We start from the raw sequence: 143,142 nt of genomic DNA on the forward strand, positions 1-143,142 counted from the left end.
CGGCCCGAGGGGGGAGAGCTTTTCTGCTCTCCCATCTTCACCTTGACCTTCTGCGGACTGGGCTAGCAGTAGGTGACAACTCCTCCTTTGTTGGCAGGGGAGGTGGAGGTGGAGGGGGAGGAGGAGGGGACATGGAGGAGGACAGTAGGGAGGACAGGGAGCAGGGGGAGCAGAAGGAGTCTGCAGGACTGTGCACAGGCAGCCGAGGGAGGGAGGCTGTGAGGGCCGTGACGGGCTGGGTGGTGAGGTGGAGCTGGGGTCCGTCTGCACGCTGGTGCTGAGACACAGGGGTGGCCCTGCGCCTGCACACACACCGAGGGCACCCGCTCCTCCCTCTCACACACACTACTCATCTCCATGCTCCTGCCGTGCCCTTTTCTTCTGTGACGCGCAGTCGGGGATGAGCATCATCACCTGACCTGGGTTCCGCTGGGAGGAGACACAGCGAGACGGAAGACGAACAGTTAGATGGTTGAAAAGAAAAATGTTGACATATGTCGCGACTTCCTTCCTTTGTTTCCATCAAGCCAATTAGATGCCCTAAACAGACAGTTCTAACACGTTATCTTTCGTTTATTTGTTTTGCTGAGAGTTGTGATGACTTGTTTGGCTCCCAATCACGTGTTGATGTTGTGCGATCAAAATAAAATAAAAAACGTTCCAAACACATTCAAGCAAGAAAATAGTCAAACAAATCAAAACAAAACTCAAATAAAATAATAAACATCTTAGATCGTCTTTATTTCTTTACGTTGTGTAGGATAATATAACTTAATGGTTAAAACTGTGTCTCAACCACGTCTTTCGCACAGGTTGCCCATCTCTTAAGAGACTGGCGCCATGGGAAATGTAGTCTTTTATACTTCCTTGACTACAGAGGTCACGATTAGGTGACAATATTTGGCCTTTTAAAAAATAAAAAATAAAAGACTGGCTCTAACAACACATTTACTTTTATAGGAGGGCACATACCTGCTTGAAAGTGCGTAGTCTGTCCAGAGTTCTCTGCCTCTCCTGACTAACTCTGCTATTCTTCCTCTCCTCGTCTTCCTCGTCTTCATCTTTCAACTGAAAAAGTAGAAGTGTCGGGAGGAGAGAGTTGACAACAAACTGTGCAGTGATATAATATCAGCCATTATTATAATAGAGCATCTACCTGTAAGACCTGATGGGAGTCCTTGTGGAGGGCTAGATGTTTCTGCTGTCTGTGTTTCTGAGTGTGATTTGATACACAGATCTCCTGTAGAAAGATGGAGAAAAACAAACATAACACACTCATCCATACAGAATACATCATACTACAACCAATTACAATTCATTTTATTTTAATAAATAGGATTTGGGTAAAGAAAAAAAACACAACAGGACACTTTTTCAAGAATAACTATAAAGTCCAATCAAATGGAATACACACTCCATTCTAGACATTGAATAGTATGCAGCAGAAGTATGTATAATCAAGGATACACCTCAGTCATGAAAACAAGTGTGACTGTAGTGTTTACACACCTTTTTGTTCCTCAGATAGGAGCGCTTGGCAGTGATGCGCCCCCTTCTTGCCTCCAGCTGTCGAGCGCTGACCTGAAGTCTGCGCAGCTCTTCCCTCTCGGCAGGATCATCCTGCTTTATATCATCTGTACTTACTTTAAAGGTGTCATAGTACACCACCTCCTCCTGACCGCTCTGACACACACACACACACCACACACACACACACACACACCACACACACACACACAACACCACACACACACACACCACACACACACACCAACTTCATGTTTTTGAAAGACACTTCATAGAGTATTTATTCAGACTGTCATGTAGCAGGTTCATGCACAGCCAACAGTACAGAACAGTCTGTAAAAGTGCGTTGTAAGGAATATTTGACATACTAAAAATACTCATTTAAATATCTTCTGGACTCTAAGATGAGAAAAAGTATATTTTTTACTCACAGTAATTTTATATTTGAGGTAACTTAGTGGCCTCTGTGTCAGCCAACATAAACCTTGCCAAGAAAACAATGTATGAGAGTGTTTTAACTTTTTCACCTTTCAGTCTGGAACTGTAGGATTTTGTCGATGGCAAGCAATATATTTGGCAAGCCCCAAAAGCCCTTGACAGAACTTTTTATGGAAGAATGAGGAAGAAAGAGAGGAGTATCGTGGTAAGTAGTTTGTATCCTCTTCCTCTTCTGCGGGAGGTAGTAGACTAAACCAAACATTTCAAATAACTTTACTCCACTAGATCATCAACAAAACATGATATTTTTTTGTTTTGTAGTACAACCTGTCCGTGTGTTTAACTGTCTGTTTTCTATGCTGTTGTTTCTTGTGTTTGATGTGCCAAAATACCAGAAATCTGCCTGTGAATGCTGTCTAGTTGCGCGATGAGAAGCAGCTCTTCACACTGTAATATCTCCGCCTGGATGTCGTACAGTTGCAGCTGCCGCTCATAGTACTGTGTCTCCATGTGGTCTAAGAGGGCCATGGCGTTCTCACTGCTACACAGACTCTGCATCTGAGGGGACAAGATACAAAAACGTAGACAAAATAAATCTGCGTATCTCTATTCTCTGTGCATATGTGTTTTTTGTATGGTGTTGTTTGAGTGTCCTTCCACACCTCCTCTCGTAGTGTGTGCTTCCTCTGCTCCAGACAGATCTCCCGGGCTCTCTGGAGCTGCAGAGTTTCCTTTGCCACAGAGTAGCGGAGTCTCTCCATGCGCTCCACCGCAGCCGTCCAAGAGGATTTACCAAACTTGCGCTGGTCCACCTTCATACGCTCATACACCCCTGTCCACAAAAAACAAACAGGGCAATGACACCTCAACATGTCCAGAGGTGGAAGAAGTACTCAGATCCTGTACTTAAGTAAAAGTAGAAGTACCAGAGTGTAGGAATACTCTGTCACAAGTAAAAGTCATGCATTTAAAATGTTACTCAAGTAAAAGTACAAAAGTTTTAGCATCAAAATCTACTTTAAGTACCAAAAGTAAAATATTTACCTCTGAATTGTACTGGAGTAGAAGTACAAAGTAACATAACATGGAAATACTCAAGTAAAGTACAATGACCTCAAAATTGTACTTAAGTACAGTACTTAAGTGAATGTGATGACTAAGTTATTACAATAATGTAAAGGGAGACATCTATTGGCCACATGTGCACATTACAACCTCTTTGATTCCAGTTTGTACTTGAAGCCACTCACTTATGTCGAGTTTGATCTAATAAGTGTCAGATAATAAATGGACCAATCAGCAGTGGAGGAAAAACGTGGCTAAGTAGGGGCCCGTTGTGGAGTAACCCCGCACAGACACACTGCTGTCAGAGCGCTGTGATCGATAGCTTGTTCTTGTTTCTTCCTGTCCTGTCAAACCATGGCTGTCTGTGCTGCCTCATTAAAACCAAATCACATTAGCCCTGGTGTTCAGAGCCACACACAGGTCAATAGCAGACCCTGTGGTGTGGTGGTGTGTGTGTGTGTGTGTGTGTGTGTGTGTGTGTGTGGTGTGTGTGTGTGTGTGTGTGTGTGTGTGTGTGTGTGTGTGTGTGTGTGTGTGGTGTGTGTGTGTGTGTGTGTGTGTGTGTGTGTGTGTGTGTGTGTGTGTGTGTGTGTGTGTGTTTTGTCATTTGTCTGCTGCTTTTTGACTTGACAGTGACAGTGATGGTAGACTGTACCTTTCTGGGCTTTGGCAGTGATCTCAAAGTATTTTATAGTAAACTCCTGTATGTTGAGGACGGCCTCTTGAGCTTTTTTCTGCCAGTCAAAGTCCTCCTTTTTTAGAGCTTCAATCCGCCTCGGCCCCAGGTAGTCATTCTCCAAGGAAATCTGTCGAGGGAGAATTAACACATTTTTGTCAGCAAGGCTCAGAACTACGAGAGAGATGTTAACGGTGAATAATATATTCTGAAGAAACATATGATACAACGTTTTATACAAACAGAGGACAAGTGGCATTACTTGAGTTCCAGAGGTGGTGGGAACCCCAAATGTCATACATCAATGCCATAAAGGGGCAACAGTAAAGTTGGTCAACTAAAAGGAGGACATGTTTGTGATAATTAAGAGACAGTTGGTTGTGATTTACATGAAAGCACAGGGAACCTACCCTACACATATTGTAGTGCAAGAGTGTCTGTCTTAAATGGCGGCATGCTGTGAGGATTAAAGAGGCCCTGTTGTGCTTTTTTCTGGTTTTCCCTTTCCTGTAATGTGTTATAAAGGTTTGTGTGCATGTAAATGGTCTGCAATGGCTAAAATCCAAAAGTTCATGACAGAGGGAGTTTCTCTCCCAATCTCTAAGCGGTTGACCAATCACAACAGAGCCGGCCAGCTAACCAATCAGAGCAGACAGGACTCTGGTTTCAGACAGAGGGTGAACAGAGGTGCTGAAAATAAAGAGCCTTTTGAACATTAAAGCATGTAAACATGTCACAGTAGAGGCACACAATACACATATGAACCTGAAGAGGAGAATAATAGGGCCCCTTTAATATAGGTACAAAATGTGCAGTCCTTCTCGATGGCTTCACCAGAGAAAGCTAGCCTGGAGAGGGAGCCAAACTCCCACACATGCCAGCAATGACAATACGCAGTGTTTGTACCATGTGATTCACAAACACACATGCACCTGTGCAAACACAATTATTTAATAAAAGGCTATTTCAACTGCTCAAAACAGCATAATCACCATTTAGATGGAACCTTTTAATTAATAGTGCAGACAATTGAACACCGTGAAAATCAAAACCCATAATATTCCAGCAGTATACACACATACCCATTTGTAGAAATACAAAATAATTGTAGTATGATACTGCTAAGTCTCCCTACGCAGACAACTCCCTTGTTTCCTAGAGGAAACACAGAATTTTCTGTGTAGCATTGGGTGAGCAGCAAAGGTTACAGAGCTGCATCTCAGTCTGGCCGTACTGATCTACACTACTCAGCAGTGCACCAGTATCATCTAACACTGCAATATCCTGCTGTCTGGTTGCCAGTGCTCACTCTTTTGATTTGTTCCTGCATTGCCCTACATAGTGTAATTTAATACCTGTTGGCTTCACATTGTATGATTATATTACTGTGTATCTTAGTGAGATATAGTTGACCTGAAAACCTGCCATCTGAAACATACTAGTCACACATTTATCAACGATGTAGATTTACTGTATGGCCTTGTTTTGCCCTTCTGAATGCAGAATATTAGAGGACACATTGAGACTCGTGTATATGTGTAGGATTCATGACTAATCAATAGGATAACAAATATTTGTTCTTTGTATTTTAAAGTGTATTATCAATATTTAAAGCTATGTTATAACAATTGTGTCCTTTCTTTGTATTCAGTGACCACAATGACTGTTTTCCAACTCATACAATACTGTAATCTTGTTTCTCTTAGTATTTCCTCTTTCCCCATATCATCCTTTTTCACTTAAACTATTCATTAGATTTGTGTATTTTTGATGTGACATATCGCTGTAAAGTGAGAAAAAAAACTACATTACACCGCTCCCTCTTACAGTTCAATAGAACAATTTGTAGCTCAGAGTATTTCAAAAACAGAAACAGTGAAAAATGATGCCAAATGAATACAAACATTTAAAAAAGGACCAGCACAACCACAGGAATTCAGATGAAGAGCCACAGAGAGCCATGCTGTGCTGGACCTACAGACACTGCAGGCTATAAATAGACCCGGTTGTATCAGTTCATTCAAGAATCGCCCTCTCCCCCCAACAATATGTGTTTGTACAAGGTGCCATGGTGTAATGGTTAGCACTCTGGACTCTGAATCCAGCGATCCGAGTTCAAATCTCGGTGGGACCTGAGTTTTTCTGGTACTCTCTCAGGGGTCCACTGTAATGTAGCTATAACTAGAACTGCACTAACAATAACGACGGAAAGGAAAATAGCTCGACACAACAAACTGGGCTATGAAGACAGGATTTGGTCTGAACTTTGACCTAATAAGTATGTTGTGGTTCAGAGGTAAAGGTTATCCTGACTTCTCTATAACATACTATAAACTACATGTACAGGTGTGCAGGTTTATCTTTGCAGCTTTCTGAACTGTGAAGTGAGTCTAGAGATATGACAATATCACACCGATCCTTCACTTTCTCACACTGGCTACCTCAATCGGTAACACTTGGTAAGGGTACATGAATCAATCATGAAGTCATGCATGACTTAATGCAGGAACAATACCTTCATTAATGCATCGACTCAGGTATCTCATCATCATGACTTCTGAGTTATTAATGATTGTTCATGTCTTCTTCATACAGATCTGCAGTTAAAGTGACAGGCCAAACCATTGACCAGTCACAGCAATTCCAAGTGTTGTAATCATGATTAACGAAGCATTATTGTGTCATTACTTCATCATGTTTGTGCCCCTTCAAATAAAGTGGTGACCTGTTCCGTCGTTTACACTGATAATAACATATGATTAATGGCCCTATGTGAAATCACCGTTATTAACCATTTGGTGCTCATGCAATCAACCATCTTGTGATCCCTCAAATAAAGTCAGCCCTTATGTCCTATTTAGGCAATCATGTATTTTGTCAATATTACAAATGCAAATTAGATCTAATTTGGGACTTAATTTCAATATTATCAATTATTTAGTTAGGACTTTTTTGTATGTATCATAAAGTATTATCTTAAGGCTCACAAACCATTTAAGATAACTCGTTCATAATATTAACAAACTTTAATTTATAATCCAAAAGCCAACAAGATCACATTTTCACATATCATGTCACATAAGAAAGCAATAAAAAATGTCGGCAAAGACACAAGATACATGGCAATAGTAAATCATACCATGTTTATATTGTTGAATTATTTGTGATTTTAACTTAACTACAACAGATAAAATGCACTGAAATTACTTATAGATCATCAGGGATTTATCTTTCAGAAAAAACTTCCTGACTCATATGTGATGATAACAGATGTGAGGCACGAAACAGGGGCTATCTTGAAACGTCCCATCTTCTTCATATCTGAAGTCAGTGAGCTCTTGGTGGTTCAATCAGGGAAACATGACCCGAATGTCCTTCAGTCAAACGACCGAGAGGTCCTTTCTTATGCCTGTTTCCAAGCCCAGTAAGTCCATTCTATAACTGCAAGATGTTCTTTCAAAGTTTCTCAGTTCGGTTTCCCCTAAGACGCCAAATTATTGATTTGTAGTTAATCATGATTACAACACTTTCAACATTTCAAGAGAATAAATGCAAGCCCTGGAGAGCCCTTGTCGGAGCTATTTATCCAACCTTTTATTGCCTTATTCACCCTTCCTCACCCTGAGATCCTCAAAGCGTCTCTCATGGTCGTTCCAAGGTCCAGGTGCAAACACAAAGGAGACAGAGCCTTTGCTGTCAGGGCAGAGGAGTGCTTTTTAGAATTGCTTTTATGTGATTGTTTCACCATTTAATTACTTAAGATTTGTTTTACTTTCTATGTTTTTAAAAAGGGATTTATTTTTGTTAATGTCATTCTTTAAATGTGTAGAATGTGTTCTGTCTTTATGTAAGCCACCTTGCAACTTTGTTTGAAAGATGCTAGATGAAAAAAACGTTGATTAATATTCATTCATGTATTTATTTAGACTCTTAAATCTACTAACTCCACAGAACAGAGCAGATGTCTTAAGCAATGCAAAATGGGAAATAAAGGCACTATAAGGAATTGAATAGTCTATTTGGAATAAAATTGGCTTCCAAATTAAATAGTTTTGATTTATTTAACGATAGCAACTAGTAGTATTTGATTACCAACACATGTTTCACATAGTCCAACAGTTCAGAGTGTTATTCTTGTAGGCTCTTTCAAAAATTATCCCCTTCAAATAATTAAAAAGTTATCACAAATAATTCAAATATTAACTGGCGTAATTTGGACTTAATTAGCTTTAGTAATTGCACTTATCTTTATCAAATCTAGTTTTTTCAGCCCATCTCCACTCTATCTTTTCATCTCTGCTGCATGGCTGCGGATCCCAGTGTATCGGAGTCACCATGAACCCGCAGTAAACCTACAGGACCGCACACAACATGACTTATTCATGTCTCTGTGAGACTGCAGGCAATTTGAGATCCATGGCGCTCCAGCTCACAATATGTCACTCAACGCCCAACAGCCACATCAAGTGTTTCAGAAACTGTGGAGAAGGACATCACTGACAGGAAGGTGTCAATAGATGTATATTTTTGCTTTTGTATTGGTGAATGTTCTATAGTAATGTGATACTGCAGTAATTTACTGATGTGAGTCATTGAGCTAAATATAAATAGGCCACCAGCACTAAAATAATAATTTCCACCATGTATCCATTCACCAGCCTCCATCTTCTCTTTGGAATAAGATAAGTGTTCAACACACACACACACACACACACACACACACACACACACACACACACACACACACACACACACACACACACACACACACACACACACACACACACCTCTATTTTATGAGCCATGATCATTTCCTGTGACTTTCCATTGTGTTTTATGACCGTTCCACGTGCACATCTGCATTGATTAGTTTGATTAGTTAAGCATAGTAGCCAACATTTGTAGATCATTAATGTGTGTGTGTGTATGTGTATGTGTGTACGTGTGTACGTGTGTGTGTGTGTGTGTGTGTGTGTGTGTGTGTGTGTGTGTGTGGTGTGTGTGTGTGTGTGTGTGTGTGATGTGTGTGTGTGTGTGTGTGTGGTGTGTGTGTGTGTGTGTGTGTTGTGTGTGTGTGTGTGTGTGTGTGTGTGTGTGTGTGTGTGTGTGTGTGTGTATGTGTGTAAAAGCCAACAGAAGTTGTTGCAAATTGCTGGGTCAACATATTTGGGCCCAAGTTCTGTATTAACCTGGATTTAATAAGACAATTTCCACTAACAAGTATGAAAGACATCTTACAATCTTCTGCACACATGTATATACTGTACATTCAAACTGCAGACTTTAACTTTTTACCTTGATCTGCTGTCTGCGTAGCATTGCCAGTTCCCTCATGTCTCTGAAGGGCTGCAGCAGGTACTGGTACAGCTGGGTGGAGGCCTCCAGCAGTCCTCCATATGCCTCGTCTTCCTCCTCATAAACCTTCAACAGCTCCACCATACTGTCAATGGTCTTGTGCTTGTCCAGCAGCTGCATCACAAAGACACACAGGATGATATTGTCATCAACACACAAACAACTTTCAGAATATTAAAACAGTTAAACATATATAGCTCCTTTTAAAATCTCGGCAAGGCCTTGTTAATGAGGCATTTGCAGTATCCATATTAAAAGTTGTAAACTGGTTTCAAAAGAAGACAAAACCCACGAAAATTCCTAATATTAATACAGTGGAAAGCAAGTTTATTGAAAAATGGTCAAACACACATTTAACATACTATAGATGGCTGCAATGTTGATGTAACATGTGTGTATACCGTAATTGTTTGTTATCTGTTGTAATTATCTGTGTAGTGTAATGCATGTCAGAAAGTCTGTGAACCCATTACATGTATACAGAAGCCAGGAGAACATACTTAAAAACATCTTTAAGGGGCACTCAACAATGAATCTCTGAGGATACTTGGTGTAACTATAAATAATAGGAGCTTTGCCCAGACTATGGCAGAGCAGGCAGAGGCCTTCCCTGCTGCTGCTGCTGCTGCTGCTGGGAATAAGATCAATACACACACATTTTTGGCAGACTGAGCAATCCTACAGGCTACCAGCAAGCACTGAAATACCCATTAACTCAGCCCTCAAATGGAGTGAAAGGATCAATAAACCAGTCAGTCAGTGTGTGTGTGTGTGTGTGTGTGTGTGTGTGTGTGTGTGTGTGTGTGTGTGTGTGTGTGTGTGTGTGTGTGTGTGTGTGTGTGTGTGGCACCTAGCATTACTATACTTGTGGGGACCTACATCTGTTTACACAGTCACGTGTGGGGACTCGCCTCCCTTATGGGGACAAATTGGAGGTCGCCATGAGGGGAATCATTAATTTTAGGGTGAAGATTTGGTTAGGTTTAGGATTAGGGTTATGGTAAGGGTAAGGTTAAGGGTTAGGGATGTGTTGGTTATGGTTAAGGTTTAGGATAAGTCTCCAGGAAATGCATGCAAGTCAATGTAATGTCCCCTGAAGTGGTGTTGGTGTGTGTGTGTGTGTGTGTGTTGTGTGTGTGTGTGGTGTGTATAAGTGTGTGGTGTGGTGTGTGTGTCGTGTGTGTGTGGTGTGTGTGTGTGTTGTGTGTGTGTGTGTGTGGTGTGTGTGTGGTGTGTGTGTGTGTGGTGTGTGTGGTGGTGTGTGTGGTGTGATCATCCCACACAACATTCTGTGAACTTCTGTACAGGTCACCCTTGAAAAAGAGATCTTTTGATCTCAAGGGGATTCACCTGGTTAAATAAAGGCTACAACAAAACAAACAGAGCTCTTCCTCTATTTTCAGGTTGAATACACCTTTAGTCAACTATATATCACATACAGCGGAACAGGCATTTATTTAATTAGTCAGAGTGGTGCAGTTTGGGATGGTTTGTGTGAGCATTTTGTGAAACTGATTGGCTCTGCTGTATTTGACTTATACTTGCTCAGGAAGGGCAGTAAGCCAAACGTTTCCTGTGTCTGCTTTTCTGTATGCTTTACTTGGTGTGTGTGTGTGTGTGTGTGTGTGTGTGTGTGTGTGTGTGTGTGTGTGTGTGTGTGTGGTGTGTGGTGTGTGTGTGTGTGGTGTGTGTGTGTGTGTGTGTGTGTGTTGTGTGTGTGTGGTGTGTGTTGTTGTGTGTGTGTGTGATGTGTGTGTGTGTGTGTGTGTGTGTGTGTGTTGTGTGTGTGTTGGGACTGACTGGGTGGAATGACATGTGTGACTGCTGTTCTCATAGTCTCACTGCATAAAGAGGAAACGCCTTGGCCTTCTGGTCAAACACAGCATTATACATAGATCTTGACTAATATAGACTCTTCTTACTTTTGCAAAGATAGTAAATGTTGGGAAAATACTGAATGTACTCTTCTAATATCAGAGTAGCACACGATAACAAAGGCCCTACGTAGCTGTGTACGTAACAGGAATTATGGGTGATATTTTTCTAACAGTAAACATATTAACAGTATAAAATGTAAAATATACTTTACTTCAAATTTTTTTGGACAAATAGAGTAATATTTAGATTTTGTTCAATCACAATAATTTAAACCAAATAAGTGCTGATTTAGGTATAAATAATAATTATAAAATGTTATATATCTTACCATTGACACTGCAATCTGATTCATCTTTAAAGTTCACCATCTTAATAACAATTATAATCACAAGGAAATATGTGTGTATTAGGGAATTGGTTCAACTGTAATGGCATATCCATCTTGGTCAGTATTGAAATGTATTTAAAATATATATATTATGTAAATACAGGTAACAGTGGAATTTGACGCACTAATGGACCCGGAGTAACACTGTGATGTTATTAAAATGTCTCTTCCATTAACGCTCTTTCTCAACCGTCTCTCAGAGGGACTTGCACTCTCTCCAGCTCTATGAGTCAAGGCTGCAGTTAATATAACCCCATTGATTAGGCAAGCAACAAAGTGAGAGCCAGTGGACTATCAATAACATGTCTGTTTATATTAAGAGCAGTTAATCAATCACTAGCTGCTGCTGATGTGTAAAAGGAGCCGACCAGGAGTGTCTGGTTTATCTCCACTCTGCCAAGTCATAGACACAAAGCAGAACTGAGTCTATCGTGTAAAATATTGGCGCTGGTCTTTGGTTATGTGTTATACATACAGAATGGTTTCATGGAAATGTCTGTTAGTGTTTATATTATAACTTCTTTTAATATTCTAACATCTTTTTGGAAAATATTTTTTTTAAGACAGGTTGACTTTATATTCAATAACACAGATCATCAAAAATATCAATCATTGTCTTTTTTTCAAATCCATACACATGTCTGGCTGGTTTAAAAACCACGTTATCCAATACTATTGTGTGTATTTTTCTTTATTTCCTGCTACAAGGTGTGATATTAACAGTATAAGAATGACACAAAAAGGAATGGGATTCATGAATTCTGATATTAAAGCAAGAGCCTCTGCATCATTAAAAATGGCACCATAGGATGTTAGTACAGTCTTTAAATATATAAGTAACCAAGAAAGGCCCACTAAAAACAGCGATCCTCATGGTAAAGTCTGATCACCCAGACCTTTTGGGTGCAATGTGTTGGTCTTGGGTTGTACCATGGAGAAAATGAGATATATGCTTGATCAGAAGTGTTTTTCAAGCAGTATTCTTTGGTGGTTAAATAGATGGCAGACTAACTGGTTTGGTTTAGGAAAATGCATGTTTGGGTTAAAACGCCCCACCTCTGTCTGAGCATTCACAAACCATGACTTTTCTCATTACATCAACAGGGTCATTCTTAAGAAGTGCTTGAAATGTGTTTATGTGTGTGTTCACTTGACCGTCTCAGCTGTGTAAACAGAAGACAGCAGCTTTTCTGAGTGTATAATATTCCACACAGGACTTTTTTACAAGTCCTCTTTTAACTCAAGGTAATAAAATGATAATACCTCAGCTGTCTCGCCGCTGTGCTATTAGGGAAGGCCTGTTTATTTTTGTCACACCTCAATGCTTTTGAATGTTAGATCGTGGTAAGCCTTGTTTCAGACTGTGACCTCTTTTTCTTCCAGACATTAATTATTTTCTTTAAATGTTCTGACCATTTTCTGGTTATTGTACTTTACTTACTAGCAACACTAAAATAAGACTATAGATAGATAGATAGATAGATAGATAGATAGATAGATAGATAGATAGATAGATAGATAGATAGATAGATAGATAGATAGATAGATAGATAGATAGATAGATAGATCGAATAGATAGATAGATAGATAGATAGATAGATATAATATAGATGATAGAGATAGATAGATAGATAGATAGATAGATAGATAGATAGATAGATAGATAGATAGATAGATTCAACTTATTGTCATTACACAGTACAGGTACCATGTAACGAAACGGTTTCTCTGCATTTGACCCATCCTAGTGTTAGGAGCACCTGGGTCAAATTCAACCATGCAGCATAAAAAGTAATTCACCTTTAACAGCTTGACAAAACACTCTAATCAATGCATCAACAATTATGATCAAAACATGTTATTATTCTTAATGGGCCAATCTGCTTAATTAGTACTTTTGGTAATTTAAGTATATTTTGATGGTAATACTGTTGTAACTTTACTTGAGTATAATTTTTGATTGCAGGACTTTTACTTATAATAGTACTTGCTTTTTCTTAAGTATAAGATGTGATCTTCTTCCGAGTGGCAGACAAAAACCACCCTGAAATAAATTGAAACTTTGACTTTAATTAGATGCATTATGTCAACAGATTTCCCATAACTGTATGAGGTTAATTGAAAGCAATACTATTCGGTAATATTAGGTTCAACATATTGCTTTTTGAACTAACCTCATACAGTCATGTGAAATCTGTTGACATGATACATTTAATTAAAGTTAACGTTTCAGTTGGTTTCAGTGTTCAGTCTATGTTTTGAAAGCTAATTAAGTCATGGACATAAAACTCCTCACCTCTTGCAGATGTTTTGTTGCCCGGTTGAGTGCCTCTTCGTACCCAGACTGCCTCAGCTCGCTCAGGCTCTCGTAGTACTCATCTGGGTCGTCTTTTTCCGTGAACAGAACCTGCGACAGGATCTTCCATCCACAGATATCGAGTGAGTGGCTCAGGTACCTCTGCAAACTGTAGCAAAGCTTATCCGTTTCTGTCTCGGGTACTTCCGCCATGCCGAACAGCACTGTCCACATCCCGGCTGGTTCCTCCGGAAACACCGGGAGGCAAGGCTCCAGGTCCGAGTTCACCGAGCACAGCTGCTGGTGGACCGACCGCAGGTCCTGGAAGGAGAAAAGCCCGGCCCAGCTGCGGTCCTCCCGGCTCAGACTGTCCAGCTCCTCCAGATCCAAGAGGTCCAGAGAGGGGGACAGCTGGTCCTCTCTGAGAGGTTTTAACACCTCAGTGTCACGACTGACTGAAGGGATTTTGACAGGACTCATTGCTGGTGCCATGACGGATTTGGTTTTAGGGCTGCAGACTCCTTTGCTTGGACTCCTGTAGACTTTATCTCTGGTGGGACTTTCGGGCCATTTTGTTTTGTCTCCATCCTGGCCAGTGGCCTTCGGCCAGTGGGTCCCTACCAAAGCTTCTCCTCTGCACCGTCCTGTTGTGACACGTAATGGCAAATTTGTCCTCCACTTCATTCCATGCAACAATAAAAACAAATTTGTGCTTTTCCTTATCATCAAAGGCGTTCGGGGCGGACAGCTACCCAGCCCGACTCGAAATTATCCTCCATTGTGAAGGACATGTTTGCAAAGTGAGGGCACAAAAACAACAACAATGCTGGATCCAGCTAAACCTGCGTCGGTAGGCCTACTGTGGATGCAACTTAGTATAACGCCGTTTTTTACGTTGTTAAAATCACCAAAAAGTGTTTGTCTTCCGAGGATATTTTTTTGCCTGGAGGGCTATCCTCCTTTGCACAACAAGCAGATGAATTTGGAGCAGTGCGGTGTCACTTCCCATCTCTGGCCCACCTGGCTTCAAACTCAGATATCTGACTTCCTATTTCATCCTCCTGCAACCCGATAGTTGTATCCTATGCTTTGCGAGCATATTAGCCTCGAGTGTGACACATAACATGCGACAGTGTTTACAACGTCAGCTGTGCCCCATTATTCTCCACACCTCGGCTCCAGACCTCCTTTCTCATCACAAAGTATGCTACCAGCCGGATCCAAAAACAGCATCGATTCGTTTACATACAACAGACGGAGTCGATGAATAACTGTGACAAGGCACTGTCTCTTCAAAAAGCTTAGCATCGTCTCCAAACTCATAACATCACATCTCCATCGTTCGCCAAACAAGACCACATACGCAAAAATAATAACGTTGGCTTCAAGTGCCTGCAAAAAAATATCGGAATTTCCACGTAGCTTGCAAGAAACAGCAATCAAAGTTTAGTGCGACAGTTTTATACATTTCTAATAGCCTTCACCTTTTTTCTTGCTATACACCGGTTTAGAAAACGGTATCATCACTGGCTAAACAAAAAGTTAGCTACAATTAAGCTGCATGTAGTTTTGCGAAACACTGCAAAGAGCAGATAGAGGTTATTTAAGTCCGAGGAACATTTAAAGGCAACATTAGTGTCTCAGCTTGAGTAGGGCAGAACATGACATAGATAACAAATAAATAAATGCATAAATACAGAATAAATACAGAAATACAAAAATACAAGAATGGAAAGAATGGGAACAAAATGGAAATAAAAAAATGTATGTGGAAATAAATACAAGAATAAATAAACATAAAAAATAAATGAATACAGGAATACATCAATAAATACAGGAATAAATAAATACAAGAAAAACATTAAATAATAATATAGACATTAATAAATATTTGTATTAATGTATATAATAAATATATGTATTAATGTCTGTTTCACATAATGTTGTTTTGCTTGGTAGCCTTGTATTCTGTGGATACAGCAACATTTTATAACAAATGTACTTTCAATTGTTCTGAAAGTTTCAACAAATGCACGTGTCTTTAACAATATCTTTGGGTTGCTATAATATTTTATTTCACTTCCTCTGACCCGTCCCACTTTTATTTGGAAGCTTTGTCTCAAGTTGTACACAGTGCAAGGAGAAACACAGTGACTCTTCTCTCTTCTATACATATTTTAAAAGCTTACAGCACCGGAAATCTGTGTATTCATGTTCTGTATAAACTGTAAAGCCCCCTGAGTCAAAAGTGCAATTTGTGATATTGGGCTAATTACATAAACTTAGATTTACTTTTATTGATGTCTTTGGCGTAAGAAGTACACTTCAGGCCCCCCAGAGCCAGATATAAATATTTATTAGCCTCAAAAATTGTGTTGCTATTAAATATTTTTCTACTAGATAAAACTCAGTAACAGGAGTGTAAGGGATGGGATTTCTAACAGGTTTGAGGTCTTTGATTTTGAAGCTCTTCTCCAGCAGTGAGATAACGCACACATGCAACAAGCAGCACACTACACACTAGGATAAATCAACATGGCTGGGATTGAACCCACCACCTTCTGACTCAAAGACAGCAGCTCTTCCTCTCAGCCACTGCATTGGGCTATTGTTCAGAAATGATCATAGCCCGAATTTCCCAATCGAGATAACCGTTTTGTTTCGAAGTTTTTTCTTTTTAATTTTCCTGAAACTTTCAGAATCTCTGTACACAGACACATGTTAATGTATAAAAGACATGAAAAGTGGATTTTGCATAATAGGTGACCTTTAAATATAAAAATGACACAATGACATAATTTCTTACATCCTCATATCGTCTCTCGATTTAATAGACTTAGTAAAGTACTTGAGTAAATCTATTTAGTTACTTTACACCACTGTCTGTTTTGTAAATATACACATACGCGTTCACTGGGGAAAGATGTTTCTCTTGTCACTCAATTAAAACGATTTTTTTTAAAACGTTTTTTTTTAATCCACATCAATATACTTTAGAACAGTTTGACTTTCAGAAATCTAAATTAGCTATAGTTAAACCTCACTGTCATATTTTGAAGAAATAAATGGAGCTTTATATTTAAACAATAACTTAATTAAAAAGATTTCCCTTTCAAGTAAAGTTCTACCAAAATTCCTTCACTTCTTTTTGTCTACTGTAAGTAAAATGCTACCAAAAACACTTCATACATTAATGGTGTAATGGCAATTTCCTGTTCCTATGTCCAATATATTTTTGTCATTACGTCACAGAAGGGCTGAAGAGTGATCCAGACGCAGACACAAACAGATGAGTTTCCGGTCCTTTGTTGCCGTTTATAATGAGGTTTATTCAGCTTTTACATACCAGGGTTAATTGTACAGTTCTAGTTGTATTGATGGGCATCTGCCGGGCTGGTGGAATCGGTATGCTCTCTCCCTCTGTGTCCTCCCCTCTCCTGTCACCTATAGTGCCACTACAAGCTACAGCTACAAACTACAGCCACTACTATGACCTCTTTATATACACCCGGTGCAGCTAAACCCCGCCACTAAGTGTTCAAAAATAATATTGCACTATACATATAACTTAAATAAACTGACACACCAACAACACCCATAAAATGGCTCCTACAAATGGTCTCTACACATTGCTTGAAATTTGCATAACTTTAATGAACTCTCTCTCTCAATAAACCTTCCAGAGAGCTCCTACTCTTTTTCTGTGTCTGATTTGATTTTAAATGTTTTTTATTCCTTTATTGTATTCTATTAATTTTATTTGACATATTTATGTGGTTCCATGGTGTAATGGTTAGCACTCTGGACTTTGAATCCAGCGATCCGAGTTCAAGTCTCGGTGGAACCTCGTGATTTTGAGAAGAATCTGCATTTGTTGGTAAGTATAGAGTGATCCACAGTATGTCATTACAATTACAAAGACAAAGCTCTGAATGAGTACATAATCATCAAACTACAATATGTCTACAAAAACACTACTGTATGTATGGGTTGTCATGAACAGGTTGAAACTAGTATCAAACTCAGACTAGAGTAACCAGACCAAATCTAACTGGGGTCACGCAGGTTTTCAGAATTACAGAAGTTATGGCCAAAAATATTAGATCCGCAAAACAGAAAACTGAAGCCGATAAGAGAGTCTGGGTGTTATAAACACAGTTGGTTTTCCGCGATCAACCTGTAGGCTATTTCTTTGCTTTTACATAATTCGTAAATGTTTAAACAGGTTAGACAACCTTTCATCAAGCCTGGAGAGGAGGGGTTGTGAAATGGAGGAAGGAACAAATGACTGATTATTCTGCATTTTGTACATTTTGTAAGTAATTGCTGTTGTCTAATTTTCTTTTTCTTGTTTACTTTTAGTTAATTTAATTAAAGAACATTTGTTGTGCTTTTGGTTGTACATGTTGTGCATTAATCTCAATAAAAATGTGATCACAAAAAAAAAGGAAGGAACAAATGAGGGCTACAACATGCAGTGGCACCATTTCAAAATGTTAACGTAATCATAACTATTATATTAACTTTTATTACATTTCTATGGCAAAATCGGAATAAAAGTAATGTGACTATCTCCTCACCTGACCTGACTTTTAACTCAGATGCATGAGGCCGGTGTCTGTCTCTTGACATAACCTGACTTTAGGTGCCATAACGCTACTTAGCCCAAGTTCATTATTTGTATTATTATTATTTGTTTACGTCACTTTTATTTGTTTGTTGATTACTTCCGGTAATTGTCACATGGGTGTGGTTTGGTTATATAAGTCACCTGTTTGATGTCGAGTGCGGGTGACAGAGGGTCATTTTTTCTGTTGACCGTTTTGTCCATAGTTACTATGTTATGATTTTGTTTATTAAATATCCTAAAACTATCTTGCTTCACTATGGACTTTCTCTTCGAAAACGCGTCACAGTTTATAGCCAAGTTTAGCCTCTCGGCGACTCAAACGTAACTGGGATTGAGCCGCCACACTGACTTTCACCCTGATTCAGTGTTACAATGACAGCTGATAATGATTACCACGTGAAATGATCCATGTGTGAGGCACAGCAGGAGAGGAAGACTTTGCCCTTTGCTTTCCTAAATGTTCAAATGTGTCTGCATTGCCCTTAGTGAGGCCGGTAATCACAAACAGAAAAAAGCATATGTTATTACTTTGTTTCAAATTAAAATGATAAAAACATGAGTTTATTATTATTTTTTATTAAACATGAACAATTGTATAGCACATTTCAGCATTCTAACAACAAATAGGACAAACTTGTGAGGATATTTTACAACTTATGAAGGCAATATATATAAGGTGTTAATATTTTCCGTCATAGCAAACAGCAGACAGATTTTTAAACATCTGATCAGAAGACAGCAGAGACAAATTCTACCATTCATGATTTAGCACAATAAAGACAGGCGATTGTGTTGTTAAGTTTGAGCTATTGGTGATCTTCCCTCTTATTCATCAGCTGGTGTGGCCATGGAGGGGCATTTTGGACGTCCAGAAGCAGGCAAAAGGTTTTCCCAGTACTCCCGACGAGCCCTAGGATACATTTTGGTAGATTAGTTGGTTGTAAATCAGTGAGGTTTGACTTGAAAAGAGCAGCAACTGTTGTGTTTAGTCTTACCTGGCTCTGACCCAGGGCTTACTGTGCATCTCCAGAGCAGCTCCCCACAGTCCGTGCTTCTCCGAGGCTGGAGGCAGGAATCCTCTCTCTGCGGCCAACTCTTCCGCTATAGCTCTGATGTGGTAGGCCTCGAATCCACAGCAGCCACCAATATAACGAATTCCAGCATTGTAAGCCTCTCTAGCGTATTTCTGCATATCCCAGCGGGTCATTGCTCTGGTCTCCAGTGCTGAGAGGAGAGTCAAATATGTATATTAGCCCAGGCATTTGGTTATAGTGATGCTCTATCAGAACCAGAATTACTTTATCCCTCCCACAAAGGGGAAATAAAAAAAAATAGAACACTATTAAATAAAAGGCATGCACAGAGTATGTAAAATAAAAAATGATTGCACTTTACAGGAGTACACATTCAGGTAGATAAGTAAGTAGCAGCAGTATTTATAAAATAAAATAAGTTTAACATTGTAGAATGAAGTGTGGTATATTATAGCAGTCACATTATTATTGCACATAGTTACATAAAGATTCTTATTATAGTAATGGATGGACTAACTAACTAACTAACTAACTAACTAACTAACTAACTAACTAACTGACTAACTAACTAACTAACTAACTAACTAACTAACTAACTAACTGACTAACTAACTAACTGACTAACTAACTGACTAACTAACTAAGTAGCAGCCAGTAGTAATAGTAATATAAGAACATATTGCACATAAGTGCAAAGGCTTTATTTGTTTCGTTTTTTTATATAATTGCACATTGGTGTTATTTTACAACAGTGGTGTCATAGTCTGTGTTTTTGTGTGTGTGTGTGTGTGTGTTTTTGTGTGTGTGTGTGTGTGTGTGTGTGTGTGTGTGTGTGTGTGTATGTGTGTGGTGTGTGTGTGTGGTGTGGTGTGTGTGTGTGTGTGTGTGTGTGTGGTGTGTGTGTGTGTGTGTGGTGTGTGTGTGTGTGTGTGTGTGTGTGTGGTGTGTGTGTGTGTTTGTGGAGTGGTGTGTCGTGGTGTGTGCTGGTGGCTTGCGTGTGCGTGTGGGAGGGGGGGGGGTCTACAACGGGGGGGGGTCCATCAACCGCATATATTAAGAATTCCAAAGGGTGGCACAGCATGAGCTTTACACTCACATACCTTACATTTTATGCATTATACCTGTCTGAGTTGTTGCACCGCCATGCTCCAGCTACAGCATGGCGCTCATGCTCAGCAAAATATGTTGGTGGTTCCTCGGTGCAGGAAAAAAAAAACAGAGGTGACAGGGCTTTCAGTGTTGCAGCTCCAGACTGTGGAACAGCCTCCCAGCACATATCCGGACTGCTGAGTCTATTGAAAGCACTGGCTTTTAATACTATAGTTGAACATTACATTTTTATATTTATATGTTTTTTTATTTTTGTATATGTTTCTAGTTATTGTGCTTTTTATCACGTTTTTAATTATTGTTTTATTATTATACTCCCATTGTGTTAATTAATATTGTCGTTTATGCCTGTACAGCACTTTGGTCAACTGAAGGTTGTTTTAAATGTGCTATATAAATAAATAAAGATTGAGATTGAGATCAAAAACAATTATTTATATTTGATCAACAATAACTTTTCTAACTTATGTTATTTCTTATCCTACACAAAAGAAAATGCTGACCAAAGGGGAACTCAGGCAGCGAGACGTATCCCCCCAGGTTGCACTCAGGTGTGTGGAAGCCCAGCGGCTGGATCATGAGATGAGCTTTGAGTCCAGCTTTCTCTAATCCTGCTTTCATCAACTTCACCGTACGGACGCACGTCAGAGGATCCAAGTGGCAATTTATCCCGACAATGTCCGCTCCTGCACGGGAACACATCAAAAAAATAAGATGGGGGAGCTGTAACATGTCAGACTTGTCCTCTGTAAGTGCCGCATCCCAGAAAGTCAGTGTACCTGCTTTGACCAGCCTGACAGCACACTCTCCAGGTGGGACTCCGTCCATGTCTCCGTGAGGCGAGATGCACAGTGTTGCACCTATGGTTTTGCTGCTGGTTTTCAGCACCTCCACTGCCCACACCGCCTCTTCTACATGTTCAAAAAAACTGGAGAAAAATATGCATGCAATAAATAAATATTTGAATTCAGAAAGAAGCTTGTGAAGCAGATGTTTAACAAGGATGTACAACGAAAAAAAACTAGAATATTTACTTTGGTTTAGTTGATGTCTCTATAACGGCAGTCCATTTTAGTTCATTGTTGAGATAAGAATCAGACAAAAGATCTTCACAATGTACACATTTTCGATCTAACAGAGATCTTCTTGAGCAACAAGCTTAGCCTGTGATGGGGATATGACTTCCTGGATGAAGAAGGAAACTTTGAAAAATAAAATTCCTGGGAGCTATAATACGGATTTTTCGTCTGAATCCTGGGTTTAACTCAGCACCTGTAAACGTTAGTTTTTTTTAGATGTGGCACACCCACCTTTTCATTGTTGAGATTTAAGAAATATGATTAGTGTAATGCCAGGGGTGTCAAACTCCAGTTTCATCGCAGGCCACATTCCTCATAAAGGTTGCACTCAAAGGGCCGGTTGTAACTATATAAATATATAATATATACACTGAACAAAAAATATAAACGCAACACTTTTGTTTTTGCTCCATTTTTCATGAGATGAACTCAAATATCTAAAACATTTTCTACATACACAAAATAACCATTTCTCTCAAATTATTGTTCACAAATCTGAAAAAAATCTGTGATAGTGAGCACTTCTCCTTTGCCGAGATAATCCATCCCACCTCACAGGTGTGGCATATCAAGATGCTGATTAGACAGCATGATTATTGCACAGGTGTGCCTTAGAATGGCCACAATAAAGGCCACTCTGAAACATGCAGTTTTGCTTTATTGCTGGCTTTATTGCTTTTATTTGCTGGGGGGGTCCAAAACCAGTCAGTAATCTGGTGTGAGGGGTAGGGTTAGGGTTAGGGTAATGTTGTGGAATCGGTGGCCTGTGGTTTCGTCGTCCATACGCCTGCCCATACCATAACCCCACCACCACCATGGGCCACTCGAAATGGTTTATTTTGTGTATATAGAAAATGTTTTAGATCCTTTGAGTTCATCTCATGAAAAATGGGAGCAAAACAAAAGTGTTGCGTTTATATTTTTGTTCAGTGTATATAAAATGATGTATTATATTTAGGGCTGTCAATTTAACGCGTTAATAACGCGTTAACGCCACTAATTATTTTAACGCGAATGTGTATTTTTTTTTCCTCGGCCGCCCCGTAGTTTCAGAGCGCATCGAGTTTAAAATACCATCTACAAGCTGATGCTGACAGCCCCGCTCCTGCCGTCCGCTTGTGGCAGACCACACTTCCACGCTCACCGGCAGGCACCGACTGGCTGTTGGGAGGACCGGGAGGGTGTGTGTATGTGAGGCCCGAGCGAGCGAGAGAGAGACCTTACGTGCATTGTTGTTGTTAGCATCTGGTGCTAGCTATCTGCGCTAACGGATATAAGGAGCTGTTTAAATGAAAACAGAGGAGCGACATTTCGCCACAACTGCGCCGAGCACTTGACTTTATGCAGGAAGCCAGACAGTGGGACATTGTACGAAAAGTCAGCACACTCAGCTCGGATAGTGCGCGCAACATGATTGCAGCGTCCAGGCAGCTCCCGTTCGAGCATATGCCTTGAGTTGCACATAGCTCCAACGATCCATCACACACACACACACCACACACCACACACACACACACACACACACACACACACACACACACACACACCACACACACACCATTTGTATATTGTATTATTGTATGAGAGAGGTTCCAGGTTGAATTGAGGCGAATATTTGTAATGTTCAGAGGTTGTTGTGTTTAATATTCATGAGAATATTTGTCATTGTTCAAATGATAATAAACATTAGCATAAAGCATATTTGTCCACTCATATGTTGATAACAGTATTAAAAACTTGAAAAATATTCCTCTAAGGTACATTTAGAACAGATCAAAAATGTGCGATTAATTTGCGATTAATCGCAATTAACTATGGACAATCATGCGATTAATCGCGATTAAATATTTTAATCGACTGACAGCCCTAATTATATTACATTATTGCCTCTGAATTGGATTATTATCGGATAGGATAATAACTTAGTAATTAATTACGTCTGAAAGCAGAAGCAAATAATTGCATGTCTCTTCAGTAAGAATGTCACAAAACGAGATGCATTGTGGGACATGTAGTTTATGGGCAACCTGCTTCTGTAAAGTGGCATGTAACCGTATAATAAACGTATTATATTCTTTGCAAGCTCTTGCGGGGCCACATAAAATGAAGTCGTGGGCCGGATTTGGCCCCCGGGCCTTGAGTTTGAGACCCCTGTTGTAAGCAATACACACAGCTAATTCCCTTGTTAATAACTACAGTTATTCCTCATACCTCTGCAATAAAGAAATCAATGTCCTTCTTCATGAAATTATCCATCTGCTTCTTAAAGATGGCCTTGACCTCAGGCTCACTGTGACTCTTCACATAGCAGGGAGTTTGGGAAAACACCCCCAGCGACCAACGCAGCCCCCTCATTGGCTACCTCCCGGGCCATGTCACAGGCTGCCTCGTTGATCTGGGCCCCCTGGATCAGACGGAGAGCAAGACGGACCATCAGATTGATATCGGTTTTATTGTTGTCTGATATAAAAGGTTTTGTACTGACCGTGATGCCCTTGACATTGCCACTGATCTCCAGTTTATCCTCGCTGCAGTAGAAGGTAAAGGTCTGGATCACGTTGGCTCCTGCTCTCAGGAACTCCCTGTGGAGCTGCCGCACTGACAGAGAAACAAAACTAAATATTATCATGAGTATTTGTCCTTGCAACTTCACACTTAACATTGCACTTCCTTGGACACCAGCAATTCACTGCGTGCCAATAGGTTTTGATAGTTTGTTAATTGCCCATGTGGGGGAATAGGACCACTCGTTATTTACAAACATTATTTGCTTATTTTTTAGCTTTTGTTATGTAAAGAGCCATTCAATCAGAACGTTTTTTGGTAGTGGAGGCTCGGATTTGTGCCCCTTATTTAATGCAATGAGCACATTCCTACCTGCTTCAGGATGTCTACAGCAAGCTTCAGGTGTCCAGTGTCCAGCCTTCACATATCCACGGCGCTCCAGCTGCATCACATAACCTCCGTCTCCTACAACCACCTCGCCAGCATCCAGGCGCTCAAGATACCCTGAATGAGAACACACGCGAGCAAACAGACAGACAGACAGACAGACAGACAGACAGACAGACAGACAGACAGACAGACAGACAGACAGACAGACAGACAGACAGACAGACAGACAGACAGACAGACAGACAGACAGACAGGACAGACAGACAGACAGACAGACAGACAGCACCTGTCTCACCTCCTTCACACAGACACACACCACACACACACACACACACACACACTCAGACACACACACACACACACAGGCTACTTTTACAAAATCTACACAGACCTGCCTCAATCCTAAATACTAGGAATGCAGAGTAGCCTACTTGAATAACACATTTAGAGGTTGGTAAAAATACTTCAAACAAGGTGTGGTCTTTGTAAATATGATCTAAATGTTACTACAAAATGTGCTGCCCTGCTTTTTTCTCTCACTCGAATGTACACATTGATATGCTCCAGCGCACTGAAATTGAGCTTTTCCATAATAATCCAAATATCCATTATTAGAAACATTGATAAACATCCTCAATGCATTGTAGGTCTATTTTAGAAATATGCTAACCCTTTGAATTACAGTAAATCAGTAAACTAAGTACATTTACTCAAGTACTACTTGAGTTCAATGTTAAGACTACTACATACTTTTTAAATGTTTGCTAAATAGTAAATAGTGTACTTTTACTACAGTGCATTAATTGAACATCTTTAGTTACTTTGCAGACTTGGATTAATGCTGAGAAATATAATCAACCCTTAAATAGTTACACAGAGTAAATTCAAAAGCTACCCTGCAGTATACAAAGTATGTCAAACTATAGCTGCACCTTTGCCAGCGTTGATAAACACCTACTGCCATCAATAACTATAATTAAAATCCAAAACATATAATTACATATATTCTGAAATGGGCCAATCAGCATAAAGAGGTACTTTTAGTTTGATGCTAATAATGATATACTTTTACTTGAATAACATTTTAAATGAGCAGGACTTTTACTTGTAACAGAGTATTACATACACTCTGGTCAACTCTCTACTTGCTAACTAAGTACAATATCTGAGTAGGCTACTTCTTCCCACATCTGCAGGGAACTGCTCCCAGGAATAATACTTTTTTGATCAGTGTTTTGAGCGACCACCATGCACCCTCGAAACACGGGTTGGATATCAAGGTTATTACCAACTTCTTCTTAAATAAATCGGCAGCGACGAGAAATGTTCTATTTTACTTACCTTTCTCGTTGCTTCCCCCTAAGTAAACAACTGTCATGGCTTGCCAGCAATCTTGAAAACAATGATAAAGACCCCAGGTCCTTTGATCTGAGTCGGGACTTCACACACCCGGATAGAAAGTGTAAACCAGTGGATCAGTAAGTGGAGGACTGCTGTGGCTGACTGTCAGATGCTGGAGGCTATCACACACCTTAAAAATCCCTCAGCGGCCCGCCCCTTTTGCTTCTAGACAATCAGCACGCCCCCCACTGTCTGGTCAAATGTCATCAAAATGAAACTACATAAAAGTCGAATATCAATCTTAAAAAAGAAATACTGTACACTCTTAAAAATTCCATTATCTAAGTTGAATAAGAACAACAGCAATATACAAATTAAATGATTGACAGATGAAGCATAAACACCTTTTAAGGAACAATATAATGAATGTTTTGCTCCAAAAAAGGTCAGTTATTATAGATAATTGGATAATGCATTATACTTTGTAATGTAAGCTGGACCCATAAACTATAAACCTGATATATATTTGCTTATAGAATATCAAACAGCCTATGTATTTTTTTTCTGTTACAAAAACGGATTGAGAAAGAGATTTTTTTTATTGTTTTTATTAGATTTCTTTGCAGAAAATTACAACAATAATCGGTAAGAAAAACATGTTTATTGACCACTTTGGAAAGAGTGAACTGTATAAATGGTTAAACGATGTGGTTGATTCAAATTCTTAATATGAAACAAGTGGTTAATCTGAACAGAATTATGATGAATAAAGAAACCTTCTTGACATATACAAATGATTATGTTGGTATTTAAGATTCCAGCTGTTTTTCATAGTCATCGCCTGGCGGGCCCATGGAGGGGCAATAGGGGCGTCCAGAAGCAGGCAGCAGGTTCTCCCAGTACTCTCGACGAGCGCTAAGAAAAATGTTGTTAGATTAGATGTTTGTAATAATAATAATAATAATAATAATACATGGGACTTTTATAGCGCTTTTCATGAAACTCAAAGACGCTTTGACAGAGAGTTAAAAAAATAAAGACGAGAAAAAAAAAAAGAAAAAAAATCCAATCCAAACCTTTGCAGAGCAGAAACATGTGCTTGCTATTTCCTCTGGTATTTTGCCTACAGCTGTCATAAGCAATTATATGTAAAAAAAAAACACTGCTTTAAACCTTGTGTTTAACATACATGTAGCAGCTTGATTGTAAGGCAGTAGCTGTGTTTCTGCTCAGTCTTACCTAGCTCTGACCCAGGGTTTAGTGTGCATCTCCAGAGCAGCTCCCCACAGTCCGTGCTTCTCCGAGGCTGGAGGCAGGAATCCTCTCTCTGCGGCCAACTCTTCCGCTATAGCTCTGATGTGGTAGGCCTCGAATCCACAGCAGCCACCCATATCATACGATTTCCAGCATTGTAAGCCTCCCTCGCAATTTATGTATGTCCCAGCGGGTAATTGCTCTGGTCTCCATTGCTGAGAGGAGAGTAAAATGTCAGCATTTTGTTATAATGATCTTGACATTTCGTATACAGGGAGTTCAATAAGCTAACACGAATTGTACACTCTACACTCACCCTACATTAGTGCATGGGGATTAGGAATAATTGATTTAATTCCTTTTCAAGCACCACATAGGATTTCTAGTTTCCTCCCATTAAGTTATGAGACACAACAGAGTGGCCCACTGAGAACAGCTGTTAGATACGAGTTACAGTGGATCCAAAAGGGAGAACAGACATACACCTTAACAACACATGAGAGCATTCAGACCTTATTGGATGACATTAAGGTGCCCTTTGCTTTAATTCAGCAGCAGATGATACTGCTGGCTTGTCTGCCAGTAGGAACACTTTTACTTATGGTTCAATGTCCTCATGCCACCTGTGTAGACTGTCAGAAGATGGCTGTATCTGGTAGATGTAGTACATTTAGTGCAATATAAATACCCTGGAAAAGCCAGACTTTAGGGTAGATGGTGGTGGACACTACATCTCTGTTATCCAGCTGTTTTTCTCATGCTCTTTTCTCCTTGGCCAAGCTTCCCATATCTTCCAGGGTGAGACATGAAGTCGGTCTCCTGCAGCTTCTTTTGGTTTCCAATTACTCTGCTTACAGTTTGCTTCACTCATGGTTGAGTTATTTAATTCCAGAGGCAGTTTGGTCAAATTGATATATATTGTCTTTTTTAGGCAAAAAATTACATATTTAAAGGTATAACATTGAATCTTTCCCTAGAAAATGTCTAAATACGTGTAGATGTTATATGTTTTGTTAAGTTTTGAACAATTGTTCAATGTTTCCAAAAATGTTTAAACCTAAAGAAATCAGTAAATGTAATTAGGGCAACATTTTGTTTGGTCACCTGTGATGGCCCTGACTGCATTTGTGCAGCGTCAGCAAAATGAGTTTCTGAACGAAGCTGTCATCAACTGACTTTTAAAACAGTTTTAGGCCACAAAGTCTTTAAAATTAATACATTTTTAAGAGGATGAAGGATTTAAGTGATAGTCAACATACTCCTTTTTTTTTTACAATTGCATGCTGTTTTGATCTCCTTAAACCACATTGTAGTTTTGTTGTATAGTGCAAAACAACATATAGATTACATCATTACATCAATGTAAAATAATGAATGTTATTGAATGAGTGTTTCTTTTTGTTCTGCTCAAAAGGATATATAATAATGCTGACCAAAGGGGTACTCAGGAAGGCTGGTGTATCCCCCCAGGTTGCACTCAGGTGTGTGGAAGCCCAGCGGCTGAGATCATGAGATGAGCTTTCAGTCCAGCTTTGTCTAATCCTGCTTTCATCAACTTCACCGTACGGACGCACGTCAGAGGATCCAAGTGGCAATTTATTCCCGACAATGTCGCATCCTGCACGGGAACACATCAAAAAAATAAGATGGGGGAGCTGTAACATGTCAGACTTGTCCCTCTGTAAGTGGCCACATCCTAGAGGGTCAGTGTACCTGCTTTGACCAGCCTGACAGCACACTCTCAGGTGGGACTCCGTCCATGTCTCCGTGAGGTGAGATGCACAGTGTTGCACCCACTGGGTTACCGCTGGTCTTCAGCACCTCCACAGCCCACACCGCCTCTTCCACATGATCGACCAAACTACAGGAGGAATGTGCATACAATTATCAAACAATGAGCAGGAAAAGAAACACTGTATTCATACACGTTTCCATCTGTTGTACAGGGGCTGCTCAGACCTCCACTATGAAGAAATCAATGTTCTTCTTCACGAAGTCATCCATCTGTTTCTTAAAGATGGCCTTGACCTCAGGCTCGCTGTGACTCTTCACATAGCAGGGAGTCTTAGACACACATCCAGCGACCAACGCATCCCCCTCATTGGCTACCTCCCGGGCCATGTCACAGGCTGCCTCGTTGAATCTGGGCCCCTGGATTAGACAGAGCAAGTCGGACGATCAGATTGATATCGGTTTCATTGTTGTCTTGATATAAAAGGTTTTGTACTGACCGTGATGCCCTTGACATTGCCACTGATCTCCAGTTTATCCTCACTGCAGTAGAAGGTAAAGGTCTGGATCACGTTGGCTCCTGCTCTCAGGAAACTCCCTGTGGAGCTGCCGCACTGACAGAGAGACAAAGAAATATGCTTTAATTTAAAACACAAAGACATCATATGCAAATAAAAAAGTTCTTAGGACATAATGGGGAAATAAAGTCGTAGAAAAATTGAGTTTAAATACAATTTTGAGGTTCTTTGTTACATTTCCTGCTACATTATACATCTTCTCCACTTCAATTCAGAGGCAAATGTTGTACCTTTTACTACGGTACAAAAATGTGATAACACGTGACAGAGTATTTATTCACTGTGGTATTAGTACTTTTGGGACTGGAATACATTGTCCACCAGGGTAGGTAACACATGCTGTATGTACCTGCTTCAGGATGCTCTACAGCAGCTTCAGGTGTCCAGTGCCCAGCCTTCACGTAACCACGGCGCTCCAGCTGCATCACATACCTCCATCTCTCCTACAACACCTCGCCAGCATCCAGGCGCTCCAAGATACCCTGAATGTACACACACACACACACACACACGATGCCAAATACATTTAGCTGAATTTAAATGAACATTATCAGGCTTCTTTGTTTAATTATTTCACCAAAATGTATTCTAAGCATTTAGAACGTTCTTCTGAAAGGTAGGATAACGTTCTTTCAAAAACATTCTTTAAATGTTTTGATAACATTGGTTAGAACATTATGCCCTACTGTTCTTAAATGTTTTCACCCTGCAAGTTAGATTTGTTATGTTGCCAGAATGTTATTATTTTAGAGAAGGATAACATGCTTTATGTTTAAAACATTATGCAAATGTTCTGTGGTAACAATTTACTAATATATGTTTACATTATAGAATATAAAGACATAATATTCCTGTAATTATTCACTCAAAATTCCTGGGGTAAGTGGACTGACCACTGTGGTCATTAGGATGATTCTGATAGTTTACTTAACTATTGGAATTTGACTATTAACACATGTAAAAGGATGACTCGGAATCAGTTGGTGAGCGTAACATTTGTTTATGAGAAAAGGGGAGCTGGGAGTGGAGGTTGGTTATGGCAGCAGTGGTCGAGTAATCCCCGAAGCTTTTTGTGAAGCTTGTATCGAGGCTTGTATCGTTTTGGGCCAGTGACGTCATCGATGACAAACGAAGCCTCGCTGCCTGTCGATACCACGTGACTCCTTCAGGAAGCGATTCAGATCGGTTGAACCGTTGAACCACAACGCTCATACCCATGGATGTATAATAAGAAGAACCATATTACCCCTCCTGTACCCGGGCCCGGTGACACGATGGAATTAAGAGAGCTCAGACCCTCACTCATATAGAGGTCGGAACATGTCATAAGTATAAATAAATACAAGCATAGATAAATGTAGGATAAAAACATGAATAAATACAGGAATAATATCGTGCAGTGTTTTCAGGGAGATTCAGCGTGTGTGCTGTGGCTCAGCTGGAAGGAAAGCAGTTGACTCACGACCGCAGGGTCCCTGGTTCAACAACTGGTCCAATAGGCCTACGTATTTTTTTGTTGTTTATAAAAGCTACAGCTAAATGGAGATAATGTAGTTAATAAATGTATTCTTTGATATTTTATCCTTTAGCCTTCTCAGGCTACAACATGGTTAAGTTTATGAATATTATTAAGGAATACAAATCCCTCTTTTGCAATGTTTACCAGCCTCCTTAGGCTTTTCAATCACAATCATTCAACTGGAATAAAAACAATATTGTGACATGAAAATATGATTTAATGTTCGTTAGTTTAGAGTTATTCTAAGGCTTTACTCATTGGGGAACTCGGTATGAGATAGAGCACACTGTTGAGATGTCCAATCTGCCTGTTTTACACACTTTGAACAACAGTGGGGTTTGTGTTCAAATGAAGCCCATGATGAAGCCTCATGAGATGAACCCTTTTGCCGAACCAATTGGATGGAAAAGCTTCAAAGCTTCATAAGGCTTCATCTCGCCATCACTAGGAAACAGTTTTTCCAGGGTGGAGAGACCTGGCTGGTCTTGGGAGTATGGCAGGCCTTGGATTCCTCCTGGGAGAGACACACAAATGAGTGTGAGGCAAAAGCAGGCGAAATTGTCAAAGAATATGCTGGTAAAAAGCTAGAGCGGCACGCAACAAACCGTTCACGGCAACAATCCGGCAGGGAATGAGAGCAGGCTGCAGGCTTTCATAGTGTGGCTGATGAGCAGGTTGCAGGTGTGGTTGGATTGGAGATTGCTCCCAGCCGTGTAGAGCAGACCAGCAGGCAGGTGGGGGGAGAGAGGGAGAGACACACAGTAGAAACAAAACACATACAACACTAATAGGGGTTTCAGGGACAGGCAGTGATAGTCGGTCCGTTCTTCTGTATGTCTGTCTTTGGTTTTCTAAGTGTTATTCGATCCATATGACAATAGAGATATGTGCATAAACAACAAAAACACTTGGGGTATAATGTTTCGAACAATGTTGGAATAATGTTTTTAGAGAACGTTATCCTACCTTTCAGAAGTACATTCTAGGAACCAAAATAAAACTTCTCGATGAAACCATTCCTAGAACAATGAATGGTAACATTCTCAGAATGTTTTTAGAACCAACAATGTCTAGCTGGGAACTCAGACATGCGCAAACATCCAATATCATGAATTACGTGCTTGTTTTTTAAAGGAAAATGTGGTGACATCAGATTTTTTTTTAAACATCCTTTTCAAACAAATTCAACAAGTTTATTTTTTAAAGCGCACTACAAATAAATCTGATGTTGACCATAACCGTGTTAATATTTCGCATCACAGGAACATTTTATAAAAAAAGAATAACCTCCTCAAAACATTATCCAAATGTTGCTTTCAAAATGTTCTTCTTTGGTTATCATGTAACATTGAGGGAATGTTTTATAAAAGAACATCGTTAATGTGTTACCCAACAACGTCCAAAACACATCCTTAGAATGTTGCAGGCCAAACGTCCCGCCTTTGTTAACATATCACATTAAAGGAACATTTTATAAAAATAACTTTCTGTCATCTCAGGCCTCAATAACATCCTCAGAACATCCTCAAATGTTGCAGTTAAAACGGTATGTCTTAGTTAACCTTAAACCTTATAGGAACATTATTTGAAAAAATAAACGTCCTAAAAAGGTTCTTTGAACATCAGATTAAAACGTTTCTTTAAAACCTTATTATAACCTGTAGGTAATGTTAGCCAAAGTTGTGAGAACGTTCCCCGCTGGGCATGCACTGGACTGACTTGAAGTGAATAAAAAGTCTGAAATATCCAAGATAATAATTAGATTAGATAAGATTAAACTTTATTGTCATTGAGAGTACAAGTACAACGAAGTGCAGAGAAGTGTGCAACTCGATTTTGACAGGAAAGCAACTGGAGACTTCTAGAATTGTGTGAGTAACATTCTGTTTTTAGACTTCTCTGTTTCAGTGTGTGTACTCTGTAGTTGATCTGACTGAAATTGTGATTTTAATTCTCAAAACTGCTACAGTATCTGTCAGGCAGAAACTTGGGACAAGTAATTTGACTGAAACCTTAAAACTGAACTAACTGACTGCTAGGGTTAACTTTAATTTAAACATTTGTAGAATACTAAGAGCTTTATTGAGTAGGTGTAACTGTATTAAGGGTTAAACTCGTAACTTTATAACTTAGGGTTTAATGTAATTGACTTAAAAGACAATAACAAGTCAGGAGGAAGCCAGTCTAGATTTCCTTTTGGAGGGCCACCAGCTGCAGGAGAGTTAACTAATTAAAGGAACGTGGCCCCACAGCTGTGAGAACTCAGCAATCAGGTGTCCATTTTAGGTAGCACTTTCCTGGAGCGTCAGACAGGCTAAGACTGACAAAGACATTAGAGTCCTGCGGGAGTAAGACTGACAAAGACATTGGAGTCCTGCGGGAGTCCTGCGGGAGGCAAAGAGGAGTCAAATCCTACTTTGATTGAGCTAAGTATCGCTGGTGTTTTATTTTCTTTGGTTGTTAGCCCCCTCATGATATAATCATGTGTATTTTCTCCATTCCTGTTTATGTGTCTTCTCGCAATTATCACTGGCCCCGTGTATCTCGTAATCTATATAACCGGCCTGCTCTCGTCTATCCCACATGCTCCACTGAGATCCAATATCTAGTTTCAGGCGGCCTGTGGAACTGCCAGTCAGCTGTTCCTAAGGCTGACTTCATTTCTGGCTATGCTTCCCTGCAGTCTCTGGATTTCCTTGCTCTCACTGAGATGTGGATTACTCCATCCAACACATCCACCCCAGCAGCTCTCTCCACAGCATATTCCTTCTCCCATACACCTAGACCCACTGGTAGAGGAGGTGGCACTGGTCTCCTGCTCTCTCCCAAATGGAGCTTTTCCCTCTTCAAGCTACCTAACTTTACTCCTTCCACCTTTGAATTCCATGCCGTCACAGTAACCCATTCTATACAATTAACCATTGTTGTTCTCTACCGTCCACCAGGTGCCTTGGGGGACTTCTTGGAGGAATTAGATCATCTCCTCTCACACATCCCTGAAACTGGTCCTCCCGCTGTACTTCTCGGAGACTTCAACCTCCAGACAGGGAAGATAGACGAACTAACATCTCTGTTAACCGCCTTTGCTTTCTCACTGTCTCCGTCCCCCACCGACTCATAAAGCTGGCAATGTCCTTGATCTCATATTCTCAAGGAACTGCACTACTTCTAACCTCTCTTGTAACCCGCTTCACACATCCGATCACTTCTTCATTTCATTCTCTCTACCCCTTTCCAACATAGTCAAACTAATCTCTTCTCATCCTGCACCTGTCCGCCGTAACCTTCGTTCCCTCTCCCCCTCTACCTTTGCCTCATCGGTGCTCTCAGCCCTCCCTTCCTCTGACTCGTTCCAACTCCTACCTCCAAACTCTGCAGCAGAAACTCTCCTCTCTACTCTCTCATCCTCTCTGGACTCTCTCTGTCCTCTCACATCTCGGCAGGCTCGTCAGTCCCCTCCTGCTCCCTGGCTAAATGATGTACTGCGTGCTAATAGAACCGTCCTTCGGGCAGCAGAGCGGAAATGGTGGAAATCCAAACACCGTGACGACCTCCTAACTATCAGGCTCTCCTCTCCTCTTTCTCTGCTTCGATCGCTCAGGCAAAAAGCACTTTCTTTCAAGATAAGATCCAATCTTCCTATTCAAATCCCCAAAAACTATTTTCCATCTTCTCCTCCCTCCTGGACCCCCCCAAAGGCCCTTCCCCCTCCTCACTTCTGTCAAGCGACTTTGTTAACCCACTTTGAAAAAAGGTTGATGATATTCGCTCTTCTTTTTCTGACTGACCTCTACTCACCGCTGGGTCACCAGATCCTCCTTTCACCAACACACTGACCTCCTTTTCCCCTCTCTCTCCAAGTGAGGTTCTTACCCTCATTACCTCTGCCCGCCCTACCACCTGTCCTCTGGACCCTATCCCTTCAAACCTCCTTCAGACTATCGTTCCTGATATTCTACCGTTTCTCACCCATTTCATCAACACTTCTCTAACTTCTGGTCACTTTCCAAACAGTCTCAAGGAGGAAAGAGTAAACCCTCTCCTAAAGAAACCCACTCTCAACCCGTCTGATGTTATAAACTACAGGCCTGTCTCTCTCCTTCCGTTCCTGTCTAAAACACTTGAACGCGCTGTCTTTAGACAACTCTCCTGCTATCTCCATCAGAACAACCTTCTGGATCCGCACCAGTCTGGTTTCAAGGCAGGTCACTCCACAGAAACTGCCCTCCTTGCTGTCACTGAGGAACTGCAAACTGCTAAAGCAGCCTCCCTCTCCTCTGTCATCATCCTTTTGGACCTGTCTGCTGCATTCGACACGGTGAATCATCAGATCCTCCTTCGCACTCTCCAAGAACTTGGAGTTTCAGGCTCTGCACTTTCCCTCCTCACCTCATACCTCAAAGACCGCACCTACAGGGTTACTTGGAGAGGGTCCGAGTCCGACCCTTGTCAATTAACTACAGGGGTCCCCTCAGGGCTCTGTTCTTGGTCCCCTCCTCTTCTCCTTGTACACAAACTCGCTCGGATCAGTCATTAGCCCGCATGGTTTTTCATACCACTGCTACGCTGACGACACCCAATTAATTCTGTCCTTTCCCCGCTCAGAGACCCAGGTCGTCGCACGCATCTCTGCTTGTCTAGCTGACATCTCTCAGTGGATGTCTGATCATCACCTCAAGCTCAACCTTGACAAGACTGAACTGCTTTTCCTTCCGGGAAAAGATTGTCCCACTCTTGACCTAACAATCAACATTGGCACCTCTGTTGTTTCCCCGACTCAGACTGCAAGGAATCTGGGTGTGACCCTAGATAACAACCTGTCCTTCACTGCAAACATCGCTGCTACAACCCGCTGCTGCAGATACACGCTTTACAACATCAGGAGGATGTGTCCCCAGCTGACCCAGAAAGCGACGCAGGTTCTGGTCCAGGCTCTCGTCATCTCACGCCTAGACTACTGCAACTCCCTCCTGGCTGGTCTACCTGCATGTGCCATCCGACCTCTGCAGCTCATCCAGAATGCAGCGGCTCGTCTGGTCTTCAACCTTCCTAAATTCTCCCACACCACGCCGCTCCTCCGCTCACTTCACTGGCTTCCGATAACTGTTAGAATCCACTTCAAGACAATGGTACTTGCGTACCATGCTGCGAATGGATCTGGCCCTTCCTACATCCAGGACATGGTTAAACCGTACACCCCAGCACGTGCACTCCGCTCTGCATCAACCAAACGGCTCGCTGCACCCTCGCTGCGAAGGGGACCCAAGTTCCCATCAGCAAAAACACATGGGTTTGCTATCCTGGCTCCAAAATGGAGGAATGAGCTCCCCATTGACATCAGGACAGCAGATAGCTTACACACCTTCCGGCGCAGACTGAAAACTCATCTCTTTCGACTCCACTTCGAGCGATAGAACTATTAACAAAGCACTTATATACTAATAAAGGGCTGGCTTATCTAAAGCCAGTTGAGTAGCACTTGAAATGTTTTTGCTCTATGAAGCCTGATGTACTTATATGATTCTGTTTTCTTCAAGTTTGTATTTTGTTGGTCGAACGCACTTATTGTAAGTCGCTTTGGATAAAAGCGTCAGCTAAATGCAATGTAATGTAAGTGCAAAACAAGCTGGAAAGTGCAGAGAGATATTCATAGTATATGATATATAAAAATACATCTTAGTTCTTGTCTCGAATTAAATATGGCCTTGAGGACATCCTCATTTATGTAGTTCAGGTCCAAGGCTTTTATTGTAATTTGTCCATAGCTACAGTGTAGTTATGACAATGAAATTCATAGGTCACAGGCTCATCCAACAGTGCAACACACAATAGAGTGCAAGTAATAATATAACAGGTCTAGTACAGTTGAGAAGAGCCCACACTCTTTCAGTGTTAAGACAATATTTGAAATGCAAATGAGACAAATAGACCGATAAGGCTGTGCAAACTGACTCACCATTCTCTTCTTGCTCTCCATGTTCGAAGTCTCTGTGCACCGTTAAAGAAACAGCCCGGCGCGATCCTGCAGAGCAGCGTCACAGAGAACACTGTAATCTCTTCTCACGAGATTCAGGAAACCACATACTACAGTGAGCAGTGAGGTCTCATGCATTACAGACTGCTGGCCCTCCGCTTAAAAGGAGAGCATAATTCGATGTAATTCAAATGTATTTTAGTTTTGAATAAATTGGGTTTTCGTCAAAAGATCCAGCAGACTGATGAACAATTCTCAACATAGCCTCCTCCAGCCATATAAAAGAAGACTGTGTTGAATACATATTGGTGTCTGTTTTTCTTTTCATCAAAAAAAAAAATATATTTATAGCATTAATTCAACGTATTATTATTATGTATACGTTTAATGATAGCCTAAATAATAATACTGGACGGGTTATCCTGGTTGAACTTGACAAATGTGTACTTGTGTCAGGTGTGTTATTATGTTTAGACTATTCAGAATTGAAGATGCTGTAATTGCAGAAAAGTGACTAAGTCAATCTTCATAACATTTGTATTAACAGTTATTTATATTTTCTTTACATTAAGACTAACACTTAATATATATATATGTTTTTGTTGGTGCCATCTAGCCTACCAAACAAAAGGTTTGGACACTAGCACTAATATAACCAATCAATTCACCTTTGGACACTATTAACCTCGAAAACAGCATTATCTAACCTTGAGCTATACACCTGGTTAGTTAATCATTTTCAAAATAAGACCAAAAAAACTACATTGGCACCACTTGATTTTTCCACATAAAAGATCTGTACTCCTGAGTCCTGAATGTGCCCTGAATAAAGTCCAAGCTCAGAGGGGACCGTGCTTTCGGCTACTAAACTGGTGCTATCAAAATAATTGCTTTTAAATGGTCTATTGTTTTTACTATATGGCTGTTATTGTTTTTATTCTTGTTTGTGTTTGCCTTTTTATTCGTATTATTTTACTTATTTTACGGTTTGAGAGCTGAGCGGTGTGATTTTTGTATTTTATTCCTCTATACAGCACTTTTGGAGGTTTACAGTGCATTACAAAGAAAGCTGTATCTTATCTTGCACCTCCTGCCATCGGCCTGAAGAGGGCGCTGCTCAGAGTGTTGGTAGAATCAATCTGACGTCACTTCCTGGCGGGATTTTAAAAACGGATATAAACAAAACAAGTGACCGAAATATTGAACGACACGGTTTTTTTTTGTAAACAATGCTTCTGGTGTCAAATAACATATCATTAGAGTCGTACTACGGTAACGAAACGGTATCTTTATTACACTTTGTTTTACCGGCAACGATACGCTTCATAAATAAGGTAACATATGTTTATAAACTCCTGTTTTAATTGCTATACCAGTATTGTTATATAGAAATATGCTGAGGTTGGAGTTTGACTCCTGTATTTGAAGCACTTTATTTATTATGAGTGATGTTTGGATATAAAGAGTATATGAATGTTGTTGATCGTAGTTTATTTATATGCTTTAAAAACAAGAATGTCAACCAGTGTACCAAAAGACAAAATAAAACTAACGATACACTTTATTGTGTGCTGTTGTCTCATAGCCCATACACTGCTGCGTTGATACTAATCCTAAACTAAACAATTGTTCCTTGTCAGAGAAAAGCAAGAATAACTGTAAATCGGCTGGATTATAAACGTCTTATTAAACTGTTTATCCAGCTGTTTTATTACTTTTACCCGGTGAGTCACTATTGCGTTTTACAAAGACTAGTGCATTACTTGCTGACAATTATATTTACACTTGTTTGCATATTAATCTTGTTGTAAGAATCATATTTAGCCTATCATGTAACCCTCCTGTTGTCTTCGGGTCAAATCTGACCGATTTACTACTTTCATCAATCATAACCTTTTTGTTTTACATTCGATTGCATTCAGGCTTTATGATATCCTTCACAGTAGACATTTGAACATATACAATAGCTGATCACCACTTTCATTGCCTTTTGGATGATTTAGTCAACTTTGTAACACCCATGGTGTTCCTGGTCAAAAATGACCGCCATAAAGAAAAGGAATTAGTAACCATCCAGATCAGATAAAACACACACACACACACACACTCTAGATGTGTCCCCCCTTTATGTGCCCCATCCCCCCATGTGGATCACACTCAAAACACACACACACAGAACAATTTGACACATTTCCCGCTCTTATGTGCCCGTCCCCCCACATGGATCACACCTGGCACACGCAATACATGTTCAGTGTCTATTCTTTGTGTACTGCAGTTGTTCATGTATACCAGTAGTCTGATACAATATGTACAGTTTGAAAGGGTGTTAAATGACATTTGGTGATTGTTTTTTGTGTTAATGTAATAGCAGTTAAAACAGGACCGGTCAAATTTGACCTTGAACACGAAGACAATAGGAGGGTTAATATTCAGTAATGTGTCTGCATGATTCTTGCATTTAATTTGAATGTATTAGTAAATTCAATAGCTCTTAAATTCATTCTTTTCAATCACTGTCTGCTACTACATCGGTTAATCTCCTTGGATTAAACCCAGATGATCTGATATCTCTGAGGTGACTTGTCTCTCCAGGCACCTTCCCTCTTCTGCGATGGACCCGTCTGATGGCAAGGGGAGCCTGAACCTCATGGTGGAGGCTGTGGCCCTGAATCCTGCTGCGGACAGCTCCAACGCACAGAAAGACACCCCGCCTACAGACATGCTGAGGTTCTCCCTCTACCTCTGCTTTAACACGTCTATCATTCATTTAACAATGTATACACCCCACCTCTATTACCTCTTATCATAAAACAATGACGAGAATCTTTAAAGTTGCTACATGTACTGTTTTCAGAATGAATCAACAGATGTCCAACCAGTGTTTTGAGATGGCCGTACAGCTCCAAGCAGGTACCAAATACAACTGTGTGTTTGTTCCATCATGTTGAGTTTCAATGAAGTGTGCAATCTAAAAAAAAAAAAAGACTTAACATTGTTTTTGGAGCAAAGATGGACCGATTAAAAGTAATCACAGAGCTTCAGTCGGCAGACTACAAAGTAACTCACGAAGCAAGAAATCTGGGTGTAGTGATGGACTCAGACCTGAATTGTAACAGTCACATTACAACAGTTATTAGGTCTGCATACTACCACCTGAAGAACATATCAAGGTTTAAAAAACTAATGTTGCAACAGGATTTGGAAAAACTTGTCCATGCTTTTATCTTCAGTAGACTGGACTACTGCAATGGTGTCTTCACAGGTCTCACTAAAAAATCTATTAGGAAGCTGCAGCTGATTCAGAACGCCGCTGCTCGAGTCCTCACTAACACTAAGAAAGTGGATCACATCACTCCTGTTCTGAAGTCTTGACACTGGCTTCCTGTGTGTCAAAGAATTGATTTTAAAATACTACTGCTAGTTTTTAAATCACTAAATGGCTTAGGACCGAGGTACATAGACGACCTACTCCATCACTATGAAGCATCCAGGAGTCTCAGGTCTTCTGGGTCGGGTCTGCTCTCTGTTCCATGGAAAAGCAGCTTTTAGTTATTATGCCCCAACAATTTGGAACAAACTGCCTAAATCATGCACGTCCGCCGAAACACTTCCTATTTTTAAATCCCGACTAAAAACGCACCTATTTGCCGCTGCTTTTAATTGAGCTGCCCATACTCACACTACAGTATGCCTTTTAGTCATGTATTCTGTACCTGCTGTGTTTATTTATTTAATTTCATTATCTTTGCTTTTGATGCCTGTTTTTAAATGCCATTTAATAATGTATTTATGCTGTATTTGTTCTTAAATGTCTTTTTGTTTTTATTTTGTAAAGCACTTTGAATCGCCACGTGCTGAAAAGTGCTATATAAATAAAATTGCCTTGCCTAACATTGTTTATTGTCACAGGAAAAAGTAAGAGATCATGCAGCACATCTGAAGCTGAAAGAGATTTGTGAGTATTTGAAATATACATTTTTAAGTGGACCTAGAATGTTAGCCACATTTAAGATGAGTGTTCATTTCAACATGTTTACTGTTACCATGTCTTTTTCTAATGAAATGTTGCAGGCCAGTTTATGTCAAAGAGCTGGAAGGAGTCAAGACCCTTAACTTTAACAGCACGTTAACACTGCACAGGTAAACCAACGCCTTATCATTTACAATGTCCACGATATAATGCACAAACAAGTTGAATAAAGAAGCAGTAAACTTTGATCAATCAATGATTGAACTGGTTCTTTCAGAATGCAGATGTGGCACGCTATTGGAGAAACAGTGAAGGGGAATTATTCAGGGTCGGTGTAAGTACATTTACAACATGTTAAAACAACTCGTATACAACTATGTTTGATTATTTGAACGACTGTGTCTTTATGTTTCTCTCAGTGCCCTGAAAGCTGGGAATGATCGCTGCATGGCTCTTTGTTCACAAATAAAACAATGTCAGCAAGTAAGCACCCTAATCATTGTGTATACAATATTCAATTGGATAAAATGGTACTTTGTATTTCCTTGATGTTGTTGTAGATAACTTGTTTGAGCAGGAGAGTTATTGAATGTTGGTCAGACAGGTATATGGTGGTGAATTACCTCGTAAGACAATTTGGAAAGCAATATTTGGTTTTGGTAATATCATTTAAGTAAGTAATAACAACACCACTGCCAACCGCTCACTTCCAAAAAGTTTCCACAAAGAAATCCCCACTTTGGACTTGAAAAGGCACTGGAAATATACTTCCTGTTAATGTTACTTTACTTTAAGTACAGTGTGTCTGTATGATCTAATCAGTTTATATTATCCCTTCCTCTAATACAGTGATTCTCAAATGGGGGTACGCGGACCCCTGGGGGTACGTTGGGGTACTGCAGGGGGTACGTGAGATTCAAAAGAAAAAGGTTAATTAAAAAACACCATGCATAATTACAAAAATAATCTTAGTACAATAAGTTATATAGAAAACACAATTGTATATAAAATATTCCTAGAACCACTAAGGGGGTCCTCATATAAACATGTCAAATGTGTGTATTGTATTTTATAGTTTTTGCATAATCAATTTGTTCATTGGTTTGTTAAACATATATTACTTCAATTGAAAAACTCCGTGGACATTTAAAAAAAAAAAAAATGTTTTCGTTCTCATGCATAAAGATGAAAATATGCTTAGTTTGTTGTAATTCATGCATGAAGGAGTTAATAAATCACACACTGATGGAACATCACTATATTATAATTATTTATAGGCTTTTTATATCAAAAATGTTCGGGGTCGGTCAGGGGGTACTTGGCTGAGAAAATGTTTCAAAGGGGGTACATTACTGAAAAAAGTTTGAGAAGCACTGATCTAATACATGTAATATCACTATGTTCTTGGTGAGCTTTTAAGGAAGATGTCTTTCAAATGATTGTTCAGATTTGAGAGAACGGATCGACTCGTACATGTTTACTGCCACAAGTTGAGATGTATGAATTAATTATAGCAGGAAATTGTAAAAACGTATTTTAGGCACCAGAAAAATCAAGTATTTGCTATATATTTATTAATATTTTCACTGCTTTGCCTTCTTGTCGGACAGCCCATCCTTACAGGGTGGTGGAGTTGTCATATTAATCAATGCTCTCTTCAAAGCCACTTTGGTGTTTTAACGGGTCAGTTTAGACTCGCCAAACTCGCACAATAACGAACAGTTAAACAGTTAAATTAAACCCTAATAACTTGATAAGCAGGGGAGAGAAAACTGGAACTGGCTGGTTTTTTAAAGCTGACAGTAGTTATAACCGCCCCTCTTTATGACCTTGTTATCAAAGAGGTTGTTTTCTGGGACTAGAGCATGGGTCAAGGAGGTTGTTTTCTGGGACTAGAGCATGGGTCAAGGAGGTTGTTTTCTGGGACTAGAGCATGGGTCAAGGAGGTTGTTTTCTGGGACTAGAGCATGGGTCAAGGAGGTTGTTTTCTGGGACTAGAGCATGGGTCTAGGAGGTTGTTTTCTGGGACTAGAGCATGGGTCTAGGAGGTTGTTTTCTGGGACTAGAGCATGGGTCAAGGAGGTTGTTTTCTGGGACTAGAGCATGGGTCAAGGAGGTTGTTTTCTGGGACTAGAGCATGGGTCTAGGAGGTTGTTTTCTGGGACTAGAGCATGGGTCTAGGAGGTTGTTTTCTGGGACTAGAGCATGGGTCAAGGAGGTTGTTTTCTGGGACTAGAGCATGGGTCTAGGAGGTTGTTTTCTGGGACTAGAGCATGGGTCAAGGAGGTTGTTTTCTGGGACTAGAGCATGGGTCAAGGAGGTTGTTTTCTGGGACTAGAGCATGGGTCAAGGAGGTTGTTTTCTGGGACTAGAGCATGGGTCTAGGAGGTTGTTTTCTGGGACTAGAGCATGGGTCAAGGAGGTTGTTTTCTGGGACTAGAGCATGGGTCAAGGAGGTTGTTTTCTGGGACTAGAGCATGGGTCTAGGAGGTTGTTTTCTGGGACTAGAGCATGGGTCAAGGAGGTTGTTTTTCTGGGACTAGAGCATGGGTCAAGGAGGTTGTTTTCTGGGACTAGAGCATGGGTCAAGGAGGTTGTTTTCTGGGACTAGAGCATGGGTCAAGGAGGTTGTTTTCTGGGACTAGAGCATGGGTCAAGGAGGTTGTTTTCTGGGACTAGAGCATGGGTCTAGGAGGTTGTTTTCTGGGACTAGAGCATGGGTCTAGGAGGTTGTTTTCTGGGACTAGAGCATGGGTCAAGGAGGTTGTTTTCTGGGACTAGAGCATGGGTCAAGGAGGTTGTTTTCTGGGACTAGAGCATGGGTCAAGGAGGTTGTTTTCTGGGACTAGAGCATGGGTCTAGGAGGTTGTTTTCTGGGACTAGAGCATGGGTCTAGGAGGTTGTTTTCTGGGACTAGAGCATGGGTCTAGGAGGTTGTTTTCTGGGACTAGAGCATGGGTCTAGGAGGTTGTTTTCCTTTATACACAACACAATAAAGATTGACCTGAAAGTACAGCATCAACAGTGATTATTGAAATTGAGATGATTCATTCTGAACCAGATTCCCTCTGTTTTCTTAACAGGAGTCAAAAGATCTTCAAGATGAAGTTACCGAAGTACTGAAGAAAAGGCTTGGTACGTATGATGGTTTACGATGAAAAAAATTACAACTATATTTGGAATTTTTCCGCAGATTTTTAGCAATCGTTGTGTGTGTAGAAATGAAGCGGCTCATTGATGAGAAAATGAAAGAGATGGAAGACTTGAAGTCCAAGAAAGAGGACGGGTTTACAGAGAAGTACAAAGCTGCGATGGAGAAAGGACAGGAGAACCTGGAGAAATACAGAAAGTTGGGCGTCATGACACAAAACGTCCTCAGGGTAAACAAATCGCACCAGACTTATATTAACTCTTAAATGGGCATTCACTATTTACACTGTTATTACACCCTTATTGTACATGCATAAGCCCTTATACACCACTAGTACTCCGTTATACACCCATATTACACTGTTATTACACCCATATTACACTACATATAAAAGCAATATTACACTGTTATTACACTCCATATAAAAGCAATATTACACTGTTATTATAACAATGTCATTAGTCCCATATTACACTGTTATTATACCCATATTACACTCCATATAAAAGCAATATTACACTGTTATTACAATATTATTACTCCCATGTTATTATGCCCCATGTTACATTACATCCATGTCACACCATTATGAGACCCGTATTACACCCATGCTACACTGTTATTACAAACATATTGCACTGTTATAAGACCAATATTAAACCAATGTATATTATGCCGTATTTACAATGTAATGACCATGGTAATGACATACATTTTACACATGGACAAAGCCTATCCCCCAGGATACAGAAACCATTTAACAATTTGTATTCAATATAAAATAAGAAAATACATTATCTGTCCCTACATTAACAATGACTTCAATAGCATATGCAGCTTTTGTACTAAGTAAATGTTTCTCTTCAGGGCATCATCTTGGCCTGCAGAGTCAACTGGATGGAAGATCCCACACTTCGAGACATCGCCATGACGCTGGAGGACTTGCCCTTCTCTGACTAAAAAACAAATCAATGTATCTTATATTTATACGTGTCTGTATTGTATTGTCAAATAAAGAATCAATAAAAGTACTCAAACCACTCTTGTGATTTATGGTAAAGGTAATGTAGAGACGTCCAGCAGCCACTAGAGGGCAGAACCGGAAGCAAAGAGATGCTCCTCACTCTGCACATCCTGTCAGTGAAGAAGAAAGTGAGGCTGCACGTGTTTACAGACCCCAAGACGAATATACTTTGAATAACTGTTTAACATTTGGATTTGTGGATCTCTAACTGGAATACAACTAATTAAAAATGCCGAAAGTCAAGCCGGAGAGGAGGAGCAGGCAGCACCAAGAGGTGAAAAACCAAGGTATGTTTCTCCAGGAGGAGTTAGCGTTAGCACGATAGCCATTAGCAAACATTACTGTCAGCTGATGGAGGGAATGGGCTTTAAATGGCCTTTATATCATATCCCTGCAACACATACTGAGATGTTTACTACTCCAGTACCGGTTTAAAAATAACACATTGTTGGTATTTGGGGTTGTCAAATCTGCCGCATGTGTTTACAGTACACATCTGTTTACTAACGCTCAATACATTTTGTGACTCACCAAAGTGAATCGCTATTTAACGTGGCACCATTTGTCAATGTAAATTCACAGACAGTGTTGTAAAAATACTTTAAACATTTCGAGTGCCTTTTAGTTGTTTCGCATGTTTATTCGTTTCTTAACTTTAATTGTCATTGTCCCCCTCTATATTCTCATGTGTACTACCTGTGTTCTTCTCTTATTCTGCTATAACTCCTGATTTCCCTACACTGCAGGGATCAATAAAGGTCCATCTTATCATAGAGATGTACCCCAATTAACCAGTTCATTTTGGGGGAAATGCCAATTAAGTTATCAGTCGCAAAAGTAATGTTATGTACATTTCTGTCATAGTTACATATAAGCTCTTACATTATATTAACACCAAATCATATGTTCATGTCTTAATGTTATTTGGCTTCTTCAAGGTCCCATGTCATGGCCATTTCTACTGATCATAATTCCATTGTTGAGGTCTACTAAAATAGATTTATATTGTGCAATTTTCCAAACTCACATTGGTTTCTCATACAGCATCTCTGTATAGTACTATGTGTATTGTCCTAAATGGCTTGTTGGAGCTCCTGCCCCTCCCTATGAGCCCAGTGGCCAGCGAAACCCAGCCCAAACACACACACACACCCGCAGCCTGGCTGGGAGTTTGTGTGTGTGCTCACCGGATGCTCACACACCGACTCACAGCCTCGCCACGTTTTATGAGAGTCTGACTCTTCGGACAAAGCATTTTAATGTTATTAAATTATGCAAGAGCCCTTCAGTTAGAATTGGATGTAAATATATACCTTGTTTTACTAATCTACATCACACAAACTCAGTCCAACGTGTCTCATCTTGTCTGTTGCAGGGATTATGTTTAACACCGGCATCGGTCAGCACATCCTGAAGAATCCACTGGTTGTCAATGGGATAATTGAGAAGGTACTGGTGCAACGTACAGTTAATTTTGTACACACATACACGCCTATTTGTGACCAAAGACTCTAATGTTACAAAGATGATCACGATATACAGTGTTGTTAAACCCTACTCATGGTTCATGATTTTCAGGCTGCCCTGAGGCCGACGGATGTGGTTCTGGAGGTGGGACCTGGTACTGGTAACATGACCGTGAAGCTGCTGGAAAAAGCCAAGAAGGTGAGAGCATGAAGGAGCAGTGGCGGTTCTAGACCAATTTGACTTGGGGGGGGCCAGTTATTTTCTGAGGGGGGCACAATAAATGCAGGACGAAAAAGAGAACTAGACAGTATGAAGTATATAAGAAAACAATGCAATACAGTTATTGGTATTTGTTTCAGTACACCTATTTATTTCAGATATATCTTATAGTTATTACTGTTAGCTTCAGCTTAAGTTATAGTACCATTTTTGCACTAACACCATATCATATTTATATAAAAATAAAGGCAATGAACAGTTACATCTCTACTTTAGATCTACAATTACACAGATACAATAGTTTAAATCACCTTCAATTATCGTGGTCGTCTCTCGAAACGTAGGTTTCAATCAGTCTTTCTTGGATGCAACAGCCTCTGATGATCCCAGATGAAAAGTGTTTGTTTTTAGCACGCTTCAGCCGGACAGTGAAAGTGAGTGCACCGCTCTAATGGGTCCTGAGTGCACCGCTCCAATGGGTCCGACTAGAATGACGAATAACGTTAGTCCCGCCTATTCCGTCATTCAATAAATCGTGTAATAAATCATACATTTTTCATTTTTAGGGAGGTCAGTGTTAGGGGGGCACTGCCCCCCCCCCCCTAGAACCGCCCCTGTGAAGGAGTCAACTCAATATCATTAATTTAGCCATGTGCCTCTATGCCAGGGGTTCTCACACTTTTTGTTTATGCGGACCACTATTTATTATCAAGGATTTTCACGGACCACCTCATATGTAAACCGTAAAAATAAGTACATATATAAACGTAGTGTTAAAACGCCGATATTTTTGTTATAGTTAATTATAGACAATCAAAAGTAAATTGAAGCCTATCTGATACTTTTGTCGCACGTGTGACCGGTGTCTGTCTGCGTTGTGTATGTTTCTCAAAGAGGACGGCGGACGCTATTTTAATTAGGTCATCCCAAACAATGCCACAAGTGCGCACGCACTCTCTCTTTCTCTCACTCTCTCAGTCTCTCACACACACACGGTGCTTCCCGGGCCGTATCCAGGATTTCCTACATACCGAGGAATCTCCTCTTTCCAACAGTGTATACAACTCAAAATGTGTCTTCGGGTCAACGCGACTGATTTCGATAGAGCAAGTCACATGAGGTGGTCCCCGAAAATCCTTGATAATAAAAAGTGGATTTTATTTAGCTTTTTTCCACGGACCACCTGCAGTACCCCGCGGACCACAGTTTGAGAACCACTGCTCTATGCATTTGAACAGAATGTTACATCAGTGTTTCATGGATCGAATGTTGTCGGGGTTATTCCTTTTATTTGTATCCAAACCTCATAGAAACGTGGTTTTCCATCACCTTTTCTTTCTTTGGTTTGAGGTATTCAACAGCTTTTAACAATCTAATTGGACAGTGCATTAGAAAAGTTAACATGTAGCTAACTGACATTTTAACCACATTTTCCAGCTTACATTTGTCCTTCATCTTTTGCTTTTATCTGTTTTCTTTGTGTTTTTTGAAGTGTCCACAGCAGTGTTACAGTAATTGTGTTTCAGTGTGCAGTCATTACAGAAATGTCTATTTTTGCAGGTGGTGGCCTGTGAGTTGGACGGCAGATTAGTGGCTGAACTTCAGAAAAGAGTACAGTGCACGTGAGTGGAGAGGGCGGCATGATTCCACCACATATACATGTAAACCTAAGTATCTGCAATATATGAAAAGTAAATACATGATCTATTAATAAAAACATTGTGTTTTCCTACAGACCCATGCAGGCCAAACTTCAAATATTAATCGGAGATGTGCTAAAAACAGAATTGCCTTTCTTTGACGTCTGTGTGGCTAATTTACCTTACCAGGTAAATACATGTTTCCTCCACTCTGCATCACTTTATCGTCAGTCATTCAAAAACAATCCTGCATTTGATTTTAAACCCAACTCTTCTCAATTTGCAGATTTCGTCACCATTTGTCTTTAAGCTCCTTCTGCATCGACCTTTCTTCAGGTAAGAAATAACCCATGGCTACTGAGAGGACACTGTGTATGTCCATGTTGAGCGTTCAGCATTTCTCTTGTGTTTTACCTTTGCTCAGGTGTGCCGTGTTGATGTTCCAGAGAGAGTTTGCCATGCGACTTGTTGCCCAACCTGGAGACAAGCTGTTCTGCAGGTTGTCCATCAACACACAGCTACTGGCCCGTGTGGACCATCTCATGAAGGTCAGTGCGTAACCTCTGATGTCTAAAAGCAAATTACAGATTTTGTTGATTTGTTAAAAAAGGTTCCCATCATCTTTTGTAATGAGCCTTTAAGGAGTTGTTATCATAATGAATGACCTCATCTCCTTAAGACAATGGATAGGGGATATTTTTGTTAATGTGGTGATATGGTGCTAATCGGCAACAAATCCAAAACTCAGAAACGCTCTGTACTGTCTGGAAATCGTTGGATTACACAAGTCAGAAAAAATCCTACGCATCCAGCCCTCCATCCTATTCTCAAATAGTATAACACTTATCATAGTATCATACCCTCATCTTTATCTGCTACTTTGCTGGAAAAACGGTTTAAACAGAACGAATCCACAAAGAAAGGCTGTGCCGCATTGAATGAGGATTTAAAATGTGAATGTCAGTGTTATGAATGGAAATTCAAAGTATTTGATTCAGTCTTTTGATTAAGTCTTGCTTTCATTCAAGGTTATTCAATTAAACAACTGTATGATGTTTTTCCCTTTATCAGGTAGGGAAGAATAATTTCCGTCCCCCTCCAAAAGTGGAGTCAAGTGTTGTCAGGATAGAACCGAAGAATCCTCCTCCTCCAGTCAACTTCCAGGTGAGGTTTGGCTCTATTAACAATGAATTATGTGATAATGCTGTTTGTTTTAAAAGGAAGTACATTTCTAAATATTTAAAAGTCTGTTTTCTCTTCTTGAATAGGAGTGGGATGGCCTGGTCAGGATTGCCTTTGTGAGGAAGAACAAAACCCTCAATGCAGCTTTTAAGTAAGTACCTGCTTTCTGCACACACTGCCCCGCCGGCCAAATCTATTTTCTGTCAAAAACAACGTGTATAAAAAGAAACGGGTGATCATATTGATTCCTATTTCCAGGTCCAGTGCGGTTGAACAGCTGCTGGAAAAGAACTACAGGATTCACTGCTCTGTAAACAATGTGGTGAGTCATAGTGTCCTTTGTCCCGCATGTTGTACTCTCAAGAGTTTTCAAAATGTCCAAGATCCAGAGATGGGAAGTAGTGGAGTACAAATACTTTGTTACTGTACTTAAGTACATTTTTCTGGTATCAGTGCTTTACTCCACTACTTATTTTTCTGACGACTTTTTACTTTTACATTTTTCACACAAATACCTGTACTTTCTACTTCTCACATTTTCAAAACGGGTTCGTTACTTTAGTTTTAATCTGCGTTTGGTGGCCGAAACATTAATTATCTAACAATGACATTATTGTTCTATTAATATAATTAAACTAAAGGGAGGTCAGTTACTCTAACTAGGTATGGGTACTTTCTACTTAAGTACATTTTAAAGCCCATATTTCTTTACTTTTACTTGAGTAAGTAGTTTAGTCAGTACTTCTACTTTTACCAGAGTATTTTTAAACACGAGTATCTGTACTTCTACTTGAGTAAAGGATGTGTGTACTTTTGCCATCTTTGAATCTAAAGTCCTGTTCTTAATCCTGACAGGAAATCCCAGCTGACTTCAGCATCACCAAGAAGGTTGAGAGTGTTTTACAGGGGGTTGAGTTCAGTGAGAAGAGAGCCCGGACCATGGACATCGATGACTTCATGGTGTAAGTTGAACATCTTATTTATCTAATCTACTGAAATAAATATATGTCTTGACCTGTTTTTAATTATGACTTTCCTTCATCCTCAGGCTGCTTCATGCATTCAACTCAGTAGGGATCCACTTTACTTAAATGGCAGAGGGAACTAGTGCTACGACTCATATGTCCTGCCTTTATAACGAGAGGAGTGGAAAGTGCTTTGCTTGGAGGACCTGAACATCAAGTGCTGAAATAGTTTGAGGAAATGTTCAAAGATTATTGTAGGATACTTTTTAAGAGCTCATATTGAGTGTGTTATTCTGCCTTAATGAGTTGGGCATGTGTTTGTCAGGTGGAAGCTGTTTGAGCCCTCTTGGTTGTACTAGAGCCTGCCAGTGTGTTATTCATTAATCTGTTATTAATACTAATATTCTTAAATCTACATTTGTTTTGAAAATAATTACCTCCTTGTGGAAAAGGTAAATATTTAAGGTTTATGAGTGTCTGCAGTCTATTACAAATAATTTCAGATTGTCCACGTTTCTTTCTGTGTCAATGTTTTCTCACTCACTAAGACTAAATGTAGCTACAGATTGCAACGATTGATCACTTTCTCTTCAATCCGTTTTTTTAATAGGATATAGTTTCGTTTGAAAGTCAAATAATTGAACAAAAAAAATTACAATTTCCCGGAGCCCTATGTGATGTATCAGCGCAAAAAACCAAATAAATTACATTTACAATGAGAAGTAGCACATTTTAGAAACTAGGGCAAATCTTTGGCATGCTTTTTGGTAAAAACGATTTTTCGACCCGTATTAGCGCTTCCGGTGAGACCCTTTCAAAACAAAACTTGCATTTATCAAAAAATAACGCAGAAGGAAAGTTTAATTTGCTCCAAAAAACATCGATATTTTCAAATTTAAATTGCAATAAAGAGGAAAACGGTAGCCATTTATAATCCTGTGTTTCATAAATATAATGGTGACATCTATCGGCCACCCTGGGTATTACAACTTAAACCACTACCCGTTGATCAGATACCATTGTGTGATTTTCAGATAAATAGTTAATTTTAGACCCTTAACCAAACAGTTCACCATCAGCCCGTCTCTTTGAAAGGTGAGCCTCCTTTGTCCCTTTATGTAAAACCGGAAGCAGCTGTCATCTTGGATACAATACACATAGCTTCTCTAGCCGTTGTCACTGTGGTGTTTTATGTAAATGAAAAATCCAACAGTGTGTATAATGCTACAAGATATGTTTAAATATACATTTCTAAATGTAGAGCCCAATATCTGAGGAAATATGTGATGACTTGTGTTTTAGTGACGGGTACATGGGTTTCATAACACACCATTTCTACTCAAAGGTGTTAGAAGATGGCTCTTGCTGGATGGAAGTTATTCATTTCTAATTATCACAAAAGTCCTTTAAATTAAGCACATTCATCTTTATTACTTAGTAAGAGTTTGCAAACTACAGGTAGTCGTGCCGAACATCAAGTGGTTATGCTTCCGAAGGTGCCACTAAAAAAATCTTCAGTCTCTAGAGAGCACGTGGCCTCTTGGGAACGATCTGCTTACTGGCTTGCTCCTCCTCTCGGAGTGTAGAGCGGAATGACTTCACTTTATCTGAGAGGGAAATAAATGAAAAAGTGATTAGTGTTTACTGGAGCAGGGTGTTTAGTCATCATCAGGCCATCGCGTGTTTCTGCCATACCCCGGAGCTCAGTGAGGATTTCTATCTTCTGGTCAAGGATCTGCTCCAGTTGAGTAGCGTATGTTTCCACGTCATAATCCACCTCCTCCGTCATCTCCAGCAGCACCTTCTCATCTTCCAACCAGCGGATAGACTCCTGCTCACAGAGGACACACACATACAGAAAGGCATTTTTAGTTTGACAGCCAGCGATTAACTCAAGAGGTTACCAATGCAAGTTTGACTTTTACCTACAGAAAACTGATTTTATTTATTGTTTAGAACTTGTCAGTGTGAAGCTCACTGTATTTGCATACCGTCAATATGTATCGCATTCAAATGAACCTAAACATGACATATCTCTATATCGACATAAAAATGATGAGCAAGAGTTTTCAAAGAGTCTTGGTTTTTTTTCTTTGATGTTCTGACCTGGAAAACAGCTCGATGGTCCTCCAGGACCTGCTCCTCCATCTCCACTAACTGAGACACCGCCTCGTGGAAGGTAAATAACTGGGGGGACACCTCCTCCTCCTGGGAACATCGTTACAGGGTCAACAAGAGAAAGAAACAGAATATTCACATACACTTCTGAAATAGCTAAAACATAAATCCAATTACCGTCTGGATTATTTAAATGGGCATTTCTCACAAGCAACAAGGTCTATGTAAAGTATACCTTAACTATTAAGCTTCTCAACTATGAATTGTTGGACACAACGTGCCTTAACTTTACAGCCCTTTAATAGCAGGTTTGTAATCCGTTTCCAAAACTATTGGTAACAGGTGTTACATCACAACAGGTTGTATATTGATATGGTAATGAGTTAGAAAGACAACCCTGTTAGCTTACATTCTGCTCACAGAGCAATTTGAGGTCGTCTCTCTGCGGCGAGATACTCAGCCAGTCCCCGTCTAAAAGCTCCAGCTGGTTTACAGCGTGGATGTTGGGTCGGCCCCCGTCCATCATTTGGTTGGGGTCCACTGACAGCTCCTTCACCCTGCAGAGAAAAGGACTTTGAGCCGGGTTGGAGCGTATCTTTCAATCCAGTCTGCGTTATGACAGTAACTTGGGGTTTAAAGGATCACAGAACGCACAGGATGGCAGCAACATGACAGCGGTGACATCATGCATGTAGAAAGATGACTGTAGATGATTTGAAGCCTAATATAATTCATAAAAGTGGTATTCTCATAACAGACAATTAATCAGGACTATTTGATTACCTGCTGAGGGTTTGAACTCATCTTGTGCTTTCACACAGCTATGAACGTTTCAGTGTCCATATGGACAGCAGCTAATACCCTATTGGGTCACGTTTTGTAATGCCATGTATTCTTTGTGAGTCATCGCACACAGCTTACACAGTAACAGTTACACAGAGCAAATAAAAGACACACCCACATGGACAGGCGGACGGATGTATTGTTTCTACAGGATTTAAAAGAAAAAAATATTGACACAGCTTAGACAAAGATAAGAGTGGGAGTCAAAGCAAGGGAGGAGGATGAAAAGGCATGCAGATGAGAAATAGAGACGGACGAGACAGTGAACAGCAGATGAAGAGAATGAAAGCAGCTAAGATGAGCTCATGGATGTACAGAGGGGGATAAATACCTGGAGGGAGCGCATGCATTGTGTTGTGTTGTGTTGTGTGTGTGTGTTTATGTGTGCAGTGCTGTGGGGGGTTCTTGACCTGCTGGGAGAGGTAGCAGCAAAGTCATCGTATTCAAAGGTATTGGTAGGCGAGAGCTCAGAGCGACCGCCCTGAGAGAAGGGGATGTCCGACGGACTAATCCCAAACTCCTTCACTCTACACAGCGGCGATCCGCCACACCAGGGCACAGAGGGAAACAAAGCAGGAAGCAGAGAGGAGAGAGGGGATACAGAGAGTCAGACAGAACTAATAGAGTAGGCAGAGAAATACAAAAAACATTTTACAACTATCTATACAAAAACCTCTGGGAGCCAGAGGCATTCAAAGGAGCTATCATGTCGTAACATTGCATCATTTCTGTTTGTTCCCGTGACAATAAAGCTTTGTGTGAATCACTGGAGTCAGTAAACATATTCCCACCTGTTGGCGTAGCGTAGTGTGTTGAGGGTATTCTCACAGGATGTCATTCCAGGAGAGATTGTTGCAATCTGCGCAGAGAACGTAAACAAATTATTCAAATGAATCCCACCCAGAAGACACACGGACTTTGGATATGAATCAAGGGCAACAAACTGACCATGCATGTGCGTGAGTTCTCCCCGATGAATGAGTCTCTCAGGACCTGGGTGAGCTTACTGGCTCTGAATGGAGTGTGGGGCTTGTTGCGGCCCAGAGCCCTGATACACTCCTGAAGCAAAAGCAGACACACATTGTTTGGTAAAGAAAGTATCACTTTTTTGGAATCAGTGCAATTTTGCAGCAGCCGTCAAACCGACAAACCTTGAGGGCCAGCAGGCTCTTGTTGATCTCCGCCCCCTCCAGACGGGTTTGGCGGTCAGCACTCGATGTGTCGGCCCCCCTCTCGTTACCGGCGAGGTCGATGAGGGAGAACTTGCCGTGCATCTTGCCCTTCCTGCGGAGAATGATCTGGAAAACGGCGTGGCTGCGAGATGAGTGGGCGTTGGCTGATGTCTGCCCTGAGGTTCTGGAAGGGAGAGGAAGGATACAGACATATTAACATGGCACAAGGAAGAGTGAAGGGCGCACACTAAATAATAATTGTAGAGGAGGGAAAATGTGAAAAATGCGCTTGACTTTCTTTTTAGTTATCATGGACTATGATGTCATATTCTATTAAGAAACATCTGCAGCCTAGTGACCACCTCATTTCATGCATTACACCACTAACAACCAGATGGACAGTTCCTGCTGTGGTACCTGCAGCTGTTGCCCACTTCTATGAGTTTCAGGACCTCCTCTGTGCACTTCACATCCTTCTCCTGAAGTCCCACAACCTGCACCTGCTGCTTCCCATCCTCCAACACCCTCAGCTTAGTTTTACGATTCAGCAGGTCAAACACCTAAGAAAACATGTACATCGTCAGAATTGTTTTTATTTTGGGGGTAAAAAACACAAACAAACGATTACTCATCACTTGCCTTTCCGCTGTAGATTTCAAAGAAGGTCGCGTGCACTTGAAGATCTAACTTCTTGTAGTTGGGTTTCTTCAACATGAGAAATACATCCCGAGCTGCATGGAAGAGACAAGAGATCTTACATTTCACCTCAGCAAGCCAAACCCATCATAATAAAAGATATTGTAAATAAAGTATATTTACACTTTTACCAACTAACGGACCACTTTTGGACAAAATGTCCTCTCCATTAAAGGCAGCTCATTGTGGAATAGCCTCCCAACTGAGATACGGGATTGTCTCACTCTCAATAGTTTTAAAGGTCAACTCAAACAATGGTTGAGAAACAAATAGACGTGCGATCACCACTAAATGCACTTTAATACAGGGGTATCTCCTCTTGCACTTTACGTAGCTCTTGTATCTCCTCTTGCACTTTACGTAGCTCTTGTATCTCCTCTTGCACTTTACGTAGCTCTTGTATCTCCTCTTGCACTTTACGTAGCTCTTGTATCTCCTCTTGCACTTTACGTAGCTCTTGTATCTTCTCTTGCACTTTACATGTCGTTGCTGCTATATTGTACTGCCATGTGGTAAATACTCGTGTATGCTGGGGCGGTGGTGGCAAAGTCCATAGGGACTTGGCTTGGCAACTGGAAGGTCACCAGTTCAAGTCCCGGAAAGACCAAGTGCTACCGAGGTGTCCCTGAGCAAGGCACCGTTCCCTACACTGCTCCCCGGCGCCGTACATAATGGCAGCCCACTGCTAGGATGGGTCAATGCAGAGAAACTGTTTTGTTACATGGTACCTGTACTGTGTAATGACAATAAGTTGAATCTATCTATCTATTAGGGTTACCAGAAACTGACCATGATCAAAATCGATTATTCGGCAGCCCTGGCGAATAATAATCGATTATTCGACCGACCCCCTTTCTGGCTTAGTTGAAACTAAGCCAGAAAAAATAAAAAATATATATAAATAAAATCGATTTTTAAAAATAATATTCGATTATGGAGACTGTAACGAATATTCGAATATTCGAATAATCACTGGCATCCCTACTATCTATCTTTTGCACTTTTTGCATATCATGTATTTTGTTTTTGCTATGTTTGTAAAATGTAAACTTCTTAAATGTTTTATGTGAGGGACTGCGGATGGAAATTAGCTCAAAGCTAAATCTGTCACTGTTACGCTTGATACATTTGAATGTTTTAAGTGTTCATCACTGTGCATTGTCCCTGCCTAATAAACGATTAAATGAACTAGAAAACATTCAATCAGCAGGAAACACAACCGCTGACTTACCAGCTAATGCATAAATTCCTTTAGAGCAGTCCTGGTTCTTCCCAGAGAAATCCCCACCCATAGTCTGAAAGACAGAAAACAATATCAGTCAGAAACAGGTTTATTACCAGGTAGGAGGAATTGGACTTGGTGTTGTGGTGCATACATAAAAGTAAAACAACAATTAAAAACACAAGATTGAAAACTATTTTAAGAAAACTATAATAACATTAAAAAATATAGCATTTAGATTGAAATAAAATATCTGCAGCAATAAAAAAACAAGATATTGTGTACATTGATGTAATATTATAATGGTAATATTATAGAGGTCATTTCCAAGGGTACAACTCTTAACAGTAGCTGTCGTGTCTGATCCGTAGTAATCCCTTTATTATCGAAGGGGTCTAGGTGTGTAACTCACGTGTGTTTTTCCACTGCCCGTCTGCCCATAGGCAAAGCATGTGGCCATGCCCCTCTCAAAAATGGTCTCCACTAGCGGTCTGGCTGTGAACCTGCAGGATGAGACCGAACACACATTTATTCACTGATCCAATGCAAGATATTACATAATGCACACAATCTAATAAATAGGTCAGTTCCGCATCATCCATGTTTCAAAGCAAATGAAACAGCTCGGTTCGTTGTTACAAACCTGTAAACCATCTCATTGGTGGTGCTGTCGTCGAAGGCGTAGTCAAAGCGGAAGGTCTGGTTCTCCAGGTAGCGGGTCAGGTCCACTTTCTGTTTGGGTTCGTGAACCATCACCACGTCCTTACTGGGGACGGTGAGCACATCCAAATCCTTCATGGCCAACTCTGGAACAAAGCAGAGGCAAGACGTTTGATATCATTCAGACCTTAACAATAAACAAAACATGTGGTTTCCGAATCAAGAGCTGACCTTTCTTGTTGAGTGGACGTTTCCTCACACAAACGCATATTCTGTGCTCTTCAATCTGGACGGTGCAACAAAGACGGACATTTTATTAAATTGTTTCTGAGGGGAGATGTCTACAAATCCAGAGAGAATGAGAAGCTTCATCTACTCACCAGATCTGCCGTGGTCAGGGGCCGGTAGTCCAGGCTGGCTCGGAAATCTCTGATCATGTACATGATCTCGTAGTTAGGGATGGTGGTATCCACCTCCTGAAGGAAGTTAAACAGTGAGGTACCAGCTTAATAACCATAGCTAAGTCATTCCTAGATGTCCACTACATTAAGAGGTCATCAAAATGAAGGTAGATGTACCTGAGCTCTCTTCTCTCGTAGCTCTTGCTGCTGAATCCGGCGTCTCTCTCTCTTCTCCTGCAGCTTCTCCACCTCCTTCACGCAGTTTGACTTCCTCCTCGCTGCCATAAAGACAAGACAACGGAAGGAACAGTCACTCTACTGCCTTTCAAAGGGTGAGCCTTTCTCAGCAAAAGGGTCTCTTCCTCTTTCTTTCTTCTACTTCCTCAGTCCTTTTCCTCGGCTTAAGCTGTATCTCTCTGAGTCTTTCCTGTCTCATGGTAACCCTTCAAACTAAAAGGGAGACTTCAGGCTATTTCCTACAAAGCAGAATACAGAAGTGCTGAGGCACGGAGCAGGATGCAGCGGCTGGCACACAGTCCCTCCACTACAACACTAGCTTCCTTCTCTGGATATAAACAAAAGGCCTCCACAGTATGTTTACAAATATTCATATATGCCTTCAATCTGCATCTCAACACAACTGGACCAAGAAACTGATATGCACATCACTCACAATCTGAGATATGATCTTTATTGCAATTACGCCAATTACAATTAGAGGTGGTTTCAAATCAGGTGTGATTAACCAATAATCAACCAGAAGCTTATTCCGAATCTCCCAGGAAAGCACACCCACACATTAGTTTTGTTCCAGGTCAATCACAAAGGCTTAGTTACAATATTAAGAAGAACAGAAATCAGCAAACGTCTGTGTAAAAGTTCTGATTGCTTGCAGAGATGATCAGAAACAGAGCCATCTGATTGGCCCTGGCACGGTGCACAGCTAAGCCAAAGCTCTCTAAAACAGTCCTGTTGGCTGCATTCCCCGAGAACCCAGAATATCAGAGCAAAGGGATTAATAATCTGCTCTAATCTGGGAGGAGAAGAGGAGCTGGGTCGGCACCGGGACAGGGCGAGATAAGAGGGATTCAGTTCCATCGCTGTGTCTGGGTTACCCTCTCTAACACGAGGGGAACAAGGACCTTCCCCTCCTGAGTTCATCAAATGACAGTTGGAGGGAATAGAGGATGAATAAAAGGGTTATTGTTGCTGTCTGAGCCTTGAGGAGTATCGCACAGAGGAACAGGCTAATCCATGTGTGTGCCTGTGTGTGACTCAGCAGAAATCAGACAGGAAAGAAGACAGCGCAGACGACCAGCAGCCCAACAATATTTGTTTCTCCCTGTCTAATACCCAGAAAAGCCTGTCTGCTGGATGGATTGTGTTTGTGCTACTTTACCACCACACCACAGCTTCAAATTGTATTGGACACACAATTTGACTAGAGGACTCTCAGTTTCTATTGGGGGACTGCTATTAGAATCACCATTAGACATTGAGGGCAGGGTAACATGCAGGTGATACATACAAAGCTGTCCAAGATCCTTTCTGGATATCGGCTGATGAGAGGATTCTGTGATAAACACGTGGTCAACAGAAACATGAGACATTACAATTTAACAGATGCTAAACTCCTAGAGAATAGAGTGGTGCAGGAACGAGTCCTACAACCTGGAAGTGAGTTAGCATTTTACCACTTCCGGTTCCCTCGTCTCAGAGTCGACGGGTTTTTTGAACTAGTTTTTGGAAAATAGCTTGAAATAAGGTCTGTGGTTGACACAAAGGTAAGACACGGATCACGTTTTGTTCTACGACATTATTCATCAGCAGTGACCCCATTGGTGACTTTTGAAGAGTTGACGTGTCTGAAAAACGATGGTTGTTAACAAGTGGCTGAATAGGACTACAGAAGTTGTTGAGGACGTCGTACGTCATTACGCCGAACACGTAAACACTCCCGCTAAGTTTGTTTGCCCCTGCGCTCTAGCAAACTGTTCAAACAAACGCTTCAACTTGTACAATTTAGAATCTGTATTTTTAAATATAGATCTTAAGATGGCGTGAAGTTGAAGTCGAGCGACCCTGCTGTAGTTCGTTTATAGCATAACGTTAGCATTTTGCTTCTGGCGATTAGATTTATGATTCGGAAATTATAAAAGTAGGATAGACGTGGAGATTATCCGGCTGAACAAAACGTGCATTTATCAAACAGGTTCGTTTTCCACAGATCTTATTTTTTACAATATTCCAAAATCCTATTGAGAAATCCCATTGCTTTTTGTCGAGGGAACCCTTACTTCCGGGTCGGCCTACAAAAAAATCGTCCCTGCATCACTCTATAAGTTAACTCAAGGCCAATTGCTTAAAACTGGTTCCCTAAAATAACTATTTTCTGAAGAAAGGTCGCAGGTGAGATCACAGTCGAGGTTAATTAAAAAACAGTTTGGATCATGTTACCGTTCTGCAGTTGCTGTGCAGTCTGAGCCTGAGTGAGCTGAGCGGGCTGCAGAGAGGGGGGGGGGAGGGGGGGCCGGCTCTGGTTGTGGAGGCGGGGGTTGTCTGGCCCGCGTCGGAATCACTGAAAATACAAAACCACAATGTTTTAGAAAAAACGATTGAGTCGCGTGCTGCTCACATAACGGGTTTGGACTTGCTATTAAAGCTGAACCCACTGTTTTAAACTTAAAATGACTTAATTGAAATCTGTTTCATGTTTTCACCCCAGAAAGCATTTATCTAGGTATTCTAAGTAATGTGATAATACTGGACACCTGTACATATTAAACAGTGCTTTTTCTAAGATTCCCTCGGTTCATATTCAAGATTTAAGAGCAAGCCATGAGAAGATAATGCATCTATTCCCAGGGAAATGCATGAAACCAACCTCGATTATCCCGGGACGGAGTGTCATTCTTTATGGGCGCTATCGTCCGACGGTTCTGCAAGAAAAATCAAAAGAGAATTGGGTTCAAAGATTCCTAATTTCACTTTTACATATGTAATAGCCGCTCTGAGACTTGAGAAAGGGAACATCCTTTTTTTTTGTATTTAGCTTTCAACCTCCTCTGCCTGCCTCAATGTAGAGATACAGAAATAGACAAAGCCTGAGAGTCAGATTAGTACAGAGGCCTCATTTATCAACACTAATCTCCCAGATGACATGACACTGCCAAAGCACTCATGTCAAAGTATCTTAAAAAAAGGAATAAAGTAGACCCTGTCCAAATCACAAAAGGCTGTAACTCTACATTTTTGTGAGGATAATTCCTGTACAGGGGGATCTAGTTTACCCCTGGATGTACTTTACAGACGATAGAGGTACACAACCAAAAATAACTTAAATAGTTAAAATAGTTAAAAGCCAAAATGACACCATCCTAGCCCAAATTTGAACAATTAAACTGCACTATTTTTTATCCAAGAAACATCTCGTTTTACATTGCCTGACATTTGTTTTCACGTTAAATGTTTTATATGTTTTACTGTAAGTCAGATGTATTCAAACCTGGAATATTTACCAAAAAGAATACTAGTGTTAACCTGCTAATCCACTTGTCTTATATACTGTGTACTTAACAGGACCAATTAGATGGTTCCCGAGGAGGATCCCTGTTCTATATTAAGGTCCAGCAAACTGCAGCATCATAAAAACCTGAACCAGTCTGAGCACTGTACAGACTTTCCCTCCCCCCCGGATAGAAACCAATCAAAATCAATTAAATTACTATTTTGTTCAAACTGTTTAAATGATATAACAAACATTTGTTACAGTAGTTGGCAGACAGGCTGGCATTCAGGTTCTTACCTTTGCGATTTTATTGACCTTCACACATGTGGGTGTAGGGGGGGGTGGAGTCTCTGGACTTTGGGCAATTTCCTCATCTGGAGCCACATCTGGGTTAAGTGCAAATACACTCTCCAAGTCGATCTGTCCAGAAACAGAAGAGTATTAATACCAACACATTACATGAATACCAATTAACTAACAAATAAGTAAGATGGATGGATATATTGATCGCTGAAGAGTCAAAGAAGCTGAATAAAATCCACCTTTCAATGTTGTAAAACATGGGAGAGTACTACTTTGACATAGTAAAAGGTTTGCATATTTTTTCAAAACTCTAATTTAACTTATTTTCAGAATGTAAATGACATCCGAGTTCAAAAAGATATATATATTAACCATAAACTTTTCATTATACTTATCCAGACGTGGAAATTACATGAATCAAGTGACATACTTTCCATACTGCATATGAACCCTTAAAGTACAGCTCAGTTCTAAGTGTTATTTTAAGTGTGAATCTGAAGTATTGAGTCATTTAGACACAAATCAGACTTGAATCATAATCTAATGACTTTAATGTTGACTTGATTAAATAAAATATAACAGACTTCAGTGTTTCCCCTAGGTTTACCGCCTAGGGGGGGGGGGCGGGGGCATTGGGATATGTCTTTTTTAAATCCTCTGGAGCAGAGAGAGGAGCTGTGGATTATTGTTATCAGTGTTTCTTAGGGTCAAAAACACTAAACTCACAAATTAAAATGAAAGCGTTTAGTTTATTTAATAAAAGAGCACATGTTCAATGTGAAAAGTGACAGTAGTTATAGTTTAGTTGCAATTTGGTGCTTTATATACATATAAAAAAAATAAAAGAATTTTTTTTTTTTTTTTTTTAAACAAACACCTTGAATTTCAGGGGGGGCGCGGGGCTCAGTGCCCCTCCAAGACAATGGTAGGGGAAACACTGGACTGGCATCTTTGTTTGTCTGCACCAATGACTGTTGTCTGTGAGCATTGTGCATCAAACTAAGTGTCATTTATCCATCCAGGATCTAAAGCATCGATTCTCAACGACCACACAAGAGATCCTAGTCCTGAGTGAATTTACTGTCAACACTACAATGGTTTTTAGATACCAAAACAGCGTAATGGGATTATTTTGGTGTTATAACTGTACGTTAGCATTATCCAACCCCATTCGTCTTTTGAACCGAAAACACAGGATGAAAGTGAAAACAGAGACAGATTGAGATGATGGAAAATAGTACTGATTTACAAATAAATCCAAATGACTGCAATATCAGAATGTAAATACAATTGTACAGCACTTATTTTACAACTCCATATAATAAGAGAATATATAAGAGGGATGTATAGCAAATATAAAAAAGCAACAAGAGAAGTCTGCTGTGTTGTTGTACACTGTGTTGCAGGCTGTGTGAGGTCACCAGTGTACAGAGGGTGATGTCTGCTGCGACTGTATTTCATGCAGGAAGGTTATGTAATCACCACAGTGCCTGAATGTCTTTTTGAATGCATTATTTATTGAGGTGGGGAAGGAAAGAATACTCAGGCTGGTGCTTGTGCTACGAGTGGTAATAAAACGTAATTTACCTCTTTCCCTTTAGTGTCTCCATTTTCTATCCACTCCACTGTGACGCTCTCATTGTCCTCATTCAGTGAGGTCACCATCGACTGGTGTATACGTCCTGAGGAAGTAGCAAAGACAGGGAAGCATAAGATAGGCAGACAAACACTGAGAGGTGAAGGCAGTGTTTACAAAGGCCCAGCAAATCACCTGGCACTAAACCAGGGTATCTGCACATTTTTTAAGTACAAATGTAATGACTTTTAAGACCTTTTTAAGACCTCTAAAAGGAAAAAATAATACCAATACAAAAACAATCGATGAACTAGACAACAGTATAAACCGTTACTGAGTTTAATTGCATTTGAATAACGGGAAATATTCAGTGCCCATTACCCAACATGGTTGCCTTCGCATTAACAACAACATAATTGTATGGAAGTAGACCAATGAAAACCAATATCCCCCCTGCACACTCATTCTGCCCCAGATACAATTTAATACCTCCCCTCCTAAAAGTCCAGACCTTTTTAGACATTTTAAGAACTTGAATATCAAAAAATAAGTGTATGACTTTTAAGACTTTTTAAGGATCCGCGGGGACCCTGGTTTTAAACACTTCAATGATGACAACATTTAAATCATGTCTTTTCACAGATTCACCAACTAATAGCACATTTTATTTTCACATTAACAAATAAACAAAATCAGACGGCAGCAAATAGGTCAGGCTAATCTTCCGATCTGTCCACGAGGTTTAATTATGACCTGTTGGGGAGAATCACTGGTGAAGGAGACAAGCACTGCTGCTGCAGCGAGCGTCTGTGTTCCTCTCCGCCTCTCTGTCTGCAGTGTCATAAACACAGCTGTAAAGAGACGCCTCAGACCCCCATCTTTGTCTATGTGGATCCGACTGTAGGCTGTAAATTCCCAATACAATGTTCCTGTATCCATTATTCAGACAACCGGCAGCTTGCGAGCAAGGATGCTTTTAGCGTTCTCAGCTGCTGAACATTTCACGGTTTTACCTTATAATGTTTTCATTTGGCAAAAAGCAAATGTAGATTGCTTAAAACAGAGTTCACGGGAAATGTTGGCTACTCAGAAGATCAGAACCTCTCTGGATGCACAAAGGTCGACATATCCCATATATTATGATATGCATTTAATTTAAATCGATGAAAATGGATTCATTATGACAATACTGTACATTTGACTGAAACATGACATGTGACTATTGGGACTTAACATAGTCACAAATTCCAAAAGCAACAATAATTTAGATTGTACATACATAAACAATTATGTAATAAATAACACTACCATAAAAAAAGTAATGAACAATTAAGACATCAATCTTCTATCTCGCTCTACCCTCCATCAGAAATGGCCCCCATACATTTCTGTCATTGTTATAGAGCTCATGTTACAGAGACAAGCGTTTGAAAAATAGGCTTCTTGTTAATAAAACACTGAGGAGCTCATGCAGCCTTTCAAACCCATTGACTTGAACTGGCTAAAGTTAAAAGATGAAAACAGTTCATTTCAACAAACTACAAAAGGATTGGTTTCCTTTCAAAACAGCTTCAATTAGCTTGGCATTAATTCTCTGCAACCAGTCCAACGTCTCCTATCAGATGCAGATCTGGTGACCCAGACTCCATGATCATATGATTCCCTTCACTATACATCTCATTCAGTCAGGGGACATCTGCAATAGCTGTGTTTATTCAGTTTCTTCTGACTGTACATTAAAGTCGGACCTTTTGTATTACTTCTGTATACTTCAATTTTGCGAATATGTCTGATCTGTTCAACTGTGACATGGTAGGGAACCAAACCGGGCCCGTGGCAGTGTTTGGGGTTACACCTCGACTGAAGGACAGTGTTGAGAGCATACCATGCTGCAATAGTAAGTGCAGAGGATTTACAGCCAAACAGAGAGACAGGCAAGTCCCTCCAAATCACTGCTGTTTCTTTTGGCTACAGGAAGCCACATGACTCCAATGATGTGGAGAATGTGAATGCCAGGACAGGTTGACATGCTGAGACACACTAACTAATACTGACTGGGGTTGAAGATACATGTATAATGTGAAAGTAACAGCAATTCTCAATTTCCAAATGGAAAGGCATTCTGAGCTAGGTTGCTGCTTGTATGTAATGTTTAGTTATCGGTGGCACAGAGACGATATACCCTGAAGAGAGGCAACAGTAACATCCTACACCACAATGCTAATGTGTAGCGTGTTTCAGCCAGGGATGGAGCTCCACACCATCACAGCATTTTTTAACAATAAAAAATAACGTTCTCCCTCCAAACCCAGAGAAGGCAGGGTGTCATAATGTGACGGGAGGAAACTGAAAATGATGTTGTATTATAAATGAAACTTCTTAAAAAAGGTCTCAAATATATTAGCCTGATGACAGTTACCAAGTCCACGCTCAAATAAGTAAGTAAATATTTGGTGTCAGTAATTGGTTAGTCACTTATATTATTAAAAAGTGATCACTTTAGATTATGATTTATATTAGTTTAAAAAGGGAAGATCGTTTGTCTTGTGGCAGACACTTTATCAACAACAACAACACACAATGGTGTGAAGCTGTACACTTTGCTGATGATAAAAACCTTTCATTTCACTATCCAAAGGAGTAGTGGCCTCCGCCTCTTCCTCACTTTCACACACACATTCGGTAACTGAATGAATTGTCCCACTTTAATACAAAAGACCTGGCTGACTCTGGCTGACATCACTAGTAGTTGAGGGGCTTAAGAGGGGGTGCTCGAAGTCCAAGAAAAAAAAAAAAACTTGTTTCACTACAAAACTAAAGAAACTGTGTTGACATGTCACAGACTGAGAAATATGACAGTCCATAATCGCTAAGCATGTAGGTGACGTCTCTCTTGCACACTGCCATGTTTCACTAAGAATTCATGCCAGATAATAACAGATAATCTAAGTCCAATACGAAACATTGAATGAATGATGGCATTCAATTGCATACAAAACAAATGTATTTCACCTACAGAATAGTACAACATAATTCTCTATGAGATTTGGCTCCCATCAGGACTGACTGTGGAAAGGATCAACGCAGGGACAGCCTCCTGGCAGCATCTAGGGAGCTGCAACAGATGGGGTGGTGGCCTCAATCTGGGTCGAGTCTGAACCAGCCCAGGCACCAACCCCCAAGAGAGAGGGCAATCCCTGCTCTGGATGCTACACCAACCAGCAGGGAAATGGATCGACTGAACAGCTTCTCTCCCTCTCTCTCTAGGCCTCCCAAGCGGGTTTTTCACATCTCACCCCTGACTTGAGAGTACTGAGGAGGACTGTGTAATCGAATGCCTCGGGATGAGAACGTTGAGGATATCATCATCAACAACAACCAATTCAACAGTTAAAAACACACCCTTGCCACTAGCTTGGAACCATTTTTTTTTTTTCAATCAAGTACTTTGTTCAAAGTATTTATTTTTCAAGTTGTGAGAAACTGGGTGTAGCTCAACTCTGTAAAGGGCCAGAAGGAGTGGCTCAAACTGTTGTTGTCATCTGCATGGCCCTGACGAAATGCTGTGTAGCTACATAGAGCAGGCATAATAAAGCTGACATTCACATAGAAAGAGTCACAACAAGCCTCCTCTCCCTTCCCCTGGCTACTTCTCTGTTAACCCTTGGAATAGATTAAGTGAGTGTATTGTAATCACAGCCTCTTCCCTGATGACAGTGTGCACAATGCATGTATGTATGCATGTGTAAGGAAGTAGGCACAGAGCTGTTCCATTAACTAATAATGGTTTGACTTTATTACATAATTAACAATATTTTGGCATGATTTACATCCTCTAATTTATTTGTTATAAGATGTTATATAAGGTGATCCAAAGTGTCAAAAACGACCATTCTCTACAAATAACCAATGTAATGAATAAGATACTGGGACAGTCAGTCTATGGTGTTATTATTTATATATAACATGTCACATGCTGAATAACTATCGATTCTTGATTTTGAACAATTATAGGCAGAAGAGTACTATTAGTAAAAAGCTGCAATACTGCAAATGTCTGTCAATGTATACTTTGTATTAACACATGAAGTATGCTAAGTAACTAGTAATTAAATATGTAAAATACATGTAGTGGAATTAAAAGTACAACATTACCCTACAAAATGTAGTGAAGTAAAAAAGTAACATAATGTAAAAATATTCCTCAATCATTACAGGGTTTACATCACAACTGGCGTAAGTTCAGTAAACATTTAAAAACCTCAGTAAATCCAATACATTGGCCATTAACACCAGGCAAACGGGGAAGCTGTTTGTCAACTAAATGAGAAGTATTTGGTTTTATATACAATATATGGTTTCACTACCACTGTTGCAATAAAGCCGGTAACGCTACTGTTAGCCGTTTAGCTAGCCGCAAGCTAATGTTGTTGTCTATCGAACTAACGATAGCTTGGTTAGCTATTTAGCTTAGCTTAGTTACATTTCAAATCCATGATGGAGAAAACCATAACGTTAGTGTTTGAGATTCTTTAATTTCAAATTGGAAGCACTTGGTTTTATATAAACATTTGAAGTGGAAACAAACGGCGAGAGAAGCTAGCTAACAAAGGTATGAGCTCATTCAAAGGCTTTGGCCATGTTGAAGCCCTCCGCCCTGACAGCTCATATTCATGTTTTCGTGCAGCTAACGTTACGCTCCACAGGAACAACGGTTGCTGCATTCAACACAGCAACAAAGATCCCAACAACTTGTGCGACCAGGAGAAAAGGAACTTACCATCACTGCGCTTTATCTCCACATAAGTACCAACGACGATCTTCCCAAAACACGACGCCATTCTACATTACTTTAAATTATCAGAAACAGGACTAAATACTTATTATGAACCGGGTAAATGCAGCTACTTCTTGTGTTTGGCCGTCTTTGGTCCGGCAGGAAGATGCAGGAGAGGCAACAGAATGAGCTAGCGTTGAGTAGCTACCAAGACTAGCAAAGCATTTCCGGTCTGGTATTTTTCAAAATAAAACCAGGTGACATGTGAAATCTTGAATTACATTGCATGAAGAAGAAGAACCAAAGAAAGGGAACAGTCTAAACAATAGGGATTGTAAAGCAGGTATAAGCATACTTGCCAACCTTGTTAGTGGATCGCCGGAGCTGTATTAGATTAACATTAACATGCTTATTGTAGTTGTAAGTGCACTGTCTTGCATCCTTGATGGAGCATATGTGTGGGCTGGACCTGTATTTTACAGGAGAGGAGTGAGCAGAGGGTCGAGTTGTCGATTCTTGTTCAGTTTTCTGTGACTATCTTCCTCACCCTCTCAGACTTTCAGTTGCGCACGCTACTAAAGAGACGCGCTACCATGGAAACCAAACAATGGTGTAGCTGTATTCAAGTCCGAGTGGAAACAGTCCTGAATAAATCTGATGTTGTCAGAAATCGGGAGAAATGCGGGAGAAATATGACCCCGGGAGGAAACCGGGAGAGGGCAATAAAATCGGGAGTCTCCCGCGAAAATCGGGAGGATTGGCAAGTATGGGTATAAGTTATGAGGAATATTGCTTGTGTAAGGACACATAATTCATACATTGCTGATAATACTTCCCCATAAGTAAATAATCTGAACAGTTCTTTCAGCACTTTGATTCATTAAACAGACTTTGGTAGTAGGCTAAGTGTTGCTCTTATTGTAGTGGATGGCTTATGCCACCTGGTGGCACCAGGGTCAATGCTCTCTTTATTTTGTGTGTTACTTTATCATAACCGTACCAGAAATAGGACGAAATTAACAAAACTGTATGGTTTGCAACCTTACCCTGCTTGTCTGGTAGAAGATCTGGTAGGGTCAACGTGTTTCCACAGTATAAGGTTGATTTCCTGTGTTATACTACAGACACACACACACACATACACACACACACACACACACACACACACACACACACACACACACACACACACACACACACACACACACTACTGACCCCAAATTATTGGGCTCGAGATCATTCTCTTTCTAGAAGCTACCAGGTTCTTCTGTGGTCCTGCAGCTGTCAGCCCCCCCACCTAACTATCTCCATACACACACCTCCTTTAAACCCCCTCCTGCCACTTTGGCAACAGGCATTTGCTGGTGACTTCTCAGCTGTCTGTGCCCTAAATAGACCTTATCAGGAGCAGACCACCTTTGAGGGGGGTCCCTCTCACAGATTTTATTGAATGGAAAATATTTGTTATTCATAGAGCCTCGGATATTTAAAAAACACCAATAATTTCTTTGCAAACCAAGTCATCATGGTTTATAATGACTTTTGAATCAAAGTTGTTCTTTGAGGTATTAGAGTGCAAGCAGTCAACCCCTATGTGTGATGGATGGTCCACCTTGGTTCTGTCCCACCTCATTGAGATTCAAATATAAATGTAGTGTTAGTGGGGGGAAGTTTCATGAGACAAAAAAGTTTGTCACAAAAATTACAGACTAGAGATTCATATCATCTAAGCAGAACAAGAGACACAGCACACAATCCTAAAGGTACTGTACAGCTTGTTTGTTTTTTATTATCTATTTGATTTTGGTATGCAGACAGTACTTGGTATAGGTAGGCAGGAAGATTGTGCCTACATGATTGGAGATAGTGTCTGTCCATTGGGAAAGTGGCATGTTCGAAGGCTCCAACTGGGGTACGAGACTGTGCCCAAATAAGGCTTGAGGGGAAGCCATTTAAAGTTAGAGATAACATGTGCATGGCCATTTGCTACGAAAGACCCAGGTCAGCAGGACATTCATTACTAACAATGGTAAGAACAAAAACATTTGTAATGCTACAGCAGTTTCAATAACATTAGTATGCTGACAGACTATTGTCATCTGTGGGATTGATTGTGAAATATGGGGCTGTTTTTTTTGTTGTTTTTTTGCTCTTTACTTTTTGAAATGTGTAAAACTGCTTATTTGTTGAATTTGTTGCTTATTTGAAATGTTAGTGTTTGCATCAATTATACCTATTTATAATGATTAGGTAAGCTACCCTTAATTGGGGAATTGTTTATATGATTCAAATGTGTTCTCTTGGTATGAATCTTACTATAGTTACAATACCGCATGTACATGTGATTGAGTGGTTTCCTCTGAAATTGTTGTGTTGAAGCATTGACTGTCAGGTTTGATTTACAAAGTTATGTGATCCATAGAATCTATGTCATAACTGATAACCCCTGATTTTACCAGATGGGAGACCCAATCCAGTTAAAAGATGAGGGAAACAAACACTTCCAGGCAGGAGAAATCGAAAATGCCATTGAGTGCTACACCAAAGCCATTAAGGGATGCAAGGACAAAAAAGTGCTTGCTGTCATCTACAGGAACAGATCTGCATGCTACCTAAAGAAGGTAAGCAGTTTGGCTAAGCAGCATAAAACATAAACACATACCAAATAGATTTCTTTAAAAATCATTGGGGAAATTCACACTTTTATTTTGATGTTTCTGTTTTTCTAAAAGGAAAACTATGCTAACGCAGCGTCCGATGCATCTAAAGGTAGAGTAATACGCGGACCAAACAACAGCAAAACGAAACCAATAAACATGAACTTAAACTAAAGGTCACAATCTAATCCGTTCTTCTTCCTATACAGCCATTGATGTGGACGCAGCAGATATTAAAGCCTTGTACCGGCGTTGCCAAGCTCTGGAGAAATTAGGAAAGCTTGACATGGCTTTCAAAGATGTGCAGAGATGTGCCACCATCGAACCAAAGAACCAGACATTCCTGGAGACTCTCCGCAGGCTGGGAGCAGAAATCCAGGCCAAGGTCGGCATTATCAAGTTAATGTAGAATGCAACACACAATACTTTGCATAAATGAATTCAGCACTGCTACATGTATTCAACAATAATTGCTTGGTTATCAAAATCAGCATATAGCTTTGGTTGTGCCATTAGAAATACATGTTTTATGATAGTTTGGGAATCTTTAATTTGGACATGTCAGCATTGGCAAAGGTTGAACGCTTCATTTTGACATTTTTCCACAGCTCAAGACAACATTCTCCACAGATTCAAGAGTGCAGAACATGTTTGATATTCTCCTTGATGAGGAAATGGAAAAGGACAAAAGGGAAAAGGTAGGCATCCTCCCTGTGAAAAAATACTTTTATGTAGATGCACATACTGTAGTTGTGGTTTCACTTTTGCTACTTCTTCTTTTATGTATAGGCTGCCAACAATCTGATTGTGCTGTCAAGAGAGGACGCCGGAGCAGAGAGAATCTTCCAGAATAATGGAGTGCCTCTGCTGCTCACCATGATAGAGACGGGCAAACAAGAGATGGTCCTGGCTGCTGTTCGTACTTTGTCAGGAATGTGCACAGGACACAAAGCTCGGGTAAGCTTACTCTAAAAATGATTCAAGACAAAAGCATATTCAAAGTGAACTATGTAGCCTTCAAACTTCAAAAGTACATCTTCAACATACTGTATCTTTTGCCATTTGAAATAAGAATAATTTGATTTGCTATCCAATTTCTTTAACAAAGTGTATTGTGTATGTCTTACCACTATACAGGCCATGGCCATAATTCAGATGGTTGGCGTCGATAAGATGTGCAGCATTATGGCTGTCGACAATGAGGAGATTGTGCTTGCAACCTGCAACCTCTTCCAGTGCATCAACGACTCCCTCACTGGTGAAGATAAAAAGGATTATGGCAAAGAAGAGGCCTTAGTTCTAGGTGAGACAGAATCAAATCATCCTTATCTGTAACAAAAAGTAGATTTTATTATAAAGATATCCTCAAAGCTTGATTAAAAAAGCAATGGTAGAATGTAAAAAAACAAAATGGCTGGGTCTATGCTGCTGCTGTTAGTATTCTCTTAGCAATTCTGACTGAGACTTTCTTTTATATCTGCAGATGCGTCCAAAGACCTGAAAACCATTCTCCTCGCTCTGGTGGAGATGGTTGGTAGTAAGAAGGTTTCTGGCCATGGCAGAGACCAGGCACTGAATCTCCTGAGCAAGAATGTACCTCGCACTGTAAAGAAATCCAAAGACAACTCCAAGGCCCTCTTCACTATTGATCACGGTGAGCCACACAGCTACATCAGTCACTACATAGTTTGAGCTAAAATCTTTTGCTGCATCCCAGACTCCTGGATAAAGTGTATTCAACATATGATATGTCTATATCATATATATATATATGGGGTTGTTCTCCAGGTCTGAAGAAGATCCTCAAGGTGTGTGGTCAGGTTTCTGAACTGCCCGACCAGCTGCCCATGACGGAGAACACACAGCTGATCGCCAGCGTGCTCCTCACCAGGCTCTACGACGAGCTCTCATGTGACCCTGAGAGAGACAACTTCAGGGAGATTTGCAATGAATATATCAAGTACGACCATAGCATAGAGAGTAACCAGTGTTGTAGCCAATCATTTGTAAATGGAAACCAAGCCAACATAACTCACACCATCTCTGCGTCTGTCTTCCTTTTTCCCAGTTCCAAAATTGATCCCAACGACATGGACAGGACAATCCATGCTATCAACGTCATCTCAGGCCTGCTTCAGGGTCCCTTTGATGTCGGTAACGCCCTTGTTGGACGACAAGGTATAATGGAGATGATGGTGGCACTGTGTGCCTCTGAACGTGAGGTGGACCAGATGGTTGCTGTGGAGGCGCTGATCCACTCCGCCTCCAAGATGAGCCGTGCTTCCTTCATCATCACCAACGGCGTGTCCCTTCTCAAGGACCTCTACAAGAAGACCAAGAATGAGAAGATTAAAATCCGTTCTCTGGTGGTGAGTGTGCCCTGGGATAGAGATAAAAACATTATTTGTCCTTTCTTCTTTTATAAAAGCACAAGCATCAAGACATCACAGTATAAACAATACTAGACAGTAATGTGAAAGAAACACAGGGAGCATCTACAGTTTATTTATTTAGTCTTTATTTCCATTAGTCTCATTGAGATTAAGATCACTTTTCCAAGAGAGAACTGGGAACACTAAACCTTCACACGGACACAAACAATAAAAAAGTAAAACCCAACAACACAAACACAAGGGGAAAAACTGTACAGGACACATGCGAAACCTCAGAAACATCAGGAAATGGAGCCTGGAAGACCATAGTTTGAGGATACATGGAGGATATCTGTAGTTACTGTTTACCTAAATATCTTTGAAAAATCTATCAAAGATGTGGCTCATGTACTTGCAGGATTACATTTTTATGAATGAATATTTTCTTGGTTGATTGCACCTATTGTAAGTAGCTTTTGATAAAAGCAACAGCTAAATAAAAAAAACGTGCAAGGTACAGTAGTTAATACTTCTATATTTAAATGAGAAAAAGAGATGTGAGGTCATTTGTAAGCTTTAACAGAAGGGCTTTGTAAGTTGTAACTCTAAACTATTGATTAAAGGACAGAAGTCCTAGATAGATAACTAGACTTTTAGAGAATAGACGTTTGTCTGTTTGCGTTTTGGTGCATACTCATGTCCATGTCCCCTCAGGGTCTGTGTAAACTGGGTTCAGCTGGAGGAGATGACTACAGTTTAAGGCAGTTTGCTGAGGGCTCCACAGAGAAACTGGCCAAGCAATGCAGAAAGTGAGTACTCAAACACACTGTTAAAGTGACTGGGCTGTTGATGATGATGAAATTAATATTAGACTTTTACAAATAAATGCCAAATTCCTAAAGATCACATTTTCATGGCAATACATTCTTACAATATGTATCTACCAGAAAGTCATTCAAGCTTGCAATCGAACCTGTTAAGCACCAAAGCCCCCCTCGGCTGGGGCTTTTTTTTTCACGACACTGTGTCTCAGGGCATCTTAATATTTAAGAACCTATTAATGTGTTATACCAGATTAACGGGAAGAATCTCAGCTAACTGACGATACAAACCATTTTTACCAAAACAAAACACAAGTCTCATAAGAAGCATCTAAATGACCCCTGAGCGAAAAATGCTTACGCACTTTGGCACAGAACTCAAGATAAAAGATACCCTTATTACTTGTCGTAGCTGCACATACAAGATATCCGATTAAAGCTGAGGTTCCACAGATTATTTAGGTATATATATCATCACTGAGTGATCCGAACTCGCAACAGGGGAAGCAAACTCAGACATCACAACACGTACCTTTACGTAGCTTTTACGGGAGATCCTCTCACCGTAGCTGTCAATCTGATCAAAAGACTTGTTCAATGGCATTAAAACGAGAAAAAACGCGGCTGAATCGGTTAATCCATAGGTTGATAATGTTTCTCTGGAATACTTTTTTAAAATGTATTTATAATCCATAATTCAATTTTTATGTAAAAATCGGAGAGTAAAAGTTAGCTGTTAATGGTAGCCACCAGAGTTATCGCAGCTTCCGGTTTTGGCTATGCGTCAGTCTCTCACACACACACACACCAAATAAGGAGTATGTGGGAGTTCCCCTCGATTCCATTGGCTCTGACGGTTAGAAAGAGATGTCAATCAGCAAAATCGAGCAAGGGCGGCCAGAGATAGGTCAAATCCACCCAAATGACCCCAGAAGTGTTTTTTTGTGCTAAATTTAACTTGTTTTGCATCAATCTTGATTCAGGGTACTTATTATATGTTGTAGTTTGGATTCCTAAAGCTTTTAGTCTACCATCCCATCATTCAAGGGGGGTTTTAACTATAAGTAATTTTTTTTTTTTGGACGGACACAATCATTTACATTTTTTTACTGTGTTCAATCTGAATTTACTTTAAAATGAAAACATCTATATTGATTCTGACACTTCTACATCCAACTCACAGGTGTACCCTTGCTTTGTGAAAAAAGATTTGTAATTTAACCCTTTTAGAAGGGAAGATATGGTCATTTGTTAGAAATGAAAAACAGGCTCGGGGCTTAACTTAACATATTCACAAAATAAACCAACTAAATTGTCTTTTTTTAACTTTCATAGGTGGCTCTGTAATCCCAAGATTGATACCAAAACAAGAAAGTGGGCTATCGAGGGTCTAGCTTATCTGACCAATGATGCTGACGTGAAAGATGACTTTGTTGAGGACGAGATTGCACTGAAGGCCATGTTTGACCTGTCAAAGGTAAACAAATTGAAACAAAAAGACAGAAAAACAAATATAGTATATCAGATTACAGATAAATAACCTCTCTCCATTCACTGTGTTTTAGTCTACAGACAAGACAATCATCTATTCAGTAGCTTGCACCCTGGTTAACTGCACCAACTGCTATGACAAGAAGGATATCCTACCTGAGCTGGTTCAACTAGCAAAGTTCTCAAAGCAACATGTGCCGGAGCAACACCCCAAGGTAAAAGAGGGAGAAAAGTCAACTAAACCATTGTCTTACACAGAAGATCAGAACATATCATTTGACATATGTAGAGCAGGTTATGAAACACATATGAAGTACACACTTTGCATACTTTTTGTTCCCAGGACAAGAAGGACTTTATTGATCAGAGAGTGAAAAGGCTCCTGAAGGCTGGTATCACTTCAGCTCTTGCTGTCATGGTAAAGGCAGACAACTCCATCCTGACCGACCAGACCAAGGAGATGCTGTCAAGGTGTGTGTGTGTGTGTGTGTGTGTGTGTGTGTGTGTGGTGTGTGTGTGTGTGTGTGTGTGTGTGTGTGTGTGTGTGTGTGTGTGTGTGTGTGTGTGTGTGTGTGTGTGTGTGTGTGCGTGCGTGTGTGTGTGTGGCAAGTTTATTTATATAGCACTTTTCAACACAAGTGTTAACATTCATCTTGATGCCTCCATAAATGGATATATTGTAATAAATGATAACTAAGCCCATTCTATATATTTGTTCGTCCTTAGAGTTTTCTTGGCTTTGACAGATGATCCCAAAGATCGTGGTACTATTGTAGCCCAAGGTGGTGGAAAGGTTAGTCATAGGTTTATCAATTGAAACCATGAAATAATTTATGTTAGCATGTTTCTGAGAATTGGATAAACTGCTTGTTGCAAAACATCCCACTGTTGTTCACCTCTTACTCTATCCCTAGGCTTTGATACCACTTGCTCTGGAAGGGACAGAGGCTGGGAAGACAAAGGCCAGCCACGCCATTGCCAGGATTGCAGCTATTTCCAACCCAGAAATTGCTTTCCCTGGTGAGAGGGTAAGAACAACATTTACTTGTTTGTCCACCTTGATATAATAGTGAAGGAAAGGGAACAACAATTTGAGATAACATTTTATATCCCCTTAACTACACACTTCTTACACTTTTGACATTGTATGATTCTTTGTCTCTCCAATTACTGGGATATTGAACCTTGCTGTTGGTGGTATATTTTATTATAACTAATGACAGTTGTTTGTTCTAACATTCAGTATGTACTATGCATGATTTGGTATTATTAGGTCCCATGTCATGGCCATTTCTACTGATCATAATTCCATTGTTGAGGTAAACTAAAATATATTTATACTGTACAATTTTCCAAACTCACATTGGTTTCTCATACAGCATCTCTGTAAAGTATGTGTATTCACCGGTATTCACTCTCTGTCCTAAACGGCTTGTTGGAGCTCCTGCCCCCCCCCCCCCCCCCCCCCCCTCCCTGTGAGCCCAGTGTGCTCTGATTGGTCAGGACGTTGAAGCTCGTTGCTGCTCGCAGCTGCTGCGAGGAGCAGGCTTCCAGGTCGGCGATACAGCGAGAACAAGCGAAACTCATCCTGAGCACACACAAACACTCACAGCCAAAGTAAAAACAATAAGTGTGGCTTGATATTGAGTAAGAAAAAGGTTTATAACGCTGTGAGAATGGGTCTGCGGAGAGCATTTCTCCGCGATCCCAATGTAGTAGCCCGAAAAACGTTTGCATTTAAACAGTCGTGATAGATACCTTGTTTGTTTTAAACATCATAAATACACAAACAACAATGAATACTTAGAGGTTGTGTACCCGAATATCCCGCTGGTCCAAACAAAGTAGGAACAGCATCGTTCTTTAGTGCCCTACGCTGTACATATCTGGCATGAATCGCTGAAAGGTTTGGGAAGTTTTGTTTCGTGAAAGGCTGGCAGAGGGTGTGGCCTCTGGGTATTCACACGTCAGAGTACCCAGGAAGAAAACATTGGAAAATGAGAAATCTCCAACGAGGCGTTTTGGGGAGGTCTTTTCTGTGTTAGAGTTTTACTCCCTACAGGGTGTACTTTGAGGGTTTTTGACTCTGCAGACGGTTTACATGCATAAAAACCTTCATAACACACAAGGGGATGGGTAATAACCGGAAAAGCATGACATGGGACCTTTAAACGTAGTTCAACAAATTACTTTTTAAAAATCAATCCTACAACTTTCTTGTTTGTCAGGTGTATGAGGTGGTGCGGCCTTTAGTCGGCCTCCTTCACACAGACAAAGACGGGATGCAGAACTATGAAGCTCTGCGAAGCCTCACCAACTTGGCTGGTTTCAGTGAAAAACTAAGGTAACATGTTATTATGTTCACTGTGATGTCACTAGCTCATTTCCTACAAGTGCATTTCCTACAGCTTGAACAATTTGTGTTATTTTGACCTTTAACCTTGACTTCATCTGTTTTATAGAGTGAAGATTTTAAAAGAGAAAGCTATCAGTGACATTGAAAACTACATGTTTGAAGATCATGACCAGATCAGACAGGCTGCTACTGAATGCATGTGCAACCTAATTTCATCTAAAGAGGTGAGGACGGAAAAAATAGCTAAAAACCTTTCATTGTAAAATAGCTGCATCAACATAGGAAACCAGTTTCCAACAGGTGTCAAACTTTTGTTTCTTAGGTCCAAGAGCGTTTTGTGTCCGATGGCAATGATAGACTGAAGCTGCTGGTACTGCTTTGTGGCGAGGAGGACGAGAATCTTCAGATCGCTGCAGCTGGAGCTCTCGCCATGCTCACTTCTGCTCAGAAGAAGGCCTGCAACAAAATAACCCTTGTGGTATGTATGATAGCATTCAGTAGTACTGTAGGATAAAGAAAAGTATAACTTCAATTTCACATGTTGTGTCATCATCGTGACCAAGCTAAGACAAAGCTGATGACATAATCTCTGGGATATTTCTCACACGTTACAAAACTTCTCAGAATGCAGAGTTTACTCCCTAATGGTGTGTCTGAAGTGTCAATCAGGGGAAATCCCCTCAACGGGAAATAACATTTGCTGAGTCATACCACACCATCTTACACATAAATCCATTGCTAAGAATTACACAAAATATATCATATCCAAACTAAAAAACATTTTTGACAAAGATTTCGCATAATTTACAAGTGTAACTGATTGCTCTTTCCTGACAGACCACGCAGTGGCTTGAGATTCTGCAGAGGTTGTGTATCCACACCAACCCCAATGTACAGCATCGTGCCCTTGTTGTTGTCTACAACATGCTCGACTCAGACGACAGTGAGCTGGCCAAGAAGCTGATCGAGTGTGAGCTGCTGGAAATCTTGTCAGTGATTGGCAAGGCAGAGAACAATCCCAAGAGGCAGCAGGCCATCGATGCGGCGCGCACATGCCTGGTCAAAGCTATGGATCTTGGTCTCATCAAACCGTTCGCGACCCCCTCTTAAAATGCTTTCTACGAGGAAAAAACCCAACAGTGGACATTCTTCTTTATTTCCTTTAAATACAGACTTGTTTCCAAATGGTTTTCTCATTGAAGGAAAAAAAGAATTCTCCAACCTGGCTCTAAAGATAATGTCTCACAATATAAATCACTGTTTTTATTTGTCATTTTTTACAGAGGGTGTTTGTTGCGTAGGTAGTAGAAAATGCACACATGGTGATTTCCCCTGACCATGCATTTTTTGTCTTTATTTGAAGATTTTAGAAAATGTATTATTTCTATTTATGTTGAACGTTAACTGTGAATGAATGATTAAATACTGAGCAGTTCGCGTTTTTGCTTCACTATTTGCTAAAATATACACTTTAAATAATCAAGCGAGAGCCAGGGTTGCCAATGCCATGTGTTTTTTTGGAATGTTGTAGCATCATGAAGGAAATAATTTATTTCCAGTGGCAACAACAATGGGATGCAGACAGCATAGGAGGTCAATTCTACAACATTCAACTGTCAATTAAATCAGGTGGCACTGGCAGAGTTTAAACTAAAGGATGACATCAAATTAGCTGGGTCATTATCGACTGGCAAGCAGTTTTTTTACACCAAATGTGTACACTGTGGAATACTGGACAGTGTCCAGCATGTCCTGATAAACTCTATTTTATCACCAAACGCTGTGTGGTGGTTGACCGCAAAAATCCTGACAAAGCCCTGCATATACCATCAGTGGAGGATGATTCATGTGGATTAATATGTTTGGACCGGAGGGTGAGGGTGACAAACTTAAGTTTCACTTTACTTTTTTATTTCAATTCCAAACTTTCTTGGTCATGAAGAATACAGTATATATTTCTCTGTTGTCCACGCTCAAGAAGCATAAAACAACACCATAAGAGCACGGTGCAAAGTTTTCTATGCGTTTAGATATGGCAAGCCGATTTAGCTTTTATTAATTTCTGGAGGATATTAAAAAATAAATTCTTACTAGTAAGAACGCAAATTCTTGATATCAAAAATTCTATTCTCACTAATAATAATGTTTATTTATTTTACAATTGTTATAATTCAATTTGTATTTATAACTAACCATTGATATCAAAAAAGGATTTTGAATTAGTTCAAATTGTGTTTCCTGATATTAACAATTGGCATTTCGACTAGTTGTTGAAATTGAATTCTTGATATCAGAAATGGGTATTTTGACTAGTTCAAATGTAATTGTAACTCGTAACAATCAGCAAATAGTATTTGAACTAGTTCTTATTATGCATCCATGTAGTTCGCTGTATAAACAACTGTAGTTTCCCCACAGCAGACGCACATTTATGACGTCCACTGCTGGCGCATCATTAATGCGTCCGATAGTGTAAGTGCAGTCGGATTCTCAAAGCACTGCGGTCTCTTTTCCTAAATCCTTTTGAGTTCTCATATCCACTGTTCCTTAACCCCGTGACGTTTCACACAGAGATCAAGGAATAGTAGATAGGACCATTCGACTGCAACCCCAGTCATGCCAACTAGAAAAGGCTGTGTCCTGAAATGTGAGGGGAAATGTCGATTGTTTGCCTTACCGAAGGCAGAACCACGAAGAAGTCAGTGGTTGAAATTTATTTTTAACAATGTTCCTTCAACGGTTCGAAATACTGTACTGTGTGCCCGGCATTTCTCGGACGACAGCTTCACAAACCTTGCACAGGTTGAAGCCAGATATGCAATGCGTCTAGTACTGAAGGGCGATGCTGTTCCTACTTTGTCTGGACCAGCGGGAGATTTGGTTGCACAACCTGTAAGTATGCATTGTTATTTGTGTATTTGTGATGTTTAAAACACACAAAGTATCTACCACGACTGTTTAAATGTTTAAACGTGTTTCGGGCTGCTAAGCCATTGACACAGTGCTAACTGGGCTACATAAGTTGCTAGCGTTTTGTTAGAGTTAGGAAGGATGGCCAACATATGGGACTTTAAGACAATAGTGTGCTGGATATGTATAACGTTGTGTTCATGTTACTTTTGTGAAACGTAATGTTGTTTGGCATGTGTTAGAAGCTTCAGAACCAGTAAGTTGCCTTCACAAGATACATGGAGGGCAGCTTCAGTAAAGTTACTGGTTATAATACTGTTGATGTGGCACGCCCGCGAGAAAGATACGATGTTCATGCTATACTTTATTTCAGAATCAATGCTGGATATATGCATATTTGGATATAACTTGGCATAGTGTGGCTTTTGTTTACGTTAGCATGCATCGCTAACACTCAGACCATATGTTCTATGGGAGGGACTTTGAGTTGAGTTTTTATATATTATGGCAGTTTTTGTTATAAACACTGAAGAGACAAGTTATGTGCTGTATCAGAAACAATCCGCCACCTGTTTTGGCAGTAGTATGGCGTTTATTTACATTACCAATTAGCCTATCCCTTACACTCAGAGCTAACACTACTCTGTACTGAAGAGAATATGTTTAAAGTAGGTGGATACATTGTAGTATTGCAACTAGGGCTGTCAAGTTTATGCGTTAATAACGCGTTAACGCAAAAAAAAATTAACGCCACTAATTATTTTAACGCGATTAACGCATGTGTATTTTTTTTCTCGGCCGCCCCGTAGTTTCAGAGCGCATCGAGTTTAAAATACCATCTACACGCTGATGCTGACAGCCCCGCTCCTGCCGTCCGCTTGTGGCAGACCACACTTCCACGCTCACCGGCAGGCACCGACTGGCCATCGGGAGGACCGGGAGGGTGTGTGTATGTGTGGCCTGAGCGAGCGAGAGAGAGACCTTACGTGCATTGTTGTTGTAAGCATCTGGTGCTAGCTAGCTGCGCTAACGGATATAAGGATGTTTAAATGAAAACAGAGGAGCGACATTTCGCCACAACTGCGCCGAGCACTTGACTTTATGCAGGAAGCCAGACAGCGGGACATTGTACGAAAAGTCAGCACACTCAGCACGGATAGTGCGCGCAACATGATTGCAGCGTCCAGGCAGCTCCCGTTCGAGCATATGCCTTGAGTTGCACATAGCTCCAACGATCCATCTCACACACACGCACACACACACACACACACCATTTGTATTGTATTATTGTATGAGAGAGGTTCCAGGTTGAATTGAGGCGAATATTTGTAATGTTGTTGTTGTGTTTAATATTCATGAGGATATTTGTCATTGTTCAAATGATAATAAACATTAGCATAAAGCATATTTGTCCACTCATATGTTGATAAGATTATTAAAAACTTGAAAGATATTCCTCTAAGGTACATTTAGAACGGATAAAAAATGTGCGATTAATTTGTGATTAATCGTGATTAACTATGGACAATCATGCGATTAATCGCGATTAAATATTTTAATCGCGATTAAATATTTTAATCGACTGACAGCCCTAATTGCTACCTTTACATAGATAATAAGTTGTAGATCATTTGAGTACTTCCACCTCTGCTCAGACATAACACTGTACAGGCGATCCAATACAATAGTTATGATTCAGTGACAACGTTATAACTCTCCTATGTAATAACCAACAACACAGATTTTCAGGTAAATATCAGTTTTTGCATCTATGTTGTGAAACATTTTGGGACGTCAGAAGTGATTTTCACATTGCAGTTACTAATCATGAATACAAAATTGAGATGATGTTGTTGTTTCCTTGTAACAGGTCAGCCAATTTCAAAAGTTACCTAGAAGGAGGGATGCTGCTTGTCAGACCGACATTCTACACAAACGTACAGTTCGCACACAGTTGTCTTTGCGTACCTTTAGTAATCCATATCGAAGTACTGGTTAGTAGCTGTCTTATATGCACGTTTTGGTTAAGTTTGGTGTTGCTGCCTTGAGTTGTTGTGCTTGCAATTACAATGATTGTTTTATTATTATTTATTCATTGTAAAATGCAATTATCTTACAGCTGTCCAGACTATAGATTCCAGCAACTTTGATGTATGGACATCAAATGTTCTCGAGGCAGCGCCCTCTTTTATATCCACCCCTACAGAGAGACCATCAAAGAGACGTCGTGTGGACCCTGAGGAAGAAGAAGAAGAGGAGGAGGATGGCAGCTTCTCCGTGGTGGCTTCAGACGGGCTGGATGATACCTATGACCCAGCAGAGTCTGTCACAAATGATACAGAAAAAACAGACATGTTGTGAGTTTAACAAATATCATGTGTGTGAATTTGTTTCTATCTTTAGCGATGTCTTTGACAAACGCTATAAAAAAAATGTCTTTCTTTGTTCAGTAATTACAGCCATATTTTAAGAATGTAATGTTTAGTACTTTAAAAGCTTTAGATAGTTTGTGGTATTGATCATAGGTATTTGTAGGAATGTGTTGGTGGCATGCACAGGCTGCACTGCTGCATGATTCAGCTTTACACTGGCAGTTCATTCTGCGTGTAGTCCATGGCAATGCTGTCGCAGAGGGTAGGGAAACTAGCATAAACACCTCGTTGTTTGATGACATTGGCCCTTTCTAATTTCTCTAAGGGATCAGGATACAGCCGTTCTGTATTTTATTATGTGAAGCACTAAATGGTTTTAGACAAATATCGACTCTTTGTAGATATCTACTAAACTAAAGCATACAAATAAAGAGAGTAATGTAGGCCTGTTATACTGAGTGATATATATTATACACACTGCTCTGCTTTCTGCACGGACCTCACAGCTGTTCTCACTGTAAACACCGCGTCGCGATGAAAGCAGTTAATAAAATAATATCCAGAGGATGCATGCAGAGCTGTCATTGGCTGAGATAAGTCCGGCCGTGCGTCACGACTCTTTTAAACATCTCTGTTGTCGGAAATACATCCGGAGGATCCGCGGACTGGCGCGGAGGACCCATCAGTGTATCCTCGATTATAGCTCCTCCAGAGAGCCTCCTAGATGCTCGATCCTCGAAGTGCATTTAGAGAAATTAGATGTCCTTCAACATGACGAGCTGAAATCCATTTCCGGGTCACTACCTGAGGACCGAGGATTCGAGGAGAAAGGGCCATGCAGTTTTAACAACAACACAAACCAGTGAAGAAGGAAATGTATTACCTTAATGAATATGAAGTATCATTTATTTAAATACTTTTAGACTAGATAAAGACACACACACACAAAGCATCGTAGATCCGTCTACATACTCAGCCGCCCTCTCAGGATACTTCGTCAGTAAAAAGAAGGAGAGGCGTTTGTGTTTGTTTGCTTTCACAGAAAACAACAAAAGCATTTAGATAAGGTAAAGAAAAATAGAGGCAATCTCGATATTAGATCACACCACTTACACTACTTCTGGCACCACACCCTTCTTCGAACTCTGCCTTTACTTTGATCATGCAACCTCTTTTAAAGTCAACTTTAATTTTGACACTATTTAAACATAAGGTTTTGTGACTGCATCTTTCACGGTTGGGGCGTTATAACAGTGACTGCTCACAGCCAATCAGATATAGAAACATGTGGTTGATTCCTGAAAACCTCTTCTGTGGTAGTTCTGCTACAGGAGGTGTCTCATTTGCAATTATGACACACACACACACACACCCATCAATGCAAGAGGAAGTAAGGTGCATTGCTCTGTAGGGCCCAAGCTGTGTGATGGGGCATAACAACTCTCTTTCTTTTTTTTTTACAGTGGTAAAGAACACATTCCCTATAACATCAATACATACATAGTGTATGAGACCTGCATCATGGAGCTTTTCGAAATGTGTCCTGTGTGCCAGCGAGTGTGTGATGTTCAAACCCGAAGGATGGGTACATTTCTATCAGTGGAGCAGCTGTGCCCTCATTGTCAGTTTTCCAGACTGTGGAATAGCCAGCCTATTGTACGGAGTACTCCAGCTGGGAACCTACAGCTTTCCACTTCAGTGTACGTCAATGGAGAGTCTTTCTTCAAACTTGAAAAGGTAAATAAACAACAGGTATACGTTTTTTTTAAATAGTTGAATATGTCAAATAATGTTGTTGAATTATGTAAAGACTTGTTTCTATGAAAATCCATGAACTGCTTTTGCAGAAACCTTTATTTCCATCTATTTTTTTTAAAACCCCCTTTAGGTCTTGAAAGCAATAAACCTACAGATTTTCGAGTACGACACCTTCCTAAGGCATGCCAAAATGTTCATTGAGCCAGCTATCGTGTCAAACTTTAAGACATCACAGGAAATGATGCTTCGGCGGCTCAGTGAAGAGGACAAGATTATACCTGGCGGTGACTTGAGGGCAGACTCTCCTGGTAATTATATTCTAAACATTGGAAAGGTCAAATGCCCCACACTTCAATCAGAAATAGCATTCATCATACAGAGTAATGTAAAGATTGTACAATTATTTTCACAGGCCACTCTGAAAGGTCAGGCAGCCACACCACGATGGACCTCAAGACCAACAATGTTGTTGACATCCCGTTGGTTAAGGTGAGTGGAAAATTAAATATAAACCTTTTTTTAAGTTTAGTTTCACACGGTTTGCACATGTCATGCATTTCAATAAAATGTCTTTATTTATGTATATTTCGTATGTTTTCTGACAGAGCGATGAGGTTGGTGGAAGCTGTCAGATGGAAAAAGAAGGTCTGGAAAGGGGTCTGGCGTTGTTGCAGGAGCATGGTGTGACTCTGGTTTGCATTATCAATCACCGTTGACCCTTAATACAGAAATTCAATGTGTAAACGAAACATTCCTTTTTTTAACGTTTGCACAGGTTGCCTTGATGACTTGATGGCCCTCATCTTTGATGAAAACTTTGTGGACCCGGCACCATTCAAAGAGGAGATTTTGAAGGTCACCATCACAGAGGACCTGTGTGCTCAGGACGAACGGCCTGTCAAGGAGGAGGTCATTGAAAGCTTTGTCACCCAAGTCAAGACAGAGGCTTTCTGAATCCTGCATAAAGGTTTTGGGGCTCAGGAAACTGCAGATCCTGAGTACTACACGGGCAGGAATGATGACTGATCCTGGGTCTCAGGAAGCCCTAGCACCAGCTCACAAAACCCTTTAAGGCTGGATACTGGTTACGCCTGCAAGAATTGCTCGGTCAAGCTACATGTATTATTTTCTGGGGACAGTGAACCTTTTTTTGTAGATGACTATGACGAAGGTAACTCCTTCACTGAGGACTGACAGCTTCGGGCCTTGTACTATTGCACATGTGCTTTTATTTTTGAAAAGTGTTTCCCTTTCCCAATGTCTGTTACTCCTGATTATGTTCACCTTGTGCCCTGTGTTGTCTCCTCCCCCCCACCTGTGTCTAATTGCTGATTGGTGTGTGGGTATTTAGGCTCTGTTTCCCTGTCTGTGATGGCTGGGAGTGTGTGTGAGATCCTTGTGGCTGGTGACTGTGCTCACGGGAACACAAGATTGAGGCTGTGTCCCGTGCTCGAGTTTAATAAATGCCCACACCGGGTTATATTTTTGGACGTTCTGCCTCTGCCTCCTTGCTTGGTCGGGCCGCTCAATTGTCAGCGTCACAATGACCGAGACAAGTTGTAAAGAGGGACAAAAAAGGTAAAACACTGCAGTTTGAACTTCCATTTGGAGTTATGACAATAAAGGCTTTACAGTTTCTATAAAATGTGTCATGATTATTTATGTTTCATAGATTCAGCAGCTGTAGATTAAATGATGATGCGATGTGAAATATAATACTTACTACTTACTACAACAGGGATGTCCAAACTACGGCTCGGGGGTAAAATGCGGCCCGTGAGCCATTTATAATTGGCCCTCATCAATTTCAAAAAGTATAATGAAATATGGCCCACAAATTAAACTTGTGCTTGTCATTTATTGTACTTCTTAAATGTAATATATATATATATATATAAACATATATTACTCCGTAGTAGGCTACTCATGTGTTAATAAGCCAATTTTTCGAATAAATTCAGTCAATTAAAGTTTAAAACAATTTCTAACAAATCTAAGTTGATAAGAAAATAGCCCAATAACTTATTTATATAACAAACTTGAAATATACCCTTCATATTTCCTCTTATTAAGCAATCTGAGGCTCCTGTTTTAAGGAATGAGCTGCCAACTAAACAAATGAAACCCTATTGAGAGCTGTGACTGTGATGGAGGCTGTTTTCTTAAAGCATATTCAAGTAACAAGCATAATTTACCTACATTTGATTGATTTAACTTACTTATAACAATGACTGTAAATTCCACATTGTTGGTCAAATAATATTTTACATCTTTGTAGTGTGTGTGTATGTGTATGTGCTCTATAGTGCACTGGAGTCTGTTGTTATGCCCCTGTGTGTGTGTGTGTGTGTGTGTGTGTGTGTGTGTGTGTGTGTGTGTGTGTGTGTGTGTGTGTGTGTGTGTGTGGTGTGTGTGTGTGTGTGTGTGTGTGTGTGTGTGTGTGTGTGTGTGTGTGTGTGTGGCCTACCATTACTATACTTGTGGGGACCTAAATCTGTTTACACAGTCACGTGTGGGGACTCGCCTCCCTTATGGGGACAAATTGGAGATTCCCATGAGGGGAATCATTAATTTTCGGGTGAATACTTGGTTAGGTTTAGGATTAGGGTAAGGGTTAGGGTTAGGCATGTGTTGGTTATGGTTAAGGTTAGGATAAGTCTCCAGGAAATGCATGTAAGTCAATGTAATGTACCCTGAAGTGGTGTGTGTGTGTGTGTGTGTGTGTGTGTGTGTGTGTGTGTGTGTGTGTGTGTGTGTGTGTGTGTGTGTGTCTGGTTTTGTTCGGTCCCCCCGTGCGTAATTAGCACATCGGATACAACCTCAGCACCCCCACTCAAAATTCCCTTCCCATCTCTGGTCTCACATACTCTCACAACAACACACGTCACCAAGATGGCCGTCACTACTGTCTTGTCAAAAAAGTGATTGGCTACCCTCACTATCTATCACCACAATGAAACACGTCCATGCAAAGCTGCCTGCCTGCCTTCCTTTGATTCTCTCTGAACTGCCTGATATTTTTAATGTTTAATGTCAACCATTTGTGCAGATAGCATGAAGTAGAAAAGATCGCCGATGCTAATGTAGCGTTAGCATTTCTCCCCTGGGCTTAAATGGTGTATTATCGATAGAATGATCACACCGGTGTGACAGTACTCTTCAAAGGGTTCAAGAAATATGACTACTACTCTTAGTTACTGTTTAACATTTTGGGTTAATTCATGTTAAGGCTAATAAAAATTACAAGGCTAAGACTGTAATGCTAACTAACGTGCTTGCTACTAGCTAGGTAGCTAACTTGATCCAGCCAGCCACTCCTGTCCTGGTCCTTTCATCAGACGGGAAGCGAAAGAACGAACAAGACCCATTGCTGGTATGATAACAACCTGGTACTAAGCACACAGGCATCTTGTTAAAGTGATCTTATATTAGCTATCTCTTATATTTACTGGAGGAAAACAATTGTGACATCAGTTATGACATCACTTACTTACTCTGGGATTTGTAGTCTTTCTAGTTGCGTATTTTTCATAGTCTTATATTTCAACAGTTTTAATAATAATAATAATAAATTCGATTTATAAAGCACCTTTCATTGCTCACAGCAATCCCAAGGTGCTACAGGAGGCATAATAAAAACAAACAAAATAAACAACAATTTTATCAAAAGCTTTTTTTAAAAGAAAGGTTTTTAAGCCTTTCTTGAAGGTGTCAGTGGTCTGTGGAGTCCTCAGGTGGTCTGGGAGAGAATTCCACAGAGGAGGATTAGCTGCACAGAAAGCCCGATCCCCCATTGTGCGGAGTTTGGTCCTCGGGGGGCGAAGCCGATGGTTAGTTGTGGAGCGGAGGTTGCGTGTGGAGGTTTGAGATGTGAGAAGTTCCTTCAGGTATGGAGGAGCGTTCCCGTGGATGCATTGATGGGTCAGTAGTGCGATCTTGTATTCAATCCTGAAAGAGACAGGAAGCCAGTGGAGGGAATGAAGAACGGGTGTGATGTAGTTGTATTTTCTCACCCTCATCAGGATCCTAGCGGCACTGTTCTGTACATATTGGAGCTTCTGAAGGCTCCCGCTAGGAGTCCCGGTGAGGAGAGCATTGCAGTAATCGAGCCTTGAGGAGACGAAGGCATGGACCATTTCTTCAGCATCTGACAGGGAGAGTGTGGGACGGAGTTTTGCAATGTTCCTGAGGTGGTAGAAGGAGGTTTTGCACAGGTGTTTGATGTGGGTGTCAAAGGTTAGATGTCTGTCAAATCTTACACCCAGGTTTGTAACTGCTGTGGAGAGGGGTATGTTTTGTCCAGAAAAGGTAATGTGGGTTATGGGGGATGCCAACTAAAATAGCTTCTGTTTTGGAGCTATTTAGTTGCAGGAAGTTTTCTCGCATCCAGGCCTTTATCTCCTCAATGCAGGTGTTAAGGGATGTTGATGGGAGCGGTGACGATGATGGTGACTGAGGAAGCATGTGGGATAGAGTCTGTCTTTATATATAGCTGCGTGTCATCAATGTGTCAGCAATGGAAGGATATTCCATGCGTGCTGATGACACGGCCAAGGGGCAGAGTGTACAGGGTGAACAGAGTGGGCCCAAGGACCGACCCTTGAGGGACACCACAAGTAACAGTGTGTGTCTGGGACCTCGCACCTCCCAAGGAGACGTACTCTGTTCCTACAGACAGGTAGGACTGGAACCAGCTCAGGGCGGAGTCAGAGAGTCCGGTGGTGTGTTCGAGGCGCTGAAGGAGAATGTTATGGTCGACAGTGTCGAATGCTGCAGTCAGATCCAGGAGGATGAGGAGAGATGGGGATCCAGTATCAGCCGCCATCAACAGGTCGTTTGTGATTTAGAGCCTTTTATTGTCATTATACACAGAGTATAACGACATTCAGAGTGCAACTCTGTCCCGGTGTGCAAAAAATACAAACAAATACATAACACTAAAAAACACGGCAATAGGACAGACAACATACAATCATACGGGGGAATAAATAGTTAAAAATATTGATATAAAAAATAGTATATAAAGTGCATTTAAAAGTGTGTGACCCTGACCAGAGCTGTTTCAGTGCTGTGGGCGGAACGGAAACCGGACTGGAATTTTTCAAAGAGGCCGTTTAATTGTAGATGGTCCTGAAGCTGGGCGGCAACTACTTTTTCCAGCACCTTGGCTAGAAATGGGAGGTTGGAGATGGGCCTGTAGTTGGCGAGGATATCTGGGTCTAGGGCAGTGGCGTTTTCTCCTGGAGGCCAAGGGAAGCCAGGCTTCCCCTGTTTTTTCGGATTGTAGTTATAATTGTAATAAATAAATAAAAACACTTCGTTTGGTTTCGGTAATTTTTCTGTGCTGTGTGTTGTTGCCGGCCCGTCTCTCCCCCATTCTCATTGAGTATTTTACAAATAGTGAAACAGCGCCCCTCTACATGTTATGGTGAAACAGTAGATTGCACTCTCTGTTGCGAGAGGAGGCCAGCCGAAATTGGCTTCCCTTGGTGAAAAAAAATGGAGGGATTGACCAATCAGCCAAGGCTCACGTGATGCCCCTGCCAACCTGTGATTAGTCAGGGCCATGCCAAGGGAAGACCGAGGCGGCTGGCTTCCCTTGCCTCACAATCCAATCAAATCGCATCAATTTAGTGTTGCAGTGACGCGTCCTAAAACCCGGAAGTAAGCCGCGCTCGGTTTCCCTCGACAGAAAGGCAGTGGGATTTCTCCATAGGATTTTGGAAAATAGCTTGAAATAAGGTCAGTGGATAACGAACCTGTTAGATAAATGCATGTTTTGTTAAGTCGAATAATATCCACATGTCTACCCTACTTTTATAATTTTCGAATCATAAATCTAATCGGTAGAAGATAGATAGCGTCACTGCATCACTCTCACCGCCGTTAGAAAGTAGCAAGCAATTGAAGCAAGTGCAATTATGGAGGGTGGAGATGTGGAGTATTTAATCAAAAAATAATTGTAAACTTCCGCTACAGCAGCAACAACAAATACAATCTGATGACAGGCCGATGCCCAAACTGGAGCTGTGTACAGCGAGGAAAAAAGGAGCGAATCGAACGTAAAACGTTAAAGGTCTCCTGATTTAGTTTGTGAATGAATGCTTATTAGAGTTTCGGCTGGAGAGTGCGTGCGGACCTGTCGGTTAGATAACAGGCGTGTGTAAGTCCTGCATCTGTATGATACAAATGTGTGTAAAATGATACCGGGTGCTGTAATCACTCATCTGATTACGTTATTACATTGACCACCACACCCCCGACCCAAAAGAAAGGACGTATTATTGGCTTCCCCTAATTTTTTTCCCACGCCACGCTACTGGTCTAGGGTGTTTTTTTTTTTAGCCTAATTTATAACGCCGTGCTTAGGATTCACGTGGGAAGGTTGCTTACGTAGTAGAAATCCAAAAAATAGGTACAGAAATCTTCCGACATTTTCCGATTCACCAAACATTGCGTACCGGCGAGGAAAGTGCGTACAGCACTTCCTACGCCGGTTTCCCTTTATAAATCACAATCGACTCGAAATGCGGTGCAGCTTTTGCGGGCTTCACATAACGCCCATATCAATAGTCAAAGAAACGCCCATTCATTCATTCATTTTGACTGACTTTATGAAGAAGATAGCAGGAAATGACGACAGAACAGCTAAAAAAGACATCTCACACCGTGCAAGATTTTGGTTATTTTGGGGAGGTCGAGATAAATCATATTGTTTGGTGGATGCAGGTCGAACCAGAGTAGCAGCATGGAGGTCGGATCGTCACCAAAATAAATAAATAAGTGGTCCGAAAAAGGTTAATGACAAAAAAAATACACTTCCTCAGGCAGTGTATTTGTACCGGGGACAGGAGACACCCCCTTGATGAGAAACTGTAAGAAATGATCGGGGAATCCCTCCGGAGTGGAGTCATGACGACTGGATCTGAATTATTTGTTTGTATTTGGTGGTTTGTGTTCCAGCTGTCGATCAGCTGTGCGCAGCGTCTCCGCTGCAGCCTGTGCATCTCAACCCAACTTTTTTTGCAGTGTATATATTTAGCACATTTTAACATTATTATATGCTACCTTTAACCTTTGAGTGCTGTTTGGGTCTGGGACCCGTTTTCAGTGTTTACTAAAATAAAATGTATGCAATTTAATTATTTTAACCTGCTTTATTTGGTGGTGGACGTCACATCCTCTAGGGTCCGGGGGCATGGACTCCCAGGGAAAAAAAATTAAATGTTGAAGTTAAATGCATCAATCTGGTGCACTTTGAGCTAGGGCTGCTCAATTAATCGTATTTTAATCGCAATTACGATTTTGGCTTGCAACGATTATGAAAACAACATAATCGAAATAAAACGATTTTTTTTTTTTTAAATAGGTTTTTCAGTTGAATTATACTTAAAGTTCAGGGTAATCAACTGTTAAAAACATACTTTTCAAATTGTTTCTTCAATAAATTGACGTTTTTCAAAGTAAATGGTTAATTGTTTTTAATAATCGTGATATCAATTATTGACCCAAATAATCAAGATTATGATTTTTGCCATAATCGAGCAGCCCTACTTTGAGCCCAACATGAATTTATGGATACAGCTCTCAACACTCAGATGAAAGGGAGCTGTATACTTTTCAATAATCCAAACATCTTTAGAATATGATCACAACAAATCATTTAAACTTGTTTATTCTTATCTTATGTTACCTATAGCATTCTTTCTTTTTATTTATGCATATTTGACTAATCCCTCCCCTTTTAAACTTTTTACTGTCCTATAGTACACATTGGAATGATTTCTTACTTTATTTTTTACAACTTTATTAAATAGATAAAGGTGTGCTCTCTCTTGCTCTCTCGCTCTCTCTCTCTCGCTCCACATTGCTTTTCTTCCCGACTGCAACGCTGTTGTGTGTGTCTGTGAGAGCCTTTCACATGTGTGTATGAGAGATTTTTACCAGTGGCGAGCCTGTCTCTGAGGGCCTAAGATATTCTACAAAATAATATTTAAAAACATTAAAACAATTATATTTTTCTTTATATATTTTTTTAAAATATGTTTTTAGTAATATTTGTCATTAGTTTTACCAAAAATAACTTGATTAAATTGTATTTAAAATAACATTTCCAAAGAAATAAATCCTTTGAATCTGCCTATTCAGTTTCTGTTTGAATGTGAAGGGTTAAATGAAAGAAGTTCCTCTCTGCGAGTCTGTGAAAAAAAAAAAAAATATATAAATATATTTAAATAAAAAAAATTTTTTCGTGACCCACCTATCACATCTCTGCACCCCACCAGTGGGGCGCGTCCCACACTTTGAGAAACGCTGGGTTAGAGTTTGCGTGGAGGACCGCACAGTTAGTATTTTATAAATCGCAAACATTGCGTAGAAACTGGCGTACGCCATTTTTTGAGCGTATATCCCTTTATAAATGAGGCCCCTGGTCTCAGTAAGAGTTGTTTTACGACAAACTGTGACTTTTTTTAAATGGAAATGATTTTTTAAGATTGACAAACATCATATGTTTAATTCGTGGGACAATTCTAACGGGATCGAAAGATAAGTTTTCTCTCTCCATTGACTTCAATACATAATTTTTCCGAAATAAGGTCCCATGGACCGGAAGTAGATGGGCGTGACTTCGCCAGGCTGTCGGCAGGCTAAAGCTCCCCCAGTCACATCTGTGTTTTTGTCTGCTCTAACAAGGATGTCTAAGGGAGTTAAACGTTGTGCTGTTGTTGGTTGCAAGAATCGGGACATGGGCAAGGTACTGCATGCAATGCCATCCCTGGAAAAATACAAGAATCTGTGGCTAGAGTTCATTTTCCAGGGACATGTGCCTGAAGACTCCAGCAGATGTCTGCTTCTATGTTCACAACATTTTACCCCGGACATGTTTATGAACTTAAATCAAGTCAAAGAAGGATATGCCTCCAGATTAAGGCTAAAACCGGGAGCAATACCCACCATCCAGGACCAGGCCAGTGAGGCCACATCCAATTTGGAAGCTGTAAGTTTTTATTTAGCGGTGTTTTTCCTGATAAAGCTATTCTAGCTTGTAGCATGTAGCTTCGCCGTATCAATGTCGCCTCAAACCCAAACAGTAATCGGTTAGGTGTTTATATGTTTTGTAACATTTTATTTTATACGCTCCGCAGTCTTTGCTTTTATTTTAATTATCAGGCATTTGCTAACATGCTCAGACATACTGCCGCAATGGCGATCTGTGTCAAGGCTGTAAAACAACGGCATAGCAGATAATACAAGTATTTATTAGTATTTTGTATCCTCTAAAATCATATAAAGCAAGTTTATAATAACAAACGTAATCTTCTGTAGCTAAGTTCCTTTTTTTGCAGCGTTAAGTACAAGCTTTTATGATTGTAGTCTGTAAGAATGATCAGATATCATCTATCTGTATGCTACCCTACGCTAATGAAACACGCCGTTTTTTGCAGCGTTATATGTAAAAACTTTTGTGTGTATACTTGTTAGCGCACATTAATTTAAATGTGTGTGTGTGTGTGTGTGTGTGTGTGTGTGTGTGTGTGTGTGTGTGTGTGTGTGTGTGTGTGTGTGTGTGTGTGTGTGTGTGTGTGTGTGTGTGTGTGTGTGTGTGTGTGTGTGTGTGTGTGTGGTGTGTGTGTGTGTGTGTGTGTGTGGTGTGTGTGTGTGTGTGTGTGTGTGTGTGTGTGTGTGTGTGTGTGTGTGTGTGTGTGTGTGTGTGTGTGTGTGTGTGTGTGTGTGTGTACGACTGTTAGGATACAACAGTGTGTATGTGTGCAAGGGGGGAGACACACCACGAGTAAAACCGAGCTAAAGCACCGTTGGTTTGTTGTTGTTGTTGTTGACGGGGCCTTACCTCCAGCAACAGGCTAATTAGTGGCTAGCACCATGGCTAGCACTCATTACAGTCACTGTAATCTCAGCCCCTCTAGAACACATCAAATCAAGTTTTATTTATATAGCACATTTATAAACGATTTTTGGTCGAGCCAAAGTGCTGTACATAAAATAAAAATAGCCTACAGTAGAGACACTTTACAGCAAATACAACAGCACAGATTGTTCAGAATATCAGTATGAGAAAAACGACACCCTCTATCCTTAGACCCTCACATCGTACAAGGAAAAACTTCCAGCGAAAACCCACAGTTTAAGGGGGAAAAATGGGAGAAACCTCAGGGAGAGCAACAGAGGAGGGATCCCTCTCCCAGGACGGACAGACGTGCAATAGATGCTGTGTGTAAATCGAAGAGATAATACATTTTACAGCATATAGACCGAATGTTAGGAAATGCACGTGTCTGTAATAAGAAGATGAATCCACGAGGATTCATCTGTATCGAGTCAGAAACACAGCATGCACGTTACGGTTCAAAACTAACTCAGATTGGAAAAGGCTAAGCAAAGAGCTTTGCTAAATAGACAGTTTTTGCCCCCATCTTTTGGGATTTCAGACTATAATTATCCAAATAGTATTTTCTCATCCTGAATACTAAGTTGAGATGATTCTAACTATGTTTTCTTCTTTACAGGCCAGCACCTCACATACTAGCTGCAGATTACCTGTGATGATAGATTCTGCATGTCAGACTGACCCACCGAAGCACCGTACTGTTCGTACACAGCTATCATTTAGCACTCTTCGAGGTTCACGTCGAAGTACAGGTTAGAAGCACGTTTTTAAAATGTTCTTTGGATACACCTTGACATTATGATGTTGTAGCCTTGAATTTGTGTGCTTGTAATTTTTGTAAAGTCTATTTGTTTTATCTTATTTTTTTGTTTTAATGTCAAATGCAATTATCTTACAGCTGTCCAGACTATAGATTCCAGCAACTTTGATGTATGGACATCAAATGTTCTCGAGGCAGCGCCCTCTTTTATATCCACCCCTACAGAGAGACCATCAAAGAGACGTCGTGTGGACCCTGAGGAAGAAGAAGAAGAGGAGGAGGATGGCAGCTTCTCCGTGGTGGCTTCAGACGGGCTGGATGATACCTATGACCCAGCAGAGTCTGTCACAAATGATACAGAAAAAACAGACATGTTGTGAGTTTAAAAAATATCATGTGTGTGAATTTGTTTCTATCTTTAGCGATGTCTTTGACAAACGCTAAAAAAAATTATTTCTTTGTTCAGTAATTACAGCCATATTTTAAGAATGTAATGTTTAGTACTTTTAAAAGCTTTAGATAGTTTGTGGCATTGATCATAGGTATTTGTAGGAATGTGTTGGTGGCATGCACAGGCTGCACTGCTGCATGATTCAGCTTTACACTGGCAGTTAATTCTGCGTGTAGTCCATGGCAATGCTGTCGCAGAGGGTAGGGAAACTAGCATAAACACCTCGTTGTTTGATGACATTGGCCCTTTCTAATTTCTCTAAGGGATCAGGATACAGCCGTTCTGTATTTTATTATGTGAAGCACTAAATGGTTTTAGACAAATATCGACTCTTTGTAGATATCTACTAAACTAAAGCATACAAATAAAGAGAGTAATGTAGGCCTGTTATACTGAGTGATATATATTATACACACTGCTCTGCTTTCTGCACGGACCTCACAGCTGTTCTCACTGTAAACACCGCGTCGCGATGAAAGCAGTTAATAAAATAATATCCATAGCTGCAGAGCATGCATGCAGAGCTGTCATTGGCTGAGATAAGTCCGGCCGTGCGTCACAACTCTTTTAAACATCTCTGTTGCCGGAAATACCCACGGACTGGCGCGGAGGACCCATCAGTGTATCCTCGATTATAGTAGAGCCTCCTCGGTCCTCGAACTGCATTTAGAGAAATGAGATGTCCTTCAACATGACGGGCTGAAATCCATTTCCGGGTCACTACCGGAGGACCGAGGATTCGAGGAGAAAGGGCCATGCAGTTTTAACAACACCACAAACCAGTGAAGAAGGAAATGTATTACCTTAATGAATATGAAGTATCATTTATTTAAATACTTTTAGACTAGATAAAGACACACACACACACAAAGCATCGTAGACCCGTCTACATACTCAGCCGCCCTCTCAGGATACTTCGTCAGTAAAAAGGAGAGGCGTTTGTGTTTGTTTGCTTTCACAGAAAACAACAAAAGCATTTAGATAAGATAAAAGAAAAATAGAGGCAATCTTGATATTAGATCACACCACCCACACTACTTCTGGCACCACACCCTTCTTCGAACTCTGCCTTTACTTTGATCATGCAACCTCTTTTAAAGTCAACTTTAATTTTGACACTGTTTAAACATAAGGTTTTGTGACTGCATCTTTCACGGTTGGGGCGTTATAACAGTGACTGCTCACAGCCAATCAGATATTGAAACATGTGGTTGATTCCTGAAAACCTCTTCTGTGGTAGTTCCGCTACAGGAGGTGTCTCATTTGCAATTATGACACACACACACGCACGCACACATCAATACAAGAGGAAGTAAGGTGCATTGCTCTATAGCAGTGATTCTCAAATGGGGGTACACGGACCCCTGGGGGTACGTTGGAGTACTGCAGGGGGTATGTGAGATTTAAAAAAAAAAAAAAAGGTGAATTAAAAAAATAATCTTAGTAAAATAACTTAAATAGAAAACACAATTGTATATAAAACATTCCTAGAACCACCAAGGGGGTCCTCATATAAACATGTCAAATGTGTGTATTGTATTTTATAGTTTTTCACAATAACATATTACTTAAATTGAAAAACTCCTTGGAAAAATCAGTTTTATAAAAGTGTTATGTTATTTTTTTTCATGCATAAAATGAAAATATCCTTAGTTTGTTGTAATGCATACCACAAAGGAGTTAATACATCACACACTGAGGGAACATCACTATATTGTAATTATTTATATAGGCTTTTTGGATAAAAAATGTTCGGGATCGGTCAGGGGGTACTTGGCTGAGAAAATGTTTCAAAGGGGGTACATTACTGAAAAAACTTTGAGAAGCACTGCTCTATAGGGCCCAAGCTGTGTGATGGGCATAACATCTCTCTTTGTTTTTTTTTACAGTGGTAAAGAACACATTCCCTATAACATCAAGACATACATAGTGTATGAGACCTGCATCATGGAGCTTTTCGAAATGTGTCCTGCGTGCCAGCGAGTGTGTGATGTTCAAACTCGAAGGATGGGTACATTTCTATCAGTGGAGCAGCTGTGCCCTCATTGTCAGTTTTCCAGACTGTGGAATAGCCAGCCTATTGTACGGAGTACTCCAGCTGGGAACCTACAGCTTTCCACTTCAGTGTACGTCAATGGAGAGTCTTTCTTCAAACTTGAAAAGGTAAATAAACAACAGGTATACGTTTTTTTTTTTTTTAATAGTTGAATATGTCAAATAATGTTGTTGAATTATGTAAAGACTTGTTTCTATGAAAATCCATGAATTGCTTTTGCAGAAACCTTTATTTCCATCTATTTTTTTTAAAACCCCCTTTAGGTCTTGAAAGCAATAAACCTACAGATTTTCGAGTACGACACCTTCCTAAGGCATGCCAAAATGTTCATCGAGCCAGCTATCGTGTCAAACTTTAAGACATCACAGGAAATGATGCTTCGGCGGCTCAGTGAAGAGGACAAGATTATACCTGGCGGTGACTTGAGGGCAGACTCTCCTGGTAATTATATTCTAAACATTGGAAAGGTCAAATGCCCCACACTTCAATCAGAAATAGTATTCATCATACAGAGTAATGTAAAGATTGTACAATTATTTTCACAGGCCACTCTGAAAGGTCAGGCAGCCACACCACGATGGACCTCAAGACCAACAATGTTGTTGACATCCCGTTGGTTAAGGTGAGTGGAAAATTAAATATAAACCTTTTTTTAAGTTTAGTTTCACACGGTTTGCACATGTCATGCATTTCAATAAAATGTCTTTATTTATGTATATTTCGTATGTTTTCTGACAGAGCGATGAGGTTGGTGGAAGCTGTCAGATGGAAAAAGAAGGTCTGGAAAGGGGTCTGGCGTTGTTGCAGGAGCATGGTGTGACTCTGGTTTGCATTATCAATCACCGTTGACTAGGGGTGTAACGGTTCACAAACATTTCTGTTCGGTACGTACCTCGGTTTTTAGGTCACGGTTCGGTACAGCAGAAAAAATTATCACAAAACATAAAATATTTTTTTTTAATTTGTTTTATTATTATTAAACTGTGAATAATGTATTCACTCAAATAAACACAAAATATAATAAAATAAACATTAAGGTGCAGCATTTCGATGAACTGAAATAATCTGTATTTGAACTTTACTGTACTAGTAGGCTACTCACAAAACAAACTATTAGTTTTGGGTTTTTAATTATTATTAAACTGTGAATATTCACTCAAATAAATACAAAATATAATACAATAAACATTAAGGTGCAGCATTTCGATGAACTGAAATAATCTGTATTTGAACTGTACTGTAGCCTACTAGTACCTAAGCAGCCAGTTTGACATTATGACTTGCTTGTCATTGTATTTTCATGTTTTTTTTAAAGAAAATTAACTTGCCGAAAGGGCAGATCTGCTGGCACTAACAATGTCTCCTGCTGTGGAGAGAGGTAGCAGATACAGCCAGGTAGCGCTTTGCTAACATGGCAACATAAGGATATTTGGCGTTTGTAATAGCTTTGGCTCGGTCTAAACTTTTTGCGAGTGGTGGAGGCTTAAATGCTAGCGGGAGTTGGGTCTGCACTTCAGTCTTTTTTCTTTTGGTACCGGTGATATTCACGTTCGGGTGATGGCTTTTCAAATGAGTGTGCAAGTTTGATGTATTGCTAGCCAATTTTAGTTGAACAATGCCGCCAAACAGCTTTGGTTCGATCCACCTGTCTTTGTCCGTCACCCTTGTACGTAACTGCGAAACCAAAATGTTCCCAAACCGGAGACTTCAATGATGCTGGTGGATTTTCGAGCTCAACTTTATCTGCGTTCGCCATTTCGCCAGTTCCTCAAATTACTGACTACATTTGAACGCATCCCTGTGACCAGCTCTCATGGCAAGGCAAGGCCATTTTATTTAAATAGCACTTTTCAGCACGTGGCGATTCAAATTGCTTTAAAGATTAAAAGCAAACGACATTTAAGAACAAATACATACTCATAGTATGCCTCTCGTCCAATGAAATGACTTGCTCGCTCTATGACACGTTGAACCCAATGTGAGCAAATTACTCTGAATGCTGCGACGCAGCACCTGAGATTACTTCCAAAAAGTTGTTCACGTTCTCATTTTTTTACGTTTAACGTTATATTCGTTCGGTACACACGTGTACCGAACCGAAGGGCCCGTACCGAAATGATTCGGTACGTGTACCGTTACACCCCTACCGTTGACCCTTAATACAGAAATCCAATGTGTAAACGAAACATTCCTTTTTTTTTAACGTTTGTACAGGTTGCCTTGATGACTTGATGGCCCTCATCTTTGATGAAAACTTTGTGGACCCGGCACCATTCAAAGAGGAGATTTTGAAGGTCACCATCACAGAGGACCTGTGTGCTCAGGAGGAACGGCCTGTCAAGGAGGAGGTCATTGAAAGCTTTGTCACCCAAGTCAAGACAGAGGCTTTCTGAATCCTGCATAAAGGTTTTGGGGCTCAGGAAACTGCAGATCCTGAGTACTACACGGGAAGGAATGATGACTCTGATCCTGCGTCTCAGGAAGCCCTAGCACCTGCTCACAAAACCCTTTAAGGCTGGATACTGGTTACGCCTGCAAGAATTGCTCGGTCAAAAGATCACTGAAACATCTACCTTTTGATGTGTTTAAAGCTACATGTATTCTTTTATGGGTTAAGTGAACCTTTTTTTGTAGATGACCGAGACAAGTTGTAAAGTGGGACAAATGAGGTAAAAACACTGCAGTTTTAACTTCCATTTGGAGTTATGACAATAAAGGCTTTACAGTTTCTATAAAATGTGTCATGATTATTTATGTTTCATAGATTCAGCAGACGCCCATCTACTTCCGGTCCATGGGACCTTATTTCGGAACAATTATGTATTGAAGTTAGGGATGCTCCGATCGATCGGTCACCGATCGAGATCGGCCGATACTCGCTCTCTACCGATCGATCGGTGCTCTCTAAACATGCCGATTGCGAGAGCCGATCGCATTACTTAAAATACATGACACTTTTCTCTGTGCGCGGCAAAACAAGCTCGCCAAAATGGCTTCACCATTCTGGCATTATTTTAAGGTGTCCGAAAAAGACAGTAAAATAGCGGTATGCAACGTGTGTCTGTGTGAAGCAGAAATCCTGCAGCTCCGCCCGCCAGACCAGTGAGCGAGCGAAACACACAAGAGTTAGATCTAACACACTTAGCTATTTGTATCTACCTCTGGAACAAGCTAAATTAGTTATAAATATATTTATTCTTCACTGTCGGGTCACTCATCATTAGTTACTGGATCAGTGAGCTGCATGAGATACTGACAGGCTGTCAGGAGAGGCAGAGAGGGGGAGAGAGGAAAAGAGAGCGCTTCTGCTCATTTCTCCCGTGTTATTAACCAAAGTGAATGTAAACTTGAATAATGTACATCATTTGAATGTAATAATTAAGTTGATTGTTGTTTGTGGAAGCTCCAGTGAATGAGCCCATTAACTGAGTTTTAAACATCACTTTAAATGGAAGATTTAAAGTGATGTTTAAATCTTCCATTTAGGCCCCGCCCACTCGTTCGGATCGGCTATCGGTATCGGCCGATACTGATTCCGGCGATCGGCCCCAAAATTGGCGATCGGAGCATCCCTAATTGAAGTCAATGAAGAGAGAAAGCTTATCTTTCGATCCCGTTTGAATTGTGCCATGAATTACACATATGATGTTTGTCAATCTTAAAAAATCATTTCCATGTCAAAAAAGTCACAGTTTGTCGTAAAACTGTTGAAATATAAGACTATGAAAAATACGCAACTAGAGAGACTACAAATCCCAGAGTCGCGTAAGTGATGTCATAACTGATGTCACAATTGTTTTCGGCGAAGTCCCTCCCCTTCCGGGGGAGCTCCATGGGACCTTATTTCGGAAAAATTATGTATTGAAGTCAATGGAGAGAGAAAGATTATCTTTCGATCCCGTTTGAATTGTACCACAATCATACCAGCAATGGGTCTTGCTCGTTCTTTTGCTTCTTGTCTGATGAAAGGACCAGGAGTGGCTGGATCAAGTTAGCTACCTAGCTATTAGCAAGCACTACAGTCTTAGCCTTGTCATTTTTATTAGCCTTAACATGAAGTAACATCAAGTAACCCAAAATGTTAAACAGTAGAGTAGTAGTCATATTTCGTGAACCCTTTGAAGAGTAGGCCTACTGTCACACCGGGGTGATCATTCTATCATACACCATTTAAGCCCGGGGGAGAAATGCTAACGCTACCACCGGCGATCTGTTCTACTTGCTATCTGCACAAATGGTTGACATTAAACATTAAAAAGATCAGGCAGTTCAGAGAGAATCAAAGGAAGGCAGGCAGCTTTGCATGACGTTCTTCTGGACGTGTTGATAGTGAGGGTAGTCTATAACTTTTTGACAAGACAGTAGTGACGGCCATCTTGGTGACTTGTGTTGTTGTGAGAGTCTGCGAGACCAGAGATGTAGTTCATTAAGCGTTTCACACAAAAAATGTGTTACTTCACAGTTTTACGACACATTCTTATTTTTTTGACTTGCAAAATTGTCTTTTAAATTGACGAACATCATATGTGTATTTCGTTGCATAATTCAATCGGGATCGAAAGATAATCTTTCTCTCCCCATTGACTTCAATAGCCTGGTACTAAGCACACAGACATGTTGTTAAAGTTATCTTATCTTAGCTATCTCTTATATTTAGAAAAAAAATGCTGTCTACGAGGAAAAAACCCAACAGTGGACATTCTTCTTTATTTCCTTTAAATACAGACTTGTTTCCAAATGGTTTTCTCATTGAAGGAAAAAAAGAATTCTACAACCTGGCTCTAAAGATAATGTCTCACAATATAAATCACTGTTTTTATTTGCAGAGGGTGTTTGTTGCGTAGGTAGTAGAAAATGCACACATGGTGATTTCCCCTGACCATGCATTTTTTGTCTTTATTTGAAGATTTTAGAAAATGTATTATTTCTATTTATGTTGAACTATAACTGTGAATGCATGATTAAATACTGAGCAGTTTAAGTTTTTTCTTCACTGTTTGCTAAAATGTGCACTTTAAATAATCAAGCGAGAGCCAGGGTTGCCAATGCCATGTGGTTTTTTGGAATGTTGTAGCATCATGAAGGAAATAATTTATTTCCAGTGGCAACAACAATGGGATGCAGACAGCATTGAAGGTCAATTCTACAACATTCAACCGTCAATTAAATCATGCGGCACTGGCATAGTTTAAACTAAAGGATGACATCAAATTACCAAGACTATAGCTGGGTCATTATCGACTGGCAAGCAGTTTTTTTACACCAAATGTGTACACTGTGGAATACTGGACAGTGTCCAGCATGTCCTGATAAACTCTATTGTATCACCAAACGCTGTGTGGTGGTTGACCGCAAACATCCTGACAAAGCCCTGCCTATCTGCAAGTCACAAGAAAGTGTTATTTCACTGGATGTCCCCCAGGGGTCAGTACTGGGTCCACTCCTATTCATCATATACAGTGGGGCAAAAAAGTATTTAGTCAGCCACCAATTGTGCAAGTTCTCCCACTTAAAAAGATAAGAGAGGCCTGTAATTTTCATCCTAGGTACACTTCAACTATGAGAGACAGAATGGGGGGAAATAATCCAGGAAATCACATTGTAGGATTTTTAATGAATTAATTGGTCAATTCCTCAGTAAAATAAGTATTTGGTCACCTACAAACAAACAAGATTTCTGGCTCTCACAGACCTGTAACTTCTTCTTTAAGAGTCTCCTCTGTCCTCCACTTGTTAACTGTATTAATGGCACATGTTTGAACTCGTTATCAGTATAAAAGACACCTGTCCACAACCTCAAACAGTCACACTCCAAACTCCACTATGGCCAAGACCAAAGAGCTGTCAAAAGACACCAGAAACAAAATTGTAGACCTGCACCAGGCTGGGAAGACTGCATCTGCAATAGGTAAGCAGCTTGGTGTGAAGAAATCAACTGTGAGAGCAATTATTAGAAAATGAAAGACATACAAGAACACTGATAATCTCCCTCGATCTGGGGCTCCACGCAAGATCTCACCCCGTTGGGTCAAAATGATCACAAGAACGGTGAGTAAAAATCCCAGAACCACACGGGGGGACCTAGTCAATGACCTGCAGAGAGCTGGGACCAAAGTAACAAAGGCTACCATCAGTAACACACTACGCCGCCAGGGACTCAAATCCTGCAGTGCTAGACGTGTCCCCCTGCTTAAGCCAGTACATGTCCAGGTCCGTCTGAAGTTTGCTAGAGAGCATTTAGATGATCCAGAAGAGGATTGGGAGAATGTCATATGGTCAGATGAAACCAAAATACAACTTTTTGGTAAAAACTCAACTAGACGTGTTTGGAGGAGAAAGAATGCTGAGTTGCATCCAAAGAACACCATACCTACTGTGAAACATGTGGGTGGAAACATCATGCTTTGGGGCTATTTTTCTGCAAAGGGACCAGGACGACTGATCAGTGTAAAGGAAATAATGAATGGGGCCATGTATCGTGAGATTTTGAGTGACAACCTCCTTCCATCAGCAAGGGCATTGAAGATGAAACGTGGCTGGGTCTTTCAGCATGACAATGATCCCAAACACACCGCCCGGGCAACGAAGGAGTGGCTTCGTAAGAAGCATTTCAAGGTCCTGGAGTGGCCTAGTCAGTCTCCAGATCTCAACCCCATGGAAAATCTTTGGAGGGAGTTGAAAGTCCGTGTTGCCCAGCGACAGCCCCAAAACATCACTGCTCTAGAGGAGATCTGCATGGAGGAATGGGCCAAAATACCAGCAACAGTGTGTGAAAACCTTGTGAAGGCTTACAGAAAACGTTTGACCTCTGTCATTGCCAACAAAGGGTATATAACAAAGTGTTGAGATGAACTTTTGTTATTGACCAAATACTTATTTTCCACCATAATTTGCAAATAAATTCTTTAAAAATCAGACAATGTGATTTTCTGGATTTTCTTTTTCTCATTTTGTCTCTCATAGTTGAGGTATACCTAGAATGAAAATTACAGGCCTCTCTCGTCTTTTTAAGTGGGAGAACTTGCATAATTGGTGGCTGACTAAATACTTTGTTGCCCCACTGTATTCTTCATGACCAAGCAAGTTTGGAATTGAAAAAAAAAGTAAAGTGAAACTTAAGTTTGTCACCCTCACCCTCCGGTCCAAACATATTAATCCACATGAATCATCCTCTACTGATGGTATATAATAATAATAATAATAATAATTTTCATCCTAGGTATACCTCAACTATGAGAGACAAAATGAGAAACAGAAAATCCAGAAAATCACATTGTCTGATTTTTAAAGAATTTATTTGCAAATTATGGTGGAAAATAAGTATTTGGTCAATAACAAAAGTTCATCTCAACACTTTGTTATATACCCTTTGTTGGCAATGACAGAGGTCAAACGTTTTCTGTAAGCCTTCACAAGGTTTTCACACACTGTTGCTGGTATTTTGGCCCATTCCTCCATGCAGATCTCCTCTAGAGCAGTGATGTTTTGGGGCTGTCGCTGGGCAACACGGATTTTCAACTCCCTCCAAAGATTTTCCATGGGGTTGAGATCTGGAGACTGGCTAGGCCACTCCAGGACCTTAAAATGCTTCTTACGAAGCCACTCCTTCGTTGCCCGGGCGGTGTGTTTGGGATCATTGTCATGCTGAAAGACCCAGCCACGTTTAATCTTCAATGCCCTTGCTGATGGAAGGAGGTTGTCACTCAAAATCTCACGATACATGGCCCCATTCATTATTTCCTTTACACGGATCAGTCGTCCTGGTCCCTTTGCAGAAAAACATTCCCAAAGCATGATGTTTCCACCCCCATGTTTCACAGTAGGTATGGTGTTCTTTGGATGCAACTCAGCATTCTTTCTCCTCCAAACACGTCTAGTTGAGTTTTTACCAAAAAGTTGTATTTTGGTTTCATCTGACCATATGTCATTCTCCCAATCCTCTTCTGGATCATCTAAATGCTCTCTAGCAAACTTCAGACCGGCCTGGACATGTACTGGCTTAAGCAGGGGGACACGTCTGGCACTGCAGGATTTGAGTCCCTGGCGGCGTAGTGTGTTACTGATGGTAGCCTTTGTTACTTTGGTCCCAGCTCTCTGCAGGTCATTGACTAGGTCCCCCTGTGTGGTTCTGGGATTTTTGCTCACCGTTCTTGTGATCATTTTGACCCCACGGGGTGAGATCTTGCGTGGAGCCCCAGATCGAGGGAGATTATCAGTGGTCTTGTATGTCTTCCATTTTCTAATAATTGCTCCCACAGTTTATTTCTTCACACCAAGCTGCTTACCTATTGCAGATTCAGTCTTCCCAGCCTGGTGCAGGTCTACAATTTTGTTTCTGGTGTCCTTTGACAGCTCTTTGGTCTTGGCCATTTATACTGATAACGAGTTCAAACAGGTGCCATTAATACAGTTAACAAGTGGAGGACAGAGGAGGCTCTTAAAGAAGAAGTTACAGGTCTGTGAGAGTCAGAAATCTTGTTTGTTTGTAGGTGACCAAATACTTATTTTACCGAGGAATTTACCAATTAATTCATTAAAAATCCTACAATGTGATTTCCTGGATTATTTCCCCCCCATTCTGTCTCTCATAGTTGAAGTGTACCTAGGATGAAAATTACAGGCCTTTCTCATCTTTTTAAGTGGGAGAACTTGCACAATTGGTGGCTGACTAAATACTTTTTTGCTCCAATGTATTTGTTTCTCTGTTGTCCACGCTCAAGAAGCATAAAACAACACCATAAGAGCACGGTGCAAAGTTTTATATGTGTTTAGATATGGCAAGCCAATTTAATGGCAAGCCGATTTAGCTTTTATTCATTTCTGGAGTATATCAAAAAAGAAATTCTTACTAGTAAGAACGCAAATTCTTGATATCAAAAATTCAATTCTTACTAATAATAATGTTTATTTCTGTTACAATTGTTATAATTCAATTTTATTTATAACTAGTAACCACTAAATTCCTGATATCAAAAAAGGATTTTGAATTAGTTCAAATTGTATTTCCTGATATTAACAATTGACATTTCGACTAGTTGTTGAAATTGAATTCTTGATATCAGAAATGAGTATTTTGACTAGTTCAAATGCAATTGTAACTCGTAACAATCAGAAATTGGTATTTTAACTAGTTCTTATTATGCATCCATGTAGTTCGCTGTATAAAAAACTGTAGTTTCCCCACAACAGATGCACAGTTATGACGTCCGCTGCGTCCGATAGTGTAAGTGCAGTCGGATTCTCAAAGCACTGGGGCCCAGTCCAATAGTCCATTTAGCTTAGGAACCTTCCTAACCAAGTGAAATGACCCGGAAGTACGTCAGTGGCAGCCATGATAAGTGCTGTTCCAATTCTCCAAATGAAAGGAAAGGAGGTTTCAAACTTCCTTTATAACCAGGGGTGCACATAACTTTTTTGCCCTGGTTCTCAAAGGAGCACCTGGAGATGTTGCTTGGTGCTCATCCTTAAAATGAAATAAACCATAACTTTTGAGGGGGTCTTTATTTGCCAGACACACGGCACTGAACACACATGCAGAGGTGAACACAAGACAACATTAGCACAAGCAGTAATCCTACAAGCTGTCATCACTACCCTCCTGACTGTTCTCCTCACTGTCTTCCTCTCTGTCAGACATGGTAGCTGATGATGTCGGCCTACTACTTTCTCTCTGGTTGAGTCTGCGATTAGATGCTTGCATCCACAAGTCAACAGCTGGTTTTGGGTCGAAAGTCTCTGTTGTCATCTTAGACAAGTGGATGTAATCAAATAAGTATGTGAACATAACCAATAACCTACCATAGCCAATAACAAATTAATGTAACTTATTTTATTTGTGTTGTTCATTCATATCTTATTTTACCTTAACATTTATTTATGCATTTTTTTTTATCTCTCCAGTTTTAAAGGATATTTTTGGTTACTGTCCTATAGTATACATTGGAATGATTTAAAACCTGTTTATCCCAATAATTATAAAGGAGTGCCTTGGAAATATGTGTTTACATAAATTGCGACCAAACCGTTTGAACTTAGACTAAAGTGAACTATCTAAACCAGGGGTACTCAAATACAAATCTTAAAGGTCCAAAATAAATGTTTCAATAAGACAAAGGTCCGTTTATTATGGTCATTCAAACAATTGCAACAAGATTCTTAACACGAGGTTGCAAAAACAAAAATAATCTGTATGCAGCAGTTTTCATTGTTATTGTGTCTGTGCTTGACCCCTCAGAGTCGCAGTGTAAGAGCTGCACAGTTATGAATAAAGGCAGCTGCACCCTCTTTCATTCAGCATTCCCATTATTGCTTTATAAATGTCTTGCCCCTTGTGTGTCCACTGAGGTTCGTCAGGCCCAACACATCTTCAACAAACTCCCCCTTTGCCTCATCATAAAAACTCACAAACACCAGCAACTGAGCATTGTCAGTGGTGTCAGTGGACTCACCCACAGCTAAGGAAATGCACTGTGCATTTTTTATTCCATCACAAAGCTGATTAATCAAATCACCAGCCAGTATTTATGTTCTTCTGGTTGCTGTGGAATCTGAGAGGGGGATTTGCTTGATTTGACCTGTTATTTCCTCTTTTTGTTTGCCTTCAACATGGTCTCCATCACTTCAGTCATGCATTCTTTTATACTTCAGTTATTATCCAGTGGAAAGTCCTTACCTACTGGCCTAGTTCAATCAAAGTGGTTACTTTATGTTTGCTGGGCAGTGTAGTTTTACACACCGTCTGATTTGACTTTCTCAGGACTTAAAACTGTTTTTTGGGGGCAGACCCCCTCAAAGAAAAAAATATATTTACACACGTAAGGTCATCATCTTAATAGTTGTGTATGCTCATCCGTGAGCAGAGCATCAAGTTGTCTATTACAGCTGAATGCGGCGATTACCATTTTGTTCAGCAAAACGCCTCACAAACGTATTAAGATCAACAGCTTTAGTGCGTTTTGATTCAATGCTGAGTACAGCCAAACTGACAGTCTCTTCTCTGTCAGTGTAGACCGCACCTCATTCCTTCAGTACTTGGGTCCGAATGCTTCTCGTTTTGCGCCGTCCAGTTCAAAATGAAATCGCCGCCAATCGTATGTCCACGCTCGCGCCAGGACCGGGGGACCTGCATGACGTGCATCTTGTGCTGCATTCACTTGCACTCGGACATTAGAGACTTTCTCTCATAAATGTCCGATGAGCCACAACTTTTCTTTCAAAACAAAGCTGCCAACTGGGGTGGCAGCTGGGGTGGCAAGGCCTATTTTTAGGGTGTCAGTTGCCACCCCGGTAGGTGAAACTAGGCTACTAGCTACAGTACAGATGGAACTAGATGAGCTGTTAACTCTCGCTCTGAATTTTTTTTTGTTTTATTCTCGCTCTGACTTAGACAGGTTGAAAGAGACACACACATTTTTCCCACCCGCATTCCGCGAAGACCCGCCCTATACTGTGCCCCTGATTCGCAGATTGTTTGGAGGAAAAAAACGCTGACTGGATGCTGACTGTGATTGGACCAAAGCGTTGACACACACAGGTGGAACACAGTGGAACAGTCAGACATGCAGAGCGCTGTTTGCAGTGGACATAGCGGAGAATGTTGACTTGTTGTGAATGCGTTGTGGCGATGTCTCACATATAATACAGAGAGATAATACATATGAAAAGTATAATTTGCTCAGAGTCCGGAGACAGTGGTGGTTCGGTCCGGATCCGGACCGGAGTCCGTAGTTTGAGGATGCCTGATCTAAACACTCAAGAGTCCTTTACCTCACTGAGCTGTAGTTATCAGTCTGGAGAGGACTCTCCCTCCACATTATTGTAGAAACATCTTCTTCTTATATCCGTTAGAGCAGCAAGCACAGCACCAGATTCTAATAACAACAGCGCTGGTACCGGTGCACCCTCCCTCGCTCACTCGCATTTTGGCTGTGAGCTGCGGGCGCCAGATAAGCCAACATCCCCTATTTTCATCACTTACAGCGCCCATCGTACAGGGCAAATGAAACGTGTAACCGGGGTAAAAAGGGTGTTACATTTACTTAATTATGAATATTGCTACATCAAGGCCGAAAATTAGGATGAGCCCCAACGGTCAAAATGATTTTTCCCTCCCAGAACTGCCAGCGCAGCGCCTCCACAGATCTGGCGCCCTAGGCGAACATCTAGCCAGTGCTACGAGCCGACCCTGAGTTCATATCATGGTTCATACATGTATGCAACTCGCAAATATCTTTCTCTCTCTCTCTCTTCTCTCTCTCTCATCTCTCCTCTCTCCTCTATTTTCTCTTTTCTCTTCTCCCTTCTCTCTCTCCCTCTCTCAATGTTGGTACGCAAATGCGCTTTGTTTCAAATGACCCGGTGCTCTTTTTTTGGCGGAGGTGCGCATGCGCACCTGCGCACCAGTTATGTGCAGCCCTGTTTATAACCTCCTTTAGCTTAGGAACCACTGGACCTCCCTTACCGAAAGGAGAGGAGAAAATGCTGCCCCACAATGCATTGCAGCCGCAGCATTTGACGTCACACAACAGTCGGCCGTTCACGGACACAAACGATAATGGGAGAAATTATATCATGAAAATGATGGTGCTTATTACGCATTTTAAAACGTATGTGGTAAGTTGCCAAAGTGCTTTGTTTTGAACGTTCATCAGTATTATAATCAAAAAGAGAAATATGAACGTTAGTTTTTACTGAAATGATCAAATAAAGTCAACATTTCACTGAGCTGTGTGGGGTTGTTCAACTTTTAAAAGATGTTTGAATGGTGATATACACAGTGATAGATGTTAAGGACTAACGTTTATAATAAATACTTGTATTTTTGTATTTATTTTAAGATATTTTAATAGTTCATACAATCATACGTATTGGGATCATTTGTATAAATGTGGACCGGAGGGAGAGGGTGACGAGCATAAGTTTCACTTTCCTTTTTTATTTCAATTCCAACTTTGGTCATGAAGAATATGTTTCTCTCTTGTCCCCGTTCATAAAGCATAAAGCAACAGCATCAGAGCACGGTGCAGAGTCTCTAGATGAGTTTACAGTAGTCCCTCGTTCTTATTAAACATCCATGTTGTAGTCCTCTGTATAGAAAACTGTAGTTTCCATAGTTTCCCCACAGCAGCAGACGCACATTCATGACGTCCGCTGGCGCATCATAAACACGTCGGATAGTGAAAGTGCATTCGGATTCTCTAAAGTACCGCGGTCTCTTCTCCTAAGTCCTTTTGAATTCTCCTATCCACTATCCCTTAACCCCGTGACGTTTCACTCAGAGGTCAAGGAATAGGAGATAGGGTTAGAATTTAGGAGCTAATTTTTGGATTATCGGAACGCAACCCAGTCTCTTTTCCTAAATCCTTTTGAATTCTCATATCCACTGTTCCTTAACCCCGTGATGTTTCACACAGAGATCAAGGAATAGTAGATAGGACCATTCGACTGCAACCCCAGTCATGCCAACTAGAAGAGGCTGTGTCCTGAAATGTGAGGGGAAATGTCGATTGTTTACCTTACCGAATGCAGAACCACGAAGAAGTCAGTGGTTGAAATTTATTTTTAACAATGTTCCTTCAACGGTTCGAAATACTGTACTGTGTGCCCGGCATTTCTCGGACGACAGCTTCACAAACCTTGCACAGGTTGAAGCCAGATATGCAATGCGTCTAGTACTGAAGGGCGATGCTGTTCCTACTTTGTCTGGACCAGCGGGAGATTTGGTTGCACAACCTGTAAGTATGCATTGTTATTTGTGTATTTGTGATGTTTAAAACAAACAAAGTATCTACCACGACTGTTTAAATGTGTCAACGTTTTTCGGGCTGCTAAGCCATTGACACAGTGCTAACTGGGCTATATAAGTTGCTAGCGTTGTGTGACAATAGTGTGCTGGATATGTATAACGTTGTGTTCATGTTGCTTTTGTGAAACGTAATGTTGTTTGGCATGTGTTAGAAGCTTCAGAACCAGCAGATGTAAGTTGCCTTCACAAGATACATGGAGGGCAGCTTCAGTAAAGTTACTGGTTATAATACTGTTGATGTGGCACGCCCGCGAGAAAGATACGATGTTCATGCTATACTTTATTTCAGAATCAATGCTGGATATATGCATATTTGGATATAACTTGGCATAGTGTGGCTTTTGTTTACGTTAGCATGCATCGCTAACACTCAGACCATATGTTCTATGGGAGGACTTTGAGTTTAGTTTTGATATATTATGGCACTGTTTTTGTTGTAAACACTGAAGAGACAAGTTATGTGCTGTATCAGAAACAATGCGCCACCTGTTTTGGCAGTAATATGGCGTTTATTTATATTAGCAAGTATCCCTTACACTCAGAGCTAACACTACTCTGTACTGAAGAGAATATGTTTAAAGTAGGTGGATACATTGTAGTATTGCTACCTTTACATAGATAATAAGTTGTAGATCATTTGAGTACTTCCACCTCTGCTCAGACATAACACTGTACAGGCGATCCAATACAATAGTTATGATTCAGTGACAACGTTATAACTCTCCTATGTAATAACCAACAACACAGATTTTCAGGTAAATATCAGTTTTTGCATCTATGTTGTGAAACATTTTGGGATGTCAGAATATAAGTGATTTTCACAGTTACTAATCATGAATACAAAATTGAGATGATGTTGTTGTTTCCTTGTAACAGGTCAGCCAATTTCAAAAGTTACCTAGAAGGAGGGATGCTGCTTGTCAGACCGACATTCTACACAAACGTACAGTTCGCACACAGTTGTCTTTGCGTACCTTGAGTAATCCATATCGAAGTACTGGTTAGTAGCTGTCTTATATGCACGTTTTGGTTAAGTTTGGTGTTGCTGCCTTGAGTTGTTGTGCTTGCAATTACAATGATTGTTTTATTATTATTTATTAATTGTAAAATGCAATTATCTTCCAGCTGTCCAGACTATAGATTCCAGCAACTTTGATGTATGGACATCAAATGTTCTCGAGGCAGCGCCCTCTTTTATATCCACCCCTACAGAGAGACCATCAAAGAGACGTCGTGTGGACCCTGAGGAAGAAGAAGAAGAGGAGGATGGCAGCTTCTCCGTGGTGGCTTCAGACGGGCTGGATGATACCTATGACCCAGCAGAGTCTGTCACAAATGATACAGAAAAAACAGACATGTTGTGAGTTTAAAAAATATCATGTGTGTGAATTTGTTTCTATCTTTAGCGATGTCTTTGACAAACGCTAAAGAAATGTCTTTCTTTGTTCAGTAATTACAGCCATATTTTAAGAATGTAATGTTTAGTACTTTAAAAGCTTTAGATAGTTTGTGCTATTGATCATAGGTATTTGTAGGAATGTGTTGGTGGCATGCACAGGCTGCACTGCTGCATGATTCAGCTTTACACTGGCAGTTCATTCTGCGTGTAGTCCATGGCAATGCTGTCGCAGAGGGTAGGGAAACTAGCATAAACACCTCGTTGTTTGATGACATGGGCCCTTTCTAATTTCTCTAAGGGATCAGGATACAGCTGTTCTGTATTTTATTATGTGAAGCACTAAATGGTTTTAGACAAATATCGACTCTTTGTAGATATCTACTAAACTAAAGCATACAAATAAAGAGAGTAATGTAGGCCTGTTATACTGAGTGATATATATTATACACACTGCTCTGCTTTCTGCACAGACCTCACAGCTGTTCTCACTGTAAACACCGCGTCGCGATGAAAGCAGTTAATAAAATAATATCCAGAGGATGCATGCAGAGCTGTCATTGGCTGAGATAAGTCCGGCCGTGCGTCACGACTCTTTTAAACATCTCTGTTGCCGGAAATACAACTGGCGCTGAGGACCCATCAGTGTATCCTCGATTATAGTAGAGCCTCCTCGATGCTCAATCCTCGGTCCTCAAAGTGCATTTAGAGAAATGAGATCTCCTTCAACATGGCCCGCTGAAATCCATTTCCGGGTCACTACTGGAGGATTCGAGGAGTCGAGGAGGGGAAATTAGTGAAATGAGAAAGGGCCATGCAGTTTTAACAACACCACAAACCAGTGAAGAAGGAAATGTATAACCTTAATGAATATGAAGTATCATTTATTTAAATACTTTTAGAATAGATAAAGACACACAAAGCATCGTAGACCCGTCTACATACTCAGCCGCTCTCTCAGGATACTTCGTCAGTAAAAAGAAGGAGAGGCGTTTGTGTTTGTTTGCTTTCACAGAAAACAACAAAAGCATTTAGATAAGGTAAAGAAAAATAGAGGCAATCTTGATATTAGATCACACCACCTACACTACTTCTGGCACCACACCCTTCTTCGAACTCTGCCTTTACTTTGATCATGCAACCTCTTTTAAAGTCAACTTTCATTTTGACACTATTTAAACATAAGGTTTTGTGACTGCATCTTTCACGGTTGGGGCGTTATAACAGTGACTGCTCACAGCCAATCAGATATTGAAACATGTGGTTGATTCCTGAAAACCTCTTCTGTGGTAGTTCCGCTACAGGAAGTGTCTCATTTGCCATTATGACACACACATACACACACACACACACACACACACACACACACACACACACACACACACACACACACACACACACACACACACACACACACACACACACACACACACACACACACACATCAATGCAAGAGGAAGTAAGGGGCATTGCTCTGTAGGGCCCAAGCTGTGTGATGGGGCATAACATCTCTCTTTTTTTTTTTACAGTGGTAAAGAACACATTCCCTATAACATCAATACATACATAGTGTATGAGACCTGCATCATGGAGCTTTTCGAAATGTGTCCTGTGTGCCAGCGAGTGTGTGATGTTCAAACTCGAAGGATGGGTACATTTCTATCAGTGGAGCAGCTGTGCCCTCATTGTCAGTTTTCCAGACTGTGGAATAGCCAGCCTATTGTACGGAGTACTCCAGCTGGGAACCTACAGCTTTCCACTTCAGTGTACGTCAATGGAGAGTCTTTCTTCAAACTTGAAAAGGTAAATAAACAACAGGTATACGTTTTTTTAAATTGTTGAATATGTCAAATAATGTTGTTGAATTATGTAAAGACTTGTTTCTATGAAAATCCATGAACTGCTTTTGCAGAAACCTTTATTTCCATCTATTTTTTTTAAAACCCCCTTTAGGTCTTGAAAGCAATAAACCTACAGATTTTCGAGTACGACACCTTCCTAAGGCATGCCAAAATGTTCATCGAGCCAGCTATCGTGTCAAACTTTAAGACATCACAGGAAATGATGCTTCGGCGGCTCAGTGAAGAGGACAAGATTATACCTGGCGGTGACTTGAGGTCAGACTCTCCTGGTAATTATATTCTAAACATTGGAAAGGTCAAATGCCCCACACTTCAATCAGAAATAGCATTCATCATACAGAATAATGTAAAGATTGTACAATTATTTTCACAGGCCACTCTGAAAGGTCAGGCAGCCACACCACGATGGACCTCAAGACCAACAATGTTGTTGACATCCCGTTGTTTAAGGTGAGTGGAAAATTAAATATAAACCTTTTTTAAGTTTAGTTTCACACGGTTTGCACATGTCATGCATTTCAATAAAAAGTCTTTATTTATGTATATTTCGTATATGTTTTCTGACAGAGCGATGAGGTTGGTGGAAGCTGTCAGATGGAAAAAGAAGGTCTGGAAAGGGGTCTGGCGTTGTTGCAGGAGCATGGTGTGACTCTGGTTTGCATTATCACTCACCGTTGACCCTTAATACAGAAATCCAATGTGTAAACGAAACATTCCTTTTTTTAACGTTTGCACAGGTTGCCTTGATGACTTGATGGCCCTCATCTTTGATGAAAACTTTGTGGACCCGGCACCATTCAAAGAGGAGATTTTGAAGGTCACCATCACAGAGGACCTGTGTGCTCAGGACGAACGGCCTGTCAAGGAGGAGGTCATTGAAAGCTTTATCACCCAAGTCAAGACAGAGGCTTTCTGAATCCTGCATAAAGGTTTTGGGGCTCAGGAAACTGCAGATCCTGAGTACTACACGGGCAGGAATGATGACTCTGATCCTGCGTCTCAGGAAGCCCTAGCACCAGCTCACAAAACCCTTTAAGGCTGGATACTGGTTACGCCTGCAAGAATTGCTCGGTCAAAAGATCACTAAACCATTTACCTTTGATGTGTTTAAAGTTTTCTTTTATGGGTTAAGTGAACCTTTTTTTGTAGATGACCGAGACAAAGAACTTGTCTCGGTCATCTACAAAAAAAGGTTCACTTAAAGTGGGACAAAAATAGTTAGTTATTAATGATAGCCTACTGTAGTAAATTAATATCGATGTATCTGAATGTATAAAAATGTTGCACTTCTGCTCTAATGTTTCCATTATAGTCGGCATGTGCGCGCCTAGCAAGAATGAATGCAATGTAGGCTACATCTGAATGGACATGTATAACCTGTATTATTATTATAACCTGAAGGTTAAACATTGAAGTCACAGGTTATGAGATGTGTTACGATTTAATATATCCACAATGATCTTTGAACAAACTTTACTGTACAGTTACACTCATCAAGCCCAAAACTCGAACGCACGATCCTTGTTGCTGCCGTACTTAGGTATTCGTAAATACGGAAACAAAAACAACGACAATGTTATTACGTTCGTTAAATAAAGGCAACGACACCTTTCTCCACCACCTCACTAACCTCAGCCTGTCAGCCATGATATTAAAAAAACACGTTATGCGGGAGGCGACGTGACACCTCATCCCCGTTTCACAAACACACACTCAAATACACAAATACACACACCAAATACGCATATGGCCCCCCACCGTTAAGGAAAACCGAACAAAGTTTTCAAACATCAGCACCATACATAGCCTACTTATTTTTCTCACAGTCGTGGTGTTACCGTCTCCTACTCCTACCGTGTCCGAGCTCGAGATGGTGACAGGGGCGGTCTGAGACTGCGGTCAACTCAGCCGTCTCTCGCATTTGCTTGGTCAAATGAGCGCTTCATTTTTGAGTGCGCGATTCATTACGGTAATTGCCGAGAAGCGGTGCTGACGGTAGTACAAGAGCTGATGTTATATTTGATCAATCAATCAATGATATTTGATGAGGGATAAAATGATTTTTAGCCATAAGTTCTTAATAAAATTGGTACTGTTGGACTCAGTACTTGTTAGACTACTACCACAAATACAATGAAGTACTTTTACTGTGTACTATTTGAGTAATACTTGGAGTACGACCACAAGTACAATCAAGTACTTTTATCGTGTACTATTTGAGTAAAACCCTATCAAACTCCCCTCCAGAGTACAATAATGCATGTTTTCTGCCATCTTTGATGAGAGATAAAATGATTTTTTTTCGCCATAAGTTCTCAGTGAAAGTGAAACTGCTGGACAGAGTACTACTTGCCTCATAAATTAAGTTATACAGAGGCGCAGGAAGGTATTTTGAGTGGGGGTGCTAAGGTGCTGTCCGATGTGCTAATTACGCACGGGGGGGCACCGAGCAAAACCACACACACAGTGGCATAACAACGGACTCCAGCAGCTCATCCAGAATGCAGCGGCTCGTCTGGTCTTCAACCTTCCAAAATGTTCCCACACCACTCCGCTCCTCCGCTCACTTCACTGGCTTCCAGTAATTGCTAGAATCCACTTCAAAACAATGGTACCTGCGTACCATGCTGTGAATGGATCGGCCCTTCCTACATCCAGGACATGGTTAAACTGTACACCCCAGCGCGTGCACTCCGCTCTGCATCGGCCAAACGGCTCGCTGCACCAGCACTGCGAGGGGGACCCAAGTTCCCATCAGCAAAAACACGTGGGTTTGCTATCCTGGCTCCAAAATGGTGGAATGAGCTCTGCATTGAAATCAGGACAGCAGATAGCTTGCACATCTTCCGGCGCAGACTGAAAACTCATCTCTTTCGACTCCACTGCGAGCGATAGAATTACTAACAAATAATTACTAACAAAGCACTTATATACTAATAAAGGACTGGCTTATTGCCAGTTGAGTAGCACTTGAAATATTTGGCTCTATGAAACCTGATGACTTATATGATTCTGTTTTCTTCAAGGTTGTATCTTCCTGGTCGAATGTACTTATTGTAAGTCGCTTTGGATAAAAGCGTCAGCTAAATGCAATGTAATGTCCAGTGCACTATAGAGCACGCACAAAAGCGCGAGCACACACACACACACACCACAAAGATGTAAATATTATTTGACCAACAATGTGGAATTTACAGTCATTGTTATAAGTAAGTTAAATCAATCAAATGTAGGTAAATTATGCTTGTTACTTGAATATGCTTTAAGAAAACAGCCTCCATCACAGTCACAGCTCTCAATAGGGTTTCATTTGTTTAGTTGGCAGCTCATTCCTTAAAACAGGAGCCTCAGATTGCTTAATAAGAGGAAATATGAAGGGTATATTTCAAGTTGTTATACAAATAAGTTATTGGGCTATTTTCTTATCAACTTAGATTTGTTAGAAATTGTTTTAAACTTTAATTGACTGAATTTATTTGAAAAATTGGCTTATTAACACATGAATACTACGGAGTAATATATATTTATATATATATTACATTTAAGAAGTACAATATATGACAAGCACAAGTTTCATTTGTGGGCCATATTTCATTATACTTTTTGAATTTGATGAGGGCCAATTATAATCAATCAATCAATCAATCAATGTTTATTTATATAGCCCAATATCACAAATGTTACATTCGTCTCAGTGGACTTTACAGTTTGTACAAAATATCAGTATGACAATATGACACCCTCTGTCCTTAGACCCTCACATCGTACAAGGAAAAACTTCCAAAGAAAACCCACAGTTTAAAGGGAAAAATGGGAGAAACCTCAGGGAGAGCAACAGAGGAGGGATCCCTCTCCCAGGACGGACAGACGTGCAATAGATGCCGTGTGTAAATTGAAAAGATATACATTTGCAACATAGGTAGTCCAAATGTTTGGAAATGCATGTGTGTATAATAGGAAAATGAATCCACGAGGATATCCATCCAGGACCTATGATCCAGGACCACAGCCACGACTCAAGATCCAGGGCTCGCGATCCAGGACAGAGGAGCGCAGGATCATCCATGACTCCGGATCCCGGCGTATATAGACACCAATAAGAAAAACCAATTTTTTTTGGAGTTATGACAATAAAGGCTTTACTGTTTCTATAAAATGTGTCATGATTATTTATGTTTCATAGATTCAGCAGCTGCAGATTAAATGATGATGCAATGTGAAATATAATCAACACTTAGAAAGACTTTAGTCACACCTGGAGTAAACTCACAAGCTACCCTGCAGCATACAAAGTCATTAAAACAACCTGCACCTTTACCAGGTTTGAAAAACAATAATTATAATCAAAACACAATATATTATTCTGAAATGGGCCAGTTTGCATATACGAGTACTTTTACTTTTGGTACTTTAAGTATATTTAGATGCTTATACTTTTTTACTTTGACTTGAGTAACATTTTTAATGCAGTAGTTTGACTACACTCTGGATCCTTTACTGTTACTTACTACAACAGGGGTGTCCAAACTACGGCCCGGGGGTACAATGCGGCCGTGAGCCATTTATAATTCTGAGCCTTCAGAGCCTTTTCTTATCAAGCTCCACATTTGTGGAATCAGCTTCCAGTTTGTGTTCGGGCGGCAGACACCCTATCCGTTTTTAAGAGTGCGCTTAAGACCTTCCTTTTTGATAAAGCTTATAGTTAGGGCTGATTAGATTCAGCCCCTAGTTTTGCTGATATAGGCTTAGTTTGTCGGGGGACATCTTACTTCTTCCTTCTCTCTGTCTATACCTGTGTACTCTCATGTTCCGATTAACCCAGCTTCCCCAAATGTCTTTCTTTTTGGTGTCTATATACGCCGGGATCCGGAGTCATGGATGATCCTGCGCTCCTCTGTCCTGGATCGCAAGCCCTGGATCTTGAGTCGTGGCTGTGGTCCTGGATCATAGGTCCTGGATGGATATCCTCGTGGATTCATTTTCCTATTATACACACATGCATTTCCAAACATTTGGACTACCTATGTTGCAAATGTATTATCTTTTCAATTTACACACGGCATCTATTGCACGTCTGTCCGTCCTGGGAGAGGGATCCCTCCTCTGTTGCTCTCCCTGAGGTTTCTCCCATTTTTCCCTTTAAACTGTGGGTTTTCTTTGGAAGTTTTTCCTTGTACGATGTGAGGGTCTAAGGACAGAGGGTGTCATATTGTCATACTGATATTTTGTACAAACTGTAAAGTCCACTGAGACGAATGTAACATTTGTGATATTGGGCTATATAAATAAACATTGATTGATTGATTGATTGATTATAATTGGCCCTCATCAAATTCAAAAAGTATAATGAAATATGGCCCACAAATGAAACTTGTGCTTGTCATATATTGTACTTCTTAAATGTAATATATATATAAATATATATTACTCCGTAGTATTCATGTGTTAATAAGCCAATTTTTCAAATAAATTCAGTCAATTAAAGTTTAAAACAATTTCTAACAAATCTAAGTTGATAAGAAAATAGCCCAATAACTTATTTGTATAACAAACTTGAAATATACCCTTCATATTTCCTCTTATTAAGCAATCTGAGGCTCCTGTTTTAAGGAATGAGCTGCCAACTAAACAAATGAAACCCTATTGAGAGCTGTGACTGTGATGGAGGCTGTTTTCTTAAAGCATATTCAAGTAACAAGCATAATTTACCTACATTTGATTGATTTAACTTACTTATAACAATGACTGTAAATTCCACATTGTTGGTCAAATAATATTTTACATCTTTGTGGTGTGTGTGTGTGTGTGCTCGCGCTTTTGTGCGTGCTCTATAGTGCACTGGACATTACATTGCATTTAGCTGACGCTTTTATCCAAAGCGACTTACAATAAGTACATTCGACCAGGAAGATACAACCTTGAAGAAAACAGAATCATATAAGTCATCAGGTTTCATAGAGCCAAATATTTCAAGTGCTACTCAACTGGCAATAAGCCAGTCCTTTATTAGTATATAAGTGCTTTGTTAGTAATTATTTGTTAGTAATTCTATCGCTCGCAGTGGAGTCGAAAGAGATGAGTTTTCAGTCTGCGCCGGAAGATGTGCAAGCTATCTGCTGTCCTGATTTCAATGCAGAGCTCATTCCACCATTTTGGAGCCAGGATAGCAAACCCACGTGTTTTTGCTGATGGGAACTTGGGTCCCCCTCGCAGTGCTGGTGCAGCGAGCCGTTTGGCCGATGCAGAGCGGAGTGCACGCGCTGGGGTGTACAGTTTAACCATGTCCTGGATGTAGGAAGGGCCGATCCATTCGCAGCATGGTACGCAGGTACCATTGTTTTGAAGTGGATTCTAGCAATTACTGGAAGCCAGTGAAGTGAGCGGAGGAGCGGAGTGGTGTGGGAACATTTTGGAAGGTTGAAGACCAGACGAGCCGCTGCATTCTGGATGAGCTGCTGGAGTCCGTTGTTATGCCACTGTGTGTGTGGTTTGGTCGGTGCCCCCCCGTGCGTAATTAGCACATCGGACAGCACCTTAGCACCCCCACTCAAAATACCTTCCTGCGCCTCTGTATAACTTAATTTATGAGGCAAGTAGTACTCTGTCCAGCAGTTTCACTTTCACTGAGAACTTATGGCGAAAAAAAAATCATTTTATCTCTCATCAAAGATGGCAGAAAACATGCATTATTGTACTCTGGAGGGGAGTTTGATAGGGTTTTACTCAAATAGTACACGATAAAAGTACTTGATTGTACTTGTGGTCGTACTCCAAGTATTACTCAAATAGTACACAGTAAAAGTACTTCATTGTATTTGTGGTAGTAGTCTAACAAGTACTGAGTCCAACAGTACCAATTTTATTAAGAACTTATGGCTAAAAATCATTGTATCCCTCATCAAATATCATTGATTGATTGATCAAATATAACATCAGCTCTTGTACTACCGTCAGCACCGCTTCTCGGCGATTACCGTAATGAATCGCGCACTCAAAAGTGAAGCGCTCATTTGACAAAGCAAATGTGAGAGACGGCTGAGTTGACCGCAGTCTCAGACCGCCCCTGTCACCATCTCGAGCTCGGACACGGTAGGAGTAGGAGACGGTAACACCACGACTGTGAGAAAAATAAGTAGGCTATGTATGGTGCTGATGTTTGAAAACTTTGTTCGGTTTTCCTTAACGGTGGGGGGGCCATATGCGTATTTGGTGTGTGTATTTGTGTATTTGAGTGTGTGTTTGTGAAACGGGGATGAGGTTTCACGTCGCCTCCCGCATAACGTGTTTTTTTAATATCATGGCTGACAGGCTGAGGTTAGTGAGGTGGTGGAGAAAGGTGTCGTTGCCTTTATTTAACGAACGTAATAACATTGTCGTTGTTTTTGTTTCCGTATTTACGAATACCTAAGTACGGCAGCAACAAGGATCGTGCGTTCGAGTTTTGGGCTTGATGAGTGTAACTGTACAGTAAAGTTTGTTCAAAGATCATTGTGGATATATTAAATCGTAACACATCTCATAACCTGTGACTTCAATGTTTAACCTTCAGGTTATAATAATAATAATACAGGTTATACATGTCCATTCAGATGTAGCCTACATTGCATTCATTCTTGCTAGGCGCGCACATGCCGACTATAATGGAAACATTAGAGCAGAAGTGCAACATTTTTATACATTCAGATACATCGATATTAATTTACTACAGTAGGCTATCATTAATAACTAACTATTTCCCTTCTGATAGAAATGCAATTATTCCCTTATGTTTTTAAATGTCTCAAAGAAGTCATTTCACAAGCCTTTGTGGAAGAAACAAGAGTTACTTCCACAAATGCCACTGTTACAGGGGTGTATTAAGAGAGAATGCAATGTTGTGTTCAAGTGCAAGTGAATCACTGCTGGGGAGTAAGGAGAAAACATAAGTAGCAGGGATTTGGGAAGCTGTAATGATCTTCAAGGTAATTTGAGAAAATACCAAAAGAAAATGTGTTGGAGTGAGGTGTGAAAGATACAATTGAATGAGCTGAGAGGTGAGGTGATGTGATGTGGATAGTTTATCTAATGAAGGTCAATCAGAAAATGGAAGAAATTAGTTCTGACTGGGTGGTAACGACAGGAGGGTGTCAGGGAAGATAATAGTTAGGAATGCTGTATGAATCATGTCTCTGATGGGAAACTACTGTATATCTCCAACAGGAAGTGAACTGAACATTCAATTGGTGATCAACATTGGACCAGATGATCTCCAACATGAAAGGTAGGTCTCTGACAATGTACCAACTTTAAACTGTGTCCAACTTCAACCTTTTTTGTCAGTTATTTCTTATTTAATTCTTGACAGAGCTGCGGGTCATCTTTATGCTGATTTTGGCAGCTGGACTCATGCAGTGCTTTCCAGCCACAGCAAGTCAAGGTATTCTTCTATTGTGCACCTTCTTATATGATAAAAGGAAAGTGTATGTTAAATAATTCCTACTTTATGATGTTACAGGTGGAAACAGTTTGGCAAAACTGTTTTTCTGCATGGACCCAGGATGTGCCAAAAACGTGACTGCCATTTTTTGTAACGACGAGCCGGTGTCATTTGACCACATTGCAGATTGTAGGCCTGCAGGACCTCCACCGCCCCAAACTGTCTGCCAGCATGACGGTCGGGCATTCGTTTTCACCAATACAAGCCGTCGATGTGATTTTGAAGTGATAAGCAGACATATTAAGACTGAAAATTGCCACGGTATTTACACTTACTCTCTAAAGCCCATAGGCTTATATTATGATTATCTTGAAATAAGTTAGTCATGCAAAAGTCAATGCTGCCGACTTTTATTAACATGTATTCTTATTTAAATTTGACCAATCAATAAGTGGGATTATATGCTGCTGTCCTCTCATTGATGCATTTAAGGACTCATCACTTCAGCTGAGGAGGCAGTTGTTTGACAGCCCTTGATTCCTCCACTTACATTTTAGCTTTTGAATCTTTCTCCTCTCTTCTTTTTACTGACCTTTGATCATTGCACTCTTTACAAAAATCAGCGCAAAATGGCCAAACAAGATTCTTTATTTATATGTATTCTCATTCAAATGTTTCCGTTCGAATCAAATTGTACAATTTTTGAATGAACATCTTTGCACACAATACATTTTCTGAAGTCCTGATCTAATAACACTTGGTAATATTTTTCTGTTTTCTCAACTAGACCACAGCGACATTTGCACTTTTTTCAATGGTAAGTTATTTCCTTCAGATTCTCTTTATACCATGTTACTCACATTATTTATTGACCTTTGACTGGAGTTTTTCCTCGACTAGGAAAGAGTGATGGTGTAGCTACTACACCCTCACCAGTCCCCACAGAGGCTTCGCTACACGATCCTGCAAAACGTGGACACATTGGAGTTGGTAAATTCTGAACACTAGTTAATCTGAATAATGTATTTGTTAACAACTTGTTATTTCTGCTTCTGCACAAGAAACTTCTAACAGCAGCCAGTCATTAAAATATTGTTCACTTTTCACATTTCCCATGTACGCCATGATTTGTAATTAAGAACAAATAATGCAACTAATCTTACTTGCTTCCACTCTCCTTTTTTCTGTCTTTGTTCTTTTGCTCACGGCTTAAATATTTCTCTTTGAAAAGCTGAGAATCAGGTGAGATCAAAGTGTTAAGATGTGTTGCATTCATTGTTTATTGATACAATATCCCTGAAGATCCATCTTTTGATTCCACAGTTGGTCCAGTTCTACTACTACTAGGAGTTTCATTTCTGATTGCATATTTAGTACGAAGAAGAAACACAGAGAGGAATCAACTAACAAGGTAACTGAAATATATTTGTGTTATTCACAAAATCCCCATATTCAAATGCAAAGCTTTTATGATGCCTGTTGCCTCATGTTTTATATGTTTTTATCTCAGGGACCCTAGGGAATAATTCCCCCTACAAATTAGATTAGTGAACATTATAATAAAAAGTCAGCATACAACACAGTGTGTGCAAATGTAGATTAAATATACTCATTCTGACTTTTGACCCCTTCAGGGATACCCGTGGTGACCCATTGGAGGATGTCAGCTCTCTACCTCAACATCACCTTGGCACTTAAACTACTGCAGTGGCGTCTTATGAAGTATGACGAAACCTATTGATTTTGTGCAGATTATTATTATTATTATTTGTCAGAGTTAACTCTCAGGATGATCAACTCACCAAATTGTCCATGTACTGTAAGTCAGGGCTGAGGAAAATATGTAGTGAAATGGCTCAACGGTTGCAAGCTGGCTCTCTGCCGTCCCCTATAAAAATGCAACATTTGAAAGGCAGTTTCTCTCTCACCTAAGCACTTTGAATTGCCCTGTGTTTTTAAATTTTTTAATTTAACTATTATTTAAATACAATCAGGAAAAGGCGCATAAAATATAACATACATTTTACATTAATTGAGAAACTGAGGGCATTATGAATATAAAACAGAAAAGAACAAAACACAAGTGGTCACTCAGGAATTAAATAGTTTAGAAATGTGTAGAATTGTTGGGCTTTTTTACTTTTGCACAATTTATTAAATGTTTTGTATAATGTCATCTCATCAACAAAATCAATAAATACTGGGGGCATTTTGACAAAGCGACATTTGTGTATGAAATATTTTGCTAAAAAAATTGCCTTGGTTGTATTTTGTTATATACCGTATTTATATTGAATTGTTGGACTAGCCTGGGACTCAAGTTCTTCAATGCCAAATCTACACTGTTGCTACTGTGCATATGGCAATACAATCTGGAATCTTTATCTTGTGTTGAAAGGTTCTATATAAATAAACGTGCCTTGGTCCTGCAGAGGGCATCCTCGAGTCGCTTTTCATCCAGTGGTGCACTGAATGGCACGGTGCATGTACAGAGGCAGGGATAAAGACACGCAGGGCTTCTTGCTGCTCAGTGGAGGACTGACTTCAGTTGTGCACAGTCAGCTGGTGGGGAAAACACACCACTGACAGCGGAGATTTCCCTTTTCCGCAGTTATTTATCTGCTGGGGATCGACTGCTTGAGGAAAGGTCTTTCTGTGAGGACTGCAGCACCCTGTGAGGGAAATATTATTTCTACAGGCATACGCAGAGGATTACGATTGGCTGGTAAGGTTTCTGTGGGTTTCATATCATGACCGAAATACAATTTTAACAACAGAGCATATTCTTATTACGTTTGGTGTTTATGAATGTCTGCAGGTGTTGCGACAGGTGAAAAACTGCAGGTGCGCGTTAACACTTTCTGGTGCGATATCATTTTCTTAAAGAAACATTGTATTCATTTTAAATGGTGTATTTCGCCTAACAACTTATTTTCCCCTACTAGATGTTTTGTGTTATTGGGTAGAGGTCAGGGAGTTATATTTTGTAATTTTACCAAGATTTCACGACAATATTTAATTGAAAGCATGGAATTAAATGCGGTCGTTGATGAGGGGGGTTGCTCATATGACTTTCATACTGAAACTCTGAATAAATGAAATGTTCTTGCTGTTATTGTTGGGGTTAGCCCAGTGTAGCTGGTTAGCTCCTCGACAGTCACTAGTGTTTGCTGTATCAACATTTACTTTTGCTGCCGTTTCTTAAAACAGGAGGAAGTCAGTTTTAATGTGTCTGCAACTGTATCTTGCACTTTTACTAAGAAACTGGAAGTCTGTTCTGTTTGGTGGGAAATGAGGCAAGCATTGTGAAGGTTGTGTAACAAATTAGGGGGCAGAGGAAGAAAGACACATTTGACATCTTCACCACAGAAAAATGGAAACCTGGACTCACTGACCTCCGGGTGTGTATGAGTGTTGAACAAAGTTAATGTTAAGATCCCCTCATGCCTCAGTTTAACCTTTTGAGAGGCAAGTTACTGAGAAACTACTACATGTGTGCATAAATACAGCTGCTACATCTCTCAGGCACAATATGTGCAGTAAAGGCCAGTTGACAGATTTTCTGTTTTTCTGATATATTATCTGTGTACGTCATTAGATTGCACTGGAGCAGCTTTTCATTTACTGCCCTGAGCCTTAGTACCTATCACATTATCACTGCTCTTTACACTGAAGTGCAACATTTCTCCCTCCGGTAGTTGGCAGCCAGGGTGAAACTGTGAAATAGCTTTCGGCAGTCGAAAGGAAAAAAAAGTGATATCTGGTTATCCTGGAGAACCAGAGATGTGAGCAAGACAGCTGTTTTAGAAAACGTAATAAACACAGGGTCCAGTAAAACAAGCTGGTCTTTCTGGGCATCATTCAACTGTTGAGCTTGTACTGAAATACATATTTGTATAGACAACACTGTCTGATGGAGAGTTTTGCTTTGTCATAATGAAGAATGAAAAGTGTTCTCACCTTTATGATGTGGGTTACTTTCTTATTGCAGTCTTCTTTGTAATGGGTCAGATTTTGCCCTTTGACCCTTTTCACATTGTAGTCATGTGTCTTTGTATCGCAGAGTGGCGTATAAAGAATGATATGTTACATAACTTTGACAAGTTCCTAGGAATATTAGCCATCAACCAATATGTAATTTGGATCAAAATGTGACATCATGATGATTGTAGAAAATGAATAATCATGCAAATCTGAGCCAAGCTTTCAGACAAAGTTACACAAGATTATGAGTGTGTGGTCTCCTTAATGAACCTCCTGTTTCTTCCTCATTTGACTGGGAGGCAAAGGAATATGGTGAAGCTCATGCCAGGTTGGTCTGCTCTCCGCAGAGGATGTTTGAAAGGGAAAACAGCTCATGCAAATCCGCTGCTTTCTCCTTGGGACTCACACCTGCGCTCCTGGGCTGCCTGCTGCTTTGGCCCTGATATGTCGCTTGTCAGAGCGAGCAGCATCTGTACATTATGTAATCATTTCCATCTGAGTAGCAGCAGAAGTGACACAGCACGGTAGACCCAAAACTTAATGAACCCAAATCATGTTTATTCTGTGAATCTCAGCTCTTCTTGGGCTTTTACTTGAGGGATCAGATTCTCTTTAACATTAATGATGAAATTGTAACACTGTCCGTAACATTAAGCACTAATAGCATCTTCCTCTGCAGACTTAAACCCACCTGTTACAATTGTTTAGTTTATTTTAAACTTATGCAGGATTTTTGCAGTTCGGAATATGTACCCTCATGGTTGATTGCACTTAACCTAAGTTGCTTTGGACAAAAGCGCCCGCTAAATGTAATGTTATTAATCAATAGCACTGATTCAAAGCAGGAGGGCCACATTTTAAAGCCAATATTAGTTTATCTTTTCCCTGCTGGATGAGCTTTCTGTCTAGGGGTTAATACGGTATAATTAACAGCTGTAAAGTTAAGTCTTGTGATTTTGGATCTAAGAGCCATGGGATCCAAGTATAGGACCAAAACATCAGGCACATGAGACTCATTAAGACACTTACATAAGTCAGTGCCCTGAACAGTAGTTCTCAGCCTCTCTATTTCTCGACACACACACACACACACACACACACACACACACACACACACACACACACACACACACACACACACACACACACACACACACACACACCACACACACACACACACACACACACACACACACACACACACACACACACACACACACCACACACACACACACACACACACACACACACACACACACACACACACACACACACACACACACAATCATATTATTACATAATTACATAATATTGCACTTTATTAGCGTGATTGCACAGTACAGTTGACATCACATATTTGCACATAATTCATACTAATTATTGAGGTAGCATATTTTTAACTGATTAAACCGTATTTATTGGAATGTTGTCTGTCAGGTGCTGGTCGGGTCCTCGGCTCTCCAGCGATTGAGATTAATCAGGGTGCAAATAATATGTTGATGTCTGTGGCTGATGATTGTGTGCACCTGGTGTCCTGTGTTGTCTCCTCCCCCCTCACCTGTGTCTTGTTGTGCTGATTAGAGTGTGTGTATTTAGGCTCTGTTTCCCTGTCTGTTGAGAGGCTGGTAGGGTGTGTGAGATCCTTGTGGCTGCAGGATGTGTGCAAGGAGAACAGCAGGATTGAGGCTGTGAACTTTGTGCACATTATTTTAATAAATGCCCACGTCGGGTTATATTTTTGGACGTTCTGCCTCTGCCTCCTTGCTTGGTCTGGGCCGCTCAATGGTCAGTCTCACAATTGGTGTCAGAAGTGGGATTTGACCAAGTAAGGAGGTGAAAATTACGAGAGGAAAGAAGAGGGACCAAAGAGAGGAACCACGGCTGGGGGTGGCTATGCCTGGAACGGACCAGGGGGCCACGGCTGTTGAGACAGCAGGAGACGAGAGACAAGCAGCAGGAGACGAGAGACAAGCAGGAGGAGCAGCGTTTGCAGGCCGAGGAGGCGGACCCGGACCCACGAGGAGTCGACGGAACCTGGGTCGTGCTAGAGGCAGACCAACGCATTACAACAGGACAAAACAGCTTCCGGATAAGTGGCATCACGACATGGTTGACAACGGCTTCACTGGCCCCGCTGGAGGTGGCGTTGAAACCGGGTGGCTGACTGGTTGTCCCGAAGCCGAGACTGTAAAGACACTGTGCTTCCTGGGGAGAGGGGGAAGGAAATGTGACGAAGGTAACTTCGTCACTATGGACTGACGGCTTCAGGCCGGGTATTGCACTTTATTAGCGTGATTGCACAGTACAGTTGACATTACATATTTGCACATAATTCATACTAATTATTGAGGTAGTATTTTTTAACTGATTAAACCGTATTTATTGTAATGTTGTCTGGCAGGTGCTGGTCGGGTCCTCGGCTCCGCCTGGAAAGATAGGGGAGTTTGCGAGAGCGCCGAGAGGAGTTATGCTGGTGTAAGGATGACAGCGGTTGAGAGTAATCAGGGTGCAAATAATGTTGTCTGTGGCTGATGATTGTGTGCACCTGGTGTCCTGTGTTGTCTCCTCCCCCCTCACCTGTGTCTTGTTGTGCTGATTAGAGTGTGTGTATTTAGGCTCTGTTTCCCTGTCTGTTGAGAGGCTGGTAGGGTGTGTGAGATCCTTGTGGCTGCAGGATGTGTGCAAGGAGAACAGCAGGATTGAGGCTGTGAACTTTGTGCACATGATTTTAATAAATGCCCACGTCGGGTTATATTTTTGGACGTTCTGCCTCTGCCTACTTGCCTTGGTCTGGGCCGCTCAACGGTCACACACACACACACACACACACACACACACACACACACACACATACATATGGCCCTGTGTCTCGATACTCTGATAAATAAATGCCTCACTATGTTGTGATAATGAAATCCGGCACCTCGTAATATTTTTGTGTGTTTAGTGTGACCTCTCTTCCCACTACTCTGATTCTCCTCTCAGAGGATCCTCTCACGCAGTGTTATATTCTGGGTCAAAGGAGTGCTTATGCGCTACGTCCTAGTTGCAATCTGATGAAAGCAGGACAAGAGTATTTGTTTTCTTTGTAGAGCGCTTCATATCAGGCCATTCAGCACCATGCCTCTTTTTTGTGGTGCTTTTCTCTGCATTGTTGTAGCAACCTTTAATCGGGTCACGTTAGAGAATTAATTGTGCATTTCCTTATATAATGAGATTTGAGATAATTTCCATACAGTTTGAAGAAGTTAAAGGAAAAAAACGGCATCCTTCTTAGAAGCATATTTGTATTAATTCCTGAAGTGGACATTAGTTGGAGCTACTATTTTTAGTTTTCTTTGATTCGAGCAGTTGTGGGTTTTCAGACTTTAAAACATGTGGTTTGTTTTGCACTTGCTGATGGGTTAATGAGTGTTGTGTTATGTGGCTTTGCCATTTCACCAGTAAGTCAGTGCTAGGCTAGCCTTAAGGGCATACCACTGTTTTCCGTTCTTAGTTAACCTTGTACTATTTGGATTAATCGGTAACTAAACAGTAAAAACACTGTCATAATTACAGCAATACATGTGTTCCTGTACTGTCTGCAAAGTCTTGTTACTTTATGGCAGACGTGTACATTGATTCTGATAAGCTCATATCGTATTTGCCATCTCAGACTGTTGACCAAGATCTACATTAGGAAAGCATTAAAGCGGCAATAGGGAAGTTGTTTGCTTTAAGACATGAATCCTTATGAATGTAATTGATTGCACAATGTAATGGCTAAAGTAGAGTGTCACCACTGGTATTTACATTGGTTTTGTATTAGCCTCACTTTCTCTGTGCAATCCTGTCTGCCAGGGTATGATCACCCGGACAAATGAGAGCTCAATTCAAGGCACAAAGTAAGTTTGTCTATCAATGCGTAACCAGAACAGTAAGAGCATGGCACTTTTATTTCCCTCTGGAGCAATCGGTAGCTATCCCCTGTTACCAAAGAGTATCAGTGCAAGTTATTTGCAGTTACTATTCCTGTTCCTAAGAGTTGGTAACTTTAAGGAAAAGGGAAATCAATCAAGCTGTATTTGAGACCGTGGCGCCAACAATTTGGAAACGCTGGGATGCGGAAAATTAAAATGCTGTCTCTTTCCACTTTATTTACCAGATTTGACATTTTTTGAGAAAGTGATTCATTTCTCACAGAAACATTTGTTTACAAAAGACTAACAGAATATATTACTACAGTAATTGAGTCAGTGTTACAAGCCTCCTAAAATAGAGAGTCCGGGGCAGCACAACCATACTCCATTGACCAGAAGAGGTTTAGCCTCCACACCTCTGTTTATTTGTGTTGCACCTCTACCTAAGCACAGCGTGGGCTGCTTTCTCTCTCTGTTATCTGTTTTATTGTTCTCCTTCATAGCCCAGGGTGAACTCATGTCAGCAAAAAGCACATTGCCACCAGTTCACAGTCAGGACTTCATAATTAACTTTCTTTTATTACAGGGCTGTGATCAATGTAACATCTAGTTTCGCCCCCCCACCCATTATTTTCCACATCAGTGTAAAGAACCTAAACTGAATGGCAATCATAACTTCAACACCTTGAAGTAATCTCTAGTTCATGTTCAGAGGCGTAGTATGTGAAACAAAGTATCATGAGTTTCATGATTGAGTGTTGAACCCATCTTGGGGACTGGAAGCCAGGAAATATCAGCGCTTTGTGGCAGATTTAGACAACTCTTGTTTTTAATTTGCAATACATAAGCTGCGTTTCTACACTGGCTTTCCTAAATTCATGTTTTATAATCCTGGGAAGATTTTCACAAATGCCAGTGTCAGAGTTTGTTAAGAAAGCCCCTGATTTACTTTGCAGCAGGTGAATGTGGATGAAGAATTTCCCAGTATTATCGCTTTGATCTTAATGAGCTCTGAAGGGGAGTTTCCCCCTCCCTGGCCCAGCGTTTGAGAGGATGCAGAAATCTCCCAAAGGAGGCCTGCAGCGGTAATTGGCTGATAATTGAGCTCTCCTGTTTAACGATTGGTTGGTTGGAAGGTTGCTGGCAGGGCAACTTGGCAGCCCTGATGGAATTCAGATTATTCGGAGGTTGTGGTGTTTGTTGTTGTTGTTTTGGCCCTGCTGAGCCCCCTATAGTACCCCTCCTACTTCCCTGCCATGGTAATAACAAGGCTTGCAGAGGCCCATTCAGGGGACCCGAGGGTACTGGAGTGAACGAGTGGGAAGGAGCGTTGACAAATGAAAGGGTTGGACTACGACATAGAAATTCCTCGTCTTTTCTTCAGCAGCCGGTGACCTTCGATCAATGAAGGCAGGGTGATGTAATCCCCTCTTACCCCCACGATTGATCACTTCTGAGACTAATAAATATAGTCACTTGTTCCCACAGCGTTATGCTTAGCTAATAAACCTGTCTGTCAACTTTGTGGCTTAAAGAAGAGCAAGGGGACCTTTGGACTGCAGGGCTCAGTTCAGCTGGGCTTGGCTATAATGCACACATCTCTAAACATCTCCCGTGTCATGTGATATCTCGGAGATATTACTGGTTGTGATCGAATCAAAACACTGCTCTATATGTCCTTTTCTCAGAAATTCTCCAGCTGTAGTGTGTCGCTCCATCAGGGCTGCCTCTCCCCGCTTATGTGTCTTTAGAGGACATAGTCTCTGTTTCACTGCATATACTCATCTCTATGTTTCTCTCACCCCCCTCTCCGCTGCATTCCCTCGGTTGAATCATGTGACTCTCTGGACACAGTGGGTGACCTCCTCCTCACTGCTTTTCATGCAGAGTGGAACCATAATGAGACGCTCTCTGAATTACAAATACAGGCCAAGAGCTCTCCTGGGTTTTTTGCCTTCATGTTCTCTTAGAAAACATCATGCCCATCATTATTTTTGCCCTATATGTTGTCCTTGTGTTTGCATCTATATAGTGGTGTTTTTCCTTTTCTGTCCTGCTGGGAAACTTGGAATAACACTTGTTGAAGCACCCACCTAAATGTTTACTATAACACCTATTGTTCACTGTTTCTGTTTCCCTCTTCCATTGTCATCCTCCTCGGTCTCTTTCACCCCCTTCTTCTGTTTCGCTCATTTTTCTTTTCTTCTCGTGTCATCGGAAAGGTCAAAGCGCTCGTCGTGCAGTCCCTCTCTCTCTCTCCCTCCCACCTAGTGTTTCGCTTTGTTTGCTGTTTTCAAAAGGTCAAGCACTGTCCATAGTTAAAGTGTACATTTAGTTGGTGCTAGTTGCCTGGCAAGTGATATATCTCACATGTGCTCACTTTTGTTTGTTTATGATCTGACTGATCATTTCTACTTGGTGATTGGAGGGGAGCCCACACTTTAGGGACAGCAGACATTGTCATTGTTTACAGTCTCACATTTCTGCACTTATGTTATGCTTCTCCTTGCAGCATCATATTGTAAGATGTAGAGGATTTAATGTACACTCTTTTGGCCGGTTCATCAGTCCATTTGTACCAAACTCTCCAACTACTGGGTTGTTGTCACTCTCATGAAAAGATGCATTTAAAACTTTTGACCACACATTCCCATCAGTCCCAGATGTACTCTGAAATCAATGCAAAATACGGGATAATGTGGATATTCTAACATGCATAACAGCAATTATTCCCCAACAAGGAACAATAGGAAAAACATTTTGACCTATTCATAGTCTTTTCATTTAGTGCTGCCCTTGGTTCAAACATTGTTTCCTTACTAATGTTGGTAATAGAAGATGTCTGCACATTGTAGATCCAATCAAACGGCGCGATGGGCTGCCAGTGTGGCTACAGATTGGTTTTCTTGTTTATATATATATATATACAGTACATATACTCTCCAGTCCACACACATACACACACGTATTTGCAAGCGCTGCAGTGCTGCATAGTGCCTGATGTACGCAGGCATATCTCTGCAGCACAGCTTGTCCCTCAGAGCGATGATAAAAAAAACACACCTCTAGAGGATACAGAAAAATATGGAACAGAACGCCCCAAAAACCATCCAAAATAATACCTGCCTGCTGTTTTACTGCTTCATTTAATGTGGGGACTCACCAGGGAGAAAATGTGTGTGTGTGTGTGTGTGTCATTTTCTTCTCCACTTGTCTCACTTTTTGTCTGCTAGCAAAACACTATCAACACAGTCATTGAAGCGTTAGCCAAGGAATGAATCTGAATGTTTTTGAGGTGATGAGGATGACATATTGTTTGTTTGTGATTGCCATTTAGACGTCTGATCAATTCTGCTTGGCTTGTGGAGGGGAGCCCACACATCAGATTGGTTTCCCAGTATATGATTCATAACAGAGCATGACACATTTCACAGAAGGATCTATTTTACACGTTTGGGGTAACTAAGCCAATTATGTAATCACACTGACACACCAAACAGTGAACAAGTGTTTACACAAGGCTTCGGAAAGATAATGAATACTGCTCTACGCCATTTAGCCATGGGACATGTCTTTTTCTCTATCCTTATATTTTACAACAATGCAACTGAACAAGTTTTTCTGAGTGAAATGTTGCTTGGGTAGAGTTTCTTTGAGCCGAAGGATCAGAGCAGTTAAGTTGATTAAGCCGATCCCCTGCAAGCCGAGCTAAGCTGACTTCCCACATGCATCTTCTTGATTGTATCCATGCAAATCCAGATATCTGCTTATCCAACATCTCACAGGTGGGATTTGTGAAGGTCATGAAAGCCCAGCAGTCTGGTCCTCAGCGCTCTACATTGATGGGCTGCTATTGATTCTCCATTATGTCTCCAATCTGCTGCAGTAATCCAATAGTATCTTGGGACTGAGGCAAAGCAGAGCAAAAAGAAACCGCTATGAAGTGTCTGTCTCCTTGCGATTAAAGCTGTTGGAGCCTCCTTGTCATGAACAGATGGTTTGGAACATGGTTGTGCTCTACTGTGGAATTACAGTTTCACTCTTGTCAAAGAAACGGATCTCGCTATAGGAAGACATACAGGAATTTTCAGGTATCTTTCTAAAGCAAGTGTGGTTGGGTAAACTGCCTGGTTTCTGTCTTGATTACTATTATGACATTTCCTACTGAGACCAGTGAGGCGATATTTCCACAGCGTTGACACTTCAGATGCATTAGATCTGCATTTTATCATACCAGACAGCCCATGTCTGCTCTCATTAATGTGTTTTCCTCGCCAGAGCAGCTTGGCTACAGAGAGACGATTTGACTTCCACAGGGCTGACTGGCGCCCTTGGCAATATCCCTGAAACCATGGAGGAGATATGGCATGAGAGCCAGTGTTTGATCTGAACTCAAGTGTGTTTGTTTGAAGGGTGGTAGAGTTTCTGACAAGGGTGTGTGGACGAGCGGGCAGAGCGTTGTTTACGTTCAGAGACCGAAGGAGGAAAGAGCTAACATTACTTACGGATAATCTCCTTAAGAGCAGAAGTCACAAATTGCTTCACAAGACTGACAGATAAAGTGGATTAAAGAAGGACTTTCTTTAAGTGTTGACCAAGTGTGGCTTTTGACAAAGGCAGAAGCAGGAAGAGCTGCGGTGAGTTGAGAAGGAAGTTTTGCAGTTACAACAGATTCTGTTTTATGTTTTTTACTTGGAAGTTGATTTGTCTGTTTACTGTGTGCGTCATGTACAAGCTTGACAACTGTGTGAAATGGGAACTGACCCAAAGTGTAATTCTTCTCATTCCACTGAAATTATTTTCTGGTCTACATTTAGCCTTTCGATTGCAAAGTTTGTATAACCTTACCCATTTGGTCCTCAGTCCATCCATAATCCAATTAAGGTATTGATTTGACTCAATTATGCATTTTTGTATTTGTAGCTCTGGGTAATATAATTGTGACTTGCAAAAAGTATAGTTTTACATCAACAGCATGCTCTCTTGTTTCCCTCTTATACTGCTGTTTGCTGATTATATTTGCAATGGGAGTGTGTGACAGTGGTAACATATGGCTGATTAGGATGATCCATTTTCATTCCCGTGTCAAACAATCTGTCTGCCTCTCTTTTGTTGAGAGGGGAACAACAGACCTGCTGCAGCTGCAGGCCTCTCACAGATTGTTCTAGAAACAGTCTGTTAGAGCACCGGCTGGGTTGTGGGGTCAGGTGAGAGAGAGAGAGAGGGAGAGGGAGGGAGTGAGGGAGGGGGAGAGAGAGGTCCAAACTATCTCTTTTAACACTGACAGGCCAGGACTGAGCAGAGAGCTGGATAGGCCTGCAGGCTCATTAAAATTCCTCAGGTTCAGAGCACACAGACAGTCATACAGTGTGATGAAGTGGATCAAATCCTCATTGTACAGTAGTGAGGAGAAATATTCTGATGTATTTCTATAATAACAGGATTTGTTGGTGTTAAAAGCAACCTTTGCCTCAGTTGCACTCTCACAAAGTCATTTGACAAACGTGATCCTTTTACTAAGGATGAGGTAACACGTTTTCTGTGACTATAATGTGCCTGAGCTCCTTCCAAATAGGTGAAAACAACAGACGGAGTGTTTTTTAGATGGAGAAGGATTGAATGATGCAAAAACAAATATATGGGAGGTGCGCCTCAAGCTAAAATGCCTCTGTGTTGTCCCTTTGTTTATAGCAACAGAAGAGTCGGTGCGTAGATAATGACCCGGCCTGTCGATAAGGGTTTAGTGTCTGCCACATTCTTTTAATATCTGCGTCTGTTTGGGTGTCAACATGTTATTACGTAAAAACACACGGCTGCTTTTTGAAGACTATTTTTAAACATATACAATACAACATATTCTGATGAGCAATATGCACTGCAGCATTTCTTAAAGGTAGTTATAGACTTTCAAAGTGTATATTCTCTGTGCGACCACAGCAAAAAGACAGTGTACTCTGAGGGCTGCAGGTGCATTTATATGCAGGTGGGGCTACGACTGCAGGCTTGACTGAGCTTATCAGACAAAGTCCAACATTTGCCGGTGTTTCTATTAAGGCTCTACTCCTCGTCTGTGTCCCTGTTTTTCCTCCCTCACTAGAGGACACACTCTTGTCACAGTTTCATTGATTTGTGTCACTCTGCCTTATTTATCTAGAATGTACGGGAGTGAAACAGGAGTGAAAAGCACACTAGAAAAGAGTTAGGAGGGCAGAATAGAAAGGGTACATTAAAATCATTCACATATGAGGATATGAGACAGCCTGTAGATTGTTGGGGCTCAGTTAGGTTTTGATTCTGCTGTAAAGTGCCCCGGGCTACAGCTCATTCATACACACTTCTTTATGAGGTGTTATTTATCACACACACACACACACACACACACACCCACACCCACACACACTGTATAAACCAGTGACTGTCAAACGCAGAGATATCTTGCTGGAGGTCAGTTCAACAGTGAGAGTTTAGATCTGCTAAACTGCCTCTCCAATCAGGCAGAGATTAACAGGAGTGGTGGCATGAAAGTGGTCTCAAACGCATTGCTGTTAATCAAGGACTCTTTGCTGATTGACATCCCGCCCTCGGTCACATTTTTTTTTAACCTTATACTTTGTGTGTCTGTTATCTTGCAGAGGGTCCTCTCACGGATCCAGACATCCTGATGTTCGCTGACAATCAGGAGATGTCGCCCTGATTGCTGTTTGTCGGTAACAGCTTCTCATTAGGCAAGGTATGTCGACTTTTTTCAGTCACCACATTCATCATGGAACAATTTTAAGTTGTAAAAGTAGTCCAAGTCATTTCCTTAACACTGTTTTATGTCTCTTTCAGATGTCAACTACAACAGAGAATGGGATGGGAGGTCCTTGGAAAACAAGCAGAGAGAAAACCTACAAAAAGGTAAAAACTATTCACACAAAGCTCGACTGTGTTTGGTTTTATTTGCCTCTTAAAACTAATGTCATCCTGCTTCCACAACGTTTATTTTGAGATGCCACTGTATAGAGCCAACAAGTCCACAAGGTCTGAGTCACATGAGTCCTTATAAATGTCCTTCTACAGCACATTGCGTCCTGACCCCTGCCAAGGCCAGCTGCCAGAGATCAGTCAAGTGCCGGTCACACTTGTTTTCTTTCCTCTTTTTTTTTTTACTCCAGACGTCAGTGTTTCTTAAGATGTCACCATTACAAGGCTCTCCACAGTGGCCACCACTGTTCAGGTTGGGACTAAAAAGGTCTTTCTGTGGTGGCCACGCAACCAAAGAACTAGGGTGTTTATGTCCCAGTCTTTTTGGGTTTTAATGTTAGTGCAATTTATACTACAACATTGTACTTAACAAAATACGAGTTGACTTTATTGTCTTGATGTATGGTCTACTTTCTTGATTTTGATTGACTTTAATACCAGGTTCCTTATTAAATGTTTGCCAATGTATTGGAATTGTAACCATGCACTGCTTTCACCATCACAGTTTTCCATTACACCTACAGATCATTTGTTAGCATCGCATTGAACATTTCAGGAGTTTTAATACATTTATTTATTGTAAACATCTTTCTCTAACTTGTTCACTTAAACCCTGAGTTTGCACACAGCCAGCATTATTGACCGACAGATTTTTAAGTACCTCCCACATGCTAGCTATCTAATTCAACGCATGGCACGTTACACTGTATGTATGAAACCAATTAATGGATTTATTTAGTACATTCATTTTGTATCTGCTTATCATAGGGTAAAAGGTTTGTTTCTATCTGCATATGACATGGTAAACAGCCTAAGCACATGACTCATATATTCAATTCACATATATTCTCCATAAATTCCTTTGAAATACCCTGTAAAGTTTTCACCTTGATACTTTCTAGCTTTTTCTAGATCTCTTTTTTTATCACTTTTGGGCTTTTTTTCCTAGTTTCCCTTGTTTACATTAACAACATATTTAGTATGTGATTGGTTTAGCAGTGACAGGGTGATGTAACAGCCTGACTAATAGGATGTTTTCTCTTCTATGTTCCCGTCTAGACCACGTCATCGGCCTTGAAGGGGGCCATTCAGCTCGGAATCGGCTATACAGTGGGCAACCTCACCTCCAAGCCTGACAGAGACGTGCTTATGCAAGACTTCTATGTGGTGGAGAGTGTGTTTCTGCCCAGGTCAGTGTTAAGTAGCGTCATCCCACACATGCATACGTCCATAGCTGCGCACACAGCCTCCGTACACAGGAAGACAGCTTTTATACATTTTCTGAAGAAATCGTTCGATGTGTGAGTTCATTGTGTAGCAATAGTTTGCTCAATGTCATGAAAAAAACAGTCAAACTTTTGCATAAGCTCAAGGTTATAAGTCTACAGGAGGCAATTATTTAGAGAAGTGTTTCATAAAAACAGATTGTGTGTGGGTAGAAACAGGCGTTTTTTTGGCTGCGACTGTTTCCTGACTGCAAGGTGAATGAATGGACTAAAGAGTGAGCTTTGCCAGTCTGCCTGCTCAAATATTATATGTCTGGGTCTTGTAATAAAGACAGTCAAAATTATAACAAATCATGCTCAGTGGAAACTGCAGGCGCTGGACCTCTTGTCCGAGGAAATTGTGCTGCTACCACAATCTCCCACAATCGCTGCTTATTTCATTTTGCTAGTCTAAATCATGATGCAGGGATAAAACTATTTTGGTGCATTATCCTGCCAAGAACTGTGAAATCGGCTTATAATGAGTCTCTTGCTGACACGGTGTAAAACATATGTCAGAGTGTGGCTGGTCATGTCCGGCTGTCCTCACAGTCACATCATCAGATTAAAGAGACATTTGATATAATCCACAACAGACCCCGGAATAATTTTAAAGTGACATATAAACATACAATTCTGGTAATCAGTTTATGACAATGTCATTTACTAGAATTCACAATGGACAATACTGTTTTATAGGATTTTTTTTTTTCTTTTTCATTTACAAATTGGCCTTGTAAATCCTATCCTAAAAAACAAGAACATTCAAGCTAAAATAATAAAATAGATGAAAAAAAGCATCTATCTGTGGCCAAATGCATGAATCATCCAAGATCTTTAACTCTGAAGCTTCAGGAAGAGAACTGGATTCCTGATAGGAAATACTTTGTTGCGTGCACTACGCTCTGCATCAGCCAAACGACTCGTTGCGCCCTCGCTGCGAGGGGGACCCAAGTTCCCATCGGCGAAAACACGTGGGTTTGCTGTCCTGGCTCCAAGATGGTGGAATGAGCTCCCCATTGACATCAGGACGGCAGATAGCTTGCACATCTTCCGGCGCAAACTGAAAACTCATCTCTTTCAACTCCACTTCGAGCGTTAGAACTATTAACGAAGCACTTTTATACTAATAAAGGACTGGCTTATCTAAAGCCAGTGGAGTAGCACGTGAAATGTTTGGCTCTATGAAACCTGATGTACTTATATGATTCTGTTTTCTTCAAGGTTGTGTCTTCCTGGTCGAATGTACTTATTGTAAGTCGCTTTGGATAAAAGCGTCAGCTAAATGTAATGTAATGTAATGTTTATCTTTGAGATGCTGCACCTGATGCAAATCCATTCTGGTTCATGCAAACCTGGTTTTGGCACGCTGTCTGCCCTACAGTGATGAGTGTTTAAAAACCTGCTGTTGCTTTGCTCAAATAATGAATTGCATTATATCAATAGTTTAAAGCAGGATTGTTATTTCATCCTCAGCCAATGTCAAGCCTTTTCACATAATCGGTCAAATAAATAGAAGCTAAGTTATCTTCAAGGCCAGTTTTTCAATGAGCATGCAAACTGAAGTAAAACATCAACGTTACAGAGTTAAGGAAAAAGAAAATTACCCAAAACACAATTAGGAGGAGAGAAAACTGATGCCCTACATCTGGCATCTTACGTCATCGTGTCCCTCTTTATTACTAACAGCAAGGCTGGTCACTGCTTTCACTCTCTCTGTGTGTGTGTGTGTGTGTGTGTGTGTGTGTGTGTACAGAAGAGGTTTTGAGGAATTAACCATATGTTTCTATATCTGATTGGCTGTGAGCAGTCACTGTTATAACGCCCCAACTGTGAAAGATGCAGTCATAAAACCTTATGTTTAAAGGTGGGGTAGGTAAGTTTGAGAAACCGGCTCGAGATACACTTTTTGTTATATTCCATGGAATGCTCTTAACATCCCGATAGCAATGAAAAGTGCTTTGACAAAAAATCCATAAAATGTCTTCTGTGGAAGCCGTAGTACTGTAAAAAGCACGACCAATCATTTTAGCCGACCCGGCTAAAATAACTGGATGGCCTACCTGCCTGTCAGCCTTCCATCTGTGCACAAACTTATCTCGTGCCCTCATTGGTCATGTGCACGTTCGTGTGTGTTGGAGGAGGGGCTCTGTGAGGAAGTGGCAGATTTTTTCCGGCTGTATATTTTCTAATTCTAGCGCATTCTAGCTGGTTTCTCCAAAATTACATACCCCACCTTTAAATAGTGTCAAAATGAAAGACTTTAAAGAGGTTGCATGATCAAAGTAAAGGCAGAGTTCGAAGATGGGTGTGGTGTGAGCAAAGGTGCCAGAAGTAGTGTGGGTGGTGTGATCTAATATCAAGATTGCCTCTATTTTTCTTTACCTTATCAAAATGCTTGTTGTTTTCTGTGAAAGCAAACAAACACAAACGCCTCCTGAGAGAGCGGCTAAGTATGTAGACGGCTCTACGATGCTGCTCCTTCTCACTCTCTTCTTCCTCTTGTCAGTGTTTTTCTCTGGGGGGTTTCCCACTGCAGTTTGTCCTGTCAGTCTAGTTTTGGATGGCTGGAGGGGTCAGCGATCACTTTGACACATAAACACACACTCTGCTCTCTGATTAGGTTGAGTGAAAAACGTTCAGGTGTGTTGTTGAATGGTTTCCATGCAGGCGCATGTTACGGACGTGGACTGTCAGTCATTGATGATAGATAATTGTTGTTGCCCTCACGACAGAGCAGTCAGATTTCACTGCAGAGTAATCACAGGTATTGTTTTACACGACTGTGCTTGCCTGTTGCCTGTATCCCATTACTGGATATAGCCAGTGCTGGAATTGGGCCGGTACTCACCGGTACGCAGTACCGGCACTTCTGGTTCTGACCCATGGAGTACCGGCACTTCTTGCTCAGTACCGGCATGCTGGCGGTACTCCGGTACTCATGCACCGTGCCAGTACTCAACACTCTCCCGCCGTTCTTATTATACATCCATATATATATATATACAGCCGCCCGGTACTCAGTAGATGCGTCATGAGGTGCCGAACGGACATTCTCATCGCTCTAACCGCTGGAGTTTCACAGCGGCTGTCAGCTGTTTACTCCTGTCATTCAAACAGAACGTGCTGGAGAGGGGGCGGGGCTTATCTTCTCCATGTAAATACTGTGGTGGAAACGACTATGTCAAAATTAACCTATTTGACCGTGATTTAATAGTAATACACGTTTCAAAATAATAATAATAATAATGCCGAAGTAACAACATATTGAAAACTGTTAGTAAAACCATGTTTTAATGCTTTACAATTTACATACCTAGATGCACGTGTGTTGTGTTTATGCAGTGCAACTCCCACCCAGTGGGTGGCTATGTAGAGTGATAGAACAGAGCAGGCACGCCCCCGAGAGAAGGAAAGCAAGTCACGTCACAAATTAGCATTTCTAAAATGTTAGCGTGGATTAATAAAAGTGCAAAAAGACAGCGGTTGTCGTCGGAAGAAACTTCAAATACAGAGAATGCTGTGCCTGTGTTGGAAATTGTGTCTGATGGGGAGCTTTCTTTGGTTGATCCTCCTGCTCCAAGTTCTAGTGCATTAGCATTAGCACTAGCTCCGCCGCCTCCTCCAGAGCCTCTAACGTTAGCTGCTGCTGGCGCAACTGCCACCACCAACACCGGGCAAAGCGATGCACCTGACTGCTGGACAACGGACCAGGTGCAATATTTTTGCAAGACCAATGCATGGCTCCTTCTTAAAGATAAGAAGCTAGGATGTCGGATATGCAGAGATGTCAAATCTTTGGGAATACACACTGGACAAGGACTGAAACTGTCAACTGAATGGGGTGAGTGTGCAGTGTCTCATTTCGGTGTTGACAAGGGCAAACAACAAGCTAGCCTGAGAAAAAAAATCAAAGAACATAAAGAATCACAAGCCCATGTAAAAGCTGCTGACATCCTTACATCTGCTTCACG

General features: G+C 40.7%; 11 protein-coding genes and 2 non-coding genes across 22 annotated transcripts in view; 9 read left to right on the forward strand and 4 right to left on the reverse strand.

The window, feature by feature from the left end:
- Positions 1–20: 20 nt before the first annotated feature.
- LOC117536699 (junction-mediating and -regulatory protein-like) lies at positions 21–15,207 on the reverse strand. The gene is given in 14 exon segments (XM_034201671.1): positions 21–249; positions 252–303; positions 306–405; positions 407–429; positions 973–1,068; positions 1,157–1,240; positions 1,510–1,674; positions 2,350–2,523; positions 2,628–2,797; positions 3,686–3,836; positions 9,002–9,175; positions 13,624–14,223; positions 14,225–14,362; positions 14,364–15,207. Coding segments are annotated over 14 exon segments (2,190 nt in total). The 5' UTR covers positions 14,415–15,207; the 3' UTR covers positions 21–37.
- On the forward strand, positions 5,769–5,840 carry trnaq-cug. The gene has a single exon. It is a non-coding gene; the product is annotated as a tRNA-Gln (tRNA).
- Positions 15,208–17,398: 2,191 nt separating the features above from the next.
- trnaq-uug lies at positions 17,399–17,470 on the forward strand. The gene has a single exon. It is a non-coding gene; the product is annotated as a tRNA-Gln (tRNA).
- A 1,468-nt stretch (positions 17,471–18,938) lies between these two features.
- On the reverse strand, positions 18,939–25,749 carry LOC117536708 (betaine--homocysteine S-methyltransferase 1-like). The gene is given in 9 exon segments (XM_034201691.1): positions 18,939–19,163; positions 19,249–19,477; positions 20,901–21,083; positions 21,177–21,324; positions 23,688–23,789; positions 23,791–23,880; positions 23,962–24,074; positions 24,354–24,485; positions 25,713–25,749. Coding segments are annotated over 9 exon segments (1,119 nt in total). The 3' UTR covers positions 18,939–19,078.
- A 636-nt stretch (positions 25,750–26,385) lies between these two features.
- On the reverse strand, positions 26,386–28,727 carry LOC117536720 (S-methylmethionine--homocysteine S-methyltransferase BHMT2-like). The gene is given in 7 exon segments (XM_034201709.1): positions 26,386–26,627; positions 26,952–27,100; positions 27,103–27,140; positions 27,143–27,181; positions 28,400–28,469; positions 28,471–28,584; positions 28,680–28,727. Coding segments are annotated over 7 exon segments (564 nt in total). The 3' UTR covers positions 26,386–26,521.
- A 9,224-nt stretch (positions 28,728–37,951) lies between these two features.
- cenph (centromere protein H) lies at positions 37,952–44,934 on the forward strand. Of its 3 annotated transcripts, none has more exons than XM_034201684.1 (10): positions 37,952–38,102; positions 39,364–39,498; positions 39,626–39,681; positions 40,681–40,726; positions 40,843–40,911; positions 41,019–41,075; positions 41,161–41,224; positions 43,825–43,876; positions 43,961–44,121; positions 44,760–44,934. In XM_034201684.1, exons 2-10 carry the CDS (start codon positions 39,383–39,385, stop codon positions 44,850–44,852), a joined length of 714 nt encoding a protein of 237 aa, XP_034057575.1. In that variant the 5' UTR covers positions 37,952–38,102; positions 39,364–39,382; the 3' UTR covers positions 44,853–44,934. The 3 variants fall into 3 exon arrangements, with proteins under 3 accessions (XP_034057575.1, XP_034057574.1, XP_034057576.1); XM_034201683.1 differs by having other exon boundaries at positions 39,328–39,498; positions 44,760–44,923; XM_034201685.1 differs by having other exon boundaries at positions 41,019–41,069; positions 44,760–44,923.
- A 45-nt stretch (positions 44,935–44,979) lies between these two features.
- On the forward strand, positions 44,980–50,900 carry dimt1l (DIM1 dimethyladenosine transferase 1-like (S. cerevisiae)). Its single transcript, XM_034201681.1, has 12 exons — positions 44,980–45,203; positions 46,292–46,365; positions 46,495–46,581; positions 48,163–48,224; positions 48,338–48,431; positions 48,529–48,578; positions 48,667–48,790; positions 49,314–49,406; positions 49,511–49,575; positions 49,683–49,746; positions 50,280–50,386; positions 50,473–50,900. Exons 1-12 carry the CDS (start codon positions 45,146–45,148, stop codon positions 50,513–50,515), a joined length of 921 nt encoding a protein of 306 aa, XP_034057572.1. The 5' UTR covers positions 44,980–45,145; the 3' UTR covers positions 50,516–50,900.
- Positions 50,901–51,794: 894 nt separating this feature from the next.
- On the reverse strand, positions 51,795–67,729 carry LOC117536703 (kinesin-like protein KIF2A). The gene is given in 23 exon segments (XM_034201680.1): positions 51,795–51,996; positions 52,085–52,220; positions 52,496–52,597; positions 52,917–53,064; positions 53,761–53,877; positions 54,142–54,209; positions 54,299–54,409; positions 54,502–54,706; positions 54,940–55,082; positions 55,162–55,253; positions 56,450–56,513; positions 56,853–56,943; positions 57,084–57,246; positions 57,332–57,386; positions 57,481–57,576; positions 57,679–57,779; positions 59,030–59,074; positions 59,959–60,023; positions 60,025–60,079; positions 60,386–60,440; positions 61,307–61,429; positions 62,900–62,994; positions 67,669–67,729. Coding segments are annotated over 23 exon segments (2,277 nt in total). The 3' UTR covers positions 51,795–51,910.
- A 1,555-nt stretch (positions 67,730–69,284) lies between these two features.
- unc45b (unc-45 myosin chaperone B) lies at positions 69,285–102,557 on the forward strand. 2 transcript variants are annotated; one of them, XM_034201694.1, is made up of 21 exons: positions 69,539–69,694; positions 70,125–70,286; positions 70,398–70,434; positions 70,532–70,707; positions 70,931–71,020; positions 71,112–71,279; positions 71,460–71,625; positions 71,806–71,976; positions 72,111–72,282; positions 72,391–72,691; positions 73,409–73,503; positions 74,851–74,992; positions 75,081–75,221; positions 75,350–75,477; positions 75,733–75,799; positions 75,921–76,034; positions 77,235–77,350; positions 77,469–77,586; positions 77,685–77,840; positions 78,200–78,487; positions 102,255–102,557. In XM_034201694.1, exons 1-20 carry the CDS (start codon positions 69,635–69,637, stop codon positions 78,470–78,472), a joined length of 2,853 nt encoding a protein of 950 aa, XP_034057585.1. In that variant the 5' UTR covers positions 69,539–69,634; the 3' UTR covers positions 78,473–78,487; positions 102,255–102,557. The 2 variants fall into 2 exon arrangements, with proteins under 2 accessions (XP_034057586.1, XP_034057585.1); XM_034201695.1 differs by lacking the exons at positions 69,539–69,694; positions 102,255–102,557 and adding an exon at positions 69,285–69,428 and having other exon boundaries at positions 78,200–78,797.
- On the forward strand, positions 79,835–86,047 carry LOC117536713. 3 transcript variants are annotated; one of them, XM_034201701.1, is made up of 8 exons: positions 79,835–80,254; positions 82,143–82,266; positions 82,392–82,629; positions 84,108–84,381; positions 84,533–84,710; positions 84,815–84,891; positions 85,008–85,094; positions 85,178–86,047. In XM_034201701.1, exons 1-8 carry the CDS (start codon positions 79,979–79,981, stop codon positions 85,193–85,195), a joined length of 1,272 nt encoding a protein of 423 aa, XP_034057592.1. In that variant the 5' UTR covers positions 79,835–79,978; the 3' UTR covers positions 85,196–86,047. The 3 variants fall into 3 exon arrangements, with proteins under 3 accessions (XP_034057592.1, XP_034057590.1, XP_034057593.1); XM_034201699.1 differs by having other exon boundaries at positions 85,008–85,083; XM_034201702.1 differs by lacking the exon at positions 82,143–82,266 and having other exon boundaries at positions 85,008–85,083.
- Positions 93,013–100,313, forward strand: LOC117536712. 3 transcript variants are annotated; one of them, XM_034201698.1, is made up of 8 exons: positions 93,013–93,400; positions 94,929–95,061; positions 95,208–95,445; positions 97,410–97,683; positions 97,840–98,017; positions 98,122–98,198; positions 98,315–98,401; positions 99,791–100,313. In XM_034201698.1, the coding sequence occupies exons 1-8, from the start codon at positions 93,020–93,022 to the stop codon at positions 99,806–99,808; spliced, it is 1,386 nt and encodes a 461-aa protein (XP_034057589.1). In that variant the 5' UTR covers positions 93,013–93,019; the 3' UTR covers positions 99,809–100,313. The 3 variants fall into 3 exon arrangements, with proteins under 3 accessions (XP_034057589.1, XP_034057588.1, XP_034057587.1); XM_034201697.1 differs by having other exon boundaries at positions 93,014–93,400; positions 98,315–98,460; XM_034201696.1 differs by having other exon boundaries at positions 93,014–93,400; positions 98,315–98,390.
- Positions 102,558–110,840: 8,283 nt separating the features above from the next.
- Positions 110,841–116,105, forward strand: LOC117536697. Of its 3 annotated transcripts, none has more exons than XM_034201668.1 (8): positions 110,841–111,309; positions 112,257–112,380; positions 112,506–112,740; positions 114,306–114,579; positions 114,730–114,907; positions 115,012–115,088; positions 115,206–115,292; positions 115,376–116,105. In XM_034201668.1, the coding sequence occupies exons 1-8, from the start codon at positions 111,034–111,036 to the stop codon at positions 115,391–115,393; spliced, it is 1,269 nt and encodes a 422-aa protein (XP_034057559.1). In that variant the 5' UTR covers positions 110,841–111,033; the 3' UTR covers positions 115,394–116,105. The 3 variants fall into 3 exon arrangements, with proteins under 3 accessions (XP_034057559.1, XP_034057558.1, XP_034057560.1); XM_034201667.1 differs by having other exon boundaries at positions 115,206–115,281; XM_034201669.1 differs by lacking the exon at positions 112,257–112,380 and having other exon boundaries at positions 110,844–111,309; positions 115,206–115,281.
- Positions 116,106–122,653: 6,548 nt separating this feature from the next.
- Positions 122,654–143,142, forward strand: part of LOC117536702 (phosphatidylinositol 4-phosphate 5-kinase type-1 beta-like) — a 43,460-nt gene continuing 22,971 nt past the window's right edge. Inside the window, 10 exon segments of the mRNA XM_034201679.1 lie at positions 122,654–122,898; positions 122,983–123,054; positions 123,133–123,375; positions 123,842–123,871; positions 123,955–124,044; positions 124,378–124,465; positions 124,689–124,776; positions 137,570–137,667; positions 137,769–137,837; positions 138,963–139,093. Of these exon segments, the coding sequence (XP_034057570.1) occupies positions 137,769–137,837; positions 138,963–139,093 (200 nt within the window). The 5' untranslated portion in view covers positions 122,654–122,898; positions 122,983–123,054; positions 123,133–123,375; ... (3 more) ...; positions 124,689–124,776; positions 137,570–137,667.

The sequence above is a fragment of the Gymnodraco acuticeps genome, unplaced genomic scaffold, assembly GCF_902827175.1.
Source record: "Gymnodraco acuticeps unplaced genomic scaffold, fGymAcu1.1, whole genome shotgun sequence".
NCBI classification, from domain to species: domain Eukaryota; kingdom Metazoa; phylum Chordata; class Actinopteri; order Perciformes; family Bathydraconidae; genus Gymnodraco; species Gymnodraco acuticeps.

Coding starts and splice junctions, on each gene's coding strand:
- cenph (XM_034201684.1), top strand. CDS start 39,383: ATGGACCCGTCTGATGGCAAGGGGAGCCTGAACCTCATGGTGGAGGCT. Junction 40,912..41,018: donor AGCACGTTAACACTGCACAG/GTAAACCAACGC, acceptor TGGTTCTTTCAG/AATGCAGATGTGGCACGCTA. Junction 41,076..41,160: donor GGGAATTATTCAGGGTCGGT/GTAAGTACATTT, acceptor TGTTTCTCTCAG/TGCCCTGAAAGCTGGGAATG.
- dimt1l (XM_034201681.1), top strand. CDS start 45,146: ATGCCGAAAGTCAAGCCGGAGAGGAGGAGCAGGCAGCACCAAGAGGTG. Junction 46,582..48,162: donor TGCTGGAAAAAGCCAAGAAG/GTGAGAGCATGA, acceptor CTATTTTTGCAG/GTGGTGGCCTGTGAGTTGGA. Junction 49,407..49,510: donor CTCCTCCAGTCAACTTCCAG/GTGAGGTTTGGC, acceptor CTTCTTGAATAG/GAGTGGGATGGCCTGGTCAG.
- unc45b (XM_034201694.1), top strand. CDS start 69,635: ATGTGCATGGCCATTTGCTACGAAAGACCCAGGTCAGCAGGACATTCA. Junction 76,035..77,234: donor TTGCTTTCCCTGGTGAGAGG/GTAAGAACAACA, acceptor CTTGTTTGTCAG/GTGTATGAGGTGGTGCGGCC. Junction 77,841..78,199: donor GCAACAAAATAACCCTTGTG/GTATGTATGATA, acceptor CTTTCCTGACAG/ACCACGCAGTGGCTTGAGAT.
- LOC117536713 (XM_034201699.1), top strand. CDS start 79,979: ATGCCAACTAGAAAAGGCTGTGTCCTGAAATGTGAGGGGAAATGTCGA. Junction 80,255..82,142: donor GAGATTTGGTTGCACAACCT/GTAAGTATGCAT, acceptor TCCTTGTAACAG/GTCAGCCAATTTCAAAAGTT. Junction 85,084..85,177: donor GGCGTTGTTGCAGGAGCATG/GTGTGACTCTGG, acceptor ACGTTTGCACAG/GTTGCCTTGATGACTTGATG.
- LOC117536712 (XM_034201696.1), top strand. CDS start 93,020: ATGGGCGTGACTTCGCCAGGCTGTCGGCAGGCTAAAGCTCCCCCAGTC. Junction 95,446..97,409: donor ACAGAAAAAACAGACATGTT/GTGAGTTTAAAA, acceptor TTTTTTTTACAG/TGGTAAAGAACACATTCCCT. Junction 97,684..97,839: donor CTTTCTTCAAACTTGAAAAG/GTAAATAAACAA, acceptor AACCCCCTTTAG/GTCTTGAAAGCAATAAACCT.
- LOC117536697 (XM_034201667.1), top strand. CDS start 111,034: ATGCCAACTAGAAGAGGCTGTGTCCTGAAATGTGAGGGGAAATGTCGA. Junction 112,741..114,305: donor ACAGAAAAAACAGACATGTT/GTGAGTTTAAAA, acceptor TTTTTTTTACAG/TGGTAAAGAACACATTCCCT. Junction 115,282..115,375: donor GGCGTTGTTGCAGGAGCATG/GTGTGACTCTGG, acceptor ACGTTTGCACAG/GTTGCCTTGATGACTTGATG.